The 144,179-nt window shown below is 37.3% G+C and overlaps 1 long non-coding RNA gene across 1 annotated transcript; it reads left to right on the forward strand.

The window, feature by feature from the left end:
• Positions 1-5,959: 5,959 nt before the first annotated feature.
• LOC122686084 lies at positions 5,960-118,638 on the forward strand. The gene is made up of 3 exons (XR_006338620.1): positions 5,960-6,018; positions 80,470-80,569; positions 118,412-118,638. It is a non-coding gene; the product is annotated as an uncharacterized LOC122686084 (long non-coding RNA).
• The last annotated feature ends 25,541 nt before the right edge of the window (positions 118,639-144,179 follow it).

Consider the following 144,179-nt stretch of genomic DNA (forward strand, 5'->3'; position numbering starts at 1 on the left):
ATCTAAATCGACATTTCTCCGAAGAAGACATAAAGATATCCAAAAAAGCGTGTGAAAAGATGCTTATCAGAGAAATGTAATTATCAGAGAAATGTAAATCAAAACTACAATGAGCTATTGCCTGACACAGTCCAGAATGGCCATCATCAAAAAGTCTATAAACAATAAATCCTGGAGAGGGTGTGGAGAAAAGGGAACTCTTCTTCACTGTTGGTGGGAGTGTAAATTAGTGTAGCAACTATGGAGAACAGTATGGATGTTCCACAAAAATCTAAAAGTAGAGCTACCAGCATTCCCACTTGTAGGCATATATCCAGAAAAAAACATAATTCAAAAGGATACATGTACCCCAATGTTGATAGTAGCACTATTTTCAAGGCATAAAAGCAACCTAAATATCCATCTATAGTTAGTAATGGATAAAAAAGATGTTATGAATACACACATATATATAAGAGTTTGTAATCATTTCACTGGCTTATCAATATCACTGTCACTCCTGTGGCATCACTAAAGGTCAGTTACTGGAAGGGAGCCTGTGGCTCAAGTTTTTTCTCTTATTTCTCCATCTTTTCTGGAAGTCTGGGTCTCCTTTTCCTTTTTTTTAAAGATTTTTTTGGTGTGGGCCATTTTTAAAGTCTTTATTGAATTTGTTATAATATTGCTTCTGTTTTATGTTTTTGTTTTTTTGGCCATGAGGCTTGTGGAATCTTAATTTCCCAACCAGGGATTGAACCCACACCCCTTGCACTGGAAGGTAAAGTCTTAACCCCTGGACTGCCAGGGAATTCTCTGGGTCTCCTTTTCCTATTTATTTCAATGTTAAGTCATTTTCAGTGTTTTTATTTGTCTTTCAGAATTATCCATTTGCTGTCTTCATAAACTCTGAAAAAAGACCCAAGAAAATCATTGAGTTACCTGGATGTTATTATTCAGGTTTTCTACCATCTTGTCTTTTTATACTACAGTTTTCTAAATATTAAAATAAAACAATACAGATAGTAAAATCCAAACTGTAGTGCTTCATCCCCAAATCTCATATTTTGAAAACATACTGTTTCTACTTACTCCTGACCTTAATTCATTTCTCGTAATGTATTAACAGTCATTAGATTATCTGAAATGGCAGCAGAAAAAGATAAGTGAATTTGCTGTCTTCTAATTTTAGGCAAGTCACTCAAGACAGTTACCTCAAATAGTTTTTCCTTGTCCCAAGAAAAATGGTAACAATAAACCATCATGTACTAAAAGCAAATATCAAGCTTTGTGGGGAGAAGAAAAAAGATTAACCAAGCATTTTAGAGTAGTCATCATTAGGGCACTATGCAAAATTAAGATCACATAAACCTCTAATAGCCTCTATTAATTGTCTGATGCCTATTAAGTCTTACAGATCTGGGAGAGCAATGCTATGCTCACTGGCCACAGTTTATAGGCTCTTCCATCTGGATCTTTTACAACTACTGTCTCTTGCAAAATGCTTTGTTCCAACTTAAAGAATTGAAGCAAGAATAACTTTTTTTTTTCCTCCTCAGCTGAGTTTTGGCAAGCAGACTTTAAGTTACTAGCACACTAGGGAGCAAAGCACTAATGAAAGCATATGAAAAGTAATGTACCTAAGAAAAAGGTAAATGATAATAACCGGTGCACAACTTTTTATGACTTGGGACTTTAAAGTGAAAAGCACTTTCTATAACAATAAATGTTCTGTGTTATATAATGTTGCAATAACACACTAAATAACTGAACAATAGTTGTAATTTTTCCTCACTGCAGCAAAACATGTTCAGAATCAGAAAATTAAATTCTCTTTGCCCCTTTACTGTTTCAATTATGTGTGTATTAAGCTTTGACAGAGCTTTAAAAAATTATTGCCCTACTCAAAAAATGAATGGTTGAAGCACTGTTGAGTCATAGGTTATTGTTGGACAGAGTTTTTCTCATTCTTTGTTTTAGATAAGAATCTTATATAGAAGTGTCTTATAGCCACTGGTTGGAGAGTGAGCAATGACCCCAGAGACTTATATTTAATTCTGTTTGGAAAGTTGGTAATATTCTATGTGTGGAAAGAAAGTCTCATTATTCATGTAAGAGACTGTAGGTTGGAATTTGGTACTATTGAAATCTTTGTTTTCAAAGTTTGTCTTATGTATATATATGACCAAAAGGAATGAATCATATTATAGTTCCCTTATTCTGCTATTTGAAATAAACAAAAGCTCTAGGAAACACGATTTTATCAAAATACAAACCTAAAAACAAACAAGCCCAAACCTCTCAGGTCACTCAAAAGGGCTTCAGAAACTCTTTCATCAGTGCAAACTGTCAGTAATTAAATGATCAGTATGATCCCTCTCTAGTGTTCTTGCCTGGAGAATCCCAGGGATGGGAGAGCCTGGTGGGCTGCCATCTATGGGGTCTCACAGAGTTGGACATGACTGAAGCGACTTAGCAGCAGCAGCAGAAGCATGTGAACATCAAAGACAAATTCTGTTGTAAGAACACGTTCCTATTTCCCAAATACAGTGGCATGAGAAGGCATGGGTCACCCCCAGCTGCCTTTGTCAATACCCCTCAAATACTGCAGATAAGCACAAAGTAAATAAAACAGTAGTTTGCTTGTAAAAACATCTCAAGACATGCCATCTATCACTTACAGATCAATTTCACCTCTCTCTATAGAAATACATTGTTTACTAATGCAGTTTGAGATGCTAATTACAAAATATGGCTAAGGTCACAAAACAGTTGTTCATCCTGAAGTTGGAAGAAAGTGGTAGCAGTCGAATCTCTTGTTTAACTCCAGAGAAAAGTAACTGCCGTTCCTTACCAACTAAATAGTATGGTTAATAAATGTATTTCTATGGTCATATTAGAAGTTTTTATTCACCCCTGATCCTTTTTTTGTAAATACATTTTTTTAATTGAGGTATAATTGACATATTGGAAAAGAAAATGGCAACCCACTCCAATATTCTTAACTGGGAAATCTCATGGACAAAGGAGCCTCTTGGGCTATAATCCATGGAGTTGCAAAGGAGTTAGCTATGATGAGCAACGAAACGACAAGCAGTTGACATATAACATTATGTTAATTTCAGGTATACAACATACTGATTCACTATTTGTATATATTGTGAAATGATCCCATAATCAGTCTAGTTAACAAATGTCATCATATAGTTATAACCTTGTTGTTGTGATGAGGACTTTTAAGATTTACTCTCTTACCAGCTTTCAAATATGCAATACAATATTATCAGCAATAATAATATTATTAACGATGTAAGTAATGCTGTATCCCCATGATTTATTTAGTATTTTCTGACTGAAAGCTTGAACTTTTTAACTCCTTTCACCCATTTTGATCACCTTACACCCCCCACATCTAGCAACCTCCAATCTGTTCTCTCTATGAGATAGGTGGGGGGTGGGGGTGGGGGTTGGCATCTCTTTTTTCAAGTTTCACATATAAGTGAGATCATATGGTATTTGTCTTTATCTGTCTGACTTATTTTACCTAGTGTGAGGCCTCAAGTTCCATCCATTTTGTCACAAATGGCAAGATTTTATTTTTTTCATAGCTAAATAATTCCCTGCATGTGTGTGTGTTTCTTTATCCATTGCTGAATACTTCGGTTGTTTCCATTCTTGGCTATCATCAATAGTGCTGCAAGGAACATGAGGGCTGTTTTCAGTCCCTCAGTCGTGTCTGACTCTGCGACCCCATGGACTGAAGCACACCAGGCTTCCCTGTCCTTCACCGTCTCCTGGAGCTTGCTCAAACTCATGTCCATTGAGTTGGTGATGCCATCCAACCATCTCATCCTCTGTCGTCCCCTTCTCCTGCCTTCAGTCTTTCCCAGCATCAGGGTCTTTCCCAATGACAGTTCTTAGCATCAGGTAGCCAAAGTATTGGAGCTTCAGCTTCAGCATCAGTCCTCCAATTAATATTCAGAATTGATTTCCTTTAGGATTGATTGGTTTGGTCTCCTTGCAGTCCAAGGGACTCTCAAGAGTCTTCTCCAACACCACAGTTCAGAAGCATTAGTTCTTCGGTGTTCAGCTTTCTTTATTGTCCAACATCTGTACACAACTACTGGAAAAACCATAGCTTTGACTAGATGGACCTTGGTTGGCAAAGTAATGTTTCTGCTTTTGAATATGCTGTCTAGGTTGGTCATAACTTTTCTTCCAAGGAGCAAGCGTCTTTTAATTTCATGGCTGCAGTCACCATCTGCAGTGATTCTGGAGCCCAAGAAAATAAAATCTGTCACTGTCTCCATTGTTTCCCCATCTGTTTGCCATGAAGTGATTGTATGAGATTATAAAACAGAGTCAGCACACATGTGGCACTCCCCCTTCCCATATTATAACATCCGTTGTTAACAAGCTATGTCATTCTTTGTTTCCAATCCTGGACAAAACTTTCAATTTGTCTCAATATGGTACTCCAGTCATTTGCTATTAGCTAATGAGAGTTGATGATGGTGATGGAGAGTGATGGACAGGGAGGCCTGGCGTGCTGCGATTCATGGGTCGCAAAGAGTTGGACACGACTGAGCGACTGAACGGAACTGAACTAAACTGAATGACAGTTGATATTTAAGATGAAACACTTTGCCATGTCTGTTCAGTGGTTGATTTCTTTTTTCATCGTTTTTATACCAGAGAAGATTCAACACTTACTGACTCTTTGCTGAATAACATGGTTTTTAATCACATTCTACTTCTTAAGGGATGTTTCTTATTTGAAAAATGTTAAAATCATAATGTACTAAACTATTATGTAATAGGCTATGTGCTACCAGGAAGTTTGGTGGTGTCAAAGAAAGAAAAAGCAAACAATTTTGTTCATGTGCATTGAAAAATTTTTGAAGTATAAAGTTCATAATGATTTATGAAGAAATTCCATCATAGTCTTAATCATGAACTCCTTAAGGGTTGGGCATCTGCTTTAAGAACTTTGACATTAACTTGTTTTCAGTGCAAGTTTATGTTGTAGTTTACATGCAAGACATATTTGGACATCATTTACACTTTACTGCTTAAGTTTATAAAATACACATTTTTATTATTATTGTACTATGTTGGTTGTCGCTCAAAAGTAATTCATTGAATCAAAAAGTAGAGTTTGTAAATCCTTTAATTGATGTGAAATTATTACTTAAATATCAAGATATTTTGAATTATTAATCTCTTAAATATATATATAAATATATCACTTCATGTTCTGCCAAATCCTTTGGTATACAGATGTGAGCAACATGGTAGGTACTTTGCATCTTTAATCAGTTCAGTTTTGGTTATAATGTGGTGAAATTTATGAGATTTTTATATTCTTGTATATTTGGGGGAGGCTGTTAGCGAACTGTAACCTAAATATAAAGCTGACATGCTTTGTTGAGAATATACTTTATGTAACAGTTCTCATCCTAATATTTCCACAATATCTGATGTTTAGGAACTATGATTTGAATCAAATAGCTACATTATTTTTTATGCTGATAGTATGGCAATAAGGTAGCTTGTTTGTCTGTTCTTTATTAAGGGAAATAAGAAACAACATATGTTCAAGAGACTCTGAGGTATTGGATAATGAAAATATATGTTAAATTTTTGAAATAGCTAAGTAATAACAATTACAATTTGTTTATTTTGTCAGATTTAAGAAATAAAATTTACTATTTGGATCAGGTCAGGCGCCTGGAAATCTAGAAATTATTCAAGAATTTATTTCTCTGATATACCAATACATACATTACACCATCTTTAAAAGCTTTTAAAACACTGCATCTGTAGCAAACGTATTTTACCATGAGAGTTGCTTCATATCAACTTAAATGAAAAACTCACTTTTTGTACAATGTGGGTACCAATGAAAATAACATTTAGGGTTGTATATAGTTAAAAAATTTTGCTTTGTTTTCACAGATATGTCTTCTTGCTAGTTGGAAGAGGAAAACAATAGTGAAGAAGAAGAAAAATTTTGAATAAACACTTCATGAAAGAAGATGTGTAAGTAGCTTACAAACACATGATGTGATCATAACATGCAAATGTTATCTGTAGCTCTTATACTGAGAAATAGCACTTTGCACCCACTGCAATAGCTAACATTAAAAGACAATACTGAATGTTGGTACAGAGGTGAAACAAGCGGAACACAGACATTACCGGTTGAAGTGTAACATCATATAACCATTTTGGAAGACTCATTGGTAGTTTTTTTTTTTGTTTGTTTGTTTTCTTTCTTGACTGTGCTGGGCCTTTGTTCATTGATAGCTTTTTATAAAGGTAAATGTCTACTTATCATATTTAGACTATGCAATTCTACTCTTACATGTTTACACAAGAGTAAGGAAAACAACTGTTCAATGTCTTGGAGAAACAGGAGAGAGTTCTCCACAGAAATTAAAGCTGAGTGCATCTCATCAGCCGGTCTTCTGAAATTTGCTTAGGTTAGCCTGTCCTTGTCATCAAGCCAATTTGACCTTCCCTTAGACTCATCTTCCTTGGTTCTCTGTGCACAGACTCTTCATTACTACTTCTTTCTGTGACGTAAACAGTAAACACACATTTCTGGCTTGATGTTTATACCTTCTTTCATACTTGATGCTTGTTCTTAGACTCCCCCAAAACTATCATGAGCATGAGGTATTCTTACCCTCTTTCCTAGCCTCTTAGGAACTATAGTAGCTGTATCACCCAGTTTTCTAGTGAGGACAACAAGCTAAGAAAATTACAGGTGAAAGGAATTGGTTGATCAATTATTCTTGTTTTTTTCCCTCTAGATTTTACTCAGAGAAGGCAATGGCAACCCACTTTAGTACTCTTGCCTGGAAAATCCCTTGGACGGAGGAGCCTGGTGGGCTGCAGTCCATGGGGTTGCTGAGTCAGACACAACTGAGCGACTTCACTTTCACTTTTCACTTTCATGCAGTGGAGAAGGAAATGGCAACCCCCTCCAGTGTTCTTGCCTGGAGAATCCCAGGGACAGGGGAGCCTGGGGGGCTGCCATCTATGGGGTCGCACAGAGTCGGACACGACTGCAGCGACTTAGCAGCAGCAGCAGATTTTCCTCTGTCTCTTGCTTTTCCTTTTCCCTTAGCTTATCAACATCTTTGCCTTTCGTTTTGTTTACTTCTCCAGAACTGTTTACTCTTCTTATATTTATTATTTTCCATATGGTTTTCTCTCTCTGTTCTTTCATTTGTACTATATTTCAGTTTGACCATTTCCTGACCTTGGGGTTATTTCTTTTCTGCAGTTCCCTTCTCTAGGCTGATTAAGTTCTTTACTTTGAAGAAGATCACATCTCATAATAGCTGTGGATTCTCCTTCCCAGAAGATAAACTTTGAAATAAGGATGTGTATGAATGAGTGCAAATTGTTTGTTTGGGAACTGGCTCCCAGAAGCACCTGTAGAGGGATGGAGTAGTAAGACAGAGAAAGAAAGCCTGTGTGGTGTTGTTAACAAGTAGATGGGTGACTGAGGTGCAGTCCTGAGGGACACTGGTGGGAGGCAACATGGAACATGCCTCCAAGTAATCCCACCAAAAGGATGAGGAAGATGGTATATTTATTTACGGACTCCTGTTCCTCATTGTTTGGGGTTGCTCTCAAGGATGTTAGCTATCTATCCTGCCTCCCAGAACTCACAGTCCAATCTATGAATGAATGGAGCATGCGCCTGCCTGGTGAAGTCACAGGGGCAGGGGCTCAAAGATGACAGAAGGAAGAAGCATCTGACATATACTGTATAGTGGGCAGGGCAGTTATGATGGGGGTACTGCTAACATCTGCAAAAACAGCCTTTTTAATTCAGCCTTTTATGGTTGAATGTTTACCACTTTATAATTCCACAAGTAACATTTTGAATGGTACTTTAGGGATGTGGAAATGAGACCAATGGAAGAATAAAAAGAGCTCAAGTGTGTTTCTCTATGTTTTTCTAAAATATGAACACCAAGATATGTCAAGATATGTGCTTCTAGTTACAAATACATGAAAATGGATGTATACTTTACAAAGGTGAATAGAAATTGCAGAGAACTATCTTGAATATTTTTATAATACATTTTCAACATATAATCTATTTCAGTTGCTTTCCATATTACTCAAATTACTTTATTCAGTCATCATTTTTTTTTTTTGGTGGGGGCATGGTCACACTTCAGTATCCATAAGATAATGTTAAATGTTTAAAAATAGTACAAACTATTCTAATAGTTCTTGTGCTAATATTGCACTATCTATGATAAACTATTGCAAGCCAAAATATGGGGGTTCTTTTTCCTTACTAAATTCAGATATAAAAACAGAACACAGTTAACTCATATACAATTGAGAGTTCAGTGATAAACCTGTAGAAGAGCTTTGCCTGTCTCCTTAATATAGGCTGTTCAAAGCTCTTGAATATTTCCTCTTCTCAATAGCCCAAAACCTCAAATTGAGTTAAAAGGCCCCACATTGAATTAAGAGGTCATAAGTTTCACCAAAGCAAATATGAAATGACTAGATCTGATATTTATCAGAGTTTTGGAGAAGACCAGATCATTTTATTCTTACAGGACTGATACATTCAAGTAAAGAATAGCTCAGTTTATGGAACAACTATGGTCAGTATGATAATCTATTAGTAATGTGCCTTCCTTGAATTTGGTATGATGGTTTATGATATTTTTGTGCTGTGAGCTGAGGATTTATCCTGTGACATGCACCCCCCCCACCCCCGCATTAGATCTTAGTCTCTAAATGCCATCACTCACGTGCTTCTGTAGCAACTTCCCACCTCTCAAATAGAGCCAGTGCTTATTCTAGCTCTGTGTCAATGAAGACCTGGGAGACATCAAGGCCAGCCATAACAACAACATTCTGGAGGGGGTGGTGCCAGTGATGGACTCAGACCAGCTTTTTAAAGGTCGTTTTAGAGAAAATAGATCAGTAATGCATTTCGTAATTGTCCAGATAGTTTTTTGAATAAGCCTGATTTTTCTGAATCTCATCTTTGACACATGTTTGCTTCTCTTTTTCCTTCTTTGGTTGTCTAATTCTTGGATGTGGGAAGAAGCAATTGTATCTTCCTTTTCAACTGGTTTTAAATCTAAGATTTCATAACCTTTGAACCTAGCACTTTGCTCTGCAATTTATTTCTAGTCTTTCTTCCTCTTGTTGATTATCTCCTCTGGCGATGATCGCCATTCCTAGCCTCTTGTACTAATAAAAGGGAGTGTTCAGGGAGAGTATTGCACTGTGATATTCAAGGAGCCAAGATTTTCTGATCCCTGTAGCAGTTAAATATTTATACAACCAATATCTATTGAACCCAAATATGCTGAGGACTTTCTAATCAGCATGATATAATGGTGAACAAAAGAATAATACAGCTGGGCTAATTAAGCTTATAGTCTAGTGAATTAGACCATGGAAAACAATTTTAGCATGATGGATAGATGAGTATTTCAAAGGGGAAGTGCAAGTATTATAATGTATATAAACCATGAAAAAACATTTGAGCACAAATTTGAAAACAGCATTCCAATTATTTGAAGGGAATGGCAGATCATTATCTTGACTATTACGTATAATTTAATGTAATATAATGTAATTATGTATTAATTTTAAGATATATCCATCCTTTTTTCTTGTTTAGATCCTTTTCTCTGATAGGTTCATGAAATGTTGAGTAGAGTTCCCTGTACTATGTAGTAGATCCTTATTGGTGATCTATCTTATATATATTAGGGTGTGTGTGATTTATCTCTCCTCTTCCACATTTCCCCTTTGGTAACCTTAAGTTTATTTTTTATATCTATAAGTCTGTTTTCTGTTTTGTAAATTAGTTCATTTGTATTATTTTTTAAAATTATAGTCTACATATGGGCTTTCCTTGTGGCTTAGCTGGTAAAGAATCCGCCTGCAAGGCAAGAGACCTGGGCTCAATCCCTGGGTTGGGATGATCTCCTGGAGAAAGGAAAGGCTACCCTCTCCAGTATTCTGGCCTAGAGAATTCCATGAACTGTATAGTCCATGGGGTCGCAAGGAGTCAGAGACAACTCCACGACTTTCACATTATGAGTGATATTATATGGTATTTGTCTTTCATTGTCTGACTTACCTCACTTAGTATGATAATCTCTAGATTCATCTATGTTCTATAAATGCCATTATTTTATTTTTTTATGGCTGAGTATTATTCCATGTTAAATATACCACATCTTCTTTATCCATCTCTGTTGATGGACATTTGGGTTGTTCCCCTGTCTTGGCTATAGGAAAGAATGAATGTATGTATATGGATGTGTATAGCTGAATCACTTTGCTATACACCTGAAACTAACACAACATTGTAAATCAACTATACGCTAAGTAAAATTAAAATTTTTTAATTTTTGAAAAAGAAAAGAGACCATAAGAATGCTAGGGTTCCCCCACAAATTTATTTTTCATCGTTGTAATGAAAGTTGTGGCCTTTCAGGGTTGAAGAGCAGGAATAGCAGGATAAATATACTTTAACATTACAGTCTCCTCAAGCCTTCAAATAACTTTCCTTTTAGTATATGATAAATTCAGCTCCATTTAATGTGGGCCACATTTTGGGTCCAGCCACTTGGCCATCCAACCAGCATTTTAGAGCTCTTCCTAACTGTTTCAGCTAAAGCATTGAATCCTGAATCTCTGGTTAGTGACCCTATGTCAATAAATTCAGCATGAAAAAAAAAAAGATACATCACATACATCATCTTAAATATGGGCATGTTAAATGGGTTGTTTAGTTAGAATTAGCCTATACAGCATTAATTTTTTGCTTTTCATTCTTTCATGATGTATCTGATTATTTCTGCATTTAATCAAAACATTTTATGCCTTTTTAAATAATACTGGTTTTTATTACTTATATCTAAGACAAGAGTGATTAAGACTGTAAAATGGTACAAACAGATCATTGCTTCTGCTATCACTTTTCCCTTAAAGAAGACATATCTCATAAAATGTTCCAATCAAGGGACTTCACTGGTGGTCCAGTGATTAGGACTTTATCTTCTAATGCCACAGGTGCGGGTTCAGTCCTTGGTTGGGGAACAAAGATCCCACATGCCACAGAGTATAGCCAAAAATTTAAAATAAACACAACATTGTAAATCAAGTATGCTTAAAAAAATTTATATGTTTCAGTCAGTAACAATATTAGCATGTATTTCTAGTTTACAAAATTTAATGGAAGGAAAATATCCACTGATACAGTTCAATACTTCAGTCTCTTTGAAAACTAGGTTTTCAGTTTCCATAAGATATCTAATCAATCTATAAAGCTTCTTTCTTTCCATTCTTATCCCTGAATGCTTAAGCATTTATTTACATATTTATTCACTAACCCAAATATGCACTTACTGAGTGCCTACTAGAAATTGATAAATTCTCCATATGTTGACCTCATACAAAATCATGCAAAAGAATTTTCCCAGATTGCCAAATGCAGCGATGCAGCAAGATATAATGGATATTCCTTATTTTAATGATTCTTGTCATGCTGTTTTAATATTGCTTTAAGCTATTTTTTCAGCACTTTAATTTATTGTATTCTTTACTTATTTCAGTTGCACCCTAAGGCTAGTTAGTGAAGGATTCCATTTTGAAAAGTCTAAAAAATAAATAGAAGTTGAATTGTCAATGTTTTTGTTGTTGCTGTTTCCAGATCTCTGGGAAATAGAAAGTTATGAGGGATGTAAAGAAATACTATCATGAGGAAGTGTCTTATTCAGTGTTTCATGGATAATACTTTTAATGTGCCAAACTGGTATTAGGGAAACTCAATACAGCATCCCCAAGGTTATTTGCTCTCTCAACTACATGTTCTGGGGAAGACACAGTAGTAGTTACCATTGTTAGTATCTGGGTCCTTTTTTGGGTTTAAACTACTTGAGCAAGGAAGTTGGTAAAGTACAATGGGATAACAATGTTCAATCATTTTCTACTGCTTATAATAAAGAATTTACTCTGACTTCTCAGGGAAGGCCATTTTGAGAAATCAGGGTCACCCACACTGGTTAATGAATAATTTATATAGATAATTAAAGAACAGATATGACATATTTTATCATTGACTTGTTGGTCAATAAAATTCTGGAGACAATAGAATTTTCCTTAAAATTCTCCACATTTCCAAGTTATCTAAAGTTAAAATGGGTATATTAAATATAACTCTATATTAAAATAGTTCATTTATATTGATATATTTCTTTCTTCAAAGGGAAGCTGAGAAAACTTATGTAGGCACTATTAAGAACTAGAAAGAGTAGAACAGATAAATCCATGGAGATCAGAGCAGTTGGTTCTTATTAGCTTCAAATGATGTTTTTGTTTGAGAGGCAAGATAAAGAGCCAAATAAGAACCAAATACTGATAGCTATCACTTATAGTATTTAGTCATTTGAACCAACTTACTAAAAATGACTATATGTCTAATCTCTATGGTCTAAAATATGACTGTGTCTCAGTTTATATTTTGGTACAATTATTAATACACTTTTTCAGTCTTTGGGCAGTATATAATACTGGTAATTATATTCACAATAAATCATAGACACTTAGTATGAATTGTTGCTACAATAATATTTCCATGAACCAAAAACAAAAACAAACAACAACAAAAGCAATGATGCACTTACTTTTAAACAGTTCCATTTTTTAAATGAGGATAATCTCATACTTTGGGTTTTTTTTTTGTTTGTTTGTCCTTATATATTTATTTACTTGGCTATATTGCACATAGATTCTTGACCGCCTAAGCCACCAGGGAAGCCTATTTAGCTTCAGCTGGTTCTTAATCGTGGCACACAAGATCTTTAGTTCTGGCATGCAAACTCTCAGTTGCAACAATGTGGGATCTAGTTCCCTGACCAGGGATCAAATGCAGACCTCCTGCATCAAGAGCTCTGAGTCTTAGCCACAGACAACCAGAGGAGTCCCAGTAATTCTTAACAGAGAAATAAATAGTGCAGCAAATATTGGGATGAGTTTCTAGTGATAAAGATGTTTAGGTTTATTATTCAGTCAGATAGAAAGTCAGATTTCTATAAGAATTTTACCTAAATCTGACACTTCTGAGAAACAAAATGTTGATTCTAATAGTCAAATAAGTTAAAACCATGCAAAATATTTATGTATATCGGAGGGCCACGGAAGAGAACAAATCTAAAGTCACTTGTTCACTAATAAAAATTAAGAATCAATAAGCTTATACTTAGATTGTTGCTTTTAGGATAAATTTCTTTTTTGAATTTGTATTTAGACTATCTTGTTATTTAAACTTAGGGAATTATGTAAGTTCTTATTTTAACGGGTGTTTAAAGATCAGATAGGCTCTGAAAATTTAAGGGCTTTAGGAAAGTCATATAGACCTGATGACAAAAGAGAACTTTTGAGAAAGATCTAGACCAATGATTAGACAGCCCTAACAGGATTTTGGAAAATGTTCTGATCATGTCAGATATTGTGTGATGGTTTTATTTGTGATACAAGTTGTAACCATACTCCTTTACAGAGTATTGATATCCCACTGTCAGTCATTCTGAGAGACTTTAATCCAGGGGCCACAAATAATGATTTTTAAAAGTTTTAGAGCTAGCTTAAAGAAAAAAAGTCCTTAATCTTTGGCCTAGCTGAAATTTCGTTCCTATATTAAAATTTCAGGATAAATGGAGCTGCATTTTTGATGGTATCATCCTCTACCATAAAAGTAAGTGGCTTGTACTGTCACATGGCAGCAGGCCAGATGCTGGGCAGAACAGATTGTAACTGTACCTGTGAATCGTAAGGCTCTCTGAGGAAGGGTCTAGGCTCTTTGGTTGTAAGATACGGTCTGTTATACTAGGGTGTGTTTATTTGCTCAATTGTGTCTAACTCTTTGCAACTCTGGGTGTTGTAGGCTCCTCTGTCCGTGGGGTTTTTCCGGCGAGAACAGTGGAGTGGGTGGCCATTTCCTTCTCCAGGGGATCTTTCCGATCCAGGGATCGAACCCATGTCGCCTCTACCTCCTGCACTGCAAGCAGATTCTTCAGGACCATGAGGGGAGCCGTTAATTTGCTATACTGGAACTGTCTAATAGGTACTCCTGAAATGTACAGTCAGTTGGGGTGACTGAAATTAGGATGAAAGGCCAATCTTTAGAAGAGTGATCTAATTACTTAAAAGGCTAAAAAAGTTTCTCAGCAGTGCTAGTCAGGAAAAGAATATGATAATTCATACTAATAGTACATGAGAAAGTTACCTAACATACCCTAAGAAATAATATGGGAATAGTTGACAGGAGTTAAATCTAGAAATCAGGACAAGGTCACTTCATGATATAATTTAGGCACTAAAAATTCAGTATGGTGACTGCCTCAAGGCAAGGTGGAGTTAATTAGGATCATATTTACTCCTCAGTCTAAAGCCACCAAAAAAGCCACATCAACTCTATTGTCCAAAGTATCTCACTGTCATCTAAATCAGATATAGGTGAGACCCGGGGGGAAAATGAGCTGAGTCCTGTCTTTGAGTCAGTATACTGTCTGGAGAATGTCAATGCCATGGATGATAAAGGAGAGCTTAACTGCAGCCAAGAGATCTGAAATGCGGAAGTGCAGCTCGGAGTCTGAATAAACCAAGACAGATAAAGTTTGCAGGGCTGAATCTCAGGAGGGGAAATAACTGCACAAAAAGAGAATCTTAGAGACTGGCAGAGGGTCCCCCATGAGTCTTTAGCTGACTGACAAGCATATGCCAATGAGGAAACTACCCAAGGCCAGGGAGAGAAAGATGGGAGGGGGTGAAACTCACACAGACTTAGGGTAATTTATTGTCCTAATAGCTGGAGTAAAACAAATTCTCAAAATTCATGGTGCATTGATTAAGGACTGAGAAATGGAGGTGAGAATATGCCTAAGGTAAATGCTGATATTAGAAACAGGAAGAAAGAGGATCCTTGTCCTGAAGTGGTGAAAGGTTTAGCAACAATGTCATCTGCAATTATTTGGAAAAAGATATTCCTAGTGAGCTGGATAATATAACACAGGTAGTTTCTGAGCAGATGCATCCTGGTTTCTTCTTGCTGTATGTAGTAAAATGTGAGAAGAGAAGTATATTATTAAACAGTTAGTAGGCAGAACTTGATAGTTTTGAATTTTTTAATCTCCCTAGATGATAACCAGTGCTATAATTAAGCAGGGGGTTTCAAGCAAAGGTCAAATCCAGGATAGCGCAAAGAAAATGTGGTCTGTTTTAGGTCAGGCTGCTTAACAAAATACCAGCCCCTCAAATGGCACACAAAATATATTCATTTCATTCCCATAGCCCCCAAAGCATCAAATTTCCAGCATCAATCCTATTGTCCAAAGTATCTAAATGTCACCTAAATCAGATATAGGTGAGACTCCAGGTATTATTGATATTGAAGCAAATTTCTTCTCCATCTGTGAACTTGTGAAACCAGATAAATTATGAGATTCCAAAATACAGTGGTAGGATTGGTATAGGATAGACATTTCCAATTCCAAAAGAGAGAAATCATAATGAAGAAAGGGCTGATGGGTCCCAAGCAAGTCCAAAACCTAGCAAAGCAAGTATCGTTAGATCTTAAGGCTCAAGAATAATCCACTTTGGTTTGCTGCTCTGCCCTCTGGACCTGCTAAGGTTGAGGTCTTGGCCCTGCAGCTCTGCCAGGCAAGGGTCCCACCCCCATGGGTCTACCAGCTGGCCTTACTACCACAGCTTCAAATGAAGCCTGCCTGGCCTAAGATGCAGTGTTTTGCTTTTAGTAATTAATGTAGCCACTTTAGAGATTTGACTAAGATAAACATTAATAACCAAAATGCAGCATTCAGTCAGGATGTGTGTATGCCCAGATAGAATGTGTGTGTATTCTAATTCACTTCAACAAATATTTGTCGAATTCACTTTACTTCAGTTTCATGAATATCTAAAATATAATTGTTTATATTCTATGCAAATAGTAATGAAATACATTTCCGTCAAAAAAAAAATTGCATGCGAGATCTTTACCAAAAAAAAAAAAAGTGAAAATAAATTGATTAGACAACAAAGGGTAAGGTATCCATTTCTTGCAACTTCCATTAAGGAAACGGGTTGTTTTTAATCAAAGATTTTCAATATCAAAAATATTGAAGGTGCACATCTTAATATCAAACAATGCTGATTGACAGTTGTGGATTGTTAATTTCCATTAATGTAGATCCTCGCCACTTAAATATAGAAACTGCTCAACACTTCCAAGTGTCCATTAGAGGATGGAAATTTGAATAGCTACTATGAACTCTTACCTAAAATAATCTCTCCTAGAGTGACAATCACAGGTCACTGAACCTGACCATCCCTGTGTTCTCCTGGTATTAATGGGTATGATTTTTAGTTGTCTGACTTACTTTCTCATCAAAATCACTGACTAGTTTTATGGTTTCTGTCAGAGAAGCAACACAAAATGAATTTTACAATATGTTGTTTTATCTATAGCATGCAACAATAATTATAATATGTAATTTTGCTATATAATTATATTACTATTTTTAACATTTAGCATTAATTAAAATGTATGAATATTTCAACTTACTGATGCCATCAGATCTATCACTCTTGGATCTAAAGCTTTACAGAGCCTGACCAGAGACTTTATCTCCGGCACACACGTTGGCTGGATGAAGTTTCTTGTGAAAGTGAAAGTCGCTCAGTCATGTCCTACTCTTTGCGACCCCATAGACTATACAGTCCATGGAGTTCTCCAGGCCAGAATACTGGAGTGGGTAGCCTTTCCCTTCTCCAGGGGATCTTCCCAACCCAGAAATCAAATCCTGCATTGCAGGAGGATTCTTTACCAACTGAGCTATCAGGGAAACCCTGGAACCTTGCTATTCAAAATGTGGACCCATGACCAGCAGTATTGCCAGCACTGGGGAACTTGGTAGATATAGAGACTCATGTTTCCCATGTGGTAGAGTGGTAAAGAATCTGCCTGCCACTGCAGGAGTTGCAAGAGACCCAGGTTTGATCCCTGGGTCAAGAAGATCCCCTGGAGGAGGAAATGGTGACCCACTCCAGTATTCTTGCCTGGGGAATTCCATGGACACAGGAAGCTGGTGGACTACAGTCCATGGGGTCACGGGGTCAGACACCACTGAGCAACTGAGCCCACATGCGTGTGCTCATGCACACACACACACACAAATCTAGTAAATAAGAATTTACAGCTTAAATAATTTACAAGTGATTTGTGGGCACACTGACATTTGAGAGGCACTCCCCTTGAGAATTGTGTTATCTGGTAATCTCTGGTTGTATTGTGAATGTGAAAGCAATCAATAACTATTTCCCATACCTTACTTCCAAGCACCCCATATAGATAAATATATATACATAAATCATATCCTTTGATTTAAAGCAAGGTCTGTGGTTACTGTAGCAGATCAAATCATATTATTTTGAGTATCTTATATTTTATGGAGATTAATGGAACAATAAAACCTAACATTAAGAAATATAGTATATTCCTGACCCCTTCTCATCACCCCAGTGACAATATGTGAGTAGAATTAGAATGAGAGTCACTTTATTCATATCTCAGGAGATGAAGTCTATTAAAGCTGTATGAATAGTTATGGACGGTACGAGGGTAGCATCTAACGTAACTGAGAAACTGAATCTCAGCCTTCTATTCTATGAGAGATGTAACTCCCAGACAGGAATTAGCTAATCTTTAGCTTTCAGTGAAAAAGTGTATTAGAATTCTTTAATGCCAGGTGATAGAGTTCAAACCAAAATATGAAAAATTAGCTCCTATGACTGAATATTCTAGTTGTCTGCTTGGCTATCTGTTATATTTACTATGCTAGCTATCTGATGTGATGTGCTTTAAAGGGTCAAGTTATGCCACAAATTCATTTCTGTCTCCCTCTTTCCCTTCCTTCTTTTCTTTCTTTCTCACTGCCTTCCTAGTCTAATCTATCTGTTTATCTACCTGTCCCTCTCAACCCTGCCTTCCTTCCTGTGGACTTCAGTTCTCTTGTGAGAATTCTACCCTTGGGGAGAATGATGGCTTTTGGAAGTTCCATTCTTGCTTAGTTCAGAAACTTCAGTCTTATGGAGAGACCCCCAGAATCTGTATGAATCACTGCAAAACGATGTTCTTCCCTTGTGGAACACATGCCCTGTTCCTTGCAGAGAACAGGTTTAATTTAAACCAGTGTGACTGACCTGTCAAAATTTGGTGGTGTGCTAAGAAGGGGGGTAGGAGGTTGGTAAAGATGGGGATAGATTTGTGCTTGCTGTCCACACACATAGAAGAGGGACAGTTTCAGAAATGGAAAGATACTGATAAGAAAAAACTGAGTGTCAATTTGGAAGGCTGTCTTGCTCAGTTGGTAAAGAATCCACCTGCAATGCAGGAGACCCCAGTTCAATTCCTGGATCAGGAAGATCTGGTGGAAAAGGGATAAGCTACCCACTCCAATATTCTTGGGTTTCCCTTATGGCTCAGCTGGTAAAGGATCTGTCTGCAGTGCGGGAGACCTGGGTTCAATCCCTGGGTTGGGAAGATCCCCTGGAGAAAGGAAAGGCTACCCACTCCAGTATTCTGGCCTGGAGAATTCCATGGACTATATAGTCCATGAGGTCACAAAGTGTCAGACATGACTTTGTCAGTGTTTGTTTTTACTTTGGAAAAAAACTAAGCAAGCACATACATCCATGCATACATTTTCTAAAGGGCTATAGTAAGAAGCACAATTGTGACTAGTTAATATATCATGTTTTTATTATTCTTAATAGTAAAAGCTTGTTAATAAAATAGGTTGCTAATAGCCTATTAATAATACATAATGTTATAATGTTTTATTTAAATTATCTGATTCAGTTGCCTAAGATCTTATGAATAAACTACAAAGCTTCTATGTGCAAGGATCAGATCCAAGTTTTAATAAATAGCACTTACTTATTATGAATGCTTTAGAAATATATATTAGAAACAATGTAATTTTAAAAAATCATCATTGCAACATTTGGCTAATTTTGGCAATACTTGGTAGAGTCAAAAAATGTAAGACTATCTCTTCACATAGTCAATTAAGCAAATTCTGGAGTAGAGATGATCTAGATGGAATACCTACCCACAGGTTTCAGTGCGTCTTTTAAGTGCCCTCCCAGGCTAAAAGGCCTGTAAGCCAACATCCCCCTGCGTTTGTGTTACTCTGGGTAAGATTGCGTTAGGAATATTATTTCAAGTGTATTTTTATTCATCAAGCATTAAGCATATACAGGGTACTGTCCTAGGAACTTTCATTTATATCATCTAGTTAGATTTTAGGAGCAGTAACTATTAGTTTAACAAAGGTTTGGGCAGATAACTTTTGGTGTATAGGAGGCTTATATCCAAACTTGCTTCATATACCCACTTCCTGATTTATATTTACCTGGAATACATTGTGATAGTTTTGCCTAGAGTTTAGGTATGTTTTAAAATATTGTTTTTTGACTACAAGTTATGAGCAAAAGCTCTTAAAGTAGGATTTTTTTTACATTATATATTGTTTGTGGCACTTGCATACACGACCAGGTACTTTTCAGAGCTTTATTATTATATACAATCCTCACAAATAACCTAAGATATAGATATTATTATTGCACTCATTCTACAGTCACAAGGGCTTGAGCAAATTGCTTAAGGTTATAATGCTGGTAGATGGGGGAGCTGGAACCTAAGCCCAGGTAGTTTAGCTTTAGAGTCTCTGCTCTTTACCACTCTGGAGTACTACTTCTCCTTGTGGCCGTAGGAGATGCTTGGGCCAGATGGGACCCAATTATTTGAACCAGCAAATTCCCTTTGTGCATAAGCAAGTGTGATTGGATTCCAGGTAGGTACAACTTTGGGATGTTAGGATATTAAACAGGTATTCATCAAACCTAAAGACAATGGATCAACAAAATTTCTAGCATATAATTCCCTGAAATCAAACAAATTAGCTTACTTTTTAAATGAGTAACAAGCAGAGACCTGTGATTTTAAAATTGAATGACAATCCTTAGGCCACCAATTGCCAAAATGTGTAGGTTAGTACAGCAGGGCAGGCCCCAGAAACAAAATTTCTCCCCTATACTTGTCTCAAGGATGACAATTTTTCTCAAGCAGAGGAACCCTATATAGTCAAACTGGATGGGAAATCTATGCCATGACAAGCAACCTTCCCCAGTAGCGTGCTTTTTTGTTGGTTTGTTTTTTTAACCTCCTTCCCTTTACCCAGTGGTAGGAGTTTAATCGTGAATTTCCCCTTTTTGCCTCACCTTTGTATCATGTGTGTGTGCTTAGTCATTCAATCATGTGCAATTCTTAACAAACACATGAAAAGATGCTCAACATCACTCATTATCAGAGAAATGCAAATCAAAACCACAATGAGGTACCATTTCTCGCCAGTCAGGATGGCTGCTATCCAAAAGTCTACAAGCAATAAATGCTGGAGAGGGTGTGGAGAAAAGGGAACCCTCTTACACTGTTGGTGGGAATGCAAACTAGTATAGCCACTATGGAGAACAGTGTGGAGATTTCTTAAAAAACTGGAAATAGAACTGCCACATGACCCAGCAATCCCACTCCTGGGCATACACACCGAGGAAACCAGATCTGAAAGAGACACGTGCACCCCAATGTTCATCGCAGCACTGTTTATAATAGCCAGGACATGGAAGCAACCTAGATGCCCATCAGCAGACGAATGGATAAGGAAGCTGTGGTACATATACACCATGGAATATTACTCAGCCATTAAAAAGAATTCATTTGAATCAGTTCTAATGAGATGGATGAAACTGGAGCCCCTTATACAGAGTGAAGTAAGCCAGAAAGATAAAGAACATTATAGCATACTAACACATATATATGGAATTTAGAAAGATGGTAATGATAACCCTATATGCAAAACAGAAAAAGAGACACAGATGTACAGAACAGACTTTTGAACTCTGTGGGAGAAGGCGAGGGTGGGATGTTTCGAGAGAACAGCATGTATATTATCTATAGGGAAACAGACCACCAGCCCAGGTGGGATGCATGAGACAAGTGCTCGGGCCTGGTGCACTGGGAAGACCCAGAGGAATCGGGTGGAGAGGGAGGTGGGAGGGGGGGATCGGGATGGGGAATACGTGTAACTCCATGGCTGATTCATGTCAATGTATGACAAAACCCACTGAAATGTTGTGAAGTAATTAGCCTCCAACTAATAAAAATAAATGAAAAATAAATAAATAAATAAATAAAAGAAAAAAAAAATCATGTGCAATTCTTTGTGACCCCTTGGACTACAGCCTCCAAAGCTCCTCTGTTCATGGGATTTTCCACACAAGAGTAAATCCGTGGTTGATAATGTCAATGTATGACAAAAACCACTACAATATTGTAAAGTAATTAGCCTCCAACTAATAAAAATAAATGGAAAAAAAAAAAAAAGAGTACTGGGAATGAGTTGTTATTTTATGCTTGCAGGGACGGTTATATTTTTCACTGTAGTCCAGGTTCGGGATCATGAAGAGTCACATTCAGGCCCAACCACATTTCCCAGAGATCATGAATATACGCCTGGATGGATTAATGGACATGATTTGGGTCATTTCCTTCTGAGAAGGAAAACATTTTCAGTTTTATTTGGAATAGTTGTATTAAGTGTAGCTGAAACATTCCTAAAACTGTATACAAAGGAAAAGGATTCATATGATCTGGGCAGCCAAGGTATAAAATGGATTTTCTTTGAGAATCAGTCCTACTTGCATTGCATCAGATCCCCTTCGAATTTAAAATCATGGTCTAGTTCAAAGTTAATCAATTTGGGTTGTCTTGAATCAAGATTGTCATCTTGTAACAACATTTCAGTAATTAAAATTTTCACAAAAAGATGGGGCTGCCTAAGTTTTCATATAGCGTATATATACATATATGTATATATAATTCACAGCACCTTATACATAGAAAGCTCTCAGCAAAAGATTTGTTGAGTGGTTGGCACATCCGTCTCATGAGTGGAGTTTAGGTGTATTTTAGTAAATGTCAGCATTAGGAGTAGTTGATAATTTATTCAACATCTATTCAACTCTGAAGGAGAAAGATATACAGAGATGAATAACATATGATGCCTGTCTTTAAGGACATCTAGATATCTGGGAATATAGACAGTAAGACATTTAAAAACATAGGGCATGGACACAGGATGATAGGAATGGGATGCTGTAGAGACAGCCCCTGGATACATTTTGTTACCAGAAATTAGTGGCTTAAAATAGTGCAGACGTGTTGTTAGCACAGATCTGAAGGTCAGACGTTGAAAATCAAGGTGTCGTCAGGGGTGCGTTCCCTCTGGAGGCTTTTGGGGAAAATCTGTTTCCTTGCCTTCACCCGGTAGAACTTGCCTCACTCTGGCCCAGAGCCCCTGCCTTGGGTCTCTCCAATCCCACTTTCATCTCTTTGTCTCCTACTACTAACTCTTATCCCCCTACCTTCCTCTCATGAGAACTCTTGTGATTTTGTCAGATTTGCCTTGAAAATCCAGGAAAGCTCTCCATCTCAAGCTCTTTAACATAATCACTTCTACAATGTGCATTTTACTACATAAGTAAAATATTCCCAGGTTCTGGGGAATAGGACATGGATATTCTTAGGGGACTGTGATTCAGCCTGCCAAAGCACCTGACTGAGTTTAATCTAGACTTAATTTGGATAGAGCTAGAAATGAGCTATGTGTCCAGGAGTGTGACATATTATATTACTGGGCCTCAATTTCCTCAACTATAAAATAAAGAGACAGGACAATGTGAACTTATATTTCAGCTCTCATAGTTTATGCTTTACAGATATAGCAACAGGGCCTGTAGCATAGGATACTGAAAATATGACTCCCCAAACCCAAAATTACAGTTCTAGAACAAACTATTCTTGTCAGTTGGGCCCCCTCCAGCTTAGAAGCAATCACTGGAGCCACAGCAAATACACATTCCCTCTCAAATACCTATACAATTCTGCCCTTATTTGGTTTACTTGCTAAGTCATGTCCAACTCTTGCGACCCTATAGACTTAGCCCGCCAGGCTCCTTTGTCCATAGGATTTTCCAGGCAAGAATGCTGAAGTGGGTTGCCATTTCTCTCTCCAGGGGATTCCGACCCAGGGATTGAATCTGGGTCTTCTGCGCTGCTGGTAGATTCTTTACTGATTGAGCTTCCAGGAAAGCCTCTTATATAGAAAGCCAGTAGGAAAATGATGTCTCTTCTCTATGTTATCTTACCCTGGTGACAGCTTTGGTCATCAGCAATATCTGCAAAGTTGTGAGGCTTATTCGAAGTGGTTTCCATGACCTTATTTGTAATTAAGAAAGAAAAGTGGGTTGAAGTTGTTATTTAAAGCTAACGTTTATGACCAAGGGTATAGAATACAGTTTTAACTTCTACGGTCCTTTGGTTCAACCCAGGGTAAAGTGAAGTGTGAAGTGAAAGTTGCTCAGTTGTGTCTGACTCTGTGACCCCATGGACTATAGCCCGCCAGGCTCCACTTTGTCCATGGGATTTTCCAGGCAACTGGAGTGGGTTGCCTTGTCCTTCTCCAGGAGTTCTTCCCCACCCAGGGATCAAACCCAGGTCTCCCACATTGCAGGCAAATTCTTTACTGTCTGAGACACCAGGGAAGCCCTCAACCCAGAGTAGGTCATCTTAAAAAAAAAATTTAAAATAAATAATTAGCATAAATTCAAGTTTTCCCTGATTTTTTCTTTTATTTTGTTAGATTTTTATTTAGAAGTATAATAAAAACATCTTAAATAGTGATAGATTTATTATCCCCCTGTTTTTCAGAGGCCATGTCAGCATTGCATGTAGCATTACATTCTAGACCTTTCCAGAGAACAATTTGGAATTAAAAAACTTGATCTCCTCATTTGCTTGGTAAACATAAATTTGTGTCATTGTTAGATTTTTTTTCTAGCTGTCTAGAAGCTTAAAGTTTCATAGAGGTGGTATATAAATTTAAGAAAATAAACTTCTGGACCCTTCAAGGAATCAAATAATCTTAATAGGCTATCGCTGCCTCATTAGTTAATAGAAGAAGAACTCCAGAATTCATCCCTCTAGCTTTACATGTGGTCTCTATGTTTCAGAGAAGAATTTTAATCAGGACAGCATTTTTATCTAACTTCCTGTACACAGACTGTGTGATGCCTTCTAGCACATCAGATGCCAAGCTTACATTAATATATATTTCATCATAATACTGTTACCCATTTAAAAACTACATATGTAGAGAGGACACTTATTATAGAATCCTGGTGCTCACATTTACCAGTTGGGTGACTTTGCCCAAGACACACAACCTCTCTGAGTATCAGTTTTCTTATCCATAAAATGAGGGGGTTAAAATAGAGTAACTCTGAAGGGGCTTCTTGCTCTGAAATTCAAGGACTCAATTTTGAATCATTTTAGGTTTCCTACTTTGCCAGCTTAATTGACTGTCTAGTTATAGAGTGCATTTTAATTCTCTAAACTTATCATTCTCTTCAGTTTCATTTAGAAGACTGCATCATTATTTCTTAAAGCGCATAGTGCCTTCACTTTGTCAGGTTCCAATGTGAAAGAATGTGGATCTGTCCTTTGACCTTAAGGAGCAAGTATCAGATCCTAGATCTTAGTTTCAAGCTCCACATACTTTTGAAAAAAAACAAAAACAAACAAAAAAAACTTATAGATAGGATACTGATGCCAAAATCTTGGCTCTCTGTGCACCAGTGCTGAACAAGAATACAGAGACAGACTTATGGAGGGGAAAGCAAGAGAGGCTTTATTACTTTGCCAGGCAAAGGAGGCAACACAGTAAGCTAGTGCCTCAAGACCTGTACCTTCCTCCCTGGTGAATAGCAAGAGGTTATATAGTAAGGCAGGGATGTGTGATAAAGATCCAGTCAATCCTAAATGAAATCAATCCTGAATATTCTTTGGAAGGACTGATGCTGAAACTGAAGCTCCAATACTTTGACAACCTGATACAAAGAGCTGACTCATTGGAAAAGACCCTGATGCTGGGAAAGATTGAGGGCAGGAGGAGAAGGGGGCAACAGAAGCTGAGATGATTGAATGGCATCACTGAGTCAGTGGACATGAGTTTGAGCAAACTCTGGGAGATTATAAAGGACAGGGAAACCTGGTTTGCTTCAGTCCATGGGCTCACAAAGATTCTGATACAACTGAGCTACTGAACAACAAGTAATAGTCTTGCATTCTTCTTCTACAAAGTTTCCAAAGGTGGGATTGTTGACAAGATTAGGTTGTGTTCAGGGTCTTAGGGGGTCCAGTATCCTCATCTGATGAGCCTCTCTGGTCCTTTAATCTTGCCTGGTAGTTTCCTGGCTCCTTCTCCCTTGATTTGGAACTGTTCAGCCCTTTGAAACTCAGAGAAGGTCATGGAGGATGGAGCCTTGCCTATGAGAAATGGGAGACAATAAGGCCTCCATGCCCTGGAGTCCCACAGGGGTCCTACCCTTCATCAATACCTTACATAGAATTATAACACTGACGGTCTGTAACTTTTTGTCAAGAGTATCAGTTCGAACTCTGCTCAATGTTATGTGGCAATCTGGATGGATGGGGAGCTTGGGGAGAATGGATACATGTATGTGTATGGCTGAGTCCCCTCACTGTTTACCTGTAACTATCACAACATTAAAAGACGCTTACTCCTTGGAAGGAAAGTTTTGACCAACCTAGATAGCATATTAAAAAGCAGAGACATTACTTTGCCAACAAAGGTCCGTCTAGTCAAGGCTATGGTTTTTCCAGTGGTCATGTATGGATGTGAGAGTTGGACTGTGAAGAAAGCTGAGCGCCGAAGAATTGATTGGAGAAAACTCTTGAGGGTCCCTTGGACTGCAAGGAGATCCAACCAGTCCATCCTAAAGGAGATCAGTCCTGGGTGTTCATTGGAAGGACTGATGCTGAAGCTGAAACTCCAATAATTTGGCCACCTCATGTGAAGAGTTGACTCATTGGAAAAGACCCTGATGCTGGGAGAGATTGGGGGCAGGAGGAGAAGGGGACAACAAAGGATGAGATGGCTGGATGGCATCACCGACTCGATGGACATGAGTTTGAGTAAACTCCAGGAGTTGGTGATGGACAGGGAGGCCTGGCATGCTGTGATTCATGGGGTCGCAGAGAGTCGGACATGACTGAGCGACTGAACTGAACCAATCACAACATTGTTAATCAACTGTACCCTAAAACAAAACAAAAAGTTAAGAAAAAAATAAAAGAGACTATTAGTAGTTAGGGGGAAAAATTATAATCTTTTCCCTCTTATTTCAATGTGAAAATACATGTTTCACTACTCTTACAAAGATGTAGAACCACAAGGCCTGTGTTTTAATTGCCACTGTATATCTAGAACTTAGCACCAAGTATCTAGATCAAACAGGTGATCAGTGAATATTAGACAAAAGAGATGTCAGTGGGTTTTCCAGAGACAGCTAAGAAAAGTCAGGAACCTTTGCTACAAAATTATCTAATTTTTAAGCAAACTAGATACATACATTTTGAACTATCAAAGTCTTGGAAATGGTTCTACTCTATATCCCTCACTTTACATAAGAGGATACTGAAGCAGAGGTAAACAGAAAACTAACACAAGGACCCACGGATACCTAATAGAAGCCCTTGAATTAAAATCCAAATCTCCGGCTACTCACCTGTGTCTCTTGCCTGGATTCTTTATTCCAATAGCTTGCTTTTCTCAGAATTCAAATGGCATGGTATTTAAACAGAAAACCTCAGCCTGGTGGTTTAAGTCTCTTGTGTTCTTTTCTCTTATTTGCTCTCCCTTATCTGCCGACTCTCTTTCTTATCTAAGCAGTCTCACTCTCCTTATCAGAGGATTGGGGACTGTTACTTGACATGTAATTTACATCCACTGAAAGCCTCGAGTTACATGATATCAACCCTTCCTCCCCATCTTACAGATAAAACTACCAATCAGGATAAGGCTTTAGTTCTTAGCTTGTACTATTAAAGTTTACATCTGATTACTAACTTCAAATATGTTACTACATTTGCATATTTGCTGCTGCAGATAAAATGCTTTGGTGAGGTATCTCAGGGCATCAGTGTTGCTAAGTCTGTATTGAGATTTGAATTAGGGATTTTTTACTTCTCCTAGAAATATGTCTAGGAAATTGTGTGTTACAGAACTCTGCCTTTTGTGTGATAAACTAACAAGAAATAAAGTGCTGCCTCTTTATCTAAATAGTTTCTTTTCTTTAATTGAAGTATAGTACATGTACAATATTACATGTTACAGGCGTATAGTATGCTGATTCACAATTTTGAAATGTCATACTCCATTTATAATTATTATAAAGATTGGCTATATTTTTTATGTTATATAATGTATCCTTATAGCTTATTTTATATATAATAGTTTGTGCTTCTTAATCTATTCCTATATTATCCCTCCTATCAGCGCTCCCCCACTGGTAACCACTGGTTTGATCTCTGGCTCTATGAGTTGGCATCTGATTTGTTATATCCACTATTTTGTTGTACTTTTTGATTCCACATGTAAGTGATCCTGTGTTGTATTTGTCTTTCTGTGTCTGACTTACTTCACTCAGCATAATGCCTCCAAGTCCATCCATGTTGCTTCACATGTTAAAATTTCATTCTTTTTTATGGCTTAGGAGTGTTCCATTGTATATAAATACCACAGTGTCTTTATCCATTCATCTGTTGATGGACAGTTTGCTTTCATATCTTGACAATTGTAAATAATGCTACTATGAACATTGCCATGCATGTATCTTTTCAAATTTCATGTGTGTGTGTGTGGTGTTGTTGTTTTGTTGTTTTGACATATATATATATATGCAGGAGTAGATTTTCTAGCTCATATGGTAGTTCTATCTTAGCATTTTTGAGAAACCTGCATTCTCTTTTCTACAGTGGCTGTATCAATTTATATTCCCAGCAGCAGGGTACAGAGGCTTCCTTTTCACCACATCCTTGCCAACATTTGTTATTTGTGGTCTTTTTGATGATAGACATTCTGACAGGTTTGAGGTGATCTCATTGTGGTTTTGATTTGCATTTCTGTGATGATTAGCAGTGTTGAACATCTTTCCAGGTGCCTATTGGCCATCTGCATTTCCGCTTTGGAGAAATGTCTGTTCAGTTCTTCTGCCCATATTTAAATTTTTTTTAATGATGATGCCGAGTTGTATGGGCTGTTTATATATGCTTTATATTAACCACTTACAGTTATATAATTTGCAAATTTTTTCCTCCCACTTAGTAGGTTTAATTTTCATTTTTGTCAGTGGTTTGCTTTGCTGTGCAAAACTTTTAAGTTTGATTAGATCCCATATGTTTACTTTTGTTTTATTTGCTTTAGCAGAGCAATCCAAAAAAACACTGCACTAATTTATGTCAAAGAGTATACTGCGTGTTTTCCTCTAGGAGTTTTAAAGTATCTTATCTTAAATTTAGGTCTTTAATCCATTTTGAGTTTCTTTTTTTGTATGATATTAGATAATGAAGGGATTATTCTCCATTGTATATTCTTGCCTCCTTTGTTGTAAATTAATTGACCATAAGTGTGAGTTTATTTCTGAGCTCTCTATTCTGTTCTGTTGATGTATGTGCCTGTTTATGTGCCAGTACAATACTGTTTTGATTACTATAATTTTGGAGTATAGTCTGAAGTCAGGGTGCATCATTTCTCTAGTTTATGATTCATTCTCAAAATTGTTTTGGCTATTTGGAGTCTTTTGCATTTTGATAAAAAGTTTAAAATTATTAGTTGAAGAATAAAAACCATATTATCATCTCAATAAATGGAGGATAAGCTTCCAACAAAACTGCAACACCCATTTTTGATAAAAACACTCCAGAAATTGGGCATAGAGGAAACACAACATAATAAAGGCCATAGATGACAAACCCACAGCTAAACTCATGATGAAAAAGCCAAAAGCATTTCCTCTAAGATCAGAACAAGACAAGGATGCCCATTGTTGCCACTTTTCTTCAACATAGTATTGGAAGTCCTAGTCACAACAGTCAGAAAAAGTAATAAAAGGAATCCAGATTGGAAAAGTATAACTGTCACTGTTTGCAGATGACATGTAGAAAATCCTAAAGATATAACAGCAGGAAACTACTAGAGCTCATCAATGAATTTGGTAAATTTGCAGGATACAAAATTAATATACAGAAATCTGTTATATTTTTCTACACTAATAACAAACTAGCAGAAGGAGAAATTAAGGAAACAATCCCATTTATAACTACATCAAAAAAGAATAAAATAAATAGCAATAAGCATGCTTGAAGAGACAAAAACCTCTATTCAGAAAACTATAAGACACTGATGAAAGAAACTGAAGAAGACACAAATGGATGGAAAGATATACCATGTTCTTAGACTGGAAGATTTAATACTGTTAAAATGACCATACTACTCAAAGTAATATTTTGCCAACTTTGCTAACAAAGGTCTGTCTAGTCAAGGCTATGGTTTTTCCAGTAGTCATGTATGGATGTGAGAGTTGGAATATAAAGAAAGTTGAGCACAGAAGAATTGATGTTTTTGAACTGTGGTGTTGGAGAAGACTCTTGAGAGTTCCTTGGACCGCAAGAATATCCAGCCAGTCCATCCTAAAGGAGATCAGTCCTGAGTGTTCATTGGAAGGAGTGATGTTGAAGCTGAAACTCCAATACTTTGGCCACCTGATGAGAAGAGCTGACTCATTTGCAAAAAAACCCTGATGGTGGGAAAGACTGAAGGCAGGAGGAGAAGGGGACAACAGAGGATGAGATGATTGGATGACATCACCAACTCAATGGACATGAGTTTGAGTAGACTCCGGGAGCTGGTGATGGACAGGGAGGCCTGGCATGCTGCGGTCCATGGGGTCATGAGGAGTCAGACACGGCTGAGTGACTGAACTGAACTAAACTGAGCTACTCAAAGTAATCTACAGATTCAGTGCAACCCATATCAAAAATACCAGTGGCATTTTTCACAGAACTAGAATGGTTGGTTTTTATGGAGCATTCTTTCTACCTGAATTTCATGATTTTTTAATAGAAATATTTATTAATATTTGGCTGTGCTGAGTCTTTGTTGCCGCACATGGGCTTTCTCTAGTTGCAGTGAATGGGGGCTACTCTCTAGTTGTGGCGCACAGACTTTTTACTGCAGTGGCTTCTCTTATTGTGGAACATGGGCTCTAGGCATGCCAGGCTTCAGTAGTTGCAGCATACAGGCTCAGTAGTTGTGGCCCACAGGCTTAATTGCCCCAAGGCATGTGGGATCTTCCCAGAGGAGAGATGGGACCGGTGTTCCTTATATTGCAAGGTGAATTTTTAACCACTGGACCACCAGAAAAGCCCTGATAATGCTTTTATCATTATTATTTAGTCTTAAAGTAAACAGTAACTCTAGAATTAAGCGTTATGTAACACAAGAACCATAGAGTTGAATAAAGCTAAATATAGGCGGTTTAACTGTCATTCATTCATTATACATAAATATCATATTCTGAAAGTTATAATTTTCAACTCTATCTGATTCTAAAAGTTACACTCGCCATTTAACAGAACTAGTTCAGTTTATTTTTGTGCAGGTATATATTTTAAGGTGAATTGATGACTCTAAAAGTTAATTGTCTAATTGGACACTTGTCTACCGCGTGGTTTCATGGATACGTGACCTGAGCTATCAGGGCTTCCCAGATGGCCCACTGGTCAAGGATCCACTTGCCAATGCAGGAGAAGTGAGAGACGCAGATTTGATCCCAGGGTAGGGAAGATCCCCGAAGTAGGAAATGGCAATCTGCTCCAGTATTCTTGACTGGAGAATCCCCTAGACAGAGGAGGCTGGTGGGCTACAGTTCAAGGGGATGCAAAGAATTAGACATGACTGAGCACACACACAGTAGGTGTGGATGAGACCTGGGCTATCTCACAGAACCCGCATGTGGGCGGGCCCAGGGCTTGGGTTAATGCTCTGCTGTCACCATCTTCAAATCCTTAATTTCGGAGCAAAAGGTCCTGCATTTTCCTTTTTATGAAAGGTGATCATAACTTCGGGTTTTGGTTAATGTTGTGCAAAGGCAGCCAGGGCCCTTTTCACGAAAGTATGCAGTTAAGTTTTTTAAAATATAAGTAATTCATAACTCTCTGGGAAATAAATTTATGGTGAAACAAAACCTCCTATGGGGGTGAGAGAGAGAGGAAGGAAGGGATATGTTTTTGAAGAAGAAACACTTAAACGATTAAATAACACTTGGAAGGTAGTCTTATAGAGATTTTTGGCCAATGGATTCTCTGGTGGCTCAGACGGTAAAGCATCTGCCTGCAATGCGGGAGACCTGGGTTCTATCCCCGGGTCGAGAAGATCCCCTGGAGAAGCAAATGGAAACCCACTCCAGACTCTTGCCTGGAAAATTTCATGGATGGAAGAGGCTGATGGGCTACAGTCCATGGGGTCGCAAAGAGTCGGACATGACTGAGCAACTTCATTTCCCTAACAAAAGAACCCCTGAGGTATATTGCTTGATTCCTTCTTTAACTCTGAAACCAGCAGATTCTTCCCTTTGCAGGATGGAGAGGCAGAGTCAGGTTGAGGCTAAGCTTAGCACCGTAGCTACTATGGAGATTCTATTTAGATAGATTCAAGTGTGATTGGGCTGTTATTTGTTGTTGCTTCTTTAGCTATCACTAGCTTCATATATGCATATATGGTCAGTTGCTCAGTCATGTGACCCCATATATTCTTCTTTATCTGTCTTCTATCATTCTGATATGAGTATGACATCTATAATAGAAGCAGAGTGAACTGATTAAGACTATGAATTTTCAGTCAGCTCCTGGCCTGTAATGGGACCCCGAGCACTTACTTAATTTCCCTGCACCCAAGTTTCCTCATTTGTTAAATAAGGATTTAGTTAGTTAATTAAGTCACTCAGTCGTGTCCGACTCTTTGCAACCCCGTGGACTGTAGTCCACCAGGCTCCTCCATCCATGGGATTCTCCAGGCAAGAATACTGAATATCCTAAATAAGGATAGTGGTACCTAATTGACAGAATTTATAGAAACATGTTAGTAATAGAAATATGTTATTAATTTTCAAATTTCTTAAAAAAAAATCTTAGCACATAGTAATGTAAGCATGCTGAATAAATTAATATAAAATTATAAAATCCAATAATTTAAAAATATACTTGGAGAGCAGACCTGAATATCCATGCATAAAAAAGATTATAGAATATATAAAAAATTCATATGATAAAAAAGCATTACAGCCTAATAGGGAAGAGATGAATTATAAGAAAGTCTATACATTTTATAGATAAATAGGTTTTCTATGGAGAAAATATGATGGTAAAACCTCAGTTTATAACACACACTACAATAAATTACAGTAAAGGGCTAAATGCAAATTAAGACATCTAGAAGAAGACATATGCAATGTTTAATCAATTTATGCAGAGAAAAGAACTGCTTATGGGGAAAAAAGCAGAGGAAGTAAAAATGAGAGAAAATAAAATATATCATTTTATTATAGTAAGAAAAGAATTGTTACAATTAGCAGCAGAGTTAATAAATTAATATTTATAATATTTAAAAATTCTTACAAGCCAAGGTAAGAAGCCATGTTTATAAAAATATGAAATACATTTATCAGGAATTTTTGATTGCATATTATTAGAAATTCTAGAGCAAAACTAAAAAACAAAAATGTTGACTCTTATTATTGTAAGAATGTTATTCTGATAATGGGTTTTACCGGATTCCAGTATTTTTCCAATGCTGGCCATGTGAATGTTTCTCCAAATGTAGGCAGGAAATATAAATTAATAAAAATTACAGTCTTGGACTCATGAGGCCCCTGACCACAGAGAGGCCAATATTTTCGAATAGTCATGAAAAACATAAAAAGTTTTACCTGAGAATATTTATATACTCAGTATAGGTTAGTTTGCACAACTGTGCTTTAAAGAGTTGCAGACATTTTTATGTTAATGGTAGATCATCTCCCTTCAAAAATAAAAATCATAAGCAGCAACAAAAAAAGCATAAAAGAGTAAGTAAAGAAGGTGCAGTAATTAGTAAGGGAACAGTTAGCGCATTTCCAGATCACTGATCAGGCACTGAACGGCTTATAAAGGACTGAAGCAACCACTCTGATAACAGGCTTGTTCACCTGTGTGGGTGTACATTTCCTGTTTCAGTGCAGAACCAACATTTTCCAGCCAAATTATTTCATTTACAAAAAGCAGTACTGTAAAACAACACACCATTCTAGAACACAGAGTTGAAGTGTCCCCTAATCAATCATTTGGTCCACGAAACAATTACTTCAGGTTTTGAGGTGTAGAATTTGAGCATGGTTAACATATTGTTGGGAGAAGGCAATGGCAACCCACTCCAGTGTTCTTGCCTGGAGAATCCCAGGGACGGGGGAGCCTGGTGGGCTGCCGTCTATGGGGTCGCACAGAGTCGGACGCAACTGAATTAGCAGCAGCAGCAACATGTTGACCTTGGCCTCAGCCTCACAGGATAACCTACAGGTATATCCCAAAAGGCTTTCTGTAGAGTCTCTTGTTTCTTTTTAGGAAGAAAATGTCCTCTTGGTGTTTATTAGACTATTCCTTTTGCCTGTTGAAAGGTTTCATGTGGAATAATCGCCTATGTAGCTGTTCAAATAATAAATAAGCTATAGCTGCATAAGGGACTTCCCTATAGGACCCTAGAGGCAGGGCAATCACTCATCCAGATCTTTTTGCTCCCCTTTAGTGAATTTCCTCAGCATCTGTTTTAAAGGCTGATTACATCGCTCTATGAGGCTATCTGTCTCTGACTGATAAAGGACTGGTTAGCAAAGAGGAAATCCTCAATCGCTATGTTTCTTCATTAAAAACATCCTCTTTCCTTCTATAGTTGCAGGATAAATGTTAGAAACCTTCATATGATCAAAAAGCAAAATGATTCATCTCTCAGTTGATAATGCCCCTTCCCACCAAGATGTGACTGTTAATTAATTCTGCAAGGAACACTGACCTGGGTCTCTGCCAAATTACTACATTTTATGCTTTCAAAAAAAAATTTTGTAAATGATAGCATTAAGGATTTTAATAGAAGACATGAGGCAGTTTGATGCAGGAGGAGTTAAGGGCTGTTGCCTCACTAAACTTTGAAGAGTGCCCTACTGTGGAGACAACACAGTCCTTCTGGGTACTCTTCTTCTAAATACCATAATAACATCACAGGTGGCATTCCCATGCTCTTGTTTCTTAGAAAGAATCTAGACTGTGGCGACCTACCAAATTTTCTGTACTCCGTCTTGATGGTGCCTGCAAATTGAAAACAAGAAGCTTTTTTTTTCTTTCTTTTTTTGGTAGTCTTCCAAGATACTTAGAATCCTAGCAATGGCATTTTGCCCAACTGGTTTCCCGAAGGTGCGCTGTCAGCCAGGAACATTTATCCTTCCCAGTATTGCTCAGTCTGGATGGCCTGGCTTTGCAGCCCTTCATCCTCTGGAACTCTTCATGGCCAGAAGAGTTTTTCCTGCCAGATTATAAATGAAGCTATATCTTCTCTCCCTGGACTCCTGGCCCTTTCCCATCAGTTATGGTCTCCTGACCTCACAGCTTATGTCTTGAAGTTTAAATCTTGATTTAAAAATCTAATTAGGGTTTCCATGTCTCACCATGTTGGTTTGGGGCCCCTCTACCAGACAGAGTGTACTCTCCAAGTTCTCATTCCCATGTATTCTGTGTGCCAGTGATTGTGAATGAAAAGGAAATATTAAGCATGCTATCATACTTGAAAAGTACAAAAATGAATACTAGTTATCTACCCTTCTGAGGAATATGATCCGTTGAGAAAGGTGATTTTGTTATAATTTTGTTTATTTTAGTTTTGACTGTGCTGGGTCTTTGCTGTTATGCACTGGTTTTCTCGAGCAAGCCGGGGGCCACTCTAGTTGCCGTGCACAGGTATCTTATTGCAGTAGCTTCTCTGTTGCAGAGCAAGGATCTTGTCACTCCTTTTGTCAAACTTTCCAAATCTCACCACAACTAGACTAAAATCCACATACCTAATGCAGCAAACATCATTCCATGAACCAGCCAGAGTCACCTTTTAGAACTCCTACCACTTTCCCTTTTCTCTCTTGGGACATTTTGGTCTTCCTGCTGGTCCTTCAAAATGTCTTGCTGATTCCTCTTTCTTTTCTGGCCACACCACACAGCATGTGGGATCGCTTCGCTCACTGACCAGAGATCAAACCCGCACCCCCTGCCCTGGAAGCAAAGAGTCTTAACAACTGGACTGCCAGGGAAGTCCCTCATTCTGCTTTTGGACTTTTGTTTCACCTGTTCCCTGTTGGTGAATTGCACATCCTCCAGTGTAGCTTTCTTCCATATTTTATTCCTTACTACCTTCTTAGTAAGATCTTCCCTGATCTCCTTATCTAAAATAAGTGAGTCTCCTACTTTCTATCTGCTTACTAGTTTTTTCCTCTTGCTTTTATTCATCACTACTTATATTGTTTCATATGCATATCTTTGTTTTCTATCTCTCAAGCAGGTTATAAGCAATAAGTGGACAGTTATGTATTGCTTTATCTACCTATTTTTTATTATTTATTGCTTTCTCTGCCTACCTACTAGGTAGCTACCTGTCTATATGTAATATTTAAAAGACTGCTCGTCACATAGCAAGTGCTCAATTGCTATTTGCAGCAAAGAGTAAATGAATGAATTAGTATATAACCACAATTACCATAATCTAGTGACACTACCTTAAATCTTCCCTGTTTATGGTCTGAATTTCTTACTGATCTTCCACTATAGTCACCCTTCACATGCTCCTTGACCGCACTTCCTAAAACACCAGCCAGTCATGCCAGTTCCATATTTGAAATAGTCTTTACTAATTTTTCCTGACTCTTTTAGGAGTTCCTCCTCTGTATATCTCAGTACAATTTGGGTGAACATCTGTTGCAGCACTTGTCACACTGTTTTATTTATTTATTTATTTATTTTTAAATTTTTTTTTAATTTTTTTAAATTTTTTAATTTTTTTTTAGTCACACTGTTTTAAATGACACAATTCTTGGTGTCCTTCACCAAACAGTAAACCTTTAAAGGCCTTAACTAAGGAAGGTGATGGTTTACATTCCTGTAGCCCTTCAACATTTGCACACGGACATGCTCCATGTGCATTTTCTAATTTTATGCAGATTATTAGAATGCCTTTTTATAAGAGAAAATTGAGATTTTTGAGAAACTAAGTGACTTCTGCAAAATCACACATGTTGAATGAAGTACATTTTAAATTAATTCTTCAAATTTCAGGATCATTTTGCCCTTCTAAGTACAACTAAAATGCATCCTAAACAAGGAAGAGTTCTTCGGTTTGGCATTCAGGGACCTTAACAATTCGAATTTAAGCCTCTTTACCAAACCTACAAGTGCCATCTCCTCTAAATACTCCAAAATGTAATCATTAAAATTTGAAAAAATATTATCGATACGTCGCTTTCTCCTTCTCAGATTTTTCCCCTCCCATATGTAATAGTCCCAGTAGATCTATAATACTTCTCACTTTTTTCCTTGTCTTGATCCTACCTTTTGTTCAAAGTTCAGCTAAAAAACCATCACCATTAAGATGAATTTTCTGATATAGTAACTGAGTACCTACTTTGAGAAATTATTAATAAAATGACTGAACATATGAACATAATGATCTATAAGCTTGAACTAAAGGATATATGTATACAACATGCAGAGTGCATAGCCCTTATAAACACAGACCCAAGAGACCTAAAAAAATTAAATCCATATTGGACCAATATAGAAAAATCTCAGAAATTTAAGAGATTGTGTTCTGGGACCACAGTATAATTACATTAGAAAGCAACACAAGAGATAAGTTACCAAAACTCCACCTGTTTGGAAATGGCCAGAATACAGCTAGATAGTACTTGTACCAAAGAATAAATTATAACTTAAATGATAGAATATTTAGAACTGAATGAGAATGAAAAACCACATATTTTTAAGTATGGGATGCGAGTTGAACTTTATTTAGAGGTAAATGCATAGCCTTACATGCTTTTATGAGAAAGAAAGCCTAAAAAATTAGGTGTCAAATCTTTCATTTTAGAAGTTAGAATAACAAACAATAAGTTCAAAGAAATCAAGTGGATGGACAGAATAAAAAATAAGAGCAAAAATGAGTGAACAGAAAATAAGATATAATAGGAACAACAACGCCAAACCTTGGTTGTCCTAAAGCCTAATAAAATAGACAAACCCACGATGAGATTCATCAAGAGAAAGAGAAGAAAAAAGTGACAGAACTATAAATATAGAAAAGATAAAATCAATAAGAATATTAATAATAATAAGATCAATATGAGAATATTTTAATTAATAATTGATATATAATTATATCATTTATATAAGGCTATTAATTAATATTAATATTATTAAGAAGAATAAGAGAGTATTACAAATACACTGTAAACTTAAAAACGTCAATGAAATGGATAAGTTCTTATAAAAACATAACTTATCAAAACTGAATCAAGAAGGAGTAACTGTATTACTCCTATATCTATTAAAAAATCCAGTGTTGTTAATCGTCTTACTAAAAACTTCAGGTCTAAGAGTTTTACTAGCAGGTTCAACTCAATATGTAAAGAATTGGATAATTCTATTCTTAAATAATCTCTTGCAGAGAATAAAAAGGGAAATGGAACAATCCATAATTTCATTTTATGAGGCTAGCATAGCATAATATCGATACCATAACCTGATAATGAAAGTGTTATAAAGGAAAACTATTACTTTGGAATTTCGTTTCATAGATTATATAAATCCTAAACCTAAACGTAGGATTAGGACACTGAATTCAGTAGTATACAAATACATTAATCCATCGTAACCAACTTGGATTTATCCCAGCCTTGAGTGGTTTGTTTAACATTAGCAAATCAATTAATGCAAATTATCATGTTAACAAGTTAAAAAGTTGTGGGGAAAATGTGATAAAATCTGGCATCCCTTCCTCCTAAAACCTCAAACAACCTGGAAATAGAAGCCGTAGGAGGCGTGTGTCACTCTGCTGCATGTGGTTTCTGATTGTATGATTTTGATGCTGTATGTGCTTCCTACCCCACCTCAAGCCTTTGGCTTAAGAGCTTTCTCTAGAAGGCAGAAGGGCCCTCAGTCTTTGCACAGACAGCTCAGAAAAGCTAAGCAGTTGATGCACAAGGCAACACTCAGTCAACAGGTTTAAGAACTCTTACAAAAATATGTAAGTGGTACAAATAACTAAAGAATATGAAATTAATAGAATGACCATGAAGTAACTTTTTCAGAAGAAGGTTTAATTTTGGAAGAACATAGTAGATTTCAAACATACTCTCTTTTGATCAATAGACATCCATTAAGAATCACCTTTGTGAAGTACTGACCTTAAAACTGGATAATAAGTTGAACAAGACACAGTGTACCCTTGATGAGGTCAAAGTAATAGAAGCATCACTGATAAACAAGTTAAAACATATTGTATGAAATACTAAAATAGTGTTGAGGTAAGGTCTATGGAAACAGAGACAAGAATGTCTAATGTTGCCCAAAGGAGTCAAGGACTTTATTAATGGAGAATCTTCAGTGGTGATTTAAAGGCCAAGTAGAATCTACAGGAAACAGAGGGGTTGGAATGAGTGTTCTAGGAAAAGGAAACAAATATCCAGAAGTTAAAAGAGCATGCTTGAGGGAGAGGTGAGTCCATAGTCTGTAGTGGAGGGAATATAATGGGAGACCACAAAGACATGAGCTTAGAGAGACCATCAAGAACTTACATCCTACAGGCTTTGAGGTTTTGATCTGTTTAAAATATTTCAGTGACATAAACAGCTGGGCATCTGAAATATGGAAAAATCAGCTCTGAATCAGCAAAGAAAAATATAGTACCATACTTACGCCAATAGGTTTGAGTCTGATGTTTTGAAGAGAGAATATTCTTGGAGAAAACATGGATCTGATGTTTGTTCTTGAACCCTGAGTGATTACAGCAGGAGGAGGAATTGTCAAACAGGATTAACCAGAGTTTTCTCCTCTTAATATCTAAGAAAAGGAAAATAATAATATAACACAGACTTGTTTGTGTATTTAGCATTAGGTATCTAAGTCAGTGCTGCTTAGTAGACCTGACTTTAGTCACACATTAAGATTCTGAATTCCTCATTACTTAATGCATTGCTTTTCAATGATTTAATTACTTTAGTAAAAAGATATTAGACAATGAAAACAAAGAAAAAGCAAAGAAAATCTTCTGAAAACATTAAAGAACTCATGAGTAGCATAGGCCATTTTCCTTCCCCAGGACATGAAAGTATTTTTTGTATTTTCTCTTATGCCATGGCACTGAAAATGATTTTTTATAGTGACAAATCTCATCAGGCCATCAATAATGAGGTTACCTACCTCAAAGCACATTGTCCTTTCCTATTGCTAGGATGGAAAGGTCAGGGTGAACTAATGATGTTAGATATAGATTATTTTTCAAGCAGAAACAGGCATTTTAAGAGCACAAACAAGCTATGGAAGCCAGCTCAGTATGGGTTACATGATCATTTTACTGGTTTTTGAAAGATGAGATGAACTATAACCTTTAGAGTCTACATTTTGATACTGATGAATTGATTAATCTCGCCACTTATTGCATCCTTTATCCAGTCACCTGATGGCATTCTGAGTCACTAGTTTCTAAGAAAAATTTAAGCCCAAGGAAATTATTCCTCTTCCTTCAGTACTACCTTTACTATCAGAATGAAATTTTGAATGAAAGATTCAGAAGTGTTTTGTCCCAGCCAAGAATATTTTCAAATATTAAACATAATTTTTAAAATATATTTTAAAAATTATAATCCTAGCTCTCTGTCTTCTCACTTTCACATTTGGCTCTGCTAGGGCAGAGCAACAGGTGTTGTCAAGGGAAGAGAGAAATAAAAGGTTTACAGATTTTGAAGTTTTCTTATATTAGATCAAAAGCTGGCAAACTTCTGTAAATGGCCAGAGAGTAAAAATTTAGACTATGTGGAACAGTTATACAGTCTTCATCTCAACTACTCAGCTTTGCTATTGAAGTACAAAAGCAGCCATAAACCTAGGTAAACAAATGAGTATAGTTGTGTTCCCATGAAACTTTAGTTATGGGAGTTGGGATTTAAATTTCATATAATTTTCAGGTGTTACAAAATACTGCTTTTTTAAAAAAAAAACAACACTTTTTTTCCCAACAATTAAAAAATACTAGAATCAATCCTAGTTTATGAGCTAAAACGAAAGCAGGCAGCAGGCCAGAATTGGCTTGTGGACAGCAGTTTGTCAACTTATGGATTGGAGTTATTGTGGGTAGGAATCTTAGTACACATGTAAAGTGTGCAAAAAACCTAACTTTTCAATTTCCCCCATGATACAGCTTATTTCATATTATAAGTTTCCCTGGGGTAGGTTTTATCTTGTCATTTATCATTTGTCTTTGTCTTGTCATTTGTCTTGGCATTGGGGTTAACATTTTAGGAAGTTGATATGTGGATAAGGCGTCTTGATTTGGATATGAGTTAAGGGATACCTGTCCTCATTGATTCCCTTTGATCCATGGTTATTGATCAAAATGGGAAATTGCTGAGTTACTCCGTGTTTCCCATAAAGCTTCTTCCTATTTCCCTGTCTCAGGCTTTTATCATTCTTGCTCCTTTGTCTCACTTCAGCGTGGGAGAGTCGTGAGCTGGAGAGCTTTCTACTTAGATGTGCCATGCAACCATACTGTCCTGGGGGCCTCCTGGGGCTCTAACTCAGAAATAGTGTATGCATTTGCTCAACTTGGGTTTTCACTAACCAGTACCCTCCTCACAGGAGCTTGGGAGGCAGAACACAGGACCATCCTTCCCAGAGGCTCACCTACATCTGTACATTTGTTGCTGTGAGTGCAGAGCAGGGCAACTGTGGCTTGAATATGGTTCATTTCAGTTCAATTCAATCACTCATTTGTGTCCGACTCTTTGTGACCTCATGAATCGCAGCACGCCAGGCCTCCCTGTCCATCACCAACTCCTGGAGTTTACTCAAACTCATGTCCATCGAGTTGGTGATGCCATCCAACCATCTCATCCTCTGTCATCCCCTTCTCCTCCTGCACCCAATCCCTCCCAGCATCAGGGTCTTTTCCAGTGAGTCAACTCTTCTCATGATGTAGCAAAGTATTGGACTTTCAGCTTCAGCATCAGTCCTTCCAATGAACACCCAGGACTGATCTCCTTTAAGATGGACTTGGATGGTTGGATCTGCTTGCAGTCCAAGGGACTCTCAAGAGTCTTCTCCAACACCACAGTTCAAAAGCATCAATTCTTTGGCGCTCAGCTTTCTTCACAGTCCAACTCTCACATCCATACATGACCACTGGAAAAACCATAGCCTTGACTAGATGGACCATTGTTGGCAAAGTAATGTCTCTACTTTTTAATATGATGTCTAGGTTGGTCATAACTTTCCTTCCTTAGGTTAGGGGAAATGTTGGGCCAAAGTGAAAAAGAAGCACTAAGGACATTGTGGTGAATAATTAAATAATGAAACAATGTCTATCTTTCTTTGAACACAATTTTATACACTGCTTTCTTTATTACAAAATATGACTAAAATCCTCCTTGGTGCCAAAATGACTGGGAGTATTTGGTGAGCATAATGGACATGGTTCCTTCCTTCATGAAGTTTACAGTGCAATGGAAGACAGGTAGCAATCATTCAACCTCAAAATTAATCATCACAAATGTGACTCAGCCACAGGGGCCAGGTTGCACTTTGACTATTGTACACGTTAATGCTGAATGAATCAGACCAAATGGCAGTAATGAATTTGAGCAGGTATGTTAATTTGGAGGGTAAACTCTGCTGAAAAACTCTCTCTCTCTTTCTGTTTCTCTCTCCCTATCCTGTTCCCTCTTCTACCCACACATGTACAAAAACATTTGTCTGTGGACTCAGAGAAACAAAGAGAAGATAAGCTAGTTATAAATAGATGCGAAATGTCTTCAACCATTGATTCTGAAAATTAGCACTTAGATATTAAAAACTGATGGGAGAAACACAAATTTTCTTAGAATATTGAAGCTTTCCTATGCAGGCATAATTATAATTTTATTCTCTTTTAGGTGTAAGTGTAGATATAAAACCCCTGGAAACTTTCCAAACAACTAGAGTGGAGAGTAGTGCAGATTTTATGTATAAGGATTATTTGGTTTAGAATGCAGTGGCAGTTTAGAGCTTTCAGAGTCTGTATGGAGTACCAAATTAAATCAGAAATTTTGTGAATCAATTACCTTATCAAGACTGTTTTGAAGTCTCCCTGGTCTCCTGCTAGGTCAGGATTACTTTTCAGCACAGAAAAAAAATATTAATTATATTAGATTTATTTCTAGTAAGAAATAGAACTCAGCTCACAATTTCAAAGTATAGGACAAAAATATTAGCTAAGTTTAAATATTTGAGGATAGAATAGTGATGTTGAGACCTTCTGATAATAGAATATGTTAGACAGTATGCAGTTTGCATTCAATAACTTCTAGAAATATCTCCAGTTTCTCTGAAACTATATTTTCTTCTGTTATTCTATATGTGCATTTTAATGGCAGTTATTGATTTACTGGCTAAAGAGGCAGATTAAATAGTAAATGGAAAATAATGGAGGAAGTTTCTCTGAAAATATTCTAAGAAATGCTTAGGATATCTGTGACTGTGGTATTAGTATTCATAGTTGTTCAGTAGAAAGCGTAAAATTGATTTGATCTCCTTCCTGAAATCCCATTTTAATTATTTTACCCTATGCAGAACACATATTTTTAATTGAATAGCATCAGATTTCACTTGAAACTTAAAATTTCTATCTTCTTCCTAATAATAAACTTTCATTTAATCCCACATCTGGTAACTTCTTCCTGAGACTGCCTTCACTGTTCTCACATTTCACCAGTACCAGAGTTTAGCTCAGTGTGAGAACCCCAGGCCATACCTCTGTCATCACTCTGAGAGGAATGGAAGGTCCCAGATCCTAGGTCAGCCGTGAAATAAAAAGTACGGCTCGGAGGAAAGTTAAGAATTCACTTTGGGGCTAATCATTCATTGTCAAGAAAACCTTTTCTCTGATACAGCTAGTCAGCATCATAGTAGCTCATGTTCCTTTCAATGTCTTCATTTAACAGTCTAGTTGATGATTATAAGCACTCAGTTCAGCTCAGTCACTTAGTTGTGTCTGACTCTTCGTGACACCATGGACTAGAGCATGCCAGGCCTCCCAGTCCATCACCAACTCCTGGAGTTTACTCAAACTCATCTCCATTGAGTCAATGATGCCATCCAACCATCTCATCCTCTGGCGTCCCCTTCTCCTTGTGCCTTCGATCTTTCCCAGCATCTGGGTCTTTGCAAATGAGTCAGATCTTTGCATCAGGTGGCCAAAGCATTGGAGTTTCAGCTTCAACATCAGTCCTACCAATGAACATTCAGGACTGATCTCCTTTAGGATGGACTGGTTGGATCTCCTTGCAGTCCAAGGGACTCTCAAGAGTCTTCTCCAACACCACAGCTCAAAAGCATGAATTCTTCAGTGCTCAGCTGTCTTTATAGTACAACTCTCACATCCATACAAGACCACTGGAAAAACCATAGCCTTGACTACATGGACCTTTGTTGAAAAGTAATGTCTCTGCTTTTTAATATGCTGTCTAGGTTGGTCATAACTTTCCTTCCAAGGAGTAAGGGTCTTTTAATTTCATAGCTGCAGTCACCATCGGCAGTGATTTTGGAGCCCAAAAAAATAAAGTCTGACACTGTTTCCCCATCTATTTGACATGAGGTGATGGGACCAGATGCCATGATCTTAGTTTTTTGAATGTTGACCTTTAAGCCAACTTTTTCACTCTCCTCTTTCACTTTCATCAAGAGGCTCTTTAGTTCTTCTTCACTTTCTGCCATAAGGATGGTGTCATCTACATATCTGAGGTTATTGATATTTCTCCCGGCAATCCTGATTCCAGCTTGTGCTTCACCCAGCCCAGGGATTTTCATGATGTACTCGCATATAAGTTAAGCAAGCAGGGTGACAATATACAGCCTTGACATACTCCTCTTCCTATTTGGAACCAGTCAGTTGTTCTATGTCCACTTCTAACTGTTGCTTCCTGACCTGCATGCAGATTTCTCAAGAGGCAGGTCAGGTGGTCTGGTATTCCTATCTCTTTCAGAATTTTCCACAGTTTATTGTGATCCATACACATATGCTTTGGCATAGTCAATAAAGTAGAAATAGATTTTTTCTGGAATTCTCTTGCTTTTTTTGATGATCCAGCAGGTGTTGGCAATTTGATCTCTGGTTTCTCTGCCTTTTCCAAATCCAGCTTGAACGTCTGGAAGTTCATGGTTCACGTATTGCTGAAGCCTGGCTTGGAGAATTTTGACCATTACTTTACTAGCGTGTGAGATGAGTACAATTGTGCAGTAGTTTGAACATTCTTTGGCATTGCCTTTCTTTGGGATTGGAATGAAAACTGACCTTTTCCAGTCGTGTGGCCACTGCTGAGTTTTCCAAATTTTCTGGCATATTGAGTGCAGCACTTTCACAGTATCATATTTTGGATTTGAAATAGCTCAACTGGAATTCCATCACCTTTACTAGCTTTGTTCGTAGTGATGCTTCTTAAGGCCCACTTGACTTTGCCTTCTAGAATGTTTGGCTCTAGGTGAGTCATCTGGGTCATGAAGATCTTTTTTGTACAGTTCTTCTGTGTATTTTTGCCCCGTCTTCTTAATATCTTCTGCTTCTGTTAGGTCTATACCATTTCTGTCCTTTATTGAGCCCATCTTTGCATGAAATGTTCCCTTGGTATCTCTAATTTTCTTGAAGAAATCTCTAGTCTTCCCCAGTCTTTCATTTTCCCTATTTCTTTGCACTGATTGCTGAGGAAGGCTTTCTTATCTCTTCTTTGGAACTCTGCATTCAAATGGGTATTTCTTTCCTTTACTCCTTTGCTTTTCACTTCTCTTCTTTTCACAGCTATTTGTAATATACTTCACTTTAGTCAGGTCATTCCTTGTTACTGTGAGGTCTTGCCATAGGTTAGAGAAGAGGGAGAAAAGTAGCAGTTTCTATGAAAGTGAAAAGTGAAAGTGGCTCAATCGTATCCAACTCTTTGCAACCCCATGGACTATACAGTCTATGGAATTCTCTAGGCCAGAATACTAGAGTGGGTAGCCTTTCCTTTCTCCAGGGGATCTGCCCAACCCAGGAATCGAACCCAGGTCTCCTGCATTGCAGGCAGATTCTTTACCAGCTGAGCCACAAAGGAAGCCCCAGTTTCTATGATGGGATATTTAAATATATATTTAATTGTGTTACACATTCAGTTAACTCTTTAGAGTAGTCTTACAGTTATTTTTTTTTTTCTTGTAGTTGATTTCTAGTCTAAAATTCAAAAATTAGTTTTCACAATAGCAAATCTAGCCAACTGACCATGTCCACAATCTCTCCTTCATTGACTTACATTCTTGACATTTCCCTTTGTGTTTCTTTTTCTCTTAAAAATGTGATACTGGACTTCCCTGATGGCCCAGTAGTTGAAACTCCACCCTTCCAATACAGAGGACATGGGTTTGATTCCTGGTCAGGGAAATTCTGCATGGGGGTTGTGGCCAAAAATTAATTAACTTTTAAAAAGAGATTAAAATTTTTTTAATGAAATATTATCCTCTTGATATGTTAGGCTGTGGGTTTCTGTTATCAGAGGAAGGGCAAAATGAAAAACAAAAAGAACTGATTGTAGAGACTACTTATCCATAAAACTGCATGGTAAAAGCCTTTTGTCATTCAGGTTTTATTTTTGAAAAAGAAAAATAAGTATTATACCTGTGAAAGTCTTTGTTTTTGAGGAAAATGTAGAAAGAATGGCAAAAAAAATGACATAAATTTCAACTTGGGTAGAGGAAGTATGATTCTATTCAGCTCTTTAAAGCAGTCTGCCTGTTACCAACCTGGGTTCTTGGACTGTCTCTAAGGCATGGCTTTACTGGTAATCATGCTGGAACACCAGGGAGTGAAACCAAGTAGCAGGTGCCTTTGCTCACTCACTCCCTTAGGGGGAGCAAGCTTGTTCCTTCTATAGGGTAAGGATAGGGCCAGGCCCAGGAATCTGGCCAGAGCAGTGGCTTGGGTCATTTGCCCACCCCCTGGGTGGTGGTGTGTGCATCCTGCTTTTGCTCCCCACTCCTCAGAAGCGGCAGGAGGTTTTGGTCTTTTTATATCTTGTTCATGATTGCCCCAACTGTGCATGCACACAGGTATTTTTAATCCCTTATAATTTCTTTATGTTTTGTTGCTCGAGGCCAAGTTTGTCCAGGTGCAAGCACTACAGCGCTGGTCCCAGGTTTTAGGCCCCAGCCTGTCACATCCCCACTCTGGCTAATTTTCCCCACCATGCTCCTACAAATACAAAACAGAAATCTGCATTTCAAGAAGATAAGTGAAGACAAATAAATTGGGTTAAGTTTAATTAGTGTTTATTCATGTTAATTTATATAATCCCAGTTTTGATAAAATATGTTTGTATCTTCTACGTACCTTACTGAAGGCAAGAGGCTGCTGCCATCTCAGCCCAGAAACGGCATCTTACACCATACTGTGAGGAGGCTCCCAACTGCTAACCAAGTCTTCCTGAGATCCTGGGTGGTTGAAATCCACCAGGAGGGTCACAGCCTGAGATCAGCTCTCCAGAGGAGACACACAGCAAGCCTGAGATGGTGCTCACGTGGCACCCCCAGAAAATGGAGCGGCCAGGACCAGAGAGGTGATTAAGATGCACAGCCCCCCTGGGACAGTGCGCTGGCCAAGTACCTGGTTGCCTGAGCTGCTCAGACCTGGGAAGGGCACAAAATGCATGCCCAACCCTCAGAGACTAAGCCAGAACTGTGTCTGAGTATCTCCCGTGGAGGTACGGGTCAGCAGTGGCCTGCCACAGGGGCCGGGGCTCTGGATGCTGCAGACCTGGGTGTGGCATAAGACCTCTTGGAGGAGGTCGCCATTAACCCCACCAAGAAACCACCAGAACTTACACAGGACTGGGGAAACAAACACTTGGAGAGCACCAACAAAACCTTGTGTGCACCAGGACCCAGGAGAAGGGAGCAGTGATCACACAAGAAACTGACCCAGACATGCCCATGAGTGTCCAGGAGACTCCAGCGGAGGTGTGGGTCGGTGGTGGCCTGCTGCAGGGTCAGGGGCACTGAGTGTAGCAGTATGTGCATGGGAGCTTTTGAAGGAGGTCACCATTATCTTCATCACCTCCCCCATAGTTTGGCCTCAGGTCAAGCAGGAGGGAGGGAACACAGCCATGCCCATCAACAGAAAATTGGATTAAAGATTTACTGATGGCCCTGCCCATCAGAACAAGACCCAGTTTCTCCCTCAGTCGGTCTCTCTCATGGCAAGCTTCCATAAGCCTCTTATCCTTATCCATCAGAGGGCAGACAGAATGAAAACCACAATCACAGTAAACAAACCAATCACATGGATCACAGCCTTGTCTAGCTCAATGAAACTATGAGGCATACCCTGTAGGGCCACCCAAGACAGACAGATCATGGCAGAGAGTTCTGACAAAACATGGTCCACTGAAGAAGAGAATGGCAAACCACTGAAGTGGTTGAGAACCTATGAACAGTATGAAAAGTCAAAACTATATGATACTGAAAGATGGACTCCCCAGGTTGGTAGGTGCCCAATATGCTACTGGAGATCAGTGGAGAAATAACTACAGAAAGAATGAAGAGATGGAGCCAAAGAAAAAACAGTGCCGAGTTGTGGATGTGACAGGTGATGGAGGTAAAGTCTGATGCTTTAAAGAGCAATGTTGCATAGGAATCTGGAATGTTAGGTCCATGAATCAAGGCAAATTGGAAATGGTCAAACAGGACATGGCAAGAGTAAACATCGACACTTTAGGAATCAGCTAACTAAAATGGACTGGAATGGGTGAATTTAACTCAGATGACCATTATATCTTTTACAGTGGGCCAGAATCCCTTAGAAGAAATGGAGTAGCCATCATAGTCAACTAAAGAGTCCAAAATGCAGTACTTTGAAGCAATCTCAAAAACAACAGAATGATCTCTATTTGTTTCCAAGGCAAACCATTCAATATGACAGTAATCAAAATCTATGTCCCAACCAGTAATGCTGAAGAAGCTGAAGTTGAATGGTTCTATGAAGACCAACAAGACCTTCTAGAACTAACACCCAAAAAAGGTGTCCTCTTCATTATCAGGGAATGGAATGCAAAAGTAGGATGTCAAGAGCTACCTGAACTAACAGGCAAACTTGGCCTTAGAGTACAAAATGAAGCAGGTCAAAGGATAATAGAGTTTTACCAAGAGAATTCACTGGTCATAGCAAACACCCTTTTCCAACAACACAAGAGAGGACTCTACACATGGACATCACCAGATGGTCAACACCGAAATCAGATTGATTATATTCTTTGCAGTCAAACATGGAGAAGCTCTAAACAATCAGACTTGGGAGCTGATGTGGCTCAGATCATGAACTCCTTATTGCCAAATTCAGACTTAAATTGAAGAAAGGGAAAACACTAGACCATTCAGGTTGACCTAAATCAAATATCTTATGATTATACAGTGGAAGTGACAAATAGATTCAAGGGATTATATCTGATAGAGAGAGTGCCTGAAGAACTATGGACGGAGGTTCATGACATTGTATGGGAAGCAGTAATCAAGACCATCCCCAAGTAAAAGAAATGCAAATAGGCAAAATGGTTATCTGACAAGGCCCTACAAATAGCTGAGAAAAGAAGAGAAGCGAAAGGCAAAGGAGAAAAGGAAAGATAAACCCATTTGAATACAGAGTTCCAAAGAATAGCAAGGAGTGATGATAAAGTCTTCCTCAGTGATCAATTGCAAAAGAGATAGAAGAAAACAAGAGTGGGAAAGACTAGAGATCTCTTCAAGAAAATTGGAGATTCCAAGGGAATATTTCATGCAAAGTTGAGCACAATAAAGGACATAAATGGTATGGACCTAACAGAAGCAGAAGATATTAAGAAGAGGTGGCAAGAATACACAGAAGAACTATACAAAAAGATTTTCATTACCCAGATAGCCACAATGGCGTGATGACTCACCTAGAGCCAGACATCCTGGAATGGGAAGTTAAGTGGGCCTTAGGAAGCGTCACTATGAGGAAAGCTAGTGGAGGTGATGGAATTCTAGTTGAGCTATTTCAAACCCAAAATATGATGCTGTGAAAGTGCTGCACTCAATATGCCAGCAAACTGGGAAACTCAGCAATGGCCACAAGACTACAAAAGGTGTTTTCATTCCAATCCCAAAGAGAGGCAATGCCAAAGAATGTTCAAACTACTGCACAATTGCACTCACCTTACACGCTAGCAAAGAAATGCTCAAAATTCTCCAAGCCAGGCTTCAAGAGAACGTGATCCATGAACTTCCAAATGTTCAAACTGGATATAGAAAAGGCAGCAGAATCAGAGACCAAATTGCCAACATCCGCTGGATCATCAAAAAAGCAAGAGGGTTCTAGAAATGCATCTACTTTTGCTTTACTGACTACCTCAAAGCCTTTGACTGTGTGGATCACAATAAACTCTGTGGAAAATTCTTAGAGATGAGAATACCAGACCACCTGACCTGTCTCCTGAGAAATCTAAATGAAGGTCAAGAAGCAACAGTTAGAACTGGACATGGAACAACAGACTGGTTCCAAATAGGGAAAGGAGTATGTCAAGGCTGTATATTGTCACCCTGCTTACTTAACTTATATGCAGAGTACATCATGTGAAATGTCAGGCTGGATGAAGCACATGCTGGAATCAAGATTGCCAGGAGAAATATCAATAACCTCAGATATGCAATGACACCACCCTTATGGCAGAAAGTAAAGAAGTAAGGAGCCTCTTGATGAAAATGAAAAAGGAGAGTGAAAAACCTGGCTTAAAACTCAACATTCAGAAAACTAACATTATGACATCTGGTCCCATCACTTCATGGTAAATAGATGGGGCAACAATGGAAACAGTGATAGGCTATTTTTTGGCCTCCAAAATCACTGCAGATGGTGACCGCAGCCTGAAATTAAATGACGCTTGCTTCTTAGAAGAAAAGCTATGACCAACCTAGCCAGCATATTAAAAAGCAGAGACATTACTTTACCAACAAAGGTCCATCTAGTCAAAGCTATGGTTTTCCCAGTAGTCATGTATGGATGTGAGAGTTGGACTGTTAGAAACCTGAGCGCTGAAGAATTGATGCTTTTGAACTGTGGTGTTGGAAAAGATGCTTGATAGTCCCTTGGACTGCAAGGAGATTCAATCAGTCAATCCTAAAGGAAATCAGTCCTAAATGTTCATTGGAAGGACTGTTGCAGAAACTTAAACTCCAGTACTTTGGCCACCTGATATTGGGAAAGATTGAAGGTGGGAGGAGAAGGGGATAACAGAGGTTGAGATGATTGGATGGCATCACCAATGCGATGGACCTGAGTTTGAGTAGGCTCCTAGAGTTGGTGATGGACAGGGGAGCCTGGTGTGCTGCAGTCCACGGGGTCACAAAGAGTCAAACATGACTGAGCGACTGAAGTGAACTGAGTTATTAACCTTACACAATACATTTTGCGTCATAAGTGAATACTCTCACTGCCACATTGCTAAGGAAATTAGCAGTATGGTCTGCAACCAGGAGATATGAGTTTTGGGGCAGTCTGTGATACCCACTAGCTGTGGGATCTTGGAAAAGAATGCATGGGCCTCAATTTCATTATCTGAAAATCAGAAAATTTAAATGGATTATTTCCAACCACCCTGCCAGTTCTAAAAGTCTGTAATTTGAAATACATGTTTGATCATTTTTAACTGTTCATGCAAATTTGCGTATGTCTTTACTTTGGATCATTACTTTACTTGATGCTGGATTCCTATTCAGAAAAACAAAGCTCATTTATAACAGTTTCCTCAGGGAGACTCTGAGGTTATATACTTGACAATATAATTTTCTCTTGGGCCTTTGGGTGAAGTCGGTGGACAATCCATGTGAATAGTTTCTAAGGTTATTTCATGTAAGACTTAAGACCTGGGCAGACAAGCAGGCTAGGGTTTGGTAGGTAGTAGGGGGGGGCCAGGAACCAGGAGACTTAAGTGATTAATGAAGCACAATAAACATTCAGGCAAGTTTATTTGTCTTAAATCAGTAGAGCAGGGATATGTTCTAATGCCAGAACCAGTCACCACATGAAATGTTAAGTGTTAGTCACTCAGTCGTATGAACCACTCAGCACACAGAGTGTTAAGTGTTAGTTGCTCAGTTGTATCTGACTCTTTGTGACCCCACAGACTGTAGCCCACCAGGCTCCTCTGTCCATGTAATTCTCCAGGCCAGAATACTGGAGTAGTTAGCCGTTCCCTTCTCTGGGGGATCTTCCCAACCCAGGTATCAAACCTGGGTTTCCTGCATTGCAGGCAGACACTTTACCATCTGAGTCACCATGGAAGTCCTCAGCACACAAAAGTGCAGGATTGAGGAACACATAGATCCCAAAAGGACCAAAAGACATAACAGGGTGGATATGATACCGTGGTACAAACAGGAGTTGGCAAACTTTTTCTGTTTAGAGCCAGGTACTAAATATTTTAGGACGTACAGTCTTTGTCCCAACTGTTCAACTGTGCAGTTGTAGCACAAAAGCTACCATAGACTATATGTAAATGAATCAGCATGGCTATGTTCAAGTAAACCTAATTTACGGACATTGAATTTTTAATTTCATGTAACACTTACATGTTATAAAATACACTTCTTTTGATCTTTTCAACCACTTAAAAAGGTAAAAATCTATTCTTAGCTGGTGGGCCATACAGAAGCAGATGGCCAGCCAGATTTGGCCTGCAGGCTGTTGTTTGCCAACCTCTGATAATAACATAACAGCCAAATTGGGGGCTTTTGAAATATGAATGAGTCTTTAATATGTTAATTTTTGTAAATTACTATCAGCTAAAGTCTTTGTATTTTGAATGTTGTTTTATTGCTTTCAGTCATAGGCTCTAATTCAAACTAGCTCAGCGAAATTTTACTGAACCTTAATTTAAGAAATAGGGAGGGCAAGCTTTAATAGCCACATGTATAATTTGTGAGATTTATTTTATCCATATTATTTGAACACATTCTTTTTTTTAGGTTGAAATGTTCCCTTGCAATGGTATTTGCATTCTTCATTAATTTGATAATCTTATATAGTACTTATAGTTTCCTATAAATGTTCCAGTCATAATCATCATTTTATAGACTTTTGCAATTATTCTCTAAAATAATAGTTGCATTTTGTATACAAATGAAGTGACCAATAGTTAATTTATTCAAGATTTCATAGCTAGACAAATTGAAAGCATGTTTTTTAAAATAATCTATTTCATTGGTTCAGATATATTTTCCTTTAGTAAAATACAGGAAAACTTGGTTCATGTTCATATTGGGTCAAATTCTGAATCGATTGTTGTTGCTGTTCAGTTGCCAAGTTGTGTCCGACTCTTTGCAACCCCATGGACTGCAGACGTCAGGCTTCTCTGTCCTTGACTATCTCCTTGAGTTTGCTCAAACTCATGTCCGTTGAGTCAGTGATGCCATCCAACCATCTCATCCTCTGCCGCCCCCTTCTCCGTTTGCCCTCAGCATCAGGGTCTTTTCCAATGAGTCAACTCTTCACATCAGGTGGCCAAAGTATTGATAGTGAATTGACAGTGAGGGCTAATCTTGTATTCTTGCATCAATCTTTTTATTTTGAGGAAATGTTTTTGTAGAATTTATATGAAAATTTAAAAATAGTGAAAAACAGAACTAAACATTCAAAAAAGAGATAAATACAGAGTTATTTTAAGGCCATAATGAGGTACAGGAATCACTGTATGACTATTTCCAAGGTCAACAGTTTTTAACAATCACATCCCTATTTAATTCAATAACAATATTTTGAAGGATCTTAGTACATTTAATAAAAACTGGAAGTGCATTAATCTATTCAATCAATCATTAAATATTTATTAAGCATCTACATATGCCAAACAATATGTTCTACTTAGAAATACAGAGAAAGTGTTGTAGAAAGACAGATCCTCCTTTCTGTCCTCAGTCTCATCAAAGACAAAAATTTATTAAACGAGCAAATATGTATCTTTTTCTTTTTTTTGGCTGTGCCGGGTCTTAGTTGCAATATGAGAGATCTTTGATCATTGTTGTAGCATGTGGTATTTTTAGTTGCAGCATGCAAACTCTTAGTTGTGTTAAAAATGCATGCTGTGAAAAAAAGATACAGGATTCCACAGATTTGCAAAATAGTGTCCATTTTAGGATGGAGAGTCAGGGAAGACTTTTGAAATGAAACAGAATCCCATGGACAGAGGAGCCTGGCAAGTTACAGTCCATAGGGTCACACAGAGTCAGACATGACGGAAGCGACTTAGCATGCACGCGCATAGCATGGCAAAGCTAGAGACATGAATAGCAGGGGCCAGAGCTCTCAGAGCCCTGAGATTGGAGAGCACGTGGTACTGCATCAGGCCTGCAGGCAGCAGATGGGTAGCAGCCCACACTTACACGGTCCTGACAGGCAGAGGGAAGACCGTGTAGATGGAGACGGCATGTGGAGAGTCTTGGCCCTTGTTCTAGGAGTCATGAAAGTTTTAAGCAATGGAATGAAATGATCTGATTTTATCATGTGGAGACTAGAATGCAATGGGAACAGAAGTGACCTGGGGAGTCCAGTGAAAAGGGCACCGAATTCTGATGACATTTTAAACTAAGATGGTTGCCGAAGAGAGAAAGAGAAGTAGGCAGACATTAGTAATACCATGGATGGCCATTCAAGGGATTATACTAAGTGAATTAAGATGGAGTGTTGTCATCTGTGTATCTGAGGTTATTAATATTTCTCCCAGCAATCTTGATTCCAGCATGTGCTTCATCCAGGCTGGCATTTTTCATGATGTACTCTGCATGTAAGTTAAATAAGCAGGGTGACAATATACAGCCTTGACGTACTCCTGTTCCTGTTTGGAACCAGTCTGTTGTTCCATGTCCAGTTCTAACTGTTGCTTCTTGACCTGCATACAGATTTCTCAGGAGGCAGGTCAGGTAGTCTGGTATTCTCATCTCTTTAAGAATTTTCCACAGTTTATTGTGATCCACACAGTCAAAGGCTTTGTTGCAGTCAATAAAGCAGAAGTAGATATTTTTCTGGAACTCTCTTGCTTTTTTGATGATCCAACAGATGTTGGCAATTTGATCTCTGGTTCCTCTGCCTTTTCCAAATCCTGCTTGAACATCTGGAAGTTGGCGTTTCATGTACTGTTCAAGCCTGGCTTGGAGAATTTTGAGCATTACTTTACTAACATGTGAGATGAGTGCAGTTACGCAATAGTTGGAACATTCTTTGGCATTGCCTTTCTTTGGGATTGGCATGAAAACTGACCTTTTCCAGTCCTGTGGCTACTGCTGAGTTTTCCAAATTTGCTGACATATTGAGTGCAGCACTTTCACAGCATCATCTTTTAGGATTTGAAATAGCTCAACTGGAATTCCATCACCTCCACTAGCTTTGTTCATAGTGATCCTTCCTAAAGCCCATTTGACTTCACATTCCAGGATGTCTGGCTCTAGGTGAGTGATCACACCATTGTGGTTATCTGGGTCATGAAGATCTTTTTTGTATAGTTCTTCTGTATATTCTTGCCACCTCTTAATATCTTCTGTTTCTGTTAGATCCCTACCCTTTCTGTCCTTTATTGTGCCCATCTTTGCATGAAAAGTTCCTTTGGTATCTCTAATTTTCTTGAAGAGATCTCTAGTCTTTCCATTCTGTTGTTTTCCTCTATTTCTTTGCATTGATCGCTCAGCAAGACTTTCTTATCTCTCCTTGCTGTTCTTCAGAACTCTGCATTCAAATGGGTTTATCTTTCCTTTCTTCCTTTGCCTTTAGCTTCTCTTCTTTGCTCAGCTGTTTATTATACATGTATCTGTTCTCTTTTGAAGTTCTCTTCCCATTTACAGGTTATTACAGGATGCAGAGCAGAGTTCCCTCTGCTACACAGTCTTTGGTGCTTATCTGTTTTAGACACAGTAGTGTGTACATCAGTCCCAACCCTCCCCCATAGTAACCATAAATTCGTTCTCTACATCTGTGAATCTGTTTTTGTGAGTTCACTTCTATCATCTTTCTAGATTCCCGTATAAATTATATGATATTTGTTTTCTCTGTCTCACTTCACTTAGTATGGTAGTCTTCAGGTCTATCCATGTTACTGCAAATGGCATTATTTTTGGTTTTTTATGCCTGAGTAATATTTCATTGTATACAGGTGCCATATCTTCTTCATCCATTCATCTGATGATGGATGGTTAGATTTCTTCCATGTCTTGGCTCCTGTAATTAGGGCTGCAGTGAACATTGGGGTGCACATGTCTTTTCAAACTATGGTTTTCTCCAGTTAATGCCCAGGATTGGGACTGCTGAACCATATGGTACTTCTTATGTTTTTAAGCAACCCCCATACTGTTATCCATAGTTGGTGTGTCAATTTACATTCCCACCAACAGTGTGGGAGGATTCTCTTCTCCACACCCTCTCCAGCATTTATTATTTGTAGACTTTTTTCTAATTCATTTTTATTGGAGTATAGTCACTTTACACTGTTAGTGTATACGATGTAACAAAATGCATCAGCCACTCATATACAATATATGCCCTCCGTTTTGGACTTCCTTCCCCTTTACGTCACTGTGGTGCTTTAGGTAGAGTTCCCTGTGCTATACAGTAGGTTCTCAGTAGTTATCTGTTGTATACACAGTATCAGTAGTGTTGGGCACTTCGGACAGAGGAGCCTGGCAGGCTGTAGTTCATGGGGTTGCAGAGTCAGACATGACTGAGCTTTCACTTTCATCTATAGTGTGTACGTTTCAGTCCCAATCTCCCAATTCCTCCCACTCCCTGCTTACCCCTGGGTATCCATATATTTGTTTCTATATCTGTGTGTCTCTTTCTGCTTTGCAAATAAGATCATCTATACCATCTTTTTCTAGATTCCACATATAAGCATTAATCTACGATGTTTTTCTCTTTCCGACATACTTCACTCTGTATGACAGTCTCCAGGTCCATGCACATGTCTATAAATGACCTGATTGTGTTCCTTTTTATGGTTAATATTCCATTGTATATATATGCCACATATTCTTTATCTTATGTAGATGGATATTTAGGTTGCTTCCCTGTCCTGGCGATTGTAAATAGTGCTGAAGTGAACACTGGGGTGCTTGTAATGTTTTTGAATGATGGTTTCTCTGGGAAAAAGATTACAAGCCCTCCAGTGCTCACTTCAGCACTATTTACAATAGCCATATACCAAGCAATCCCACTCTTGGGAACCTCCATATTATTTTCCATAGTGGCTGCACCAGCTTACGTGCCCACCAATAGTGCGTGAGGGTTCCCCTTTCTCCACATCCTCTCTGGCATTTATTTTCTGTAGACTTTTTTGATGATGGCTATTCTGACTTGTGTGAGATGATACTACATTATAGCTTTGATTTGCATTTCTCTAATACATAGCAATGTTGAATATCATTCCATGTGCTTTGTGGCCACCTGTATATCTTCTTTGGAGATGTCTGTTTAGGTCTTCTGTCCATTTTTTGATAGGGTGGTTTGTGTTTTTTACATAGAACTCATGAGCTGTTTGTATATTTTGAAGTCTCTGCTTTCCCCCCTGGGAAATGCTTTGTGTATGCTGAAGAATAGAATCTCTGTTTCCCCCAGTTCTGTGGAGTTCTGCACTAAAGCCCAACTGCTCTGAGGGACTCCTTCTCCAAATACCAGACTATCAGGCTGGGCAGTCTGACCTGGGGCTCAGAGCTTTCACTCTTGTGTGAGAACCTCTGCACCATAATTATTTTCCAGTTTGTGGGTCACCCACCTGGTGGGTATGAGATTTGAGTATATCGCATATGATCCCCTCTTACCATTTCCTTGTGACGTCTCCTTTGTCTTTGGATGTAGAATATCTGTTTTGATAGCTTCTAATTTTCTCTATCTAGAGAAGGAAATGGCAACCCACTACAGTACTCTTGCCTGGAAAATCCCACAGTCGGAGGAGCATGGTAGGCTATAGTCCGTGGGGTCACAAAGAGTCGTGTGGTTGCTCAGCAATTACTTGTGATCTTGGTGCTTTTGTGAGAGGAAGTAAGCTTGTCTTACTCTGCGATCTTGTCCAGAATCAAGGGGCTGATTGGAGTTTGGGTGCTTACTGCCTCTTTGCTCAGGGTGTCGTGCAGAGACCCTTGAGTGCTCCTGGGACGGCGGGGGCAGCGTTTGGCACTTGGGTTTTTTAGCGGCACTGGTGACTCACTCCCTGCCACCCCCAGAGCGCCTGTTGTCTAGTCCCTCAGTAGGTCCCACTCCTTTGTGACCCCATTGGAGCCTGTCATGCTCTTGTGTTCATGGGATTTCCTTGGCAAGGATCCTGGAGTGGGTTGCCATATCCTTCTCCAGGGGATCTTCCTGACCCAGGGATAGAACCCACATCTCCTGAATTGGTAGGCAGATTCCTTACTGTGTAGCCACCAGGGAAGCCCTGTAAGTGGTGTTGTTTTTACCCAGAAGTGCCCACAGGGAAGCTTTTATGGTGGTGCTGCCCCTCTCCTGGTGCAGCACCCCCCCACCCCCTCAGTAATGGCACCCTGCCTTTCTCGTGGGCCCAGGCTTTCTCTGAGTACATCCTCTGTTACCACAGTCCAACTTCTTCACCCCGGGGAGAGAAGGGCAACAGTGCTGACTTTCTCTGTCTTAACTCCTGCAAACCCACTGCCATGCTTCCCTCCCAGGCTCTGAAGCCCCACTCACTCCTCCACCCAGGTCAGCCTCTCTGCCCGTGAAGGGGCTTCCCAGGGTGTGGAAACCTTTCCTCCTCCACAGTTTCCTCTCTGGGGCACAAGTCCCGTCCCAATTCCTTTCTTCTTTTTGTCCTGCCTGATTTTGTGGCGTTTTTCTCACCCTTCTGGAAGTCTGAGGTCTTCTTCTGGCATTTAGCGGATGTTCTGTGTGAACAGTTCCACTTATAGATGTATTATAATGATTTTGTAGATGTGAGCCCCATATGCTATTCCTCTACCATCTTGATCTCATCCCCATGAATTCTTTATTAAAAAAAAATTCAAAATCTAAAGATTATATACACTCAAATGAATGAGTGAATGGAAATCACATTTAATAACTGAGAAAAATATAGACATAGTTTGGGCAAACAAGACTATTTGGTGAGGATTTGAGCTTGGTATTAGAAGGGCTTGAGAGTGAAAGAAGTGAAGATTAAGAATTGTATTTATTTCTGCCCTGATTTTTAAGATTTCTTTCCTTCTGCTAACCCTGGGGTTCTTCATTTCTTCCTTCTCTAATTGCTTTAGGTGTAGAGTTAGGTTATTTATTTGGTTTTTTTCTTGTTTCTTGATGTAAGCCTGTAATGCTATGAACCTTCCCCTTAGTACTGCTTTTACAGTGTCCCATAGGTTTTGGGTTCTTGTGTTTTCATTTTCATTCATTTCTATACATATTTTGATTTCTTTTTTGATTTCTTCTATGATTTGTTGGTTATTCAGAAGCGTGTTCTTTAGCCTCCATATGTTTGAATTTTTAACAATTTTTTTCATGTAATTGAGATCTAATCTTACTGCACTGTGGTCAGAAAAGATGACTGGAATGATTTCAATTTTTTTGAATTTTCCAAGACCAGATTTGTGGCCCAGGATGTGATCTATTCTGGAGAAGGTTCCATGTGCACTTGAGAAAAAGGTGAAGTTGATTGTTTTGGGGTGAAATGTCCTATAGATATCAATTAGGTCTAGCTGGTCCATTGTGTCATTTAAGGTTTGTGTTTCCTTGTTAATTTTCTGTTTAGTTGATCTATCCATAGTTGTGAGTGGGGTATTAAAGTCTCCCACTATTATTGTGTTACTATTAATTTCCTCTTTCATACTCGTTAGCGTTTGCCATACATATTGCGGTGCTCCTATGTTGGGTGCATATATATTTATAATTGTTATATCTTCTTCTTGGATTGATCCTTTGATCATTATGTAGTGTCCTTCTTTGTCTCTTTTCACATCCTTTATTTGAAAGTCTATTTTATCTGATATGAGTATTGCGACTCCTGCTTTCTTTTGGTCTTCGTTTGCATGAAATATTTTTTTCCAGCCCTTCACTTTTAGTCTGTATGTGTCTCTTGTTTTGAGGTGGGTCTCTTGTAGACAGCATATATAGGGGTCTTGTTTTTGTATCCATTCAGCCAATCTTTGTCTTTTGGTTGGGGCATTCAACCCATTTACATTTAGGGTAATTATTGATCGGTGTGGTCCCATTGCCATTTACTTTGTTGTTTTGGGTTCACGTTTATACAACCTTTCTACATTTCCTGTCTAGAGAAGATCCTTTAGCATTTGTTGAAGAGCTGGTTTGGTGGTGCTGAATTCTCTCAGCTTTTGCTTATCTGTAATGCTTTTGAATTCTCCTTCATATCTGAATGAGATCCTTGCTGGATACAGTAATCTAGGTTGTAGGTTATTCTCTTTCATTACTTTCAGTACATCCTGCCATTCCCTTCTGGCCTGGAGGGTTTCTATTGATAGATCAGCTGTTATCCTTATGGGAATCCCTTTGTGTGTTATTTGTTGTTTTTCCCTTGCTGCTTTTAATATTTGTTCTTTGTGTTTGATCTTTGTTAATTTGATTAATATGTGTCTTGGGGTGTTTCGCCTTGGGTTTATCCTGTTTGGGACTCTCTGGGTTTCTTGGACTTGGGTGGCTATTTCCTTCCCCATTTTAGGGACGTTTTCAGCTATTATCTCCTCGAGTATTTTCTCATGGCCTTTCTTTTTGTCTTCTTCTTCTGGGACTCCTATGATTCGAATGTTGGGGCGTTTCACATTGTCCCAGAGGTCCCTGAGGTTGTCCTCATTTCTTTTGATCCTTTTTTCTTTTTTCCTCTCTGCTTCATTTATTTCCACCATTCCATAGCAAAAATCAACAAAGCTAAAAGCTGGTTTTTTGAAAAAATAAACAAAATTGACAAACCATTAGCAAGACTCATTAAGAAACAAAGAGAGAAGAACCAAATTAACAAAATTAGAAATGAAAATGGAGAGATCACAACAGACAGCACTGAAATACAAAGGATCATAAGAGACTACTACCAGCAGCTCTATGCCAATAAAATGGACAACTTGGATGAAATGGACAAATTCTTAGAAAAGTATAACTTTCCAAAACTGAACCAGGAAGAAATAGATCTTAACAGACCCATCACAAGCAAGGAAATCGAAACTGTAATCAAAAATCTTCCAGCAAACAAAAGCCCAGGACCAGATGGCTTCACAGCTGAATTCTACCAAAAATTTAGAGAAGAGCTAACACCTATCTTACTCAAACTCTTCCAGAAAATTGCAGAGGAAGGTAAGCTTCCAAACTCATTCTATGAGGCCACCATCACCCTAATTCCAAAACCAGACAAAGATGCCACAAAAAAAGAAAACTACAGGCCAATATCACTGATGAACATAGATGCAAAAATCCTTAACAAAATTCTAGCAAACAGAATCCAACAACATATTAAAAAAATCATACACCATGACCAAGTGGGCTTTATCCCAGGAATGCAAGGATTCTTTAATATCCGCAAATCAATCAATGTAATACACCATATTAACAAATTGAAAGATAAAAACCATATGATTATCTCAATAGATGCAGAGAAAGCCTTTGACAAAATTCAACACTCATTTATGATTAAAACTCTCCAAAAAGCAGGAATAGAAGGAACATACCTCAACATAATAAAAGCTATATATGACAAACCCACAGCAAGCATCACCCTCAATGGTGAAAAATTGAAAGCATTTCCCCTGAAATCAGGAACAAGACAAGGGTGCCCACTCTCACCACTACTGTTCAACATAGTGTTGGAAGTTTTGGCCACAGCAGTCAGAGCAGAAAAAGAAGTAAAAGGAATCCAGATAGGAAAAGAAGAAGTGAAACTCTCGCTGTTTGCAGATGACATGATCCTCTACATAGAAAACCCTAAAGACTCTACCAGAAAATTACTAGAGCTAATCAATGAATATAGTAAAGTTGCAGGATATAAAATTAACACACAGAAATCCCTTGCATTCCTATATACTAACAATGAAAAAACAGAAAGAGAAATTAAGGAAACAATACCATTCACCATTGCAACAAAAAGAATAAAATACTTAGGAGTATATCTACCTAAAGAAACAAAAGACCTATACATCGAAAACTATAAAACACTGATGAAAGAAATCAAAGAGGACACAAACAGATGGAGAAACATACCGTGTTCATGGATTGGAAGAATCAATATTGTCAAAATGGCGATTCTACCCAAAGCAATCTATAGATTCAATGCAATCCCTATCAAGCTACCAACGGTATTTTTCACAGAACTAGACCAAAGAATTTCACAATTTGTATGGAAATACAAAAAACCTCGAATAGCCAAAGTAATCTTGAGAAAGAAGAATGGAACTGGAGGAATCAACCTGCCTGACTTCAGACTCTACTACAAAGCCACAGTCATCAAGACAGTATGGTACTGGCACAAAGACAGAAATATAGATCAATGGAACAGAATAGAAAGCCCAGAGATAAATCCACGAACCTATGGACACCTTATCTTTGACAAAGGAGGCAAGGATATACAATGGAAAAAAGACAACCTCTTTAACAAGTGGTGCTGGGAAAACTGGTCAACCACTTGTAAAAGAATGAAACTAGAACACTTTCTAACACCATACACAAAAATAAACTCAAAATGGATTAAAGATCTAAATGTAAGACCAGAAACTATAAAACTCCTAGAGGAGAACATAGGCAAAACACTCTCCAACATAAATCACAGCAAGATCCTCTATGACCCACCTCCCAGAATATTGGAAATAAAAGCAAAACTAAACAAATGGGACCTAATGAAACTTAAAAGCTTTTGCACTACAAAGGAAACTATAAGTAAGGTGAAAAGACAGCCCTCAGATTGGGAGAAAATAATAGCAAATGAAGAAACAGACAAAGGATTAATCTCAAAAATATACAAGCAACTCCTGCAGCTCAATTCCAGAAAAATAAATGACCCAATCAAAAAATGGGCCAAAGAACTAAACAGACATTTCTCCAAAGAAGACATACAGATGGCTAACAAACACATGAAAAGATGCTCAACATCACTCATTATTAGAGAAATGCAAATCAAAACCACAATGAGGTACCATTACACGCCAGTCAGGATGGCTGCTATCCAAAAGTCTACAAGCAATAAATACTGGAGAGGGTGTGGAGAAAAGGGAACCCTCTTACACTGTTGGTGGGAATGCAAACTAGTACAGCCGCTATGGAAAACAGTGTGGAGATTTCTTAAAAAACTGGAAATAGAACTGCCATATGACCCAGCAATCCCACTTCTGGGCATACACACTGAGGAAACCAGATCTGAAAGAGACACGTGCACCCCAATGTTCATCTCAGCACTGTTTATAATAGCCAGGACATGGAAGCAACCTAGATGCCCATCAGCAGATGAATGGATAAGGAAGCTGTGGTACATATACACCATGGAATATTACTCAGCCGTCAAAAAGAATTCATTTGAACCAGTCCTAATGAGATGGATGAAACTGGAGCCCCTTATACAGAGTAAAGTAAGCCAGAAAGATAAAGAACATTACAGCATACTAACACATATATATGGAATTTAGAAAGATGGTAACGATAACCCTATATGCAAAACGGAAAAAGAGACACAGAAATACAGAACAGACTTTTGAACTCTGTGGGAGAATGTGAGGGTGGGATATTTCAAAAGAACGGCATGTGTACTATCTATGGTGAAACAGATCACCAGCCCAGGTGGGATGCATGAGACAAGTGCTCGGGCCTGGTGCACTGGGAAGACCCAGAGGAATCAGGTGGAGAGGGAGGTGGGAGGGGGGATCGGGATGGGGAATATGTGTAAATCTATGGCTGATTCATATCAATGTATGACAAGACCTACTGAAATGTTGTGAAGTAATTAGCCTCCAACTAATAAAAAAAAAAAAAAGAATTGTACCCATAATAAAACCATGTGATTTACAAAATTATTTACTTAACATCACTGGAAGTGTTTTTGCAGCAATTGATGATTTGCAGAAACCTGCTTACAAAGTGTTCCTAAACTGGTTGGAGACTGAGGCAACCTAAACAGCATCTAAGGACTTTCCCAGCTGAAGGTTCTGTGATTTATTTCCTAGGACTAAATCATTCCCATTAGACAGAAGTAAAAATAAATATTATTTTTCAAATTTCATAGTATCTTTTTGAAAGCAGGTAATGTGGGTAATCTACTTGCCTTCATGGCAACATTTCTTAAAACCATTTCCAAATATCCCAATAGAGGTGGGTAATATCTTTAAGTTCTAAAGGTTCTCAGGCTCCAAACCACCATGGAAACACATTGGTAAAAGCAAAATCAGATGCAAAACAGAAAGTTCAGATACAGGGCTATTTGGTTTGATATGCAATACATGTTGACCCAACTAAGACTCTGAAGTTATCACAAACTTATAATCAAAGATGTATATCTGTATTAGATAGTTTGCCATGAAGACCACTTCTTCTCCATTCCAGTTCCCTGAAAACACTTTGCTCAGAGGCTCAGGTACAGGTGAATCCTGCTATTTGTCACTGATGTCCCCTGTCTGCAGTGGGTGAGTGATCCCTTCACATTTTCCAGTGAGTTGTTAGGAAAAGATTTTCAAAATGCTTTTTGCTTTACCACCATTTTACAAACAGTTACAGTGGGAGCACGTGGGACAGAGTTTCCAGGACACCATTTCACAGATAGTTGCTCCAGTTGCTGGTACAAGAAGTATTCTTGTTTTCTGTCTCCTCTCACTGTGGGACTCCAGCTTTTGTGCCAGATATGGATGGTTCTTGCTCGGAGAATCAGGATACCCAGAATGCTCCCACTTACTCTGGTTGCTGGCCTCCACCAGGTGGTAAACCACACTTAAATTGTTAATCACATTATGCTGAACATCTTCCTATTTCAACCTTTTTTGTTTGTTTTGTTTTTGTGTTTTATTCTAACATAAACTAGAAGGAAAGAAGTGTAGAAGGCAAAGAATTGTAGTATGTGTTTCAAAGCCCTTAGCTCTTCACTTAACTTACGCATTTCTATTAGCATGTAACAAAGTTACTTTCACAAGTCCTAGTCATGGCAATCAGAGAAAAAAAATCAAAGGAATCCATATTGGAAAAAAAAGTAAAGCTGTCACTCTGTAGATGACATAATATTATACATTGAAAATCCTAAATATGCTACCAGAAACCTATTGAGCTCATCAAGGAATTTGGTAAAGTTGCAGGATACAAAATTAATATACAGAAATCTCTTGCATTCCTATATACTAACAATGAAAAATCAGAGACATTAAGGAAACAATTCCATTCACCATTGCAACAAAAGAATAAAATAGTTAGGAATAAACCTACCTGCAAGGAGATCAAACCAGTCAATCCTAAAGGAAATCAGTCCTGAATATTCATTGGAAGGACTGATGCTGAAGCTGAAGCTCCAATATCTTGGCTACCCTGATGTGAAGAACTGACTCATTGGAAAAGACCCTGATGCTGGGAAAGATTGAATGCAGGAGAAGGGGACGACAGAGAATGAGATGGTTGGATGGCATCACCAACTCGATGGACAGGCATTTGAGCAAGTTCCGGGAGTTGACGATGGACAGGGAAGCCCGGCGTGCATGGGGCCGCAAAGAGTCGGACATACTGAGCGACTGAACTGAAACCTACCTATGGAGGAAGTGATCTATACTATGAAAATATGTGATGCTTGGATGAAAAAAATTGCAGATGACACAAACCAATGGAAAGATACACCATATTCTTGGATTGGAAGAGTCAGTACTGTCAAAACAAGTATACTACCCAAGGCAATCTACGTACTGAATGCAATTCCTGTCAAATTACCAATGGCAAGTTTTTGCAGATCTAGAGAAATTAAATCTTGAATTTTTTATGGAGACACAAAAGATTCCAGATAGCTAACGCAGTCTTGAGAAAGAAAAAAATGACTGGAGGAATCAGGCTTTCTGGCTTTGTAATCAAAACCAGTATGGTACTAGCACAGAGACAGATTTATAGATCAATGGAACAGGACAGACAGCCCAGAAATAAATCTGTGCACCTATGATCAGTTCATCTATGCCAAAGGAGACAAGGCTATACAATGGAGAAAAGACAGTCTCTTCAATAAGTGGTGCTGGGAAAACTTGTCAGCTACATGTAAAAGAATGAAATTAGAACATTCTCTAAACACTATATGCAAAAATAAACTTAAATGGATTAAAAATCTAAATATAAGACTAATACTGTAAACTCTTAGAGGAAAATATAAACAGGACATTCCTTGACCTAAATCTCAATAATTGACTTTTTGGATCCATCTCCCAATAATAGAAATAAAAACAATAAACAAATGGGACCTAATTAAACTCAAAAGCTTTCTGCACAACAAAGGAAACCATAAACAACATGAAAAGATAGCATACAGAATGGGGGAAAACATTTGCAAACGATACAGCCACATAGCATTAATCCCCAAAATATACAAACAGCTCTTGCAGCTCAATATAAAAAAACCAAACCAATTGAAAAATGGGCAGAAGCTCTAAATAGACATTTCTCCAAAGAAGACATACAGATGTCCACAAAACACATGGAAAGATGTTCAACATAGCTATGTATTAGAGAAATGCAAATCAAAACTACAGTGAGGTATCACTTCATACCAGTCAGAAAGGCCAACACAAAAATCTAAAAGCAATAAATGTATGGGAGGGTGTGGAGAAAAGGGAACCCACCTACACTGTTAGTGGGAATCTAAATTAGTGTAGCCAGCATGGGGAACAGCATGGAGTTTCCTTTAAAACTAAAAAGAGTGCCACCGTTTGACTTCTCTGTCCCACTCCTGGGCATATATTCAGAGAAAATCACAACTTAAAAGATATGTGCACCCTAGGGTTCACTGCAGCACTGTTTAGAATAGCCAAGACATGGAAGCAACCTAGTTGTCCGTTGACAGATGAATGGATAAAGAAAATGTGGTGTGTATACACATACACACACACACACACAAAATGTAGTATTACTCAGCCATTATTAAAAAATGAAATAATGCCATTTGCAGCAACATGGATGGACATAGAGATTGTCTTACTAGGTGAAGTAAGACAGACAAAGATCATGATATCACTTATATGTGGAATCAAAACAAATGACACAAATGAACTTACTTATAAAACAGAAGCATAACAGACATAGAAGACAAACTTTTGGTTACAAAAGGGAAGATGTGGGAGGAAGTGATAAATTAGGAGATTGGGGTTAACATACACACACTACTATATATAAAATAACCAACAAGGACCTACTGTATAGCACAGGAAACACTACTCAACATTCTGTAATAACCTATGTTGGAAAAGAATCTGAAAAAGAATGAATATATGTATATATAAATATAACTGGATCACTTTTGCTTTACACCTGGTACTAATACAACATTTGAAATCAACTAATTCCAGTATAGAATAAAAATATTTAAAAACTGTGAGAAAAATAGTTATATATGTGACTTAAATGTCTATTGAATAGTGGTCTATAATAATGACTGACTGACTCACTCTCCATCTCTCTTTCTCATTCTACCCCTCTTCCTCTTCTATCCTTGATGAAACATTTTAAGAGAGTTAATTATCCTAAATATATTACTACTATAATGATAGTAAAATAAAAGTAGAGAAATCAAAAGCCAAAAGGAATACAAAAAATATCCAACAACTAAGATAATTTAATTACTGTGATGATTCATTAAGTTTAAGAATTGAAGTTCTTTGGAGCCTTGGCATAGAAGTAGGATGAATTATAAAATCCATTGATTGATTTAATCATTCAGTATTATTTATTGTATCATTGCCATGCATTAGGCTGAGAGGATTTCTGAATATATTCTAGTTGACAGTTTGCTTTCACCATTTATAGACTCTGCTTATGGTCCTTTTCTTCTTCAGCTGAGGTTTCAAGCTGCCTGTGGAAAGGTGAGGCAATAAAAGAGACACTTTTCTCACACTAATTCATCAGTTTGATAATAATGTCCAGGTGGTGAAGCTCTGGCCAAGGAATAGTTTGGGAAATATGATTGGAAGCTTATTCAATAGTAGGAAGTACCTTGCAGAAGCATTGATACTTTAAAACCTATAATTTACAACTTGGGTCCCAAATCAGTAAGCCCTGAGTATGACCCTGATATGCTCCCATCTGTAGCAATCACTGGAACATATTTTCAATATATTGAGCATTTGACTCACCCAAAGACAGCTGAAACACCTAGTCTTGGAATGATAGGCAATTCACTTACCTCCAAGCCCCAGTCTTTCCATTCTTAAATTGGTAATAACAATATTTACCTTGCCAGGAAGTTGACAAATTTGAGATAATATAGATAAATGTATTCATACAGAGTGGCTGATATATAGCTGGTTTATAATAATAATTATCCCCATTTTAAAGTAAGGGAAAAAAAGTTACTTGCCTGAAAGAACAGTCCTAAAAAGTGGCAGAGACAGAACTTTAGGTGTGCTCTCTGGCCCCAAATTGGTGCCATGTTGTCCCCAAGGAAAATCATTAAGTTTTTTGAATGAGGGAATGATAAATCAGCCTGACAGTGACACATAGAGTAGATTATAGTAGGGGAAAATGTGGTGACGGGAGAACCTGTTATTAGACTATTTCAATAGAACAGGTTAGCATTCATCCGACTTTAACCTAAGAGTTGGGAGTAAACACAGACAGAAGGTGAAGAAAGCTAAGGGTTACAAATGTAAAGTTTCTAAGATCTGGCAATGACATGTGTTGTGGGAAGAGAAAAGTCAAAGAGAAAAGGAAGTAGATGCCCTGGGTAATCAGGAGAATGAAAAAGCCAATTACAACAAGAGGAAAGTCAAGAAGAGAAGCTTATTTGAGACCCTGGAGAAACGTGGTGAACATCATTTGGGGATATGTTGTCTGGGGTGTCAGAGGGACAATTAGATGGGGATATTACTCAGGCGAAGAGTTGACTCATTGGAAAAGACCCTGATGCTGGGAGGGGTTGGGGGCGGGAGGAGAAGGGGACGACAGAGAATGAGATGGCTGGATGGTATTGCTGACTCGATGGACGTGAGTTTGGGTAAACTCCGGGAGTTGGTGATGGACAGGGAGGCCTGGCGTGCTGCCATTCATGGGATCGCAAAGAGTTGGACACAACTGAGAGACTGAAGTAAATTGAACTGATAAAACTTGGAGTTAATGATATCTCTGAACTTAGGCACATTGTTGTTATTTGGCAGGTAGGGAGGTAAGTAGCTGGGTGTTTACATGGCAAACAAGCTTTTTGTTTGAATTTGATTATTATAGGGCATTATGTGGCTGATAGAGATTATGGTACACTGTTCCACCCAATCAACCCTTTAATGCCATTTATCTCTATAAGTCACAAGCAAGGTGTGCAGTCATCTATAAACTGTAATAATTGAAAGGTGATATTAATCATCATCTATAAAATGTAATAATCATGAAAATACTTTAGATTATAAAAGGAAAGTACCAAGATACAAATTTTCTTAAATAAAACTTTGGGAAACTCAAAACTTGCACCTATGAATATTTCTTCCATAATTTTTTTTTCCCTTGCCTACCTGGTTGCCAATCAAAACATCTGTCTTTAGGACTCAGTTTAGCCACATTTCTTTCTTTTTTTCTTTTTAAGTCTTAAAAGTTTTGGCCTTCTTTTCCCCTGATTAATTTCCAAAATAACAATGAGAAGTGAAATTATAGTATACTTCTTTCCAGTCCCTGCTAAATCCATTAAGGAAAGATAGTTTAGAATAGGAATCAGGTACAACTGTTGAATTTCCTTGAACCTCATCAGCTGTTCATCGTTAAAGGACAAGGAAAGCTCATCTCTCCACAACATGAGTGTGTTGCATTTATTTCTATTTTGTGTCAACAACACCTTTTCCTTTGTTCAACCTCCCCTGTCTACACTGCATACAACTCAGTGAGATGATCAGTTGTGGATGTCAAATTCTACAATGTGGTTTACAAAAGGATGTCTTTTTCTCCTCCTCTTCTATACTGTGTCTTCACTAAACCTAACTTTAAGGTGTTTTGCTGACTCTGAAGTGTCCAGATCACTATATCTGTATATGATTAGCTAACTTTGGGAATGAACCTCTTTCTTCCAACTCTTGTATGACAATAAGGCATCTGAAAAATAGGGAAGAAAACCAGACAGATGGTATTCTTCTTACTGCTAACAGTTTTTAACAGGCCACCATCCTATATTGGTAGCCTAAAATCTTCAAATGTTTTTGTCTTTTGCCCCCTGTTTTCTTACAGTGAATAATTTTTAAGCCTTCATACAATGTCAGGTACTATTCTAAGCATCTAAAAATTTTCAATGCATCTTCTCAAATTTTTACTCTATAAGCTGGTTTTGTGTATTATTTATACCTTTTAAAATTAATATTCTGATGATAGAAAATAAGGACTCAATAAACTTGGAGCCCTCATTCTTACTTGTTTAGGCTATAACTTTAATCCTGTCTCAGTGGACACTCCTAAATATGACAGAATGCTATATAATTGTTATGTTTTTCTTATCACTCACCTATTGTTGTTTATGGACTTCCATCATAGCTCAGTTGGTTAAGAATCCACCTGCAATGCAGGAGACCATGGTTCAATTCCTGTGTTGGGAAGATCCACTGGAGAAAGGATAGGCTTCCCACTCCAGTATTCTTACACTTCCTTTGTGGCTCAGCTAGTAAAGAATTTGCCTGCAATGTGTGAGACCTGGGTTTAATCCCTCTGTTGGGAAGATCCCCTGGAGAAGGGAAAGGTCACCCACTCCAGTATTCTGGCCTGGAGAATTCCATGGACTGTATAAGTCCATGGGGTAGCAAAGAGTCGGACACGATATTCCTCATGTTGTGGTAGCTCAGCTTGAGTTCCTGATTTTTAAAAGTAAGATCAACCAGTCACCATCCTTTACTGTAGCTACAGTCTTAAATGTTTGTCTTTTTTTTCTTCTGTTTTCCTATAAGGAATAAAAATCACAAATAAAGGTAACTTAAGAAATGACTCATCTAGTAATTACAAGAGATCCATGTTATCTTTATTATGAAACTACTGATACTGGAAATTGATAGAGTTTTGCCTAGAATATTCTCACTTCCCAAGCCACATCACTGAGATATCAGAGGATGCCTCTGTGATGCCATCTGTCAGTCCTGGGAGACATCACCAAATAGGGTTGATGCAGGCCTAAGAGTTTTGGGTTAGAATGAGGAAAAATTCGTGGAAACCTACTTTTCTTCATTTTAGCTCCCATATTTTTAAGCTCAGGAAGCTTCAAAAGAGATGTAAGAAAACATGAAACCATGCAAAATGAAATGAAAAATTCTGGCCAAAGTTGTTCACACTGAAATCAGTAAGTTGTCACACAGATGGGAATGTTTTCTCATTGGACACTGTCTTCCATTTTGTTTCTCTCTTAACCATTTCTGGCTACTTTCAATTGACAACCTTATTTACATCACTCTGATAAGCTTAAAGGCCTGAAGACTGTATTAGGGAGACTGTTACAATTATGATGAGATTCTGGTGGCTTTATTACATTCCTGAGAGAGTTACACACAGAGACATTACTTGAAGGAGAATTAAGGCACCACCTGGGCAAGGAAAATGATTATTGTGTTGGGCTATTTGGTAAAATTTGGTTTATAGCAGAGACTATTGGGGGGCTTTGTTTTTATCCTTATAGACCATCATACTTTTCACTTCTCAAATCTTAATCCTAAGAGAAGAGTCAGGTTTAAGAGCAAGGCCTGGTGTAAACTATGACTCAATTTTAGTAGAACTAAAATGAGACCTTGATGGCCTTTGATGACCTTGGCCCATGAGATCTATTTATCCAGGATGTGGGGAACAGAAGGAAAAGAGAATGGGACCTACACTCAGGGTCTCTGAGACATTTCCCTATGACCACCAGATGGATTTGCAGCCTACACACTATCTGACAGCTTCTCCTTTCCCAGCTGGGGAGCAAAACTAGACAAAGAGGTGAGCATATAAGTAGATAGAAAGGAGCACAAATGTTATACTTCAACTTCTACCACTTTATAAAGATCGGCAAGAATGCTGTTGCTGCTGTTAATCTACAACAATCTAGCTCACTATTAGCCTGCAGGATGACAGGCACTCTCTGACAAATATATTCTAACAAGAAAAATATCCCAATATGCAGTATCTTGAGTTTTAATTTTCTTTTGAAGAGAGATTTCAAAGGTATCATTATAACCAAAAAATATTAGTTAGCTAGTTGGAAAAATTATTCTGATAGTGCTGCCATATAATCCAGCAATCCCATTGCTGGGCATATATCTGGGCCAAACTATAATTCAAAAAAGATATGTATACCCCAGCATTAATCAGCTCAGTTCAGTTCAGTTGCTCAGTCATGTCCGACTTTTTGCAACCCCATGAATCGCAGCACGCCAGGCCTCCCTGTCCACCACCAACTCCCAGAGTTTACTCAAACTCATGTCCATCGAGTCAGTGATGCCATCCAGCCATCTCATCCTCTGCCAACCCCTTCTCCTGCCCCAATCCCTCCCAGCATCAGGGTCTTTTCCAATGAGTCAACTCTTTGCATGAGGTGGCCAGGGTATTGAAGTTTCAGCTTCAGCATCAGTCCTTCCAATGAACACCCAGGACTGATCTCTTTAGGATGGACTGGTTGGATCTCCCTGCAGTCCAAGGGACTCTCAAGAGTCTCCAACACCACAGTTCAAAAGCATCAATTTTTCGGTGCTCAGCTTTCTTCACAGTCCAACTCTCACATCCATACATGACCACTGGAGAAACCATAGCCTTGACTGGATGGACCTTTGTTGGCAAAGTAATGTCTCTGCTTTTTAATATGCTATCTATGTTGGTCATAACTTTACTTCCAAGGAGTAAGCATCTTTTAATTTCATCACTGCAATCACCATCTTCAGTGATTTTGGAGCCCAAAAAAATAAAGTCTGACACTGTTTCCCCGTCTATTTCCCATGAAGTGATGGGACCAGATGCCATGATCTTAGTTTTATGAATGTTGAGCTTTAAGCCAACTTTTTCACTCTCCTCTTTCACTTTCATCAAGAGGCTCTTTAGTTCCTCTTCACTTTCTGCCATAAAGGTGGTGTCATCTGCATATCTGAGCTTATTGATATTTCTCCCGGCAATCTTGATTCCAGCTTATGCTTCTTCCAGCCCAGCCTTTCTCATGATGTACTCTGCATATAAGTTAAATAAGCAGGGTGACAATATACAGCCTTGACATACTCCTTTTCCTATTTGGAACCGACTGGCTCTTCCATGTCTAGTTCTAACTGTTGCTTCCTGACCTGCATACAGGTTTCTCAAGAGGTGGGTCAGGCGGTCTGGTATTCCCATCTCTTTCAGAATTTTCCACAGTTTATTGTGATCCACACAGTCAAAGGCTTTGGCATAGTCAATAAAGCAGAAATAGATGTTTTTCTGAAACTCTCTTGCTTTTTCGATGATCCAGCGGATGTTGGCAATTTGATCTCTGGTTCCGCTGCCTTTTCTAAAACCAGTTAGGACATCTGGAAGTTCATGGTTCACATATTGCTGAAGCCTAACTTGGAGAATTTTTTGAGCATACTTTACTAGCGTGTGAGATGAGTGCAATTGTTCGGTAGTTTGAGCATTCTTTGGGATTGCCTTTCTTTGGGATTGGAATGAAAACTTTTCCAGTCCTGTGGCCACTGCTGAGTTTTCCAAATTTGCTGACATGAGTGCAGCACTTTCACAGCATCATCTTTCAGGATTTGAAATAGCTCAACTGGAATTCCATCACCTCCACTAGCTTTGTTCATAGTGATGCTTTCTAAGGCCCACCTGACTTCACATTCCAGGATGTCTGGCTCTAGGTGAGTAATCACACCATCATGATTATCTGGGTCGTGAAGATCTTTTTTGCATAGTTCTTCTGTGTATTCTTGCCACCTCTTCTTAATATCTTCTGCTTCTGTTAGGTCCATACCATTTCTGTCCTTTATTGAACCCATCTTTGCATGAAATGTTCCCTTGTTATCTCTAATTTTCTTGAAGAGATCTCTAGTCTTTCCCATTCTGTTGTTGTTCTCTATTTCTTTGCATTGATCGCTGAGGAAGGCTTTCTTATCTCTCCTTGCTATTCTTTGGAACTCTGCATTCAAAGGGGATATCTTTCCTTTTCTCCCTTGCTTTATGCTTTCTTCTTTTCACAGCTGTTTGTAAGGCCTCCTCAGACAACCATTTTGCCTTTTTGCATTTCTTTTCCATGGGGATGGTCTTGATCCCTGTCTCCTGTACAGTGTCATGAACCTTTGTCCATAGTTCATCAGGCTCTCTATCAGATCTAGTCCCTTAAATCTATTTCTCACTTCCATTGTATAGTCATAAGGGATTTAGGTCATACCTGAATGGTCTAGTGGTTTTCCCTACTTTCTTCAATTTCAGTCTGAATTTGGCAATAAGGAGTTCATGATCTGAGCCACAGTCAGCTCCCGGTCTTGTTTTTGCTGACTGTATAGAGTTTCTTCATCTTTGGCTGCAAAGAATATAATCAATCTGATTTCAGTGTTGACCATCTGGTGATGTCCATGTGTAGAGTCTTCTCTGTGTTGTTGGAAGAGGGTGTTTGCTATGACTAGTGTGTTCTCTTGGCAAAACTCTATTAGCCTTTGCCCTGCTTCATTCCGTACTCCAAGGCCTAATTTGCCTGTTACTCCAGGTGTTTCTTGACTTCCTACTTTTGCATTCCATTCCCCTGTAATGAAAAGGACGTCTTTTTTGGGTGTTCGTTCTAAGAGGTCTCGTAGATCTTCATAGAACCGTTCAACTTCAGCTTCTTCAGCGTTACTGGTTGGGGCAGAGGCTTGGATTACCATGATATTGAATGGTTTGCCTTGGAAACGAACAGAGATCATTCTGTCATTTTTGAGAATGCATTCAAGTACTGTATTTTGGACTCTTGTTGACCATGATGGCTATTCCATTTCTTCTTAGGGATTCCTGCCCACAGTAGTAGATATAATGGTCATCTGAGTTAAATTCATCCATTCCAGTCCATTTTAGTTTGCTGATTCCTAGAATGTCAACATTCACTCTTGCCATCTCCTGTTTGACCACTTCCAATTTGCCTTGATTCATGGACCTAACATTCCAGGTTCCTAGGCAATATTGTTCTTACACATTCGGACCTTGCTTCTATCAGCAGTTCCATCCACAACTGGGTATTGTTTTTGCTTTGGCTCCATCCCTTCATTGTTTCTGTAGTTATTTCTCCACTGATCTCCAGTAGCATATTGGGCACCTACCGACCTGGGGAGTTCCTCTTTCAGTATCCTATCATTTTGCCTTCTCATACTGTTCATAGGGTTTTCAAGGCAAGAATACTGAAGTGGTTTGCCATTCCCTTCTCCAGTGGACCACATTCTGTCAGACCTCTCCACCATTATCCGTCTGTCTTGGGTGGCCCCACACCGCATGGCTTAGTTTCATTGAGTTAGACAAGGCTGTGGTCCTGTGATCAGATTGGCTAGTTTTCTGTGATTATGGTTTCAGTGTGCCTGCCCTCTGATGCCCTCTCGCAACACCTACCCTCTTCCAGTGTTCATAGCAAGCACTATTTACAACAGTCAAGACATAGAAATAACCTAAATTTCCATTGACAGATGAATGGATGAAGAAAATATGGTACATACAGATAATACAACAGTATACTACTCAGCCATAAGAAAGGATAAAGTCACTTGCAGCAACATGAATGGATGTATAGATCATATGAAGCAAAATAAGTCAGAAAGAGAAAGACAAATATCATATACTATCATTTATGTGTGGAATCGAAAGTATGACACAAATGAACTTATCTATGAAATGGAAACAGACTCACAGACATAGAGAGCAGACCTGTGGTTGCCATGGGGAGGGATGGGCTGGGAATTTGAGATTAGCATATGCAAACTAATACAGAATGGATAAACAAGGTTCTATGTATAGCCCAGGGAACTATATTAAGTGTCCTATAATAAATCATAATGTAAACGATTTTCAAATAAATAATTCTAATTCTCCACTTCTTTCACATCCACACCTTTTGAAATGTTACTTGAGAGAAGCAAGTTCCATCAAGAAGTGGAATCTACTCCCCTGCTCCTTAAGTCTTGGCTAGCCATGTGACATCCTTGGACCAATATTTTGCCTTGGAAGTCACAGCATATCAGTTCCAAGCCTAGGCCTCATGAGGCCTTTCACATTTCCACTCAGTCTCCTGGAACTCTGCCACCCCCATGAAAACAAACCCCAGAGTAGACTGTTACAGTGTGAGGTACCACTCCGAGAAGACCTGAGTCATTCCAAGTTAAGCCATATTAGACTAGCAAGCCCATAGCCAGCTCCACAGTTGATGAGGTGCAAGGCCAACTGAGATGGCTGAAACCTGAGTTCAGGTTTGTAGGCCATCCTATGCTGTTGCTTCTTCTATCTTATCTCACAAGAGCATTTATCCTCTGCTTCCTTGTCCGATTCATCTAAGTAAATCTGCCCTCTTTTTCCAGCCAGCCCACGGCTCTGACTGATTTCTTCTGCTCTATCTCTAAGATTTGCTCATTGCTGAACCCCAAGCAGTGCTTGGCACACATAAATATTCATTAATTAGTGAACAAATCAATTTCCTACAAAAAGACTTTCTTGACTATATAAAAAAATAATTCTTCCTCCATAAATGTCATGATGCTTTTTGTTATTTGCTTCATGTAAAAATAAAAAGAGTAACCCAAACTATACAGTGAATGTGCAATTTTATATTGTTATTTCAGAGCTAGTGTATTTTCAGGCATAAGATTTATTTTTAGATTTAAAACTCCATAAAACAGAGGTTAAGTCTGTTTAACCAACTTCAAACCATAGTCTGTAGTTTTTAAAATTAGTAAATAAAGCTTATTGATTACTTATTTCACCTAGATGATGATGATGAAATGATAGTTTAGTAAATCATTCTGCTTAGGAATTACCACAAGATAGAAGAGAAAGACTATCAAATATGATATCAGAAATTATAGATTTGGAAACAGACCAACATTTGGGGGGAACTAATCCTTACTTCTATATAAAATGCCATTTTTTAAAATCTTTTGATCAATATGATTTTTTTTTTCTCCATTCTCTGTCTACTGATTCAGTGTCAGAGTCCATTGAAAATTCCCTCCATCACGTGTGCATCAAGAAGGAAACTGCATATCTCAGGAACCAATTAAAGTTTAACTTACCTCCTCCTGACCATTCCTCAGCAGCTCTTCCCAGAGAAGGCTGGAGGGAGCTCAAAGGAAAGCCTCCTTGGAACACTCACCTGGAACTCATGGGCTCCTTTGAGCCTGCAGTGCCGGGGGCCCTGGTGTTCCTCTCTGAGCCGTGATTTCATTTAGCTTGAGCGCTGCATTCTGAATAGGGTGCTAAGGGAAATTTACAGACTAGATTAGACATGGTTTTTACCCTCAGGAATTACACAATTTAATGGAGGAAATAAGATTAACACACAGTCAATTAAGAGAAAGTAGATACACATGTACACATAAAAATATTGATTTAAGTTTGGGAAAGAGGAGATAGGGGCAAAGGATTTAGATGCTAATTAGGAAAGTCTTGCAGACTTTGCAGCCTTCACATGCATTTTCCTGAGTGGATGGAAAGCTCACCGTGAGCTGAAAGAAAGGGGACAGCTTTGCAAGGAGAGATTCCTCTTTTCTCCCACAAATGGCCCCGGAGCAGAAGCAACTGTGTGCTCAGCGATTGTAAGTCATGTCTGTGTAACTGGCCAGCTGGGTTATTGGATGATACTGTGGAGACATTTTCACTTGGCCTTCTAGTCATCTGAGATTAGCCAATTTAAAATGGGCTTATAGTTTCTGTCCCTAGCTCTTCACTCAATGAGTGAAGTAACATCAAATAGTTCTATCATTAAAGACATAATATTGATATGGTTGACAAAAACGTTTCTACTGCAAATGGTTGAGGAGGAATACTTAATTTCATACGGGGGAATCAAACTTGATATTGATCTCCCAAAGCCTATTGTTCTCCAGAATTTATACCTAGCACCATGCTTGCTTTTTGGCTCAAAATGGTATGCATAGGAAATGGCAGCCTAGGCTTTGTAGAAATGCGTTGAGCCCTGGGGAACCCCAGAGATGATCACCCCGAGAGGCCCTGCAGTCCTCAGCGAATTTCCTATACCTCTCACCTCACACTGAGATAACATTATCCTACAGAACAAAGTGAAGCAATTGCTATCTTTGGGCATCAGATGAATGGCATTTTTTTTTAAATTTCCGATATTATTTATGGAGTTAAAATTCCCTCTCTCCTTATACCCCTGTTTCAGCTTTTTCAATCTAATCAAAGATTGTTTTCTCTTTGCCTGTTGTTGGGGGGAGCTCGGGGGAGAAGAGACAGATGGTATCGTTTGCAAAAGGAAAGCTGAGAGATCACACATATATCTTTCAGCTTTGTGGCAAACCTGATGCCAAGATTCTTGCTCGAAGTGCGTAGTGCTACGCAGGCACAGAGGCGTACCAGAGCGGGTGAGGCCAGCCGTGGAGGGCAGTGCAGTAAATTGCCGTGAGCGGATCCAACAGCAGAACATGGGAGCTATTACACTTTGGCAGCTATTTTATTTTTCCCTTATGGAGTTTCAGACCTGTCCTGTACACTGAGATAGCTTTCATCTGGTTAAAACTTGTGCCGTATTTAAACTTCCTTCAGACCCGTGGAGTTGGAGGGAGGAAAAAGAAAAAGGAAAAAAAAAAAAAAACCTAACATAGCCCATAACACACTGAAATGATGTCGGGGGTGGGAGAGGGGCAGTAATTGTGCCCAGATAATGTTGTCATACTTTGTAAAGCCTTTAATGCTGGAATTTATTTATTAATGATGCATGGGTTATTACCCGCCATCTGTCTTGTGTTAGCAGTGGGCTGTTTCAGATTATGGTAATGTGTTTCTGATTTGAGTTGTGTTGAAAGCCAGAACAAGGCAGCTCATGTGCAGGCCTCTTTGAGGCCTGCTGTTTTCAATTCCTCTTCACAGAAAGGGCTTTTATTTGATTTGTTATGGGGATTTTTTTTCTTCTGTTGCCAAAACAGCTGCAAGCCTGGAAGGGAATAAGACATAGGGCCACATCAAACTTGTTAGCTTGTAAAAAAAAAAAAAAAAAAAGAAAAAGAAAAAACTGGAATGTTCCAGGAATCAAAAAAAAAAAAAGGTTATGAAAAGGTAGATGGACAGAAGTAGGGCAGAGACAGGGGAGAAAAAGCTTTAGTGGTCATTCTGATTGGCTTTTATATAAAGAGCAGACCCCAACATATTTTGTGATTTTAAATATTGTAGGTCAGATTGCTATGTACTTAATTTATTATGCCCATTCTTACCAAAGAAGATGGCTTTCTTTTGAATAGATTTAACAGTCTTTATGCTAATACAAGGGCTTCCCTGGTGACTCAGAGGTTAAAGCGCCTGCCTGCAATGTAGGAGACCTGGGTTCAATCCCTGGGTTGGGAAGATTCCCTGGAGAAGGAAATGGCAACCCACTCCAGTATTCTTGCCTGGAGAATCCCATGGACAGAGGAGCCTGGTGGGCTACAGTCCATGGGGTTGCAAAGAGTCGGACATGACTGAGCGACTTCGCTTTCCCTTTCACTTTCATGCTAGTACAAGGAGCAAAAAGAAGTCCCCAATGAGCTAGCCATCCTCCTCCAGTCATCAAAGCAAACACTTAATAAATAAGCTTTTTTTTTAACGTAAAAATTGATTTGTTAATGCTTATGAAAAAAATGAAACAGGTAACAGGCAAGCATCTCTTGCCTGCTATGAACATTCACCCTGATCTGAGTTCTCTGCATTTCTTCTCACAGGCTATATAAGTTGGCAAAGTATGTCTCAAGACCACTGCTATCCATCTAGCAATGTTGATGGAGAGGCTCTATGTCTATTCTGTCCAATATGGTAGCCACAGCTACGTATGGTTATTGAGCATTTGACATGTGGCTCGAGTGACTGAAAAATTAAAATTTTTTTGTTTAATTTTAATTAATTTACATTTTAAAAGCCATATGTGGCTAATAGACACCATATTGAAAAATTCAATTCTAGGATTAACTAAGCAAAGAGACTTTTCTTCCTTCTGATAAAAAGTAAAGGCATTTTATACAAGTTATTATTATGACCAACTTTTCACATTGAGAATTTGTTTGAAAGACTCTTCCCTGTTGTTTAATTATAGGTTGATAGCACTAAGGCTTTTTCCCAAAGGCCAAGGCCGCTGTCAGTTCTTTCTTGAAGCAAGTTCATAAATGTTTCCCATCTATAAAATATGAACTTACAAGAAAACTTGATACTCATATGATAAACAAATAAACAACCATGAAGATCTGTAACCAAACTTCTCAAGTCATAACAAATCTACTAATACTAAGGATATTCAAGAATTTGTTTTAAATTTACTGGCAACAATTCTCTCAATTCAATTTAACACAGACTTATTGTTTCTGGAACATATGGTGTGTTCAAGGAGAAGCCCAAAACCATGTGAAATTGACTTTGTATACACAAATACTACACTGTCCAGATTCTAATTAATTCACATTTTAGAAATTATGAGATACTTCTTACAACTTACAAATAAGTTTTGCAATGTCTGTGGTTGTCAGTCTGCTTTTCCACAACTGTTTCATCGATGGAGAAGAGGCTATAGAGAGAGATGAGATAAAGAGATGTAACAGGGACAAGACGTGTATTCACCATTCCCTGATAACTTTGCCACGCAGACACACATTTAGACTCCACTTTCCAGCCACCCTTGCAGTTTTATGGGACCTTGTGAATAATTCATAAGTTGAGTTCCAGTGGAATATGGGTGGAAATAATATATGCCATGTCCAAACCTGATATTCATGTACATTTTGCATAATTCACTTAACTTGTGTCATTGCAGAAAATAGACAAAGCTCTGCGGCTCTGGAAGATGGCCACTACATGGCAGGAGCGAGCCTCAGCCCCTCAGTGACACAGTGGAACAGAGCTGTCTGTCCCAAGTAAGACTACTTAGATTTAGACTCTGATTGAAAGAATATGTTTGCTCACTGTGACTGAGATTTGGAGGATGCATTTTGCAAACTAATAATAATACAAGATGACATCTTGGAAAAGAAGTCAGGCCAAGGAGAACTTTTCATAGAGTCAGCTTCATGTTGCTTACTCTGTTCCTTAACTTAGCTGTTAAAAACCTAACTTCTAATAGTTTTACCAAGAGTTGTCCATATTCAGTGAGAAAAACTTACTTTTTTTTTAAGTAAACAAGATCCAAGTATATGGAGTGCAAGGTCAATTTGTGTGTGTGTGTGTGTATATATATATATTTAAAATAAAACATAGTACTACCATGCAGATTAAAATGTAAGCTAAAACATACTTTCCATGTAGTAAAATCCAAAGAGCAAGCCAACTACAGGTCTCAGTGGGATAGGCCCTCACATCATCATCTTCATTGACATAAAAAATGACCGTGATTTTGTTCCTGAGATTCTGAGACTTTTTCACAGGCTCCTCTTACCATCCTCCTTTTGGATACTTTCATTCTTAGTAGTTCAGTCCTTCCAGCTTCTCTCCTGCCTGGTTGCTGTTTCTCAGCCCATGCCATTCAAATCGATGATTCAGCTGGATGGCCTGCTTGGCTTGTTATCTTGGCGCCTCCACAATATCCTGCTTGACTTCTTTCTATACACTGAGCCTGTAGGCCTGTCCTTCGTTGACCAGAACTCCTGGTGCATCAAAGTCTCAGATCAAAACCTCTCTCTATAACTCCTGTTCATCTGAGGTGAGGGCGCAGTTTCAAATAAAATAATAATCACAAGTTTACTGATAAAGTTTTATGTATGTGTCCCCCCAGAATTTATATGCTGAAGCCCTACCCTTCAATGTGATGGTATTTGGAAATAGGACCTTTGGGGATATGTTGAGGTTATCATGGTGAGGTCCTCAGGGAGAAGACCCCAGAAAGCTTGCTCTTTTGCTCCCCACACATGCCCAGAGAAGTCTTGTGAACATACAGCAAGATGGAGACAATTTACAAACCAAAAGAATCCTCAAAATGAAACCTTAACTTGCCAGCACCTTGATCTTGGACTCCTCAACCACTGGAATTGTGAGAAATAATTTGTTATTTTAAGCCACCCAGTCTATGATATTTTGCTGTGGCAGCCTGAGCAGAATAACACAGCAGGTGATCAAAGGAAGGAAAGATTTTTCTGTCATCTTACATAAGATAAATGTGGACGACATGCCAACCAGGATGGAGAAGTTTTATTGGCCAGTATAGCCCATTTTATAATCCAATGGACACATTACATTTGTTTTTTTAATTCTCCCCTTTTCTTGACTTCCTCCTTCCTATTAATGCTGTTTAACTTTTTACAAGTTTCGATACACCTTATTAAATTTCAGTTTGTCTAATACAACCTTCTTATTCTACTATAACTGAGGTAAGAAATTGATTAGAACTGAAAACACTTCACTTGTTTTTGTTTCTAAGTATTGTTGATAGACCTGTTCTCATGCCTATATATTGATTAGGAGAGCTTGTGATATATACTAATATATACAATAAGTCCCCTACATATGAATGAACTCCATTTGGAGAGCATGTTCATAAGTCCAATTTGCTTTTAAGTCCAGCTAAGTTAGCCTAGGTACCCAACTAACACAATTGGCTATATAGTACTTTACTGTAATAGGCTTATGATACTTTCCACACAAATAATACATAAAAAACTAACCAAAAATAAACATTTACTGTTACAGTACATTACCTTGAAAAGTACAGTATAGCAGCTGGCACACAGAGGAATGTTCACATCTTTGAAAGTTCACAACTTGAAGGTTCATATGTAGGGGACTTACTGTATTTCAATTCGGAAGTTTCCTTGTAAAGTCATAAAATGGACTTTAGTTTGAGTTCTCAAAGCCACATTTTGTAGTCAACATACAAGGTGATACACCTGGATATATAAGATAGGTAAACCAAACATACCCAAGGATAATGTTCCAGACCCATTCTGAGAAACGGTGCATTATATTAACCAGTGAAATGATTTGGAAAAATTTAGAGGGGAACCATTTGTTATTCTGATATGCCGTGGTACCAAAATGTGTTATGATCACGAAAGAGCAGTTTGTTGGAATAAAAACTAAATTTAAAGATCAAACATTTAAAGTCTGGAAAGACTAACTAGTTAAAAAATTTAAACCTTATTTCTGTGTATCGAATGATAATGCCCAGTGAACAGATGGAGGCAGGAAGCTTTAGGTCTGTGCCCACATCTATGGAAAAGCAGTATAATGCAGGAGGCCCGGAGTCAAGCTATCTTTTAAAGGATATTGGCATATTGGTAGCTTGAATCACACATTATACTTCCAATTCAGTGACATTTTTACATTTACTGAATAAATTACTGAAAAGTACCTTGTATTACTTTGATAATAAAATTATTATGGAATACATGTTTAGACAACATTTTATCATTTTAAAGCTTCCTTTTTTTTTTTTTTTTAATATTATCCAAATGCTAAGAAGCCTGCAAAATCCCACAATCAACTAAATATAGAAAGGGGACAGGAATAAACTGCATGAATTTTAAGTTAAAGAAATGTCAAAATATAAACCCCAAAGTAAATGCTCCCATAAGGATAGTTTTGTCATCTCTGGAATCATTTGCTTTATTTATTCAAGGGATGAATATAAAGTTGAAGGAAAGCACTCAGGCCAATTAATGTTTCCCAGGCCCAATGTGTACAGAAAAAGTATAAAATCTATAGGGTTTCCAAGTAGTGGTTAGCTATGCTGCTCTTGAGATTGTTTGCTCTTTCTCCATCCTTGCCTTTTTGTCTCACAGAGATGTTAATCCCTGCAGGCTGTGTATCACGGGCCCTATTAATGCTAGATTCCACCTGGATTCAGTCAGTTGGTGCCACCAGGGGGAGACCGGAGAGCACAGCATGAAAGGACATATTCTATCTCGGTCTCTCACCCTTTGCACCAGGCAGCCGCTGGATATAGCTGTGTGTCCTCCATAGTCTTATTTCCCACATGACGGAGCCTGTCTTGATGCCATTTTCTTCCTGGGATTCTTAAACCCAAGGTAGCCTAGATAACTTGACTCTTCTCTTTACCTTTCCAATAAGAAGTGACACTGGCTTCCTGTTTGTTTAACTTATGGGTTTTCTCACTACCAGCTTCCCTTGTGACTCAGCTGGTAAAGAATCCACCTGCAATGTGGGAGACCTGGATTCGATCCCTGGTTTGGGAAGGTCCCCTGGAGAAGGGAAGGGCTACTCACTCCAGTATTCTGGCCTGGAGAATTCCATGGGCCATATAGTCCATGGGATCACGAAGAGTTGGACATGACTGAGCGAACTTTCACTTACACTTTCTCACTACCATCCCTTATATAGCTCCCAGCTCTTCGATCACTTAACTAGATTAACTTCAGGTTGTTTTAAATACTTTCAGAGACTGGTCTGACCTCGACTGATGCATTAACTATATTTCCTTGAAGATGCAGACGTTTTCTATGCTTTTTAGCTTCGCTATAGAGACAAATGTAAAACCATACAGTGGATATGAGAGGAAGAAGAGTAAAACACCGAATATTTCTTTAGGGCTAAAGAACTCACTCAGTTCAATAAACAGAATGCCTAGATTATATGTAGATAATAAATATACTATAATTCACTGGGAAATGGATAGGTCCACCCTAAATTTAGTTCAAGGTAGTTCAAGACTTGATGAACTTAAATGGACTTTATTATAATATTCTGTACCCCAAACTATCTTGTGTTGACTAGACAATTTGGGTTAATGCTGGTCTAAATTTTGAAGGGGAGGGATCTCTATAAAATGTTCCCTTTTTAAAATGGCAGAGGCTGAAAATGAGGTTCAGTGAGTTACTTCATTCCTAAATCTGTCACTACCCAAACAAGTTCAGCCAATGGGGGAAAAAATACAATAAAGTAATGGACTGATAACCAGTATCTGATGCAATACAACAGATGAGGAGGTTTTGCAGTATCTTAGTATCTTTATTTTACCCTTACTATAATTTCTTTACGTATGACACTATGGGATCATCAAGCTGAAAACTGACTAAAGAGATAGTCTCTATCTATAATACTCTACTGTAAATGATCTGATAAGACCCAAGCAAAACGTTTCATCTATGAACCTCCAGCATTGTTACTCTTAGCATCTTCTTTAGTAATTACATCAAGAAAAGCCTCAAGCATGTTTCCCCTAGTTTTTACTCTTGTTAATTCCACCTGTTTGCTTATTATCTACAATACAGTTGATATAAATATGTATTTTTCTATAAGTACTGTGGATTCTTTTGCTACACAGAAACATATTTATTCCTATTATTAACACTGGTTCTCGTCTGAAAGTCTTCGACAGTGGCTGCTTATAAGCTGAAACATAAAACATCATCAACAATGGAGCAATAGGAACTCTCATTCATTGCTGGTGGGATTGGAAAATGGGACAGCCATTTCTGAGGAATGTTTGGCAGTTTCTTATAAACCTAAACATACCCTTAGTATACAATCCAGTAACTGAGCTCCCTGATAATGTTCAAATAATTTGAAAACTTACTTCTATGCAAAATGAAAGAAGCCAATTTGAAAAGAATACATACAAGTCCAACTATTTAATATTCTGGAAAAATAAAACTTATGGAGTCAGAGAAAAGCTCAGTGACTGCTAAGAGATCTGGGGACAGATGGAAGAATAGATGAAACACAGAGGATTTTTAGGGCAGTGAAAATACTTTGCGTGATACCACAATGATTGGAAGCATGTTTTACTATACCCTTAGGCAAATCTGTAAAATGTAAAACACAAAGAGTAAACCCTAATGTAGACTATGGACTTGGGGCAGTCAATGCCTGTTTAATGATTATAACACATACACTACTCTTGAGATGAGATCTAAGCTGGCTGCCTTATTTATTCACCAAAAACCCACCAGTCTCTTTACAATGCTCACAGATGTCAAAATTGAGTCATGTAGTCAGGAATTAAAACATCCCTACTTGTGAGTCTTCCAACTTTATTTAGTAGCCTCTCACAGCTATATATAATATTCACATTTTGATGATTTGTAAGGATAGCACAGAAAGCCTATATCTGTAGAGATTTATGGTAGCTTATATCTGGATTTGTGTCAGACAAGCAGAGGTGCTGGTTGTGATCAAACACAGCTTATAATCCCAAATCTATGGCTCAAGGCGGTTTTCACCTTTTGTTCTTCATTATGTAAACTCTCTATGGTATTCATCACTATTTAAAACTGAATATAGTCATAACTAATATCAAAATGGTGTCTGATACACAATAGGTGTTAAGTAAATCTTTTCTGGATGGATGACTTGCATCTCCATCTGCCATGATTCTTCTTGCACAACTTTTTTTTTTTCTTGCATGAGTTTCCTTTCAGTGTGTTACACAGAGTAATTACCTATGTTCAATTCAGTTCAGTCATTCAGTCGTGTCTGACTCTTTGTGACCCCATGAATCGCAGCACACCAGGCCTCCCTGTTCATCACCAACTCCCGGAGTCTACCCAAACCCATGTCCATTGAGTTGGTGATGCCATCCAGCCATCTGATCCTCTGTCGTCCCCTTCTCCTCCTGCCCCCAATCCTTCCCAGCATCAGGGTCTTTTCCAGTGAGTCAACTCTTCTCATGAGGTGACCAGAGTATTGGAGTTTCAGCTTCAACATCAGTCCTTCCAATGAACATCCAGCACTGATCTTCTTTAGGATGGACTGGTTGGATCTGCTTGCAGTCCAAGGGACTCTCAAGAGTCTTCTCCAACACCACAGTTCAAAAGCATCAATTCTTTGGCGCTTAGCTTTCTTCACCATCCAACTCTCACATCCATACATAGTCATTCTTAAAAAAACCAGTATCTTCCTTCAAAAAACATAAATGCAAGAGGGCAAGAATATACAATAGAGATAAAGTCTCTTCAGTAAGTGGTGCTGAGAAAACTGGATAGCTCCATGTAAAAGAATGAAATTAGAACATCCTCTAACACCGTACAAAAATAAACTCAAATGGATTAAAGACCTTAATGCATGACCAGATTATATAAAACTCCTAGAGTAAAATATAGGCAGAACACTCTTTGACCCAAATCACAACAATATCTTTTTCAATCTGTCTCCTAGAGTAATGGAAATAAAAACAAAGAAATGGAACCTAATTAAACTTAAAAGCTTTCACATAGCAAAGGAAACTATAAACAAAGGAAACGAAAATCTACAGAATGGGAGAAAGTATTTGCAAACAAAGTGACAACAAAGGATTAATCTCCAAAGTATACAAACAACACATGCAGTTCTATGTCATAAAACAACCAAGCAAAAAAAATGAGAAGAGACCTAAATAGATGTTTCTCTTTCTCCAAAGACAACATACAAATGGCCGAAAGGCACAGGAAAAGATGCTCAACACTGCTAAGTATTAGAGAAATGCTTCCCTGGTGGTTCAGATGGTAAAGAAGCTACCTGCAGTGCAGGAGACCTGGGTTCGATCCTTAGGTCAGGAAGATCCCCTAGAGAAGGGAATAGCAACCCACTCCAGTATTTTGCCTAGAGAATTCCATGGCCAGAGGAACCTGATAGGCCACACAGTCCGTGGGGTCACAAAGAGTTGGACACAACTGAGCAACTAACACACAGAGAAATGCAAATAAAAACTACAGTGAGGTATCACCTCACACCAGTCAGAATGGCCATCATCAGAAAGTCTACAAACAATAAATGCTGGAGAACATGTGGAGAAAAGGGAACTCTTCTACACTGTTGGTGAGAATGGAAGCTGGTACAGCCACTGAGGAGAACAGTATAGAGGTTCCTCAAAAAACTAAAAATAGAACTACCATATGACCCAGCAGTCCCACTCCTGGGCATATATTCAAAGAAAACCATGATTCAAAAAGATGCATGCACCCCAGTGTTCACTGGACCACTATTTACAATAGCCAAGACATGGAAACAACATAAATGTCCACCAACTAATGAATGGATAAGGATGTGGAATGTATGTATGTGTACATATGTATATATGTAGACACACATGTACAAACAATGGAATATTACTCAGCCATAAAAAAGAATAGAATAATGCCGTTTGCAACAACATGATGAAGCTAGAGAGTACCATACTAAATGAAGTAAGCCAAATAAAGATAAATATCATATGATATCACTTATATGTGGAATCTAAAACACAGAAAAAGATTCAAATAAACTCTATCTGATAGAGAAAGAGACCCACAGACATCTAAAACAAATGTATGGTTACCAAAGGGAAAAGGAAATGGGGGGATAGATAAATTAGGAGATTGAGATTAATATATGTATGTTACTGTATATAAAATAGATAACCAACAAGAACCTACTGTATAGCACAAGGAACTCTACACAATATGTTGTAATAATCTATAAGGGAAGACAATCTGAAGAAAAAAAAAATATATATATATATATTAAGCACACATACACACACACACATATATCTGAATTGCTCTGCTGTATCCCTGAAACTAACATAATATTGTAAATCAACTCTACTTCAATGAATAAAAATTTAAAATAAATAAGTACCAAAGTGCTCTTCTTGAATTTTTTTTGAATTATTGAAAGTTCAAAATATCATAACCACAAAATAAATAAAATTGATGGAATTTTAAAGGATAATTTTAATTTTAATTTAAAGGTATAATTATGTATTTTATTTATTTTGACTATAGTTTGTTTATAATACCAATTAATTTATTATAATTTAAGATAGAAATTAATTTTCCTCCTTTGTTCACATTATATCCATGTAAGCATTGATTTTGCTTATTTGTCACAAGAATTCCTTCCCTAGGTTGTACATAACATAGAGCAAGTTGGCCATGTAAACCAAATATGCTTTATTTTAGAAACAGGAGTTAAGTAACATGAGCCCCTGCTCGTGTTACATAACCACATATCATATATATATAGATCACTGAATATATTAATATGTTGGATACTCTTTCAATTTTGTATGACAACCCTCCTCCCCAGCACACACACACACACACACATACACACACAAATTCCACTGTGCCCCATCAGGGTCATGTCCTCTCCAGCAAACTGTGAAGCAAGGTCTTGGATGTGTACTGGTATCTTACAGTCTTGATTTAATTATGAAAATTTCATATACTTCCAGAGAAGGAAATGGCAACCCACTCCAGTATTCTTGCCTGGAAAATCCCACGGATGGAGGAGCCTGGTGGGCTGCAGTCCATGGGGTCGCTAAGAGTCAGACAAGACTGATGTGACTTAGCAGCAGCAGCAGCATATACTTTATTTCTGGTGATTGCTTCAACTTCCTATAATAACATGTAGATAAAGGTTCACAAATCAGAAACATAGGAAATGCCTTTTCTGATTTGATTAGAAAGAAACATATGTCACTTCTACCTTGTATGTGTTTTATTTTGCTTTCCAGAATTTTTAGTTAGTTATTTTAAAAACCTGAGGTTTTGAAAGAGACATTCCTGACTTCAATTGACGTTAAAATTAATATCAAAATCTTGGAAGATGGCACTTTCTAAATTATCTGCATAATTGCAAACAGAGCCTTTAAGTTTGATACAATCAGAGTCAATTCTATCATAGTTCATCTTTAACAAGTCTTGTTAACCAAATCCAAGTTTTAAAATGATAAATTCTGGATGAATGCTCCAGCTTGAAGATTCCAGAAATGGTCTAGCATAAACTTAAACTCTTAAGAGAGTAATACAAAAATACAGATAAATTGAGAAATTTTTAAACAAAAAAGTAGTCTCAGCATGAAGAAGTTGGGGGAAAAAAAAAAGGATAACATACTGCTGGCTTGATGATGGTACTGAGGAAGAAAAAGAGAACAAGGAGAAAGTATATGAAAAGAGTTGGCAGAAATGTTCATCTCACAGGCTGACCTCTAATAGGGATAGAAGATCCAGTTCTCTTGAGGAGAGATTTAACTGTCCTACCAAACATGGTCAGTTATCTGAGACTAAAGAAGCCACCCCTAATGACAGACATTTATGTCAGGAAACCAATGTCAGACAAGTGGCAAACTACAGCACAAAAGCAGACTGCAAAGTGCTCCCAGCAGCTACAGGTATCTAGAAACCACTTCTCTTTTCATTTCTTCTTCTAATTTAAAACAATTTGCCAGTTGTAGAGTATATTTTAAGAATATGTACTCATATTTTTACCGCTTCAGTACATTTCATTGAGCACCTGTTATGTGCCCTGCAACTGTTCTAGGAGATGGTTCGTCAATGAACCACTCAGGAAAAAAAAAAAATCCTGCAAAGATAGAATTTGAGAGATATTAAGTACATGTGTATTTCTTTATGGATGTATCAGTGTATATATGTATATAATATGTCTGTGTGTGCATATGTGTGCCCACAAGGATAATGGTGGTTTTCTTGCTCAATCATGTCTGACTCTTGGGACCCCATGGACTGTAGCCCAGCAGTCTCCTCTGTCCATGAGATTTCCCAGGTAAGAATACTGGAGTGGGTTACAATTTCTTCTCCAAGGGAATCTTCCTGACCCAGGAATTGAACCCAGATCTGTTGCATTGCAGGTGGATTCTTTACCAACTGAGCTACCAGGGAAGCTCTGTGGTAAAGCAGAACAGGATTGTCTGAGAAGATTTGCTACTTAAAAGAAGCAAATGTGGCTGGAGCTGCTGAGGAACCTTGAGGAGACTGGAATAACAAGGCAGGGGTGGCTGAAGGAGAGAGAAATAGAAGATTTAGGTCGAAAAGGCTGAGTCTATGCGAAGTCTTGGAGGTGTAAGGTCTTGGAGACCACGTGTTTGCTCTGAAAGCCCCAGAGAAACTCAGCAGAGGAGACACATGCTCAGAGTGCTCCTGTGGCAATCATTCTGGCCGCTGTGTTGGCGATCCATGGAAGGGGTGTGGGGGCAGAAAGCCGCAGGGAGAGCAATTAAGAGGCCAGGAAGAAAGGCATTCTGTAGAGCTTTCCTTGCTTCCCTGGTGGCTTAGACAGTAAAGAATCCGCCTGTGATGCAGAAGACCTGGGTTTGATCCCTGGGTTGCGAAGATCCTCTGGAGGAGGGCATGGCAACCCACTCCAATATTCTGGCCTGGAGAATCCCCATGGGCAGAGGAGCCTGGCTGGCTACAGTCCATGGGGTTGCAAAGAGTCGGACACCACTGAGCAACATTTCCTTTCTGAAATCTGCTTGTAGAATCATTTTTAAGAAGTGAAAATGCACACTCGGATGCTGCTGAATAGACCAGAATGGAGAGAGGCAAACCACAAAGTCGCATAGATTCATCTGAAGTGGTATGGAGTTTTAGAGAAAAAAGTATTCAAGGAACAAGGGCAGACTGCTCAAGCAGAAAAGTTCAAAGGTCACTCAAGTTTATATTCACATCTTGAGCCTTTCAAGTAGATCAAAGGTGCTTGTCTTTGTGCGACTGATTCATGGGGCTGCCAGATGACCACATATGGTGGGGTGGCCTCTGGTTTATGAGCCTGCCCTGCCTGCTGTTCCCCTTGGGGGTTCTGAGTTCCTATTTACTCTGCTGTCTTACCCGGGCTACTCAGAGCAGCATGGGGAGAAATGAAATTTCTGACTTGGAATTTGCAGGGGATGCTACAAATTTTGAGATTAGCAATGTTCTTTTGCTTCGTTCACCAGAAATTATACAACAGTTTCCAGAAGAAAATGGTTCCAAGATCATTGTGGGATCTCAAGAAACCCTACAGATTTGAAACACCTTGGTCTGCTGCCCAGCCAAGCATCACTGTTAGTCTTCAGCCCATGGAAATCTCAGTCTTACGTTCTAGAAGGGCAGACTGGACATAAATTTGTAAAATCTTTGACTTGTTACTGATAGTGTATTTATCTGTGTTTGGATTTTGCAAAGATTAGGAAAAATAAGGAAAGAAGTCCAGAGTGGAGAGGAAGAATTGAAGTAAGTCAGGCAACGTTTATAGGACACCTACCACAGCATTTATACACAGTGTTGAAGGTGCAAAGCTCCATTTACTTACCTTTTCTAATTAGTTCACAGACCATTTTAGTACCCTAAACAAAAATTATATTACTATAAATAAATATTAAAATAAATATAATAAATTTTAAAATAAATATTAAATATTACTATAAATATTAAAATAAATGTTACTATAAATAAATATTTAAAATAGTATTGAATAAATAATTTGTTGAAATAATAAAATATTAAAATTTATATTACTAGAAATAAATATTATAAATAGCATAAATAAATATTAAATAAATTACTAGAAATAATAAATATTAAATTTAATACATAAATATTAAAATATAAAATAAATATTAATAAAAATTAAAATTTAGTACTTTATTTCTTTTCAAAATTATGTCAGTCTTTGCAAGTTTTTCATTAAGTGAACTGTTTTCCATACATATTGTAGTATTGTAGTTATGTAATCATGAATTTGAAAATCCAAAAATAAACAGGAATGATTTCTCCCCATATCATAAATTTGTAAAATCATTGACTTATTACTGATACTGTATTTATTCACATATTTTTAATAAAAAGACTTATGTCATCACTTTGAACTACAATGTTTTTGTAGCATTTTGAGAATCAAACCTTCTATCTTAGCATTTTACCTAAGTGAATCTGACATGCTAAGTACCCACTGCCTGTATAGTATTGCAGCAAATAGTTAAGTAAGTCTCTGGGTACTTTTTGCTTATTATGAATCTTAATGTACTTTGATTTAATTTCCTAAGCATTGTTCAAACTTATTCTTTCTTTCACTTCCTAATGCTACTGCAGAGGGAGGTCTCCTCCCTAAGTCATTTAAGATCATAGAAATCATTAGACTCATATCATGTGAATTCAGCCATTCCCAATTATGGCCAACCTACTGAAAATCTGATATATGCCCAGGGGTTCGTCACATGACCTCACAGCACTGATTTTGAGGAAAGAGCACATGGAGGCACTTGTCAATTCAATTTAGGCCAAAGAAAATAGGGTGTAGGAAAGAACAGGATTGAAAACACAGTCATGTCTCAGTAATACCCTAATAGTTTCTTGGCTTCTCACGATTAGAAGTGCTCATGATAAATGGGTACTGAGAAATAAATTCAAGGACCTAAAGAATAAGTGTCAGAATAACAAGATAAATTTTAAAACATAAAGATCAAGGTGATTAGAAGGAGTGATAGAAATAGAAGACAAAGTAGAGCCAAATGACTAAATGAGATGTAAAATTATGCTAAGATATAACAGAAGGAAATGAACACTGTGTCCCAGAAAAATCTAGTACAGAACAGTCAACACTGAATACAGTCTTGATGAAGTTACCAGACTTCAAGGATGACAATAACTCCTTTGAACATCAAATAATCTTTTTAAAGGTCCTAAAACAGGGAGACAGAGGATGAGATGGTTGGATGGCATCACCGACTCAATGGACATGAGTTTGAGTAAGCTCTGGGAATTGGTGATGGACAGGGAAGCCTGGCATGTTGTAGTCCATGGGGTCTCAAAGAGTCAGACATGACTGAGCAACTGAGCTGAACTGAAAACAGGGAGAGTGGAATTAAAAAAAAAAAATATCTGAGTGATCTCAGACTTCTCCAAGACAATACTTAAGGGTAGAACATTGTAGAAGAAAAAAAAAAGTCTACAAAATGTTGTAAGAAAAAAATAGTGTGACCTAGTAGTCTTAAAGTGAACCAAATTCTTTTTCTTCATGTATAAAGGCAAGGGACATATCAAGATTCAGGAAATGTGGTATTTATGAATGTTTCACAAGATGGATTATTATTCACAAAATCTAAATAATTAAGAGATAAATCAAAATAAAGAGTTCAGAAACAGTAAAGCCCTAGTGCAAAAGAACTGAAGCCAAATACCAGCTATAATTACAAAAGTTGTATTTACAACTCTATAAATCTTAAAATATAGAGGAACACACAACAAGCCTAGCAATGATTGGGAAGTGCTAAGTATGATGAAAATGCTGGAAGAATAATAAATGCACTTACTTTTTTGTCTCCATTAAGAAACAAAAGTTTGGGGATGAAAATATGCATCAATATCTATACTCTAAAAACAAGAATAAGACTGATTTTCTAGGGCTCATGCTACACAGTATCAAAAACAGAAATGACCATTTATTAGATCATAAATAAACCTCATCAAATTTTTAGAAGTTAATGCCAACTTTTAATGTCTACTCTGTCTAGTTTTATTGGACAATGGTTAAAAAAAAATCTAACAATAACAAAAACTAGATACAAACACACAAAAGAAATCCAACAATCTTGATATTTCACAATTTTTTTATATCACTAGAGTCAAAGAAAAAAAAACTTAAAATTGCAGAATATCTAGAAATTAGAAGCAATGAAAACACGTCAGAACTATGAGATACAGCAGTACTTACAGAAAAAATTTATAAGTACACAAGACAGAAGCAAAATAAATTAAATCAAATTAAGAAGTTAGGAATCAAATTTAGGAAATACAACTTAGAAAAGGAAATAATAGAATTTAATAAAGATAAAAGCAAACTAATGCATTTGGATGAATTCCCTTTCCTCTTGGGAAGAGGGATATCAGTCTTTTATGTTTTTAATGCCTTTAACTGATTAGATAAGGACTACCTACATTATGGAATACAATCTAGTTTATCCAAAGTCTACTGATTTAAATGTTAATCTCATCTTAAAAATACTTTCCAAAAATGAATAGTTTTTTATCAAAATTATAGCTTATGACCTGGCCTTGTTATATTTTTTTTTAATTGAAATATGGAAATTGTATATAGAAGAGAAAAAGATGCTGAAGTAAGTCCTTTTTAAACCTGGGAATGGATGTGCCTTTTCTTCTGCCAGGCTGTTAATATGAAGGCATCAGTCTAGTGAGTAGATGAGACATAGATTTTTTAGTAGCGAGGCATAGATTTTTGTGTCCTGCCATTACTCTCAATGCATCATAAGCGTCACATTCCTCCGTGGTTTCCCTACTCATAGTACTTACTGATGTGCCGCAGAGGTGTTCCTGCTCCATCTTCATATTTGGAAGTTTTTGCAAAACTGGGGCAACAGAAGAGTCTCTTTCCATGTGCTTATCTAAGGGTTGGCAAACTTTTCCTGTAAAGACAGTAAACAGTTTGGCTCTTTAGGTTACATATGATGATCTCTGTCTCATATTTTTTGTTGATTTTATTTTATAAACCTTTAAAAATGTACAATCCATTCTTAGCTCACAGGCCTTGCAAAAACGGGCTGCTTGGTAGAACTGGCCAAAAGGCCATAGTTTGCCAGTCTCTTCTCTCATTCCTCTCACTCCTTCCCCGGGAAAAGAATTGTTAATGGCTGGTCAGGGCTAGACTGACCATAGCAGCTGGGTGGGCCTCTCTGTTTTCCATTCTAGTTTTAGTTTGAGGCAAGTCCTTGGAGGTGGAGCTTCCTCAGTGACCTTGCCTCTTGATTGTCAAGGCAACCAAAGTCACCCTTGTATCTCTGAAAGAGTCTAACTCCTTCCCTTAGCACTGGAAAAATCTGCTTTGTATTGTTGCAGTAACTATTGATGCAAGAGGTGTTCTTGCCCCTCCTTCAAAAGCAGGCCTTTACTGGAAACAATAGATCTTGGTTTGATTCTGGAGCAAGCGGTAGGGTTTACTAGCTCTCCCTAAGATGCAGAGAATCCCTCCTTCCATAATGGCCCTCAGACAACAGAGTTTCCTACTTCTTTCCCAGGAGGCTTTTACTTCTTATGAGCTGAAGATCCTGGGAAGATGCCTCCACCCCAACGAGAGTCATTTTCTGTGTGTGGGAGCCGCTGAGCAGGTTCTCGCCCATCTCCAGCTCCGCCTCTAGTATTTCTGAACAGTGCTCAGTGGGGCCTTTGAAGTAGAGCTGAGCGAAATGTGTGTTTGGAGCTCTCAGGTACTCTAAACAGATGCACTCACCCACACTCGTTCCTTAAAATTTCTTTATTTTCGCTGATTTCTTCTCACCCACCTCTGTGGAGCCATCTCCGCGCTCTCTGTTCTAAAGGTGAAGCCGCATATTCCCTGTGTGTCTCAGAAGAACTTGTCCTTCTTTAGAATTCAGTTCCCTTTACTGTGTTATGACCTTAGGTTTCTGCTAAGAAACAGCTTCTCAAAAGAAGTTACTATTGTAAAGCAATTATCTTCCAGTTAAAAAAAGTAAAACACCCAAATGCAGTTACTATTTCTTAGATTATCTGGCTCTCTCTCATTGTTAGGCAAGGAGTGGCTATCTGTATGGCTTTCTACATTCAAAGCAGAAGCATTCATAAAGTTTCCCTCCTGTGGGAGGAATGAATCAATACATATTTAGTGATAGATTCATAATTTAAGAACTCACCAAATGTAAGCTGTGTTCCTTTACAAGACTATTTTATAATATCTTAAAATTGTTTTGCTGTCTATGGAGCTTATGCACATGTGGAGTATGGATTTTTGAGTATCTGTCATACCACATATCCTCAAAGAATAACGAGTAACTAAATGTTAGCAGTAAAAAATATCAATTCTATTTATGACTGAGTAGTTTCTGGGGGAAAGAAGAGGACCTGTTAAATTTGTTTAATGGCAGTGCAAATGTTTTGTTCTTTTTCCACATTGATCGGAATGAGGGCTTTGTTGAATAATCCAGGATTTTACTTAATACTTATTATTTTGTATTATTATTATACATTCCCTTTACCAACATTCATTTATGTTCTCTCATATGCATTGCTAAATACTCTAAAGTAACAGTTGAAAAACTATAATTTGAGGGCCAAATCTAATATACAACTTGTTTTTGTACAACTCACAAGCTAAACATAGTTTGTACATTTTTAAATGGTTATTAAAAATGGAGTTTTGAGACAGAGACCACGTGAGACCCCCAAGCCCTAAAATGTTTACTGTCAGGCCCTTTACAAAAAAATGTCTTCTGTCATTTGTGTCTAGAGGATACTAAACTGAGTGATGTGCTGTCCCTGTTCTCAAGGCCCTTGCCCTCTGGTAAACAATTCAGCTATACATAGAAACAAGTAAAACATGAATTAGAAAGTCATGTGCTATGTGAAAGATACCAAATCTTATTCTATAAAGTACACAGAGGAGAAAGGGACTAATTCCAGGCAGGAGCATCCAGGAAGCCTCTTTGGTGCAAACGGCATTTTAATAGGACAGTAAAATATGGATAGAATTAATATATGCAGGGAACTAAATGAATCAAATTCAGTGGATACCCAGGGTTCAGAAACAAGAAGGCTGACTTCACAATTTATGAACTGGAAAATCATGTGATTCACTTATTTTTTTTTATCCTCAGTCGTTAGCCCTGTGCCAATAAGATTCATTTTCAAATGAGATTTATTTTAATGTTAAAAGATTTTGACTTGTTACCAAAAAAACCCACTTTCCATTAATCTATATCTTTTCCTCAGAAAACCTAAAAATATAGTTTCTTTACTTATTAGTTACTCTCTAAAATAGTACTAATGACATGGAACTGAGCGATCATTCCTAAATTGGAGCCTGCATATTCCCCAGCATTACACTCAGGCAACTCAGTGAATCAGCATAGTGTATGTACCTAGAACATTAATTGTACTGCAGAGTTAGGACAAAGACTTTATTTTTTTTTTTGGTTTTACTGCTGTGTTGTTAAAATCTTTGAGAGGTTTATAGCACACGCACATACACAAGAATCAGCAGAATGTGTATTCCATGTCAGCCAATCTTTTTTTTTTCTTTTCACTAAAGCCCAACGAACAGCATGCTTTAACTATACTGGGACTAAATAGGAAATCTAGTATTTTTGTGATAATTAGAAACCCAGCATGATACTTACATAACCAATTGGGAATGCTTCTGTGACAGGAGCAGTCTTTCCTAATGTCACTGGCCCTCAAGACTGATTTTTGTCTGTCCAAATAAGTTGCAACATGGAAATTTAAAAATAATTCTCACTGGCAGTCTGTTTAGGCTTTCTCTTTATTTTATAGATTAGTGTAATAACCTAAAATCCATTCCTTTGCTTTCTGGCCTTTGATTACACACACTCACCCCATCATTGTCTCTTCCTGCCATGATTGCATTCAATAAAATGAAGATGTGTAGCGTAGTGCTTTATGTAATGAAGATGGATTTAATGAACTTAAAGACTCCCTCCATATACTTCCCTTTTATATCCATGTCTGTTTCCTTGGCTGTTAAAGACCTCTGTCTCTATTTTGAGGGGGCTTAAGAATTACCCAAACTCTAAAAAGAGAGGTGTATCCATAGGGACAGATTAAGCAACTCAGCACAGTTTCAGAGTTAGGTAAGCTGCTTTCTGCTGGATGATTCATCAATATGCTAGCTTCTGTGAATGAGAACTGCACAGCCCACAGGGTTGAAACCACTGACTTCCTCCAAGGACCATGGATGAGCTATAGAAATTGGCAGACCATATTGATGGCTTCTTGAAACTGAATGTTGGCGTTTCCTAATGCTGGTCCTGAAACTCTCCACATGATTCTCCATGGGCTGAGCTTATCCCACCTTTAGCTTCTTCCCATTCTCCTATAGCCCTTTCACCACCAGGCTCCATGATCTTCTGGGATAGAGAGAATCCTTAGATCTTTCTCTTTTCCTAATTCCACTGACACGGACTTAACACTTAGCTTCCCTCAGGTCTCCCCTTTTGATTCTCAAAATCCTGATTGGAAAGTCAAGTAAATGAACACAGAGGTATTTTAAATGCCACTATTAAAAACAAAACAAAACGAACAAACAAAAAAACTTGTATCTCTGGAGGCAATGTGGACTATCTGCCACTAACAAGCGAGCAATTGGTTAAGTTACAAACAAGCAATTGGGAAGTACAGTGACAGCAGAAAGTTAAGTATTTTAATATATGATCTGGATAGATTCATATTAACACAGTTACCTTTAGCTATGATTTCCACTATAGTTAGTACCATAATATCATAAAATAACCCCCAAAGTTAGTTTTTATTATTATAGTATCCTTTTAGATTATCTTTTAAAGGTAGTAATTTTTAATTATATTGTGAATTGAGTGTATGAATTACTGGCTTAAATAGGAAGTTCTAATCAGAAGCTTTAAAGCTGTGAATTTATACAAGATTATTTTTAAAAGTTGAAAATCTGAAGGCATTGACAACTGTCATGGGCGTGTTTCTCCACAGATTCACAATAAGTATGACATTCTAAAAAAATCACAGTAGCACCCTGGTAAGTGGTAAGCATCAGCAGTATGAAGTATATTTTAATATTTATTTAAAATATGAGATTTTTACTATAGAGGAATAACAAACCTAAAACCTAGAAAACTTTGACATGAGAAGGTCTGATTATATCACTTTCATAGTGTAATTTAAATCCCAGTCAACACAATTTTGAGAATAATCACTAGAAATTTTTCCAGATAAAAAATAGAAGACTTTGTGGGGAGCAATTCAATAAAAATACACAGAGTCAAATAAAATACCTTTCAAAGTTAACTTCAAGGTCATTTTCAAAAATACTTTAAAAGATGAAGCTCATGTAACTAGAGAATATTTGATAGAGCTCATGTTGTAGGCATGGCTAAATCTATTTTGGATCAAAAAGAGGCAGCCAAGCTGAAAAAAGGTGCCCTTATCGAACCTGGGGAGTGGTAACCTGCATCAAGGACATCACTTAACGGGAATGACCCAGCAGCCACTGCATCATTTACCAAGAACACTCACCTTAAATAATATGCCTCCTGATTTCCTGTGTGTGTTCAATGGGGTGGTAAAAATGGAAACTTTTAGTTAAAAAAAAAAAACAAAAAAAAACAGGCCAGTGATTTGAGTATCATTTAAAAAAATAGGAAAGGGCTTTGAAAACTTACCGTATAGATGAACTATAGCTTAATCTGGAAAATCGCAGCCCAGACGTACAACGAGAGGACTGATGCTTTCTGATCCTGGCTTCAGTGATGGTTTTCCTCACAGAGAAGGGAAATGAAGACATCCAGTGAAGGGTCAACCTTCGGATAAGAAGAATTAGTTCTTTTTTTGTTCTCAGTGATAAAAGATGTTTAACAAAATTGGCTTATCTAGAAGATACTTTTTTCAAGGCTCAATAGTTCAATCAATAACTGTAAGGAGACACTCTCAAGTTGGTTGCTGCATATGACAAGACCACTACAATTAAAATGAATGTTGAGAGGTGAAATGGGAGAATTGCTATAGGGATGATGAGGTATTTGAGCACTTTAGCTCAGTTAAAAGTAATGATGTTTACGATGTCTTTGTTAAAGTTAAGAACAACATAGTCATTTATCTTTCTTCGCTGAAGAGAGTCCTTTGATGAGTATATGCCAGAGATGGTAAAAGATAATGCCCAGTGGAGCAGAGAATTTTCAGCCCTGTCACATGACTCAAATGTACAAACAACTGGTAAAATTTCCAGCAATGGTATGTATGTATACCATTTTAAACTCTCTTTGGAAATACTATGGGCATTTTTATTCACTGATCATTACAACATAATTTATAAGTCAGTAGAAGAATAGGTGTGTAATCTGAGTCCAAGTATCTATCCATATATACATTTTTATTGGAATACCAGAAGGTATTTCTGGGTCACAGAACCTCCCTCATTTTAATCCATTTCATTTTTAAATGTCATAAAGTCATTGCAATAGTATATTATCCAACAACCAGGGAAAACAGAAAACAATTTCTCTTAAATGTAAGCAATGGCATGTAAATATATAAGTAACTTACACTTAAACTAGCACAAACATATATTTAAGTAGAATGCAATATCTGATGGAATCATTATGATAAATATGACAGCTATTATTTTTGTTGAGTCATCCAGAATAGCAAGGGCTTCTTTCCCTCTTATTTTAGGGCTATGTTGCAGAAAGTATTGAGAAGTTTGGCATTATTTAAGCATCTACAAAATGTGTTTTCCATTTTTCCATGAAGCCTACCACAGGAGTGATCAGTACTCTTTTAGGCAGTCTCTTCTGTGAACTGTGGTTTTGAAATGAGCTGTTGATGTTTAGAAAAATCAATACCAGTTTTAAATGAATGTTGGAATTCAGAAGTCAATGCATTAAAGAACAACATTGTGGATGTAGCCCAGTTTTGCTTAAAGCATAAAAAGCATAGTTCAGTGATTACTAAATGGGTATTTGGACAAGTTACTTAATCTGTCTGTAATCTATTCCTTCATCTCTCAGTTGAGAATAATGTAATCACCTCATGGGGTTGATTTTTTGACACTGATTATAGATAGAGGGAGTAAATTCACCCCAAAGTTGCAAGTACTCTAAACTGAGGTATGATAGCTTGAGAAATTTGAGGTTAACAGGGGAGGCTGAGATTAATTAAACAGAAGTGCACTTCCAGGGTACCATCAAACCATGAATATTCTGAGATAGAAGAAGGAATTAAAATGTAAAGCCTGTAATAAACATTAAATTAATAATCATCAGGAAAATGTACCTACAGAAATGACAATCTGTGGAAAATTCAGAATCAGCAGAATCCAGTGGCTGGCCTTTCACATGTTTTCTGTCGTGTGATATACGGGCAGTCCATTTGGTGGCTTGTCTTGGGGAAACATGAGAAAACCCCCCAAAGAGAAAAACAAATGATCAGGGTTTAATATCATATCATATACTATCAAATTAATATAAAATATTTTAATCTATGGAGGATCCATTTTCTTAAGTCAAAACAAAAAGTTTAAGTCTAAATAAAAAGCTGCTATCTTCCAGCATTTCCATGCCTGTATTAGGAATTTGCCAACCAGTTGATCTTAATGTTCATGAAGGACTCAAAAGATAGAATTATTTAAATAAATTTAGAGAGATTTTTGTCAATTAAAAAGAGAGAGAGAACATTATAATCAAGCTTTGGGTTTCACCATCTTCTTGACATGGTGTGTTAGTTTGCTAGGACTGCCAAAAGAAAATACCAAAGACTTGGTGGCTTAGCAACAGAAATTTGTTTCTTCATAGTTCTGTAAGGTAGAACCAAGACCCAGGTGAAGGCAGACTTGTTTCTTCTGAGGCCTCTCTCCTTAGCTTGCAGATGGCTGCTTTCTTGATGTGTCCCCAGCTTTCTCTGTGCACAGATCCCTGGAAGCTTCCTCTGTGTCCAGATTTCCTCTTCTTGTAAAGACACCAGTCAATTGGTTAGGGCCCATCTTTGCATTCACAGCTGCAGAGGGCCCCCGCCCCCGCCCTTTTTTTTTTTTCCACATAAATTATCCAGAGTTAGTTTCTGTTACCCGCAAGAGGAGAAAAAAAAAAAAAAGCTCCTAGTAATAAAAACCACATTAATAAGATTTCTGGACAATTTACATCTCTACATGGCTCTCCTCCTGCCTCTTTGAATAAATCTCATTCCCATGATGTCAACTGAGAATGGAAATATCTTTGCAGAACTAAAGAGCTTTCCAGATTGAGGCACTAGAATGGATGGGGGAGATCTAACTATGTATGGATACTTCTTCCTCCAACTAAGAATAAACTAAACACTGAGAACTACAGTTAGTCCCCAGATGTGATTACAACCTAACTAATTTGTAAGGAAAACCTAATTTATTCTGATTTGCATGTGTATAGGCACTTAATCTATTTGGAGCCTGCTGGTCCTTCATAAGCATGTTCTGGGTCAGTCCTCAAAATGTGGTCCCAGGATCAGCATCACATGGGAAACTTAAAAAAAAAAAAAAAAAAGCAAATTCTCTGTCTCCACTCCCAGACCTACTGTATGCTCTAGAGGTGGGATGGACAACCTATGTTTTATAAGCCCTCCAGGAGATTCTAATGCTCACTGGGTTAAGGACCTTTGTGCTAAGTAAAGGCTCAAGCTGAAATAGGATTCCACACCTCAGTCACAGACCTGACTTTGCCCTTGATGCCAGAATATAAGAAATACTGAAGGCATCCCTCTAGGGGTCTTACCCTCGTTGGTCCAGAGCCTTACGACTCCCCCTACCCCTAATCATTCTTTTCTGCTGTCTCAAGAGAAAGGGGAATGGTCATTAAAGAAAGGCCTGAAAATAGAGCAGTGCAGTCTGTCATTTATGCGAAGCTGACAACCCCATTTCTGACTGTTTGATTGTTTTATTTGCCCCAGAGGTGCTAATTCTCACACATGCAGCTCCTCTCTTTAAAAGGAACCCCAACTAATCATTTTCTTGAGCTTCCATGCACTAGTCTCTCAAGTATTCTTTTTAAATTGAGTGAAAATTAAACCTAATGCACACGGTTCCATAATAACATTTCTTTTAATGAGACCCATCTTCTAATGGAAAGAATTGCCCTACTAAATTAAAAGCAGGAAGATATATAAAAACACATAATCCAGTGCATGAAACCCAAAACCTAATTTACTCATTCCTTTCACTAGACAATGTGATGAAGCATAAGAGGAACATGAAAAAATGAAGTTGTCTTCCTGCCTCCTCCTGCTATTTCCCCCTTTCCTACTTGGAAAAGGTCAGCTTGAGAAAAACTTGACCTTAACATTGACTTCCCAGTAAAGCAAACCAGTGAAAGCAAATATTTTCATGTCCCACTAATCTTAAAATCTAATTGTAAATTTAAAAAATCTTCATTAAATGCAATCTTTTTTATTTCAAATGTCTTTAAAAAACTGTTTTCAGCAAGACTGGGATGAATTCCAAGCAATTTCAAAATCGCTGTGAGAATAGTACTTATAGGTTAAAAAAACCAAGCATTTCAATACATAATCTTGAATATTTTATGGGGTTATTAATTTGAATTATGGAATTCTAATTGCCTAGGAGATTGTCCATAAACCACTGCTTTCCTCCAGCAGGATGGAAAAGAACACAAAGTATTCCCACCAGGAAGCTTGGAAGCTTGTCAGAACCTACAAATGTTTCTCAGACTTCATGGTTTCTTTCAGGGCTTTGGCGATTTTGCAAACGCCCTGATCAGAAGGTAACCATGACCTCAGAGGTGTGTGGGGTGCTTTTTCCTTCTTTGGCATGGCTTATGCACATTGAAATGCTGACACTATAAGAGACCAGAACTATGTCAACTCCTGTAATAACCAGATGTGTTTGTTTTATAATGACAATTCACTAGCTAGAGGTTATTTGATGTGCTTGTGTGTGTGTCTTTAGACTTACAGGCATGTGAAAGCACATATGGATGCAAACACTTTGTATGTGTATGATTAAATAATCTTGTGGTAATTTTTCTTCTAGCCCTACAAAAATACAAATTGCCTCAGATTTATTTATTGGTATATCATATGTTGAGATCACAAATCCTGTTTTGAGATAGATTTTCTATGAAAGACATCCAGCTCAATCATTTATTTTCAACTTTTTTTTTTTTCACTGTTTTGAAACAGTGTCTGTTTTCTTCAGATTTTGTGATTCAGATAAAAAGGTCTTCATTCTACTCATCTCATCATTCAGCTGATCTATGTGCAATTTGGACTGTGTACAGGGAATAAGAAAATCAATTTTGAACTTGTTGCCATAAAGCTATACAAGGTCCAAAAGCAAACCACACAGAATAAACATAAATTAGTGAGGTAACATTATAATAGATTATAATAGTAGAGTTTTAAAGTGCTTGTGCCAGTAGAGCAAAATTGTCCATAGCTTTAAAAAGAGAGAGAGTGAAAGAAACTTGAAACAGTTTGATATAAAACTTCATTGGGAACACCCTTACTTTTGGCAGTTTGTATCCAGAATTTATTTCCTGTTAGAATCTTGCCTTAAGTAGCAAATACTAATTAACAAACCTGCAGGGCACTCCCTGGGTGGTTAAAAAGAAAACTGAGTAGCAATATTGTAGTTCACCGGGTTTTTAAGTATGAGCTCTTAGACCATAAGGTCTGTTGGATCAACAACATACTGGAAAGAAAGGTATCTTTATCCAGGCATCTGTGCAAGTCAGTGGCTCCGCTGGACTAACCACAATCTTCCAGACGGTAAGACCGACCATTCAACCAAAATGCTTCCCTACCGACCATTCAACCACAGTGCTTCTCAATTGGCTTTGTTTGGTTTTGGTGTTGAAGTAGTTTCTCTCCTATGAGTAGGTGACTCAGTGAGAATCCCAAAAGAAAACAGCTTCTAAAAGAGCTTTTGGTACTTAGAGGTTTTGGAAAGGTGATGAGAAGAAGCATTTTCCCGGTGTAAATATTATTCCTCGGAGCAAAGCAAGGTATTGACTCTAACAACAACAAAAAAAGTGAAGAAAAATTCTGTATAGCAGCAACTGGGATAACTTATGAGAAATTGCTTTCTAGTGACATTAAAATAGTAAATATCCAACCTGATTTATAGCTGTTTTTTCTTTTGCCTGAAAATGTCCAATGTACGTGGCTTGAATACACATTCTTGTCTCAAATGTCCTACCACACACATTTCCACCTACTGTGAAGACAAACACATTTTGACTAATGTTATTGCTTATGAAAATTTTCCCTATGACTTGAAATCCTACCTCTGTGTTTTCTTTTCAACATTCACTTTTATAAATGGGCAATTGTTAAACCACTTGCTGTTTCTCTTAGAGGTATCATAATAAGGGTGATCAAGTAGTAATCTAACCTTTCGGATACTATGAATTTTCCATTTTCTATTCGAGAACAGCACTTAGGAAAAAAGAATCCTTAAGAGTGGGAAAATTTTAAGAACGATTCTTAGATGCCAAGACCACTCATTAACATCTCACCTATGAGGGTGTTTCAAGTTATCTGAAGTTGTGTTTCATACAAAAAAGCAACCCTAAGTAAAACTTGTCTGCTCTTACATTTTAAGATCATTGGCAAATTCAAGTTCTTTAGCTGCACTTAGGGACTCACACAAACAGAATAAAAATACACCAGCCTATTCTTCTAGCATTACATATGTATTATAGCCAAAGCACTTGCTTAGAAGTAAGACATTACTCTCAAAAATAATTTTTATATGTGGTATTTAGGACCATTTTATATAGAATGTTAAGTGTTTTATGAATAAGTCCCACTCCAGATGTGGGAGATGAATCCCAGAGGAAGCGAGCAAATCTCTGTGTTTCTGACTCAGTCTCAAAGCCAGGGCTGAACTAATCTGCAGCCACCTCAAAAGGCTCTGCAGCCTAAACATCAAGGCCAACTGCTATGAGAGAAGGAAGCGTTGAAGGGACAGGCTGTGATGGGACAAGCTGGAGATAAGATTTTAATTGTGCTCTGCACTGATTGTGTGACTCTAGAAAGGTAGCTAAATGGTTCTATCACACAGATTTTGAGGAAAATGCTTGTGCTGGTTAGTATGCTATGTCTTCAGCTCCTAATTCACTTCTCTATATTCTGCTTGTATGGCTGGAGCTGGGGCTCTTCCAACCACATGTCTTCACTGCCAGCTGGCTTTCTATTAGATGATCCAGAAGAAGGGGCAGGGCAGAGGAAAAACCTTCCTTCTTACTTTTTGATCGCAACTCTCAGACTCTTTCTCTCAGCCTGAACTGTTGACTCCAGTTTTTATCTCCTATTGGTACTTACAGAATGAGGCTCAGGGTCACATCAGTATCAGCTAGGCAGCAAATCCTCAAAAGTGTAAGTCCCAACTCCTCAGCACGCATTATTTAAGCTTCTATGTTCTGATATTCTCATTGACTTCTTCCCTTTATTCCCCCAGCCTTAGGGATGGAGATGCTTCCTGGGTTCCTCCCATCTTCCCTTTTTTCTCATTCAGCTAACCAACACCTATATATCAACTGCCTAGGTTAAACTCTACCTGTTGAAGTATCTAAAGTGCTTTCTATTTCCCTGACATGTCCCTCACTGATGCACTGTGAGAGACTGCTATCTCTTTTTATTTTTTTTAACATGGATTAAGTGAGATATTGCATGGTAAATGCCTCCTACAAAGCTTGAAATGTAGTATAAACTTTAGATACATGACTCTTTTCTCCATTATTAAAAGCTGTCTTCTTGGAAAATCTCTCTCCCCACCATATCCCTCTCATACAATGTTTGTGCAAATTGTGATTTTCGATATAAATATTTGAATTCAAAAAGAACAGTGGATTTCTAACTCTCAAGAGATTTTTAACTCTCCATAAGATATGCAGTCATAGAGGGAGTTTATGACCATAAGCTCCCTGATGCTTTGAGTGTTTGTAAAATTGCACATTTAGTGTAAAGCATCTTTGCTTACTGGGATAAAGAATGCTGTTTCTTAATCATATGGCACAGTGATAGTGCCATAATGTGTTATCAAGAGATTGGGCAATTCTTCTCCTTGATAATTGATTTTCAATAATTATTGATAAGCCCTTCTCATCTACTAAAACTTGACTGTCTCTAATATCAAAGTGAAGACTTTATTCTCTCATTCTTTTTTAAAATTATCTCATATTATTCAGAAGTTATCATCATGCTAAGTCTTCATGCCATGCCCATTTTTCTTTTATACTTTCACTCCTATTCTTTTCTCTTTTCTGAAATGCTTTCCCCTTTACCATTTTATTTAAATTCATCAAGACAGCTGAGAAAACATTCCCTTGACCCACCAAGGTATCTACCATGAATTCCTGTTATACCTATTGTAGTTTTTTGCACTATAGCAATTAATTAGTCTCTGAGTAGAAATCTTATCAGCTCAGTTAATTTTTTTTAAAAAGCAACTTTACGATATGGGCCATTTTTTTTTTTTTCTGTTTTTAAATCATCGTTCATGACTGCCTAGAGGGTTTGAAATAAATATCTGTTGGCTGACTGGCCAACCTTTAATATTTTTTATGATGGACATGTCACTTGAGACTTCCATTTTTTCTGAGAGTAAGGTTGAAATACCAAAATGAGTAGATATTAGGTAGATAGATAGATACAGATATATGATATGTTTATGGGAATTAATATGATTATGATAAAAGTTTTAGAATTTTTCTTCATTACAAACTCAGCAGGGACAATATGAGACAATACTAGAGTCAATATGCCATTCTTTTCTTTCTGTGCTCTAGAAAAACAATGCCTCCTACTAGATTTATTAAATATTTGCAATATAACCATGATCTTAATGAAAAGAACAGAATTTTTGACTGGAAGAACTGAAATGCTTGATCTTTTACTGCTTTTTCATGAAATGGATAGGGCAGTACAAGTAGGCACAATTCCCCTTACTCTCTTTGCACAGAAACTAAATTTATGAAATGAAGAGTCAATCTCTTTGCTTTTCAATTCTCAGTCATTATAATGATAGACTGAGTGGATGACGTAAGTTATTGCCTCAGAACAGCTAGTGAATTCAAATATAGTTGCTCACTCTAAAATATGTGCAGGTAAAAAAAAAAAAAATAAAATAAAATAAAATGTGTGCAGGTAAGAGTGAGTGCACAGCAGGAACCGCCTGAGGCTGAAAGGGACCAACTCTGAGTGAACAAAGCCCTCATCAGGTCATGATTAAGCCCTCCAGTCAATCAATTATTTAGCATTATGATCTGTCTTATCTCAGCGACCCTTGAAGTAGAGGAGCAACTTGAAAGCACAAGAAGGGTAAAGAAATAAATGAAAACAAAGTCTATATTCAGCATGACTTTGAAGATTACTGAGAACACCCTGAATATGATAAAGATTTATGACAATTTCCTGGTTTTCTACACCTATAGTATATATGTATTGTCCCTTAGTCCTAACCTATATATGGGTAATAAAATTACAGAGTTATGATGGTGGGAACTTGAAAGCTAATTATTTCTTATCAGTAGGAGAAGGTAAAATGAGATTCAGACCATGAATGCTATCTATGTATTTGGAAGGCCATTTTTTAATTTTTATTTACAGTGTACTTGGAACTACTGTACTGTACTTAAAATCAAGTTTCCTATTAATTCTTTACATATATATATATGTAAAGCATATAACTGACACATATATGCTGACAAATGAATCAGGCAACAGGCCTTGCTGTAATTTTCATTCTCACAGAGTATCTCCAAAATGTTTCTGAAGTCAACACAATTTAAAGGGGCAGATGCAGAATGAATATCTCCCAGGTTGAATATATTTATACACACACACACACACACACGCACACACAAAATGTGGTTTATTGTCCAAGAAATTTCATTGACCAGCTTGGATTTATTTAAAAGTTGGAAAATGTAAGTTTGTAAAATTGTGTATGCAGATTAAGTGTAAGTGTTAGTTGCCGAGTCGTGCCCGACTCTTTGAGACCCCATGGACTGCAACCCACCAGGCTCTTCTGTCTATGAGATTTCCCAGGCAAGAATACTGGAGTGGATTGCCATTTCCTTCTCCAGAGGCTCTTCCTGACCCAGGGATTGAACCCAGGATCCCTGAACTGTAGGCAGATTCTTTACTGACTGAGCTACAAGGAAGCCCATGTGTAGATTAGGTTCATGACTATTAATATTAAGAGTATAAAGTCCCATTTGTAAGAAACAATTCATGTGTAAGACACTTGAAATTTCAAAATATTTGCATGCTCTTAAAAATTCATACTTCTTAGATATCCTGTGCTCTTGGATTAGAACAATTATATTGTTAAAAATGGCCATACTACTCAAAGTAATCTATAGACTTAATGAGATCCCTATCAAATTGCCCCTGATATTTTTCACAGAACCAGAACAAATAACCCTAAAATTTATATGGAGCCATGTGAAATTGCTCAGTTGTGTCCAACTCTTTACGACCCCATGGACTACAACCTACCAGGCTCCTCTGTCCATGGGATTATATAGGCAAGAATACTGGAGTGGGTTGCCATTTCCTTCTCCAGGGGATCTTCCAACCCAGGGATTGAGCCCAGGTCTCCCACATTGCAAGCAGATGCTTTACCATCTGAGCCACCAGGGAAGCCACCAATGGAACCAGGAAAGGCCCAGAATTGCCAAAACAATCATGAGGGAAAAGAACAAAGCAGGAACCATAACTCTCTGAGACTTCAGACAATACTACAAAGCAATAGTAATCAAAACACCATGGTATTGGCCCAAAAAGAGTCATAAGGATCAATGGAACAAAATAGAGACCAGATATAAGAGCAGACACCTATGGGCTTATATACCCTATACAGAATAGAGAGACCAGAAATAAGAGCAGATTCCTATGGGCTTAATCTTCAACAAAGGAGGCAAGAATATACAAAGGAGGAAAGTCAGTCTCTTGAGCAAGACGTATTGGGAAAGTTGGACAGCTGCATGTAAATCAATGAAGTTAGACTGTACACTCACACCACACACAAAAATACACTCAAAAAGCCTTAAAGATTCAAATACAAGACAAGATATGATAAAAATTGTAGAAGAGAACAAAGGCAAAACATTCTCTGACATAAATCATACCAGTGTTTTCTAGGTCAGTCACTCAAAGCGATAGAAATAAAATAAAAAATAAACAAATGGGACCTAATCAAATTTACAAGCTTTTGCACAACAAAAACAAAAAGACAACCTGCAGACTGCGAGAAAGTGTTTGCAAATGATGCAACCAACAAGGACTTTAATAAAAAACTAAAAGCAAGGACTTAATTTATAAAAAAGAAAAAGAAATACAAACAGTATTTACAATAAAATAACAAAAAAAAATTAAATTGAATAAACAACCCAATAGAAAAATGGGCAGAAGACCTAATTAGAAATTTCTCCAAAGAACAAACAGATGGCCAACAGGCTCATCATCACTAATTATTAGAGAAATGCAAATCAAAACTACAATGAGGTACCACTTCACACCAGTAGAATGGCCATTGTTAAAAATTCTGAAAGAGTTGTTCAGTTCAGCTCAGTTGTTCAGTCGTGTCTGACTCTGTGACCCCATGGACCACAGCACGCCAGGCCTCCCTGTCCATCACCAACTCCCAAGGTCCACCCAAACTCATGTCGATTGAGTCGATGATGCCATCCAGCCAACTCATACTCTGTTGTGCCCTTCACCTCCTGCCTTTAATCTTTCCCAGCATCGGGGTCTTCTCAAATGAGTCAGCTCTTCACATCAGGTGGCCAAAGTACTGGAGTTTCAGCTTCAACATCAGTCCTTCCAGTGAACACTCAGGACCCATTTCCTTTAGGATGGACTGGTTGGATCACCTTGCAGTCCAGGGGACTCTCAAGAGTCTTCTCCAACACCACACTTCAAAAGCATCAATTCTTTGCCTCTCAGCTTTCTTTATAGTCCAACTCTCACATCCATACATGACCACTGGAAAAACCATAGCCTTGACGAGACAGCCCTTTGATGGCAAAGTAATGTCTCTGCTTTTTAAATGCTTTCTAGTTTGGTCATAACTTTCCTTCCAAGGAGTAAGCGTCTTTTAATTTCATGGCTGCAGTCACCATCTGCAGTGATTTTGAAGCCCCCCAAAATAAAGTCTGTCACTGTTTCCACTGTTTCCCCATCTATTTTCCATGAAGTGATGGGACTGGATGCCATGATCTTAGTTTTCTGAATGTTGAGCTTCAAGCCAACTTTTTCACTCTCCTCTTTCACTTTCATCAAGAGGCTTTTTAGTTCATCTTCACTTTCTGCCATAAGGGTGGTGTTGTCTGCATATCTGATGTTATTGGTATTTCTCCCAGCAATCTTGATTCCAGCTTGTGCTTCATCCAGCCTAGAGTTTCTCATGATGTACTCTGCATATAAGTTGAATAAGCAGGGTGACAATATACATCCTTGATGTACTCCTTTTCCTATTGGAACCAATCTGTTGTTCCATGTCCAGTTCTAACTGTTGCTTCCTGACCTGCATACAGGTTTCTCAAGAGGCAGGTCAGGTGGTCTGGTATGCCCATCTCCTTCAGAATTTTCCAGTTTATTGTGATCTACACAGTCAAAGGCTTTGGCATAGTCAATAAAGCAGAAATAGATGTTTTTCTGGAACTCTCTTGCCAGTGGATGTTGGCAATTTGATCTCTGGTTCCTCTGCCTTTTCTAAAACCAGCTTGAACATCTGGAATTGCACAGTTCATGTATTGCTGAAGCCTGGCTTGGAGAATTTTAAACATTACTTTACTAGGATGTGAGATGAGTGCAATTGTGTGGTAGTTTGAGCATTCTTTGGGATTGCCTTTCTTAGGGATTGGAATGAAAACTGACATTTTCCAGGCCTGTGGCCACTGCTGAGTTTTCCAAATCTGCTGGCATATTGAGTGCAGCACTTTCACAGCGTCATCTTTCAGGATTTGAAATAGCTCAACTGGGATTCCATCACCTCCACTAGCTTTTTTCTTAGAGATGCTTCCTAAGGTCCACTTGACTTCTCATTCCAGGATGTCTGGCTCTAGGTGAGTGATCACACCATCGTGATTATCTCCATCGTGAAGATCTTTTTTGTATAGTTTTTCTGTGTATTCTTGCCACCTCTTCTTAATATCCTCTGCTTCTGTGAGACATATACCATTTCTGTCCTTTACTGTACCCATCTTTGCATGAAAATTTCCCTTGGTATCTCTAATTTTCTTGAAGAGATCTCTAGTCTTTCCCATTCTGTTGTTTTCCTCTATTTCTTTGCACTGATCACTGAGGAAGACTTTCTTATCTCTCCTTGCTTTTCTTGGAACTCTGCATTCACATGGGAATATCTTTCCTTTTCTCCTTTGCTTTTCACTTCTCTTCTTTTCACAGCTATTTGTAAGGCTTCCTCAGACACCCATTTTGCTTTTTTGCATTTATTTTTCTTGGTGATGGTCTTGATCTCTGTCTCTTGTATAATGTCATGAACCTCTGTCCATAGTTCATCAGGCACTCTGTCTATCAGATCTAACCCCTTAAATATATTTCTCACTTCCACTGTATAATTGTAAGGGATTTGATTTAGGTCATACCTGAATGGTCTAGTGGTTTTCCCTACTTTCTTCAATTTAAGTCTGATTTTGGCAATAAGGAGTTCTTCAGTCCTGTCCAACTCTTTGGGACCCCAGGGACTGTAACTCCCCAGGCTCCTCTGTCCATGGAATTCTCCAGGCAAAATACTGGAGTGGGTTGCCATTTCCTTCTCAAGGAGATCTTTCTGACCCAGGGATTGAACCCTGGTCTCCTGCATTGCAGGCAGATTCTTTACCATCTGAGCCACCAGGGAAGCCCCCTCGAGAAAGAGTGGAGAAAAGGGAGCCCTCCTACACTGTTGATGGGAATGTACATTGGTGCAGACACTGTAGAAAGTAGTAAAAACAAAAACAGTAGTAAAAATAAAATTACCATATGATCCAGCAATCCCACTTCTGGGCATTTACCCAGACAAAACTGTAGTTTGAAAGGATCCATGTGTCCCTATGTCCATAGCAGCACTGTTTACAATAGCCAAATCATGGAAAGAACCTAAATGTCTATCAACAGACGAATGGATAAAGAAAGTATGGTAAATACATACAATGGAGTATTTACTTAGCCATCCAAAATGAAATAATGCCATTTGCAGCAACATTGATGAAACCAGAGACCATCATACTAAGCAAAATAAGCCAGAAAGAGAAATACAAATACATATGACAACACTTAGATGTGGAATCTGAAGTACGACAGAAATGAACTTACCTACAAAACAGAAAATACACACAGATATAGAGAACAAACTGTTGGCCAAGGGAGGGGCAAACTCCCAAAGACTGAGAGTTAATTGGAATTAGTGGGTGCAAACTAGTATATATGGGATGGATAAACAGTGTCCTACTATATAGCACATGGAACTATATTCAATACCCTGTAATAAGCTATAATGGAAAAAATATGAAAAAGAATATATTGGATAATTGAGCCATTTTGCTGTATAGAAGAGAAATTAACATAACATAGTAACTCAACTGTTCAATATTTTTAAAAAAAATCATAACTTTCTAAATTTAAGTTGGCTTCAAAACTTGGCTTGCATAAATATCTTTTTTTTTTAAATTAAAGCTAATAATTTTTAGAGTTCTTCCTTTTTTCTCTCTTGGAACAAACTGAAGGTTCTGTAATTCACTTTTAACTACAGATGATTTTACCTGCTCGTAGCATGTAAACCAATAGTAATAATTCTAGTATTCTCTGGTTCATGTGCATAGTTTTCTATTGCTGCTATAACAAATCCCTACAAACTTAGTGGCTTAAAGCAAAATTAATATCTTATAATTCTTAAGGTCAGGAGTCAAAAGTCCCTTATGAGATTAAACAGAAGTCATCCACAAGGCTACATTTTTTTCCTGGACTCTATAGAGAGTAATCCATTCCCTTGCCTTTTTGAGATTTTAGAGTCTGCCCACATTTCTTGGCACATGGCCCCTTTCTATATCTTTAAACAAGCAAAAGAAAATTGAGCCCTTCTTAAACCACATCATAATGCTCAAAATTCTCCGAGCCAGGCTTCAGCAGTACGTGAACCGTGAACTTCCAGATGTTCAAGCTGGTTTTAGAAAAGGCAGAGGAACCAGAGATCAAATTGCCAACATCTGCTGGATCACTGGAAAAGCAAAAGAGTTCCAGAAAAACATCTATTTCTGCTTTATTGAGTATGCCAAAGCCTTTGACTGTATGGATCACAATAAACTGTGGAAAATTCTGAAAGAGATGGGAATACCAGACCACCTGACCTGACTCTTGAGAAACTTATATGCATGTCAGGAAGCAACAGTTAGAACTGGACATGGAACAACTGACTGGTTCCAAATAGGAAAAGGAGTACATCAAGGATGTATATTGTCACCCTGCTTATTTAACTTATGTGCAGAGTCCATCATGAGAAATGCTGGGCTGGAAGAAGCACAAGCTTGAATCAAGATTGCCAGGAGAAATATCAATAACTTCAGATATGCAGATAACACCACCCTTGTGGCAGAAAGTGAAGATGAACTAAAAAGCCTCTTGATGAAAGTGAAAGAAGAGTGTGAAAGAGTTGGCTTAAAGCTCGACATTCAGAAAACTAATATCATGGCATCTGGTCCCATCACTTCATGGGAAATAGATGGGGAAACAGTGGAAGCAGTGTCAGACTTTATTTTGGGGGGCTCCAAAATCACTGCAGATGGTGACTGCAGCCATGAAATTAAAAGACGCTTACTTCTTGGAAGGAAAGTTATGACCAACCTAGACAGCATATTAAATAGCAGAGCCATTACTTTGCCAGCAAAGGTCCGTCTAGTCAAGGCTATGGTTTTTCCAGTAGTCATGTATGGATGTGACAGTTGGACTATGAAGAAAGCTGAGCACCAAAGAATTGATGCTTTTGAACTGTGGTGTTGGAGAAGACTCTTGAGAGTCCCTTGGACTGCAAGGAGATCCAACCAGTCCATCCTAAAGGAGATCAGTCCTGGGTGTTCATTGGAAGGATTGATGCTGAAGCTGTAACTCCAGTACTTTGGCCACCTCATGCGAAGAGTTGACTCATTGGAAAAGACCCTGATGCTGGGAGGGATTGGGGGCAGGAGGAGAAGGGGACAACAGAAGATGAGATGGCTGGATGGAGTCACTGAAATGATGGACATAAGTTTGAGTAAACTCCAGGAGTTGGTGATGGACAGGGAGGCCCAGCGTGCTGCGATTCTTGCGGTCGCACATGACTGAGCGACTGAACTGACTGACTGACTACACCACATCAATTCAAGCTTTCCTCCATAGTCATCCTTCCCTCTGACTCTGCCTGGATAATCTATGATAATCTCCTCATCTAAATGTCCTTAACCTAACTGAATCTGCAAAATCCCTTTTCCATGCATATAAACATAATCTGAGGTTCCAGGGATTATAATCCAGGCTCCACTCATTGGAGACATTCTTGGGAGACACTCATCAAATTCAACCTCTGATGGGTGCACATCATATAGACAGGACACTTGAACATTTCATTATATTCTTAACATCTTTAAAGCTACCTTTAAAACCAACAATAAAGTTAACAAGATAATTAAGTTTCAGAAATTTCCAATTTTTTACATGATGTAGTCTTTCATTTCAGCCGCTCAGTTGTGTCTGACTCTGTGCGACCCCATGAACCACAGCACACCAGGCCTACCTGTCCATCACCAACTCCCGGAGTTTACCAAAACTCATGTCCATTGGGTCAGTGATGCCATCCAACCATCTCATCCTCTGTTGTCCCCTTCTCCTCCTGCCCTCAATCTTTCCCAGCATCAGGACCTTTTAAAATGAGTCAGTTCTTCACATCAGGTCGCCAAAGTATTGGAGTTTCAGCTTCGGCATCAGTCCTTCCAATGAACACCCAGGACTGATCTCCTTTAGGATGGACTGGTTGGATCCCCTTGCAGTCCAAGGGACTCTCAAGAGTCTTCTCCAACACCACAGTTCAAAAACATCAATTCTTCTGTGCTCAGCTTTCTTTATAGTCTAACTCTCACATCCATATATGACTACTGGAAAAACCATAGCCTTGACTAGACGGACCTTTGTTGACAAAGTAATGTCTCTGCTTTTTTAATATGCTGTCTAGGTTGGTTATAGCTTTCCTTCCAAGGAGTAAGTATATAACCACTTAACTCACTGCTACCAAACTACTTTATTATTTCTGCTGATATGAAGCAGAAGACAAAATTTAAAAATTATCTAGGGTATTTATCATTTTCAAACTGTATTTTTATTCTCTTCATTCACAAGATGCCTCTTCTGGACCCTATAAAAATATAAATAAGCAATATTTATTAAATTGTTGAATCATACATTAATCACATATTAATAAGCACAGAGACTCCTGGAATAAGCAGATTTTCAATAACTTGTGAAGATTTAAAATAAATGTATCTGTATAAATTATTTAATATAATAAAATTTTATAATAATATAATCAAATTTTAGGAATCCTCCCAGAAAACAAAAATTAAAGCATGGTTATCTCCTTTATTCAAAATCCCATCATCCTGGAAACAGATCACCAGCCCAGGTTGGATGCATGAGACAAGTGCTCGGGCCTGGTGCACTGGGAAGACCCAGAGGGATCAGGTAGAGAGGGAGGTGGGAGGGGGGATCGGGATGGGGAACACATGTAAACCCATGGCTGATTCATGTCAATGTATGACAAAAACCACTACAATATTATAAAGTAATTAGCCTCCAACTAATAAAAATAAATGAAAAAAAAAAAAAGAAGAAAAGACCAGGAAAAAAAAAATCCCATCATCCTGCTACTTAATGAGATGACACCATAAGATAATAATTAACAGGAAATATGAGTCAGTCATCAAGAACATGTGCTCAATATAGCTAACACCCACTACCACTAAGTCTCATCCCACCCAATGATGTGAGGATCTCAGCACAGCACACAACACACATTTCCTTCTCTAACGTCCAAGTCAGTGCTGAGGGAAGCAAAGGAAGAGAAGTAAGACCCCTGCTAACAGTGATTCAAGGGACTCGGTTTCTGTTCAAAGTCAGAAGAGGACACTGCCCTGGCAGGATTGCTTCAGCAAAGGAAAAACACACAGACTGGTTTTTTTTTTTTTTTTTTAGAATTATGTTTTACTTGAAGGAATTTCTGAGGACGTAAACCCAGAAGACAGCCTCTCAGCTCTGAGGGACTGCTTGTAAGAGGTAAGGGAGGATCCAGGGTAAATAGGAATTTTGCAAAAAAAAGTTGCAACAAAAACCAGGTCCCTAGACTATTTGCCTTAAATATTCCCCCTTGCAGTTAGGTAAAATGGCGACTGACAAGTACATTTTCTGATGCCTGGGAGATATTTAGTAGATAGGATATAGCTTAGGCTTTTTTTTGTTTGTTTGTTTTCAAAGTCTACTCTCAGAGCCAAATATGTGTCCTCAGAAAACTTGATTCTCCGCTTAGCCACCAGTATAACCCAGAATCAATTAAGTTCTCTAATAGAGCAACAAGGAGGTTTTGACCAAGTACTCTATGGTATCCATGCTCAGCAATAACCAATGGATAGATATGCACCAGGAGTACAGAGAGAGCAAGCTGGTTTGCAGACACTGGACATCTTCTTTTACAGAAATATAAATCAAATATTTTAAATATGCAAGGCCTCCTTGCTTCCAAGCATTTCTAGTAACAGATTCAACACGAAAAGTTATTGTATCATCTCAAAGAGATTTTCTATAATTAGTTAAATTTACCTTGAATATCAAATTGTTTCCTATGCCTAATTTAAATCAGCAACTCAGAATTATTTTTTTAATATTATCAGCTAACTAATATAACCTATCAAAATTAATAACATGGTGAAATTTTAAAAAAAAATGACAGCCTGGGTGTGGTAGGCATAATCATGGCCCCCTAAAGAAGTATACGGACTAAGTCCTGGCCCTGAGACTATGACACTTTCATGATAGGAGAAACTTTGCAGATGTCACTGAGATGGGAAGATTATCCAGGTGGCCTCTGGTGTAATTCTAAAGATCCTTATAAGTGAAATAGGCATAAGGGGAAGAGAACAGGAGGAGAAGAAAATATGACAACCAAAGCCAAGGTCAGAATGATGAGATTGCTGACTTTGAAATTAGAAAGAGACCTTGAGCCAAGGAAACCTCTGAAAAATGGAAAAGGCAAGGAACTAAACACTTCCCTAGAGTCTCAGAAAGCCCTGTAGAGTCTTTGGTTTTAACCACACAAGACTATTTCAGATGTATGAACTTTAGAACTGTAAGATAATACAGTGGTTGTTTTAAGACACTAAGATTGTAGTAATTTGTTCCAGAAACAATAGAGCTAATACAATGGGCAAACTATCCTTTTAGTAAATTATATTTTAACACAGCTGTAAGATTTCCCCACTGATTATATGCCACAAGGTCTGTCTTTTTATTTCTCAGTGTTAAGTACTGCCTCATCTTTTCTACTAGGACATCAGTTTGGCTGCTCACTGGAACCATGGGTGTGATCCATTTGGAAATCCTTAGGATCAGGTATTGCACTGGATCTTAATGCTCCTCATTCAGCTTAGCAACCTGTCTGCTAAATTTCATTGGAAATGTAGCAAGCTCACTGAGTTCCATTGCAAAAACCAGCAGTATGCATGCATGGTAAGCCGCTTCAGTCATGTCTGACTCTTTGTGACCCCACATACTGTAGCCCGCTACATACAGTACACGTACTGTAACTCCTCTGTCCATGGGATTCTCTAGGCAAGAATACTGGAGTGGGTTGCCATTCCCTTCTTCAGGGGATCTACCTGACCCACGGATCGAACCCATGTCTCTTAAACCTCTGCATTGGCAGGCAGTTTCTTTACCACTAGCAAGTGGGTAGCCATTCCTTTCTTTGGGATCTTTCTGACCCAGAGATCCAATTTGGATCTCCCACACTGCAGGTAGATTCTTTACTTTCTGAACCACCAGGGAAGCCCAAAAGATAGCAGTAGATGATATAAGCTCTCACGCAATTGCAACTGCATTATTCTCACCAGATAGAGCCTGATGGATATGATAGTGTTACATGAAACACAGTAATTACTGAAATCATACTTGTCAGAGCAATAAATATCTACCTTTGATGATAGAGAATATATGATTTGAAGCAAAAACTTTAATGCACCTTATGTTAATTATTTACAAGGATTCACAAACACTGTGCTCTAAATGAGCATATAAATATATACATGTAGTTGCATGGAGACATATATGCACTGAGAGAGGTCTGTAGATTATAATGATTTGGGAGGATGCTTCTACACAACTAATACCCCTTAAAATTTCGTCTTCCATATGCGGTTCATTTTGGAGAGCTATCACTTCCATTGAAATTACTTTTCTTTTGTCTATCCCTCCTGCAATACTATAAAATGCTCAAAGACAAAGATCAAATTTTATTTGTCTTATTTGTCATGGCACTATATATCATAATGGCTATTAGATGGTCAATAAACTATTGGATGAAGTTAGAGAACTTCCATAATATAAATGCCTAGGTAGTAAATCAAGAAGATGCTAAGGACAGAGAATTATTTAGTCTGCTAGTGGGTTTAAAAAAGGTCTCAATCCCATAGCTCACTTGTCAACAAGTGAGCATCAAGAGAGACAGGTTCTCCATAGTTTCAGATCTAATTTTTGGCTTCTGTTCCCAGTTAAGGCAGTCTTTCTGTCGCTTATTTAGACTGATTTCTCCTAAATAAAAATGACTCAAGGAGTAACTATTATGTGTGATTCTGTAGGCACATACATAATATACATAATCTTTGTGTGTATACAGGTATATATATATATATATATATATATATATATATATAAATGTGTGTGTGTTTGTGTATGTATGTTTGTGTGTGTGTGTATAATTATATACATCCTGGGAATCCCTAATGTCTTCATTGCATCACACCCTGTAGTTTAGTTTCCAGCATCCAACCATTTGACTGGTTTTTCACAATGTTCCTCTCAAAGTTTATATTTATTAGCTTCTCATACTTCTTGACCTATATACCTATTTCTTTTAGTAGTCAAGATGTTTCTAATCTGTTTTAAGAATTCTTTCAAGTCATCATAGCCTCTAGCAAAAATGTAAGATCACAGTGCCCATTTTATTCTGCAAGTAGAATTCCATAATACATTCTCAGGATGTGGCATCAGTAATTCTTCTCTCTTTCTAGAATCCTTTCAGAGTCAAAATTCATTACTTGTGTAGGTTTAGGTTATACATCTCAGAGCCACAGAAGCACTGTTCATATCACAGTCCTCAGAGATTGGCATACTATTTATTGCCACAATTGGTGAATGGTGACTAAGCATCTTAAAGAATGGACAACTGATCCCACGATGCACAAAGGTGGCATACTGGCTAGTGGGTGCTGCTTATAATCTGATTATCACTGACTCAGAAAGGGCAAACTTCAGCCTTCAGGCCTGATGTAAAAACAGAAACCAAAGTTGCTTTAGTGAGGTAAAAACTTAGCTGAACAAGATATAGGCATCAATTGTTTTCAGTCATTGTACAATGGACAGAAGAAATAGGGAACCTTGAGAGAAAGGAAACAAGATTAGCACGTGAGGACCCATTTTCTGCTTGGTTGCGTTTTTTGAATCATGGGCACCGGAAGAGGGAGTCCAAGCAAATCCTCAAGGTCTTGCTGAGTTGAGGATACAGAAACCATGGAGGAGCATGCTGAGATTGCACAGCAAAGTTCCAGACAAAGAAGTACAAAGGGAGAAAGCTTCAGAAACATGCTCGGGGTACTCTTGCATTTTTGCTGAGAACTAATCAGTCTATGTATAAAGTTCAAGTTCATGAGGCTGAACAAAGGATAGCCAGTAACTCGTAAGCTGAACAATCCCAGAGATCAGAGAAAGTAGAAAGACATTTGATCAGGCCACTGAGGGTCCCTGGTGATAGCCCACGTGGTCATGCATTAGTACTAGAGCTAAACTCTATCTGGAGTGAAGCCTACTCTAGGCCAACCATAACAAAGCTTAACAAGAGGCCTTAAAGAGATCAAGCAGATCCGCTAGTAGCTTAAACTGCCTGCCAGATGAAAGGACAGACTCTTTCAAGGAAAACAACAGTGCAGACATAACTCCAACATAAAAGTACTAAGCATGCCAAGAAGCAAGACAACATGAGCCACAATCAGGAGTAAATCAGACAACTGAAACAAATTCAGAAACGAGAAGGATTTTCTCTGGGAACTCGGAAAAAAGGATGTTATTGGAGCTCTTGTACCAATATTTAACTCTTTTGATATTGAACATAATAAACTAGCAAGTGATGAAAAGCAAAGTGCAAAAGACTCTCCTTAGTATACACTAAGAAAAAATAGGATTTAAGAAATATGTATGCATGATTTTCTGTGCAAAAGATATTAATATACAGGAAAAATAATTTTGAAACCTTTGAGACAGTTCACCCTCAGAGCCCAGCTGGAAATGAAACATGACAGAAGAGGAAGAAGTGACACTTTGTTGAGTATATTTTGAGCTATGACTCTTAGAACGGTGATAATGTTTCCCGTATTCTCAAAATAAGCGATTAAAACCTGTCAGAATATGGTACATACAAAATAAAATTCAAAAGGTAACAAACTTAACTCTATTACAAAATGATAAATATAATCACATTGATTAGACTGAGGCAGAAAATAACCAACCAAAGAAGTCTTAAACACACAAACACACACACAAATCGACTGTATCTGTAAGGCTAAAGACAAAGAAGAACTGTGTGAACAATATTAGACTCCAGTTTGTAAGTGTGCTTTTCACAAGGTTATGAGTTTTTAGATACGAAATTACTTTGTGTGTGTGCTAGGATTGAGCAAAAAGTAAACATATGGTGGATAATGAAAGCCTGGGTGTCTACTGTCAGAAAATAGTTACTGATACAAATGAGGGAAAGGGGAAGGCTAAAATGAATGCTGTAGTGTTAGACTAGGGGGAAAAGCATATGGTATGTTTTTAATACTCAGACGAGTAGATAAATGTAGAAACATAGATGTATATGAATGTATGAGTTGATATACATATATATTTCCTACCTCCTCCAGCAAAAGGACCTAGAAGCAATACCACTGAAGTAACAATGAGAATATCGTTCCTAGTTAAAGGAATCAAGCTCCTTGGAGAAACATTCGGCATCAGGATCGGGCAAGGAAAATGTAAGATGAGTTGGGGATATTTTGATGCCAGAAAGTAAGAAAGTGCTCCCAGAACGATGATGGAGATATTTGAAGAAGACACAGAACCCAACACGAAGGAGCTCTCATAGTCAAATCTGGCAAATTTTGAGCTGTAAAATAATAAAGATAGTTAGATTTATAACCTAGAGAAGAAGATAAGATATCCACGAGTCCATACTAGTATAAATAATTGAATACGTCAACAAAAAAGGGGAAAAATCACAAGGGCCAACTCTTTCTTACAGTAAAACTTTAATCACTGAATATAGAAGGAGTAAAGAAAATAGAAAATCATCACTTTTCAGTAATAATCATTACAAGGCAGAACCTTTGAGAAATGTTAAAATTAGTGACGTAGGTATATTGAGAAACTATTTGCATAGTGTTGAAGTATCTCCCCACAATATACGTCATTATAAAATGGTAAAGTTATAGTGGAGATGCCACCTTAGCCAAGTGATTAAATTGAATGTTACTCGTCACAAAATACATCAAAAACATGTCATTTCTTATATGATGCACTGAGCAGGACATAACATCCATTCTGTGGGGTTTTTTTTACCAAAAAATATTTAATTCTAATATAATTATGAGAACACACCAGGAGAATTAAAGTTGAGAGATATTCTACAAAAATAAATGACCTGCCCAATTTTGGTTTTTTGTTTTTTTTTTTTTTTAATTTTTCAAATGTCTGAATGAGACTAAGGAACTGTCGGAAGACATGGTGACATGACAACTAAATGAAATGAGAGAGCCTGGTTTATATTATGGACCAGGAAAAGGACACTAGTAGGGTATATCTATCCTACTGTCTCCATCATTTGGCAGGATGCAAAATGTTGCATGAGTGAGTCAAAGGAAAAAGAAAAGCACAAGGGAGATTGGAAAATAGTTTTAGAAAATGAAAACATAATAAAAATTGTGGGGTGCAGCTAAACTATTTCTTACGGGAAAATGTATAGATTTAATATTCTTATATTGAAAATATAGCATCTATTATCTTAAGGTTCTACCTTAAGAAGCTAAAAAATGAAGCATAAAGTAAACCCAAACTAAGTATAAGGAAGAACATTTTAAAAGATAAGAGCATCCCTGGTGGCTCAGATCATAGAGAAGATTAACAGAACCATAAATTGGTAATTTGAAGAAAAAAAATGAATCTGAAAAATGTCTGAAAAATAAATCTAGCAATTTATCAAGAAGAATATGGAAAAGTCACAGATTTTAGCTATCAGGAATGAAACAGAAAGAATATAACTACAGAACCTACAGACATTAATCTGATAATGAGGGATGTTATGAAATCTTTAGGCAAGTACATTTGGCAAACTAGATGATATGCCAAATTCTTTGTAAAACCCTAGTTTTTAACTACTAAGAATATTTGAATTTTACTTTAAAAGTTCCCTACAAATAAAATTCTAGACTACATAATTTCTCTGATGAATTCTGCTCAACTTTAAGGAAGAAGAGCAATAATCCCAAACAAAATGTTTTGGAAAATAGAAGTGAAAGAAACACTTCCTAACTGATGTTACAGGGCCAGTATTACTCTGTTAAACCAAGACAAAGACATTTATAAGCAATCAAACTGCAGACTAATATCCTTTATAAACATAGATCAAAACTTCCTTAAAACATAATAACAAATTGAACTTGAGAATATGTAAAATGAGCAACTGGAGTTTCTAATAGAATTGCAAGGTTGAATAATAACTCATAAAAATCAATTTTGTTCACCTTATTCATTATTTGAACAGAAAAATTATATGATCAGTTCAACAAATGTAAGAAAAAATTAAAACATTTAAACACTCAATATGTTAAAATTATCTAACTAAAAATAGAAAGTAAGTTCCTCAGCCTAGTAAAGAGCATGTATAAAAACCCTATGCCAAGCATTTAGTGCTGAAAGTATTAATGATTTCCCCCTGAAATTGGAGGTAAGGCAAGGATGTTCTTATCACCTTTTTGACTAAAGGCTTTGAGCAGTAAGACTAGAGAAAAAAATAGAAAATGTATTGACTATACAGGAAAGAGCGGTAAAACTATATCTACTACAATATAAAGGAATAAACTAGTGATATACCCAATAGCATGAATGAATCTCAAAAACATTCTATTTACAAAAAGCTAAGCACAAAACAGTCCAGTCTATTTATATGAAAGTTCCTAAGAGACAAATCTAATTCAGAGTAACAGAATGGTGTTGGAGATAGGAAGGATAACTGGGAAGGGGTATAAGGGAAAGTTTTGGAGTGAAGGAAATAATATCTTGTTTGTGCCAGTAGCTACCTGGATAATTACATCTGTCAAAATTCACCAAGCTATACACTTAAAACAGTAGTATTTATTTTTATGTAAATTACATTTCAATAGAGTTGATTTTTTTTTTTAAGTGTTTCCCAGGGTGACCAAAATAGGGAGAAAAAGAAGAAAAGTGTTTTGAGATAGCTACTAGGAGCTTGCTTTTTCCAGCAACTCTGCTTTCCAGCAGGCTGTGGTCTTTAAGGATACTGTCTGCCCCGAGTGTGCTGCCAGCCCTAGTGGCTCTGCCTCCTTAGAGGCAGGAGTGGGTATAGTATACTGGAGAGGGTAGAGGTATATTAGGGCTTCAAATGTACACTCTCTTTCCAAAGTATGTTTATTAAGCCAACAAAAACAAACCAGAAAGCTAAGTGAGTCCAGAGCATCTTCTCATACAATTTTGTAACTAATTAAGTGACAATTTCAACCAGTGAAATTTGGCTTATGTAGTTCTTCCCCTAATAGGATTAACTTTTGAATTGTGGACTAAACCTCATATCACTTGTTTTCTCTTTTCTCTCCTTCCTCCTGTCTTTCCTTCTTTCCTTCCCTTTCTTCCTTTCTCATTTTCTTCCTTCTTTCCTTCCTTTCTCTCCTTCTCTTTCTTCCTTATTCTTTTTCTTCATAGTTTTGTTTCCCATACATTAGAAAAAATACAACTGGGCTGTAAAGTTTTAAGAAGGGGTTCCTGGCAGGCTCATTCTTGTCCCCATGTGATCCCTGTAGTTGGCACTTTTTCTCACTGGCACTTTCGTACTTGAGTAATTAATGTTTGAAGGAAAAGCCTGATCTGTTTTTGTCAGGGACTATGTTCCAAGGTATTTTACTGGAAACATAGCTGGACTGCTATAGTGTATATAACATTAAGAATCTAAAACTATTCCTTTCCCAATTTTGCCCTAGTAGCAACTATGCACCCTGATTAAATTATGACTCTTATTTGAAGTATTAATGTGCATAGCTAAGAAATAGGATTCCTAGTGATTGTCATTTTGATCTCAAAGAGTTACTGAATATGAGAGAAGTGATCAAGGGAAGCTTTGTGAAATGCTCAAAAGTGTACAATGAAACCAGGTTCATCATCCTGCCATTTAGCATCTTAATGTTTCAACTGTTTTTAATACTGTTTAATATAAAAATTAACCTATTTAGAATCTATGGAATATGGTTAATTACTTTGTTTAAGAAGAAATTATCAGTTATGTGTGAAGTGTTCAGTTACACTGTATGTGTATCCCCTAAATGTATACATTAAAGCCCTGAATCCCATGGTGATATCTGAACGTATGGACCTAGGCAGGGAATTAGGTTAGGATGAGATCATGGGGGATGGGGTAAGACTCTTCATGATGGAATTAGTGTTCTTATAAGAAGAGCTCTCTCTTTCCTCCATGTGAAGACACAGTGAGAAAGTAGCCATCTACAATCCAGAGAGACTTCTCACCAGACACCTACCCTTCCAGTACCCTCAGCTCAGACTTCCAGCCTCCAGAACTGTGAGAAATATATTTCTGTTGTTTAATCCACCCAGTCTATGGTGTTTTAACAGTTTGAGTGGACGAATATAAGCAGTGATAGAGACCATCATTTCCTTTTGGCCTTAAATATGAATATATAAAAATAAATTTTTATATAATTTTTACATAATTACATGAATATGTATATAATTACATTATACATATCTTTTGACAAAATCATGCTTTTATTATAGACAATTTTGCCTCTGATTTTAACAACCAACACAATATAGATGTTTTCTCGTGTTAATAAATATTCCCTGATATTCTCTTTCACTGTTTGCATGACATGCCATCATAAAGACTGTCAGGTTCTTTTAAGCCATGCTTCTGGCTATCTAGATTATATCTGACTTTCCATTACTATATGGTATTATGTTATGAATCAACTTAGTAGTTAAGTTTCTGTCTAAACATGTGATTGTTTCCTCACACTAGAATGTAAGAGTTGATTTACTTTTAAAATTATCACAGCACATACCAAATACATATCAAAAATATTATACTTATTTGTACTTCAAACGATTATTTAATAAACATGACTATCTCACTGAATTTTACAATGTCTAGTTCCTTGCAGCTGAATGTCAAAAGAGAGAGTGCATAAATATCCCATTGGCCCTGAGCACCATCCACACTTACTTTTCCTGTCTCATTCCACCCTCAACAGTACCAAATACTATTACTCAATTTTCATTACTAACAGGATGAGTGAAAACTGTGTGCTCTTTTTTTGTACTATTATTATAAATGAAGGCGCAGATAAAAGTGAAAAGTCATTCCTATGTTTATGTTTAGATTTCTTCCTCTATAATTTTTTATAAATTTTAATCAATTTTCACTTCTTAAGATTTTTTAAATTGCCACTTGAAAGGTGAAAAGTATTTGGCAGAGAAATGATTAATGTTATTAGTAAAACTAGGAAAACATTCACAAATTTATAGCAGATGAATAATAAAATTATTAATCTACAGGGTTTTGTGAATAGCTTTTCCCAATTTGTCACTGTAACTTTTAGCTTTCTCTTGTACACAGGTTACAACCAGGTGATTTTGTAAGGTGGAGTTCAACTTACCTGTGACTATGACTTCTTTTCTGCCCAGAAGAGAGAGCAGAAACAATACCTCAAATCTAGGGTACCACTGTCATTTTTGTTTCTTCTACATCTTTCTGCCATCACGCTGTGAACAAGTGAAGTAAACATTGAGGCTCCAAACTCACTTAAAACTATATAGAGCATTTTAAACAATTAAACCAGGAGATTCGTTAAGGAGGGTAAATGATCAGAAAGTAAGTGTTTGCCAGAGGAGACAAATGGGAAAGGAAGCACAAAAAAGAACAACTAAAACACTGTCATCATTTTGGGGGCACAATTAAATCTGAAAATTAGCAAGACAGCTAGAACTTAACTTACATTTTGGAAGTTTATAATGATAAGTAAAAAACTGATCAACAGTCTGCGGTATGACATAGTCTCTTCTCTGGTGTCTTCAATGCCTGTAGTTTCATATTTGAGTGATAAAAGGTTGGAAATTATAGTGCTACTACTGGTATTTGTTAATGAACCTTTAAATTGGCCATTACTGTTATAGCCTGTTTATGTTGGCCTGGCTGTGGTGGCTCTTTTATTGAAATAGATAACACAATTAATTTACTTCAGTCTTCTAAAATATTTGGATTTACTCCAAATAAAATGACTGTCAGAAATAATGCCAGATTTGGGACCAGCAACAGGAAAACTCTACACATATCACCAACCAAAAGTGCCAGTTGTAAAAGGTGGGGGAAATGGTTGTAAGGGAGAAAGTGAAAGTCGCTCGGCCCTGTTTGACACTTTGTGACCCCCATGGACTGCTGGAGTGGGTAGCCTTTCCCTTCCCCAGGGGATCTTATCTTCCCAACCCAGGGACTGAACCCAGGTCTCCTGCATTGCAGGCAGATTCTTTACCAACTGAGCTATCAGGTAAGGGAGGGGGCACATGCATATCACTTACATGGCTACGAGAAAAAGAAATCAAATTAATACAAAATTGGTGTCAGACCTAACTAACAACACAGATTGCTTCCACCACTATGCCAGTCTTTGGTCTTGTGAGGGGTTGATGATGTTTTTAAGAAAAAATTTTTTTTCACTTTGTGCCTACTCAAATGTCATACCATTCTGACCACTGTATAAGAAGCATGTTTTCCATATAAAAAGGTTATGGTGCATTGCAACCACTAGATACATCCTAGACTTAACAGTAAAAAGCAAACATTCTCATAGACTATGAGACATAAAGCAAAATTATATTTCCCATGCCCGAAAGATTTTGAATTTGAGATGCTTTCTGATCATTTTCATTTTCAAAAACTACTGTCAGTTTTAGCCATTGACTTTTTTGCCATTAACTTCTAAGTAAGAAGGTGAAGCAAAGGTGGTGTTGACTTAGTTTAGAACAGGGCTTAAAAAAATGTCATATATTTGCTATTGTTTGCCCTGATAGCTGAATGTTTGTTTTCAAGGTTAATCAAAATAGAAAGTAACTTTTTACAAAGACATCAGAATAAAAGAAAGTAAATCTAGTTCTCGTTGTTTTATATAAAAGACATTGTTTTATCTTCTGATATGAAACATAAAATGTAGAGAGCCAAAACTTTTTAAGGATTAAATTTTTATTTTCACTTTTATATACATATCTCCATGTGTATATATTGAATTATTTGATACTTTTCTTTGAAGGTGAATTTATTTTGACTGCTTAAAGTCTAGTTTCTCTATCAATTTCTTAAAGAGGAGAAAGTCTCTATCAAAATCTTTATTTTTCCAATTATCTGTTTCTTTAATCCTGTTCATTTTTGCTTCATATTTTTAAACTTTATTCTTAAGCACATAGTTATGATAATTTTGTCTTCCTAATGAAATGAGTTATCATTATGAAATCTCTATTTTTAGGAATACACTTTGTGTTAAGGTCAGTTTTGTCTATTATTAACACTGCCACTACAGCCTTCTTTTCTTACTCTTGGCATGCTAAATCTATTTCTCCTCGTTAGCCATTGACTAAGTAAATCTCTTATTAACAGGGCTGTGCTTATCTTAGAATTGCAGCACTTTTCTATGTATTATTACTTAAACTGTATCTGTTAGATGACTTATTATTGGGTCTTTTATCCATTTGGACAGTTTTTAATTTGGGTGTTTAGTTTCTTAGTGTTTAATATAATTATTGATATGATTCAATTTAGATCTGCCATGCAGTTTTTTCATTTATCCCCCTTTTTTTGTTACTCTATTCCCCCTTTTCTCATTTGTTTTCGATTTTTGAATACGTAAAAAATTTTATTTTACCTACTATCTTAATAACTACAGTTTTTTCCCTTTCTTTTTTTCTTAACTTGATGGATTACAGTGCACATATTTAGTTTTTTCCTAACCAACATAGAGTTAAAGTTGTACCACTTCATGTAAATTGTAGACACAGTACAACTACATATATAAATGAGCCTACACAGATTATAAATTCAATGAACTCCATTTTTTACTGTAAAAGTATATGAAGAGAAATACTGTTTTCCATTTACTCTTATTTTTACCATTTCTTTCTGAGGATCCAATTTGAATTTGGTATCATTTCTTCAGCCTGAATGAATTATTTTAGCTTGATTTAGCGTTTCTTAAGCTGTCAGTCTGCTGTTATTTTTTATTCACATATTTCAAACTTCTTTTACTGAATTTAGAATTATTATAGCTTCTTGATAAATTGGCCTCTTTATTAATATATAACGTCTCTCTTGGTCCTGGCATTTTTCCTTGTTCCGAGGTCAACTTGGTTTGATATAATATGAGCACTCCAGCTTTCATCTAAGTGGTGTTTTCATATTATAACTTTTTCCATTCTTTAACATTTATATTTTAATACTTAAAGTGGGTTTCCTGTAGACAACATATATATATAGGTTTTGGTTTTCATCCAATCTGACAATATTTACTTTTAATTGGAGTATTTGGGCCAGTGCTATCCAATGAAAATAAAATGTGAGCCACAAATATTAGTCACATATATGTAATTTTAAAAAAATTTAGTAGACACACCAAAAAGGGTTAAAATACTCTTTCAATACTTTGCTTTATTTATCCAAATATATCCAAAAATATTCTCATTTAAACAATCAATGTAAAAATATATTACTGAGTATTTTACATTAGATTGACTCATACTAAGCTTTGATAGCCAGTGCATGTTTTATACTCATACCACATTTCAATTTGGCCTAGACGTATATGTCCCTAATACCTAAATGTGACTTTGGTATTGGATGACACAATATATTCAGTGTGGCTATCAATAAGACTGAAGTTAAAGCTATTTTCTATTTGTTCCATCTGATCTTTCTCTTATCAAATATTTCTGCATTTTTATATTAATGATGTTATGAGATTAATTATATGATTCTATTGTATCTTTACTGTTAGTTAGCTCACACTGTTCCTTTTTCTTATTAGTAATTGCTCTAGAGTTTACCATATTCATCTTTAACTAATCACAGTCTAAATTAAGATTATGCTATTATCACTTCAAATACAGTATAAAAATCTTATAAGAGTGTAACTCCATATTCACTTTTCCTCTTTGGTTGTATTGTTGTCATATGTGTTATTTCTGCCAATTCTATAAACGAAACCATGCATTATTACTTCTTAATAATAAATGTCAAGTATATGTGTTAATAATGACAAGGAAATGATCTGCTACAGAAATTTTTTAAAGTGAGAACACATATCTTCTTTAAATATTTGAATGTTTATTTAAATATTCTGGAGAAGGAAGTGGTAACCCTCTCCAATATTCTTGCCTGGAGAATCCCCATGGACAGAGGAGCCTGCCAGGCTGCAGACCATGGGGTTGCAAAGAGTTAGACATAACTTAGCGACTGAATAACATTCAAATATTTACCATTTCCAGCATTCTCACTCTTTTTGCAGATTCAAATATACGTTTGGTACCAATTAACTTCTGTTTGAATATGTTCCTTAAGTATTACTTTTAGTATGAATCTTCTTAATTCTCAATAAAAAAAAAAATTCACAATTTTTTTTTGGTCTGAAACATATTTTTGCCTGTAAGTTTGAAAAATATTGTGATACATGCAATAATTCTAAGTCAAGAAATATTTTTCGTTTAGCATCTTAAAAATTTTATGGCATTGTCTTCTGGTTTTATAGTTTCTGAAGTCTGCTTTCATTTTGATGTATATTTTTCTCTTTGGCATGTGTCTTTTTTCTCTACCTTCTTTTAAGATTTTCTTAGTGTCTCTGGTTTTCAGTGATTTTATTATAAACCTTAGTGTTGGTTTCGTTACCACTATTGTGCTTTTGTTATTATTTAAATTATTGAATTCATGTGTCTGTCAGTCATCAAATTTATAAACTTTTAATGACTATTTCATCACATTTCTTTCCTGCCTCATTATTTTTTCTTCTTCTAGGACTCCAGTTACAAATGTGTTATAATACTTGATAATGTCCCTCTAATAGTAAAATTTATTTTCATCTTTTTCTATGACTTTTTAACATACTTTTCATTAGTATACTTTTAAATGTAATGAGGTTTCCTGTGACTTATATACTTATAATAACATTCAGTGTATTTTTTTAAGTGTATGTTGTACTTTTAATCTTTAGAAAATCTATCTGAATTTTGTTTACAACTTCATTATGATTATTGTGTCTGAGATCTCAACATGTTCAGGTTTTCTTTTATATCCTTTACAGAGAAGTTCTAATGTTTATCTCAGCTATCTTTTAAATTAGTACACTATATAGAGTCACTTTAAGTTTATAGAAAAAAGTGAGCAGAAAGTACAAAAATTCCAATGTTAACTCAATTTCCCCTAAACTAAACAGTTTTCCCCATGTTTAGTATCTCAGAGTAGTGTGGCAAATTTTTGACAATTGATAAGCCTATACATATACATTATCTTTAACTAACATATACAGATTACAGTAGCCTTCATTCTTTGTGTGTATATTTCTATGGGTTTTGACAAGTGCATAATGTCAGGTATCCACCATCACAGTGTAACACACAGATAGCTTCCCAGGCCTAAATAATCCCCTTTGTGCCACCTACTCATCCCTCACTCCCAGCACCCTAATCCCTGGCAACCACTGGTCACTATTTATCTCAGTTAATTTGACTAGAGGTTCATCAACTTCATTGATATTTTCCAAGAGCTAGCTTTTGGTTTTGTCGCCTTTATTTTTTCTGTTTTAAATTTCACTGATTTCTACCCTAATTTTTTATTATTCGTTTGTTCTTACTTTGGATTTAATTTGCTATTTTTCTAGTTTTCTCACCTTGGGTGAGACAGAAGTGAAGAGGTGTTTCTGAAGTTGCTTGTTTCCCTTTCCCCACATCAAAGGTAAAATGGGGCTGGAGTTTGATATTTCCCTTCTCCTAAGTCAGATAGGCTTTATTAAAATACAAGTCAGATTTTGGTAAAATAGTAACTTTAGAGGGCATTCTTTGTTAAGGATAATAGGATGCTTTTGGAATATTTCAGAATGCTGCATTCTTCTCACACTGTGGGAATCATGAGGACATTTCTCTCTAATGTTCATCCTCAAAAGCTAGTGGGACTATTGGGGGTAAAACTCTCATAAGCATGAGAAGCTTGTATGACTGGCCTGCCTGGAGTCTCTAACATTCAAGCTTATCCAAACAGAACTTCCAACAATTCAGCAGTTGCTGTTTAAGTATTTCTAGCAGACTTCTGCTCTTAGACTTTTGCCCCTGGTGAAGAAAAAGCTTTGACTTGCAGTATATGAATCTGTCTCCAGTTGGGGCAGTAGTTTGCCCTGTGACCTTCAATTTTCTGATGTATATCATATATCTAAAAATGATTGTTGATTTTTACTTTGTTCATCTTTTTCTTTTTCTGAAAATGAAGTGAAATTTCTAAGATTTCTATACTTTAGACCATAAACTGGAAGTTGTCCCAGCTTTTCAAACTCTTCATTTGTTAATTCCTTTATGTGCTATTTCTGCATTTATTTCTATCAAATTATTTTTCTCCTGATTAAAATCTGTATTTTTCTGTTCTTTTGATTGCCTAGTAATTTTTGACTAGGTGCTGGACACTGTGTATTTCATATTGTACAGTAAAGGGCTTTTTTTTTTTTTTTTTTTTAATACCTTTAAAGAGCACTGTATTTTCACCAGGCAGACAGTTAGGTTACATGTGGGTCATATTAATTTTTCAAAACTTTCTTTTTAACTTTTAAACATGTTAAAAAAGGTTAAAAAGGAAAGTGGCTTCCCTGGTAGCTCAGACAGTAAAGAACTGCCTGCAATGTGGGAGACCTAAGATCGATCCCCGGGTTGGGAGGATCATCCCCTGGAGGAGGGCATGGCAACCCACTCCAGTATTCTTGCCTGGAGAATCCCATGGACTGGTAGGCTACAGTCCATAGGGTTGCAAAGAGTCGGACACGACTGAAGCGATGAAGCGGGCACACACAGAGAATTTTAAGGCTAACTTACTTTCACTTGCTTTCACTGCTAAGGCCTAATGTATCATGAGGTCTTTCCACTTTGACTTCAAGAACAGAAATTACTTCCATCTTATGTGAACTCAAAAAATTTGTCACCCCTGGCCTTTCCCATGTTCTTTCTCTTAATTTCACAGTTTCCCCTAATGTTTGTGTAAATCAGTACTTAACCAAAGACTCAAGGTGACCCTTCTGCAATTTTCCAAAACTTTCTCATTATGCCGCCCCCTCCACTCTCATATTCTGCCCCACATTCACTGTTCATTCCACTTCGGCCTTCCAGAGCTTTTATCTCTACTTCCTTTACTCTAATTACCTGGCTCCATTTGTGATCTCCATCCCTGTGCTGTCCTTCCAATCATTAAGCTGTAATAATGGTACAACCACATCATGTGCTTCTGCTCTTAGAGATTATCATTCATCTAAGGGATTCTGGCCCACAGTAGTAGATTTAATGGTCATCTGAGTTAAATTCACCCATTGCAGTCCATCTTAGTTCGCTGATTCCTAAAGTGTTGATGTTCACTCTTGCCATCTCCTGTTTGACCACTTCCAATTTGCCTTGATTCATGGACCTAACATTCCAGGTTCCTATACAATATTGCTCTTACAGCATCAGACCTTTCTTTCATCACCAGTCCCATCCACAACTGGGTGTTGTTTTTGCTTTGGCTGCATCTCTTCATTCTTTCTGGAGATATATCTCCACTGATCAGCAGTAGCATATTGGGCACCTACCAACCTGGGGAGTTCATCTTTCAGTGTCCTATCTTTTTGCCTTTTCATTTATTATATACAAAACAGGGCTTCCTTGTGGCTCAGTGGTAAAGAATCCACCTGCCAGTGCAGGAGATAGAGATTTGATCCCTGGGTCAGGAAGGTTCCATGGAGAAGGAAATGGCAACCCACTCCAGTATTCTCGTCTGGGAAATCTCATGTATAGAGGAGCCTGGTGGTCTAACGTCCATTGGGTCGCTAAGAGTTGGACACAACTGAGAGACTAAATGACAACAACAACAATACACAAGACAACTGAGGAGAAGTATCATTAAATCAACACTTCCCCCTCCCTATTGTGTAACTATGTCAAACATACAAAATCCCCCAAAACTTTAATGTGTAGTAAACTATTTAAAAATGGATACATATTGTCTTTAATAATTTTAGTTCAGTGATGAGAACTATTTTTTTAATGATCGATACATAGGTCTATATTGTTAGAATGGAGATAGACAAATTTGCATCATGAACCCACAGACCTTCTTGGGTTGAAAAGTGAAAGTGTTAGTCACTCAGTCATGTCCCACTCTTTGCGTTCCCATGGACTGTAGCCTGGCAGGCTCCTGTGTCCATAGAATTCTGCAGGCAAAAATATTGGAGTGGGTTGTGACATAACCAAATCCAGTTTGCCCTGGATGCTTTATAGTGTACTCAAATATCCATGCTCAAATTTCAGCATCATGGAAAAATAACAAAGCCAGTGAAAGAAAATTTACTAAAGGTAGAAGGAAACCATATCTTTCCAATACAGTTGGAAAGATATCCAATGTATTGATTGATATCCAGTGTATCAATGATGCAGTGCATCACAGGATACAGCAAAGATGCGATAGTGATCTTAAACTTTAGATATAGGAAACTGAAATTTACTCCAGTTTATAATTCCTCAGAGTAGAATCCCAACCTGGAGAAAAGCTTTTGTGAGAAATCTCAAAGAGCTGTATCACTATAGACAGAATTAAGGACAAGTTTAATAACTTGCTTTTAGTTGTGTTGTCAATGGGTTTTGATACAGGGAAGACTGGGAGGACAAATAACTCTCCTGTCCAAGGATTCACTACACATTTGCATAAGGCAGCATTCTGTAATAAAAAAAAAGTTGATAAGCGATTTCAGACTCAGATTCAGCTAAGACTTGAAATGGACGTTCTTCCATATTTGATTCAGAGCAGCCTTCTTTCTTAAGCTCATCTTTTTTTTTTCATTTATAAATCTATAGAAAATAAAATAAATGAAATAAAAACATTCACTACTTAACTAACATTGTCTATTTGGTTGAGTGGGGTTATCATCTCACATATTTCTATTTCCCTAGGCATTGTGTCCTTCTCTTGAGTAATATCTTTGTCACGCATTTCTAGCATATCAAGCATGAGATCTGCAAACCAACATTTCTAGAGAAATATAAGCAATTTACCAGAATTCATAGTCAGTTACCAAACTCTGTATGCCTGGTTTGTGTAGTGTTGATGAATTTACACTCTCTTTGGCTTATATAAAACTGAGAATGAGGATGAAAGATATTATATATATTAATAACCAAACATTAAAACAAAATAGACTTATTGCAGATCAAGACTGCCTCCTCCCCTCAGCCTACGATAGCAGATGCAGTTTCTATATAGAGAACATAGTTTTAAAATCTTATCTTAAATGTCCAAGTCTAACTCTTGAGAAAGATAGGTTTGGCACTAAGAGTAATAGCATTTTTTTAACATCCAATATCTTGTCTCATCAATTATTTTAGTAAAGTTTGCTCTGCAACTGTATTCTCTTCATTCCCAAAATATCACTGGCAGACTGTAATACAGTTCCTGAACCTTGATTCAAAGCTGGGCAGAAATCTCATGAAAACTACTTTTTTTTCCCCCTATAATGTGTAACATGTGGGTTTCTTGGCTTACAAAGAGACTTTAAGAAGGCATGATTCTTTAATAATATACCATAGAGAAAATGTTCCTTAAAGTATGCTTTAAGATAAAAATAATCTAATTATGTAATTATGGATAGAGAAAGAGCTCTATGTGGTTAGCCTGGATCCAACTATGATAATATGATTTTCATGAAATTGGCACAGTTTACAATTGAGACCACAAATGTTAGATTGCTCATCATTGGTGGGCTTTCTGTAAGATTCTAATCATGAACAGGCAATGACTACATCAAATACCACTTAAGTTTGAAATCAAACAGACTGTTTCCTATATTAAGTACAATTTAAGGAGACATCACCTTTGATTCATATGTAAATATCTGGCAAAAATCCTTAAGCTACTTGTTGACCCATTTTTCATCTTTGGTAGATGGGAGCATAGTTTGCCAATATAAGAAGCTACTGAATCTCATTGACTTAGGGATCCGATCCAAATCCAGAAGATACTTTAGTTTTTGATATTGTTTACACTTAGCAAAGCACAATTCCCAGTTTCTACCAAAAAAAAAAAAAAAAAAAAAAGGACTTACAGCCCTCTCCATAACAAAGAAACATAAACTACTCAAAACATTTAGGGAGCCAAAAAAGAGGGGAAAAAAGGCCTTCAAATTTCTTTTTGGTGCATGAAGTATACATAACTTTAAAACTTAAGGATTTAACTTTCCTAAATATATGCCTGGATTTAAAGATCACAGGGGGAAATGTGGTCTAAAAATAAGTTTGAGGTTTTATTTCAACTATATTATTTATAAAATAATTCATGAAGACTGATGATTTCAAAACAGAGCTGTGTCATCATTTTCTAATTCATGTAAAACAAATGGCAACATTTTGAACATGTGTCTGTCTTTCATAACATTATGCATTTTTCCCATCCCCATAAAACCTCACTACATGTATAACAGTATCTTTAATTAAATTGCAGTCATCCAAACAAATTGAGACAACTACAAACTTACTAAAAACTAACTGAATGGGTAATTTTTTCATTGGACATTATTTCAAAATGAAGGTTAGAAAAATATAAATTGGGGCCATTTTCCCTAGGGTCACACTATTCTAACCTGTATTTGTAAGGAATGAGAAATGAACAAAGAAATTCTTTCTTGCTCAAAGATTTACAATGAGGCAGTAACTAAGGAAGAATCAGTCATCTGTGGCCACTTAGAAGTGTCTCAACCTTTTAGTGAAAATGTTTATCTCATTGGAATGTTTATCTTGTTGGAATAAAAATGTGTGTATCTGGACACAAGAAAATTAACTGTGGATATAGAACAACTGTAGATTTACTTTTTGAAACAAAACGTTTTTAGTGAAGAAATATATATGTGAATAAATAGATGGTAGTCAAAAATATGTGGCCTACAGTTTAAAAAAATAGGGAAAAATTACTGTTCTTGTTTCATATTTGAGAATGGCAACCACAGATAAAGACAACTTGAAGCCTTTATTCCCCCAGTGCTGTAAAATATTTGGCTTGTTAATTTTACGACACTTCAAACAGAAGCCTTCAGTGTATAACATTTCATAAAATAAAATTTCCAAAACTGATCTCAATTTATTTGTCCAGCAAACTCTGACTTTTTTATAAGTTGTAATTACTAACACTTTTGAGGATGGTTAAGTTTAAAAGAAAGAATTTCCACATATATGACCTGAATTTGAAGTTTTTTCCTAAATTAATTTCCATGGAAAATATATCACACATTGGAATATAAATTGATAGATTTTTATAGTTAATATCTATTCTTTTCAAAAATACTTCCTAGACTAGAACCAGTCAATGATTTTCATTTTTACCTTTTAGTGCCAGATAATAACCCTTCCTTTTTTTAAATTTTGGGAACATCTTACTACTTATTTATATATGGCTGTGCTGGGTCTTCATCACTGCAGGGGCTTTTCTCTTGTTTTGGTGTTCAAGGTTCTTATTGTGGTAGCTCCTCTTGTTGCAGAACATGGGCTCTGGACACTCAGGATTCAGTAGTTGCAGCATCTGGGCTCTAGGGAACAGGCTCAATAGTTGTGGCTCATGGACTTAATTGAATTATCTCTAGCATGTGGGATCTTCCCAGACTAGACATTGAACCTGTGTTTCCTGTATTGGCATGTGGCTTCTTTACCACTGACCCACCAGAGAAGTACAAGCCTCCATTCTTCTGATTTTGTCCAAGTCCATCCACATAATTATGCTCCAATGAAATTTCACTTTCTTTTAAATATTGTTCTATACAATTTATTTCCAGAGAGATACATAACTATTTTTCCATGGATTAGAAAGAATGACTATAACATTTTTCCCAGGTTTTTTTTTTTTCCACTTGATTTGTAAGATTTGTTTTGTGACTCAATATACTAAAGTAGTTGTGACATTGGCCTATTAAAATCTAAATACTTTAAGGTCAAGCAATATTTAAAATAAGTAATTTCATTAATTCCTTAGCTTTTAGAGGAAAACAAGGTAAAGAATTAGCATTTCGAGTTTATATCAAACTGCCAAGGAAAGCCACCAGGCCTTCTCAAAACCAACCGCTCTCCTCCATGATTAAAGTAAGATAGCTGACCTGTTAGTTCAGTTCCATTTTCAGTTTTAGCAATGTCTTAATTGGGAAATTGCAAAACAATGTTGTCATGCAAGACTTCCAGGAGTACATCTGTTTCTAATGTACGGTGCATAATTTAATGACGAGACACTTCAGTGGTCTACCCACTGCAAATCTCAGTTGTTAAATATGTCTGGAGCAAGACATCTTTAAATAGTAGGCACTTTTTTGGTACATTAATTTTCTCACACTCAGAAGCGGAAAATGTAATTCTAACTGTCACTTTGTATAAAGCTCTGTTTATTTTAAAATGCTATTTACAGCTTAAATGTCTTGTTCAAACTGATTAACTATAGTGGAATTTAAAACTTTTATAAAACCTATTTATTATGGTTAATGTTTTTAGAAATTTTTTTCTTCCCTTTAGACTACAGTTTAAGAAACCTATCTAATTGGTAATAAAACACAAACTCTCAAGGCAAATCTTGAAAAAGATAAACCAACCGATTTCCAGAAGACACTGAAATCTAAAATGCAAGCCACAACTTGGTGTAGAACTAGAAGTGTAAACAGAGAAGGTAAACACTTCTCCAAGAGATTAGGAATGGAGAGCCAAAGCCTAAATAACCATCCCCAGACCACAATGGCCCAGTGGTTACCAACAGTATCTTCAGTGATTCAGCTCGGCTAACCACATGCTTGCTAAGTGGCTTGGTATCCAACAAATCTCTTACAGTGTATAAGATCTCATTATATGTGGTTAAATGTGGGTATCCTGTTTGGAACTTGTCTGACCAGTATCCCAAAGAGATAACAAATGTACGGTAAGGGGAAAATATCCCACTAAAGAATTTACAAGTAGAAGAACTTTTATTAAAATTGTTTCAGTATTAGTATCAGCCTCCATTTTCAGTTATAGATAGTATCTTGAAACAATCAACTCCACTATTCATATAGACTATCAAATAACTCCTGTATTCAGATTTAGTCCTAACCTATTTAAGATTGAAAAAATGTTTCCCAGTGAGATCTTATTATTATTTTATTTTTTTGCAGTAGTTGACTATGGGATAAATAAGACTCTCTAGCAAAATGTAATGTAAAGACTTTGAAGAGAGCTTTAAAATTAAATTAATGATTATGTCACTTATAACTGTGACATAATCTTACAAGAAAAGTATTTGAACTTCTAACCCTTGAGTCATTGATAACAATTGCAATCAGAGGTTTCTCAAGAGGAACTGAGAGATGACAGATGAAATGACTTTAGAGATTCATTTTGTCCTTGTTTCTCTAATTCAGGCTGTAACACTCCTATTTTTAAGGGCACCATAAGGCTCTCCTACATAGACTGTTGCTTGTCAAATACTCAAGACATATAATTTTTCTGTAATCATGTCTTCCCCAATAATTTAACATTTTTCTGATCTCCTTTCTCTGACTTCCAGCCACTAGGTACACAGAAAATACACCCAAATCTTTAATGAATGACTAAATTCTTACCTTAGAAACTTAATTTTGCTGGGAAAATACATAATAACATTTTTAATGAAATGTAGATTTATTTTTTAAATCATGTTCTTATTTGGGTGACTATTAAAGACATAAATTTGGATACTGTCAGCATGTAGGTGATATTTAAGCCAGTATTTGGATGAGATCTTCAAGGGAGTGAATGTAAGTAAAGAATCAGAACATCAAATATTGAACTCACGACCATAGCAATGAGAATCAAAGAGATAAGGAGAAGCCAGCAAAGGAGACGGGAAAAAGAATAATGAGTGAGGTGGCAGGAAAAAGCAAACTGTGTGGTGACTTATAAGCTAAATGAGGCCATCTAATCATGGAAGATGGTGTGATCAACACTGTCAAGTCATACAATGAGATTAAATAGCATGAGAACCCCAAACCAGCCACTCATCTAGCTGTAATGAAGGTTATGTGTAAGCTCCATAATATCATTTTTTTTTTTTTGGTGGAGTAGTGGAGACTGGTAAAATATTAATACAAGTTGGAGAAGCCCATACAGTCATCTCTTTTTAAGAGTCTTAGTATAAACGGGAGCAAAGAAATGTGATGGCAGCTGGCAGGGGAAGTGTGGTTAAGAGAAGTTTTTGTTTATGCACAGTAGTCTGTTATCTGTCACTCTCAAACTTCTGGTTGATCACTCCCCCGTCCCTTTCCCCTTTGATAAACATAAAACAAACCATAAATTTGTTTTCTATGTCTGTGAATCTGTTTCTGTTTCATACACAGATTCATTTGTATTATCTTTTTAGATTCCACATAAAAGTGCTATCATATAATATTTGTCTTTGTCCTGACTTACTTTGCTTAGTAGGGGATACTATATTCAGTATCTTGTAATGACCTATAATGCAAAATAATCTGAAGTATATATAGAATTGAATCACTTTGCTATACCTAAAACTAGTACAATATTGTAAATTAGCTATATTTTGATTTTAAAAAGATAAAAAAGAGAAGTTATTGTTTAAGATGAGAGAAATAATAGCACAAGAATAATCAAGAAGGGAAGATAATAATATAAGAAAGAAAGGAGAAAACTGATGGGAAAATGTCTCTGAGTAGACATAAGGTGTTTGATTATCTAGGCTACATGTTGAGGAACTGTATTTAGAAACATGGAAGGAAGAGTAGGTGGGGAATATGGGGACAGATGCCAATGAAAATCTGTTCTGATTGCTCTAAATGTTATAACCTGAGAGTAAGCATGGGAAAGGAGGAAAGAGGATAAGGTATAAAAATTTTTGGAAGCGAGTAGAATTAACGAACTAGACATATATTTTATGGCTGCCTAACAAATTGGTTTGAACATTATTTAAAAAGTTGCCTCTAGTTCAAGAAAATCCTTTCTCAAGATGAGAGAATTTTAAGAAGCCTAACTGTACTATAGCATTAGTGTCTGCATTCCTTTTATTTTTGTTTGATTATAGAATATTTAAACACATACACATAGAAAAGTGTTTCAATAATTATCAACCTAAAGGTCAATCATTATTCTCTAGTTGCATATAAACTATAAAGTATATATTTAAAATTCTACATGCTGTTAATATATACTATCTGGCCTTTTACAGAAAAGTTTGTTGCTCCATGATCCAGGCAGCTAACATCATAGATCATGCTCTTATTTTAGCATTTGACAACTATTGTGATGTAAATGCCTACATCATGCAAACTACAAGACACCAATGTGATAATCACTGAAGTCAGAGCTGGAAAGACCTGCAAATCCACACATTGCTATTTCTATTTTTACTATATAGTTATAAATCCTATAAGTAACTTTGCAGCACAGATAATAGCAAATTATAGTTAAATAATTAGGAATTGATGAATTTTAAGAATGCATTTCTTTTGCTTTTAAGATTATTTAACTATAAGTTTATACAATTTTAGTAATGGCTTTGTGTAACAACTTGCTCACGAGAGTACTGAGAATTTAACAATCTGCTTTCAAAGACTGACAGAAGGTAGCTCCAGTTCATCACTTCTCTAATCCCCCTAACCATCTTTTTAGTTGAAGTCTTTGAGCTTTGATTTTGAACCCCTAGTGGAGACACATCACTGCCCTATTGATAGTATATTTTATTGTCTGGAAATCTAGGTATGAATTAATAGCCTCAAACATTAAACCTTACACAGAAAAATTTAAAAACCCAAATACTTTAGTCTGATTACAGTTTAAGACGATATGTAGTCATAAAGGTGCCTCTTGCAGAAAAAGAACAATTTGGCTACCTCTGAAGGGTCTTTGAGATTTGAGAAGACTTGGTTGAGGGGAGGTATTGATGAATTTATGAAAAAAATATGTATTGAGACTTTGAAATTCTCTTTTTGCCAGCTGGTTACCATATGCACTTCACCACAGGTCTATCACAAGCAGTTTCCTAGGGTCTGAGTGAAGGCTGTGGGGTATGAATTATAGTTCCACCTCTACTAAATAACAAACACCATTGGTTTACCAATGAACTTGCACTTTCAGAGGCTGGTCACAGCCTGTCCACCTCAACGTGGATCCTCAAGCACATCACTAGTACTTAATTATAATTGAATATGAGATTAAGCCTTGGGACCATCTCTGGGTATAATATCACATAGACATTTACATATAGACTTTTTTTCTGTTTTCAATATGCTGTATACTTTTTAAGAATTTTGTATAGTTCCAGAATAACTTTTGAAAAGTCTTAAGCTTTTCTTGATAGAAATAAAATAATGCTCAGAGTTCCTGAATTTCAACATTGGGCAGGTATATATGAGAACAAGCAGCCAGTGCACCTAATATTATGGAAAGGCAGAGCACAGTTGGAACCTGCAAGTGGAAATATCACTCAAATTTATCATAGGCTTGATTTATGGTAGGCATCCTTTAATTTACCCAAATATCCTTCCACTCGTTAAATGTAGTAGACCAAATATTTGGGCTGAGAGAAAGAGTTAGTAAATTCATACCTTGGCTATATTTTTAGTAATTCATCAGACAAAAATGTGAGAAACCTTTCTACATTATAGCTTATGATCCAGGAAAGTCAAGGGACAGTACCTTCATTCTGAAGACCTGACAAAGTGGTTTTCTTTGATCAAAAAATGAATGAGACACTAAAATATGGTCATGGAAGAACTTAAGACAGGGAGATGCTCAAACCCTCCCCGAGTCTGCTATTCAGTCCAGCACCTGAAAAGAAATTATTCAAATACAAAGGAATTACCATGTGAATGGCGTTTCCGCACAATTTCTGCATATGCTGCCTTGCATTTTTATCAAGACGACAAACATACACCAGCGTGAGAAAGCAGATGCCTTTTTCCCCCATATCTTTTGAACATCAGTATTTCCCAGCAGTTAACTGCATGTGATAATGGCCAGCACAGAGAAACGTTTTGATTTAGATCCAAACTCTTCACCCAGAAGCAGCTTTTTGTTGTATATTTTAAGCTTGGAGCTTTTGATGCAGATTTCATTATATGGCAGATCATTTAAATAAGAAGGCAAGGAGGCTGATTGAGGGGGAACTTCATAAGATGTTGGAGTCTCAAAGAATATTTCAGCTCAGAGGGATTTCTTTTTCGAAGCCAAATTCAGATCCCACCTACTGAGTTAAAGCAATTAATTATTAACCAGAGACATATTAAAATTACAAGATATCAGGTTGACAGCACATTGCAAGGAGCCTTAGGATTGCGATTCCCCAACCTAATGATGATGATAAGATAGGACTGAATGGCAAATTGCTATTGCTTTCAGTTGGAAATTTGAAAGTGCTGTGCCCTGATCACTTGTTACAGAGAACTGCTATTCACTCAGCCACACTCCTAAAAGAAATCAACCCAGGCTCTTGTGTGGTGGCAGCTGAGATGTTAATTCA

The sequence above is a fragment of the Cervus elaphus genome, chromosome 29, assembly GCF_910594005.1.
Source record: "Cervus elaphus chromosome 29, mCerEla1.1, whole genome shotgun sequence".
NCBI lineage: Eukaryota > Metazoa > Chordata > Mammalia > Artiodactyla > Cervidae > Cervus > Cervus elaphus.